Raw genomic sequence first — 123,314 nt, 5'->3', positions numbered from 1 at the left:
CACCAATGCGGTCGTTGTGAGATCATGTCCAGCTCATGCTGGCTTCCGTACGTGGAAAGATCCGCCACCAATCTTCAGATGATTGTGGGTGTCTCCGGGCTCTGATCGGCTTCCTCCCACCATAACGCTGGCTGCTGTCGTATAAGTGAAATATTTTGAAGTGCGGCGTAAAACACTAATCAGACAAATAAATAACTAAATTTGCAGATAGAGACCCTTGATCATAAAGTCAATGCAATTCACACACATGTTTTAGTGTACACGTGCAGCCTGCCGTTGGAGGTCGTACACGTATACAACTCCCTCCAGTGGGCTTTACCGTACGCGTATACAACTCCCTCCAGTGGGCTTTCCCGTACACGTATACAACTCCCTCCAGTAGGCTTTACCTTACATGTATACAGTTTCCTCCAGTTGGCTTTACCGTACACGTATACAACTACCTCCAGTGGGCTTTACCGTACACGTATACAGCTCCCTCCAGTGGGCTTTACCGTACACGTATATAACTCCCTTCAGTGGGCTTTCCCGTACACATATACAACTCCCTTCAGGGGGCTTTACCGCACACGTATACAACTCCCTCCAGTGGGCTTTACCTTACACGTATACAGTTCCCTCCAGTTGGCTTTACCGTACACGTATACAACTACCTCCAGTGGGCTTTACCGTACACGTATACAGCTCCCTCCAGTGGGCTTTACCGTACACGTATATAACTCCCTTCAGTGGGCTTTCCCGTACACATATACAACTCCCTTCAGGGGGCTTTACCGTACACGTATTCAGCTCCCTCCTGTGGGCTTTATGTACATGCATACAACTCTCTCCAGAGGGCTTTACGTACATGTATACAACTCTCTCCAGCTGGCTGTAGAGTTTCGAAGTCTGAAGATCTGTGGCGAGTTACTGACAAACTCTAGCGCGGTGTGGCATAAGTAAAATTTGCGGAGGGGTATGTGGACGTCAGGCAGGGCAACACAGTCGGCTTTTCGTTGCCATCGACACATCGAGAATTGCGGTAGCTGCGAAAGCCTAATACATACCCTTATCAAACTTTCGATATACTCTTCGACTGCTTTTTCTGCAATCGTGTTGTACACCTACATGCTTTCCTTCCGGTTTCAGTTGCATCAACCCGTGTGTTGATGCTTCCAAAAATGGATAAATGATTTTGTCCGTCCGTCGCGCCTGTTTTATCACACAAGCTTCTTAAATCTTTATTCGTCTTAATATGTGGAAATATTCAATTATTTTAACAAAAGTACATGAAGACAATACATGTTTTGACGATAGTAGTTTTTTACTCTAAGATTCAAAAAGTATTTTTATGGTAAGATATATATATATATACTTCCATCTTAATATATAGATTTATTTTTTTTTCACGTTTTAAGCTTAAAACTATGATATTTTCTTTAAGATAGGACAGACATGCGTGTAGCACCCTAAGCGTGCACGTACATTAACCATTCCTTCTGTGAAGAATGAAAGCATCATACGAGTTACCTCCCTTTAACGCTTCATTCTAACGGTAACCCACAGCGGCCACTTGCGTAAAACGTCATATTTCTCGTAAATTTTTTCGTAAAAGCATTGTCTAGGTTTTTTACCTTAAGGCAACGTTAATTACGAGAAAAGTTACCGGATAAGGCTGTCATCGTATACCATCTAAACTGCTATCATCGGCTTTAATCTAAACCCCTGTTTCTGGCACTACCATATTTGACATTGTTCGCAGGTTTCAGGAGAATATATAATTCATAAATGAATTTTCTTTTTATCTCTTGTAGTATATTATCTCACGGCGGTATGTTTTTAGAGCTGGAATTTTGTTATAAAATACAATGTAGACTATTCGATGAAACAGATCGAAGCGTTTGATGTGTTACTGCGTGTATGTTACGGAACATTCTAACCGCATGTTGGTGCAAACAATGTTAAGCAAATTACTTCACGCTCATTGGCCAGAAGGCTTGTGGAGTTTAACATTAGTATTCTAACGGCATTTCCCTTGCATTAATATAGATCTACAAAACATAAATGTATAGAGCTGGTGGTGAGACGGGCCACTAAAGAAGAGCAATTTTGGTAGCGAGTATGACTGATCTGACGGGTTGCTAAAAATAGGCGACTGAAGAAACAGACGATAGTAATAAAATGTATATACCATAATGTACTACATGACTTATCTTAAGGCCGATGGCAAGATCATGACTAGCGATGGCACGAAACGATTGTACGATGCTAGCATCAGCGTGCCATCGCTTCGTGACATCGCCAGGCGATCGAAGGATGGCAGTGACGATAATGGCCTTGTCCGGCTTCCAAATAAAACGATGGTTTTTAACAATGGTACAAATATCATGTTTTTTTTTAAACAAGAGAAGTTTACATAACAAATCTTTATATTGTATATTTAAGTACGTGAGTGATATATTGTATATTTTTAATGTTAAAATTTTCATAATCTGTTCGCACATTGAAAGACATAACCGTTTAACGCCCTAATATTTACATTTTTAAAAGCCGAGAAAAGGAGTTGAGGAAGTTATCCCCCTTTATCCCTCGGCTTTCAGGGCGAGGATAGTACTTACGGAACTTGCCTATATCCTTTACCTGAAATCTTGAACATTGCCGAGGCCACTGGGGTCACAGTGAAGCGGCAGGAAGTGACGTCAGAAAATACAAAAACTCTGCCCCAACATTTGTTCTAATAATACATTGTATCCGTCCATTCTAACGGTAGCAAGTCTTCTGTATCACTCTAGGGTGCCCTACCCTTACTTTCGCAAAATTTCTGACTATAAATTTCTTTCCTACATTTCTTTAGCTGTTTTTCAAAAAAGCACACTGGGAGTCAGGTGTTACACACGATAATTATTTTACATGATAATTTATACATCTGTACGAGAAATTGAAAACTGGGATTAGTATCAAGCAAAATATTTTCGAAAACAACTTTGACGAGGTGGTTAACCTGCCAACTTGGCGGAATGACTAGGAGCCTCTCACCAATGAGGTCGTTGTGAGTTCAAGTCCAGCTCATGCTAGCTTCCTCTGCAGTCGTGCGTGAAAAGATCTCCAGGCAACCTTCGGATGGTGATAGGATTCCACCGGGCTCTGGCCGGTTTCCTCCCACCATAATGCTGGCCACAATATGTGAAATGCAGCGTAAAAAACCAATCAGCGTAAAAATACCAATCAGCGTAAAATACCAATCAAATAAAATAAAATAAATAAATTCGCCGATATTTGACTTCAGGAGACCCTTGATCAGAAAGTCAATGCAATTCACACTCCTTCCAGCGGGCTTTACATATACAACTCCTTCCAGCGGGTTTTACGTACACGTGTACAATTTCCTTCAGCGAGATTTATGTACACATATACAACTCCCTCCGGGGTCTTTATGTACACGTATACAATATCCTCCAGCAGGCTTTACCGTACACGTATACAACTCTTCAGCTAGGCTTTATGCGTAAAATTTGCACGAGGGTATGCGGAATTCAGGCAAGGCAACACAGTCGACTCTCCGCTGCCATCAACACGTCAAATATTATACTGCAAGCAGTGAAACCCTGATAAATCCATTTTCAAGAATTTAATAGCCTTCGAACAACTTAACTTGCATGCTTCCCTTCCGGTGTCATTTGCTTGGTTGATGCTTCCAAGAATGGATAATTTTTTTTTTGTTTATGTATAGAATATGTTTCATTCTAACGGTAACCAACAGGACCCACTTTCGGAAAAAGTCATATTTCTAGTAAATGCTATGATGACGACCTCTTTTTGACCCACAGGGTTGTCCCCCTTTATTTGCCTCTCTTTGACTCTACCTCCCGAGCCGGCCTCGGACCCCCATTAATTTTCCATAAGCGACAATGTTAACGTCTAGTGCTGTAGCTCAGTCCCAAACATTCCGTGACCAATAAGCTTTGGTGCATACCTGGCCCAGCCTGTGAGAAAGAAGCCATAAAAATCTTGACATAGGTTGACCGTCAAAATCTGGACCTTTCCATGCCGGCAGCTGGGAGGCGTGCCTAGCAACGCCAAGGGGACGTCACTCGCAGCCTCATCACTACCTCACACCTTGTGTCCTCTCACCCAGAATTTCAAACTTTCATCAATACAGCTCATACCTCCTCAAAGTTTAGACAGTTTTCTGCATTTTAATACCAAGTATGCACCTGTGCACCAAAAATGGACGCCTGGGAGCAAAAAAAGACTTTATACCCTAAAATTCAGAGAACTACAACCGTCTCTACCGAAAAACGGAAGTTGTAATGGGGGTCTGTGTCCATTAGATTGGTGTCACCCAGGGCTATCTGGCCACAGACCCCCATTAATTTTCCATAAGCGACAATGTTAACGTTCAGCGCTGTAGCTCAGTCCCAAACATTCCGTGGTCAACAAGCTTTGGTGCATACCTGACCCAGCCTGTGAGAAAGAAGCCATTAAAATCTTCGCATAGGTTGACCGTCAAAATCTGAACCTTTCCATGCTGTCAGCTGGGAGGGGCGCCTAGCAACGCCAAGGGGACGTCACTCGCAGCATCATCACCACCTATCTCCTTGTGTCCTCTCGCCCAGAATTCAAACTTTCATCAATAAAACTCATACCTGCCCAAAGCTTAGACAATTCCCAGCATTTTGATACCAAACATGGACCTGTACACCAAAAACGGCAGGCTGGCAGCAAAAAAAGACTTTACACCCTAAAATACACAGAATTCGCGACTTTCCAGTTCAGCGCCTCCTAGCGGATGGTCGTACACGGACGACTGTCATGGCCGCGTATGGGGTCATCGGGCCGTCTCTAAATTTTTTCTGTTATCAGGCGCCAGTTTCATTCCAAAGCCGCAAGAAAATCAAGGTAAAGTGAATTAACAGGACAAACTGTTTATAATGATTCACTGAATGGTTGTGAGAAGGGTATAGGACTTAAAATAGTACTGTTTACACAAAATACAACCAGCTAGCTTAGCCTCAACAACAACAACACAATTTACAATGTTCTAACCTTCGCAGTACTTTGGCGTTTGTAAGATGGAAAGTCTCTCCCGAGAACTGCTTTGTAGTGTAATACGCCTTACTTTAATCCCGTAGAGACTTGTTTATGTATGCACATGTTGTAAGCTTTTAAAACATAATAGGCCTATCAGCTGTAATTTAGTTTATGGATAGGTAGACTTATTCATTTAAATGTGAATGAATACATGTATGATTATATTCATTTTTCAATGATATTCTAATTTTGTTTAAACAGTTCGCCTAGAGCCATGAATTGCAAGAGAAAGAAACAAACTGTGGCTGAAGATATCAGTGATGCAAAAACCAGAAAGGAGGACACTCGCCTTTATTGTTTATGTAAACAATTAGATGATCCTGATAGATCCATGATCCAGTGTGATTTTTGTGACGAATGGTTCCATCCTGCCTGTGTTGATCTGGAAGAGGGTGAAGTTAATGATGTTGGAAGATGGTACTGCCCACCATGTACAGATGTTATGGCACAAAATCCATCACTGTCGCGTAAAGGTATAGAAAACGGGGTCATTTTACTTCTACTTACTCTTGGGCACATTAATATTATATTGACTGTTTATTGTAATGACTTAATTGATCTGACAGTGTTAATATGTTAGGCTATTTTCAGTCAGCTGTTACAATCATATTTGTAAAGTAACACGTCAGGACAGAAAAAGTTAACCCAGTCATGTGGTAATTTGTCAAAACTGCGTTTCAGGTTTTCTTGGGTTTCAAGGGAGAGTAGCACCGAAAGAGGGATGGGGAGAAGAATTTTTGTTGGAGGACATCGATGAGTCTGTCATTCAAGTAGAAACCAAAAGACATCGTGTTGAAGGCTGGAACCTGTTTCGAGAAGGTCGTGTTACTGGACTGAGCAGCAATAAAAACGGAAATTATGTATATTTCCGTAGTCAGTGTCAGGCATCCATGAGACAGCTGTCCTATAATGTGTTTATCTGTTTCAAGGGCAGTCGAAGGCTTAAGTGGTCAACCTGTTCGTGCCCTGCTGGAATCGATGGCCAGTGTAAGCATCTTGTGGCAACTTTGTATTGTTTGATAGATCTGTACAGACTAGGGATAAACAAAATCCCAGATGCTAAGACATGCACACAAAAACTTCAAATGTGGCATGTCCGAAAACCTGTGACAGACGAACCACTGCTTTTTTCTGACATAAACTTTGTTAAGCATGACCCAGAGAGACCAGTAAAAGGGGACCTTGGTTGTAGTGTGAAGCAACATAATCCTGTACCTGAGTTTGCAAGCACTGTGACACAGGTAAAAATTCAGAAACTTGTTAACTTATATGATTCCAATTGTATTAAGTTACCAGTCATAGACACCATCAGGACCAATCAATGTATTCCAGTGTTGCCTAAACAGCAAATGGATGGAAGCCTTCATTCTGAACTTTTTGAATTAATGAATGGAACAGAATATAACTTTAGTGTGGATGATTACACAACTAAATTGACTGCATCAGAGAAACAACACTACAGTTCCATTGTGGAAGTAAATATTGAAACATCTAGATGTATTGAAAAGAAAACTCGATTACAGAGTAAGAGTAAGTTTTGGTTTGACCAGCGCCAACATAGAATAACGGCATCCAACTTTGGGACTTTCTGTAGACTAAAATCATGTACTAATCCAATAACAACTTTCAATAGAAAGCAGAAGTTTTTCACGTGCAGAAGTGTCCGCCATGGTGTAGATTATGAGTCAGCTGCATTTGCCAAGTATAGTGAAGTCCAACCCTGTGAAAGTTGCTCAGCAGGTTTAATAATAAATCCCAAAATACCATATTTAGGTGTTAGTCCTGATAAAATTGTGCTTACCAACAGTGAATTGAAACTTGTAGAAGTTAAGTGCCCTTACAGTGTGTTTCAAAAGAAGGTCAAAATTTGTCAACAAATTAAGGAAAATAATTTCTACTTAAAATATGTTGACGGAGAGGTGAAACTGAGACTCATGATTATTTTTATCAAATTCAAGGTCAGCTTAATATTACTGGTGTAAATATTTGTGATATGGTGGTGTTTGTGCCTCCAGATGATATTGTTATTGTTTCCATTAAAAAAGACAAACACTTTTTTGAAAACAAAATGCTCCCAAAGCTATCTGATATTTATTTCCATCATTTGTTGCCTAGCTTTGTTGATCGCCTCCAATACACTCATTTTTAGAAATATTAAGCATTTTCAATTGTCATGTCAGAATTACATATTGTGGAGCAATGTTTTTCAAGAATGTCCAGTCATCATTTACTCTATTTACATGCACATGTGTATGACTGGAGAAATATGCCTACATACCATAGATTCGTTAATCACATTTCCATTTGTTATTTTCCCATGATACTAATAATGAAGCATTTTCAATCAAATTGTAAGAGAGTTTGAAGGAACTTCATCTATTATATAGAGCAAGTGATGATACATGTATATGTCTCCTTTGAGTATGATGAGTTTCCTTAAATAAAAGTAAAGCCAAGTGAAACAAAATTTGTTCGCAGTGTCACATGATATGTAACAATTCCATCCCATGCCAATCCTGAATTGTTGTAATTCACTTCTTGAAGCCAGCCAATGTATTATGAAATAATTTTTTTTTACTTATTATCAACTTACATTTAGTTGATTGATAATGCTGTACTTAAGAATTTTTTACTCATATGAGGGCTCGTGAAGTGTATGGTTGAAGAAAACCATAGTTTATTGGAGTAAACCATCAACCTTCGCCAAGTACCTGATAACCTACTGACTCGAAGCTGCAGTTAAAGCCCTTTGATGTTCGAGCAAACGAGAAGCAATTCTAATCTTTAAAACCAGTTTACTTTAGACAAAGTGCTAACTGATCTAAGTTACTAACCTTTAAATAATGTACCTGTAAAGTTTGACAAATGGCCACACACAAGCCAAACTTTCTCTATCATTGGACACAAAGATATAGGAACAATGTTCCGAATGATCTCAAATTCCTTAACTTTTCTCACTGCTCGTTCTACATGAACTCGCACAGCTGCAACTCCCCTTGAGAATTTTAACTGTTCATCTGTGAACTGCTGTTGTCCATGCAGAAATGGTGGAATAATAAGAGAAGCCCCCCTTCTTTCAACATCTTCGCGAATGTCAAATCCCCGATCAACCATGAGGCTATCACCATCTTCCAGTAAGTCTAGGAGCCCACAGTGACGAATAATCTTTTTGTCAGAACATCTCCCAGCATATAATGGCGAAATAAAAGTAAGTTGACCTACCGGAGAAATTGCAATGAGTCCCTTCGCAGTGTTGTGGTGTTTGTAAGATGAGAAAGTCTCTCTTTGACAGTCAGATGCAGATGGTTGTTCAATGAATAGTTCTGTACAGTCCACAATAGCACGTGTTGTTGAATAATGTTCTCTAAAGCATGCTGGCATGGTCTTTCGCACTTGTTCAGCTTTTGGCCAGATTGGTAATGATCGAAATCTATCTGCTAAAAAAATAATCCATGTGTTGACAATTTTAGATACATGACCCTCAGATATGCTATACAGATCACCAATTAACCTTTCTTGTAGTCCTTTACGAAGACGCACTAGTGTTATGAAGAGCTCTTCCATTGGTGAGAGTGATCTAGATGGTCCACGTTTCTTTAATAAGTCATACGGTGTACCAGATGATGTGTTCTCTGTGCCCACATAATATAAAAAATTACATTCTGGCTGAAGAAACTGAAAAAAACATGATAAAGATATATAAGACTGAAATCCTGTATAGTACTTTATGTCACTGTCAGAATTGCAAAATCTGAGCAAAGTAAACTTTTCTTCATAGCGCAGTGTCATCAGATTTAAATTGGTCTGTAAAACAGAGGCTTTATCAGGTGAGACGCTAGGTTCATAATCTTCTAAACTGTCATCCCCACTACTGCTGCTCTCCAAATATCTTCTCAAAGTTGTAGGATATATAGTATACATAGCCCCATCAGTGTATTGGCGGGAATAAGAATGCTCCTCCACAGAAAACTGTTGAAGACCTGTAGCTGCTTTGTTCTCCTTGTTCTCGGATGCTACTGAGGAAATCTGTTTCTTAATCTTTCTCCTAGAATGCTGAGTGGAGGTGCCTTTACACCAATGAAAAACTGTTGGAATGGCATCCTTCACAAGACAACGTCTTATGCCTTGGTGTTTTGGATAACAATCCTCTGTAAAATGTAAAGAGCACACACGAGTGTGTCTGTTTATGGCAAAATCTTTACCAATGTCTCTCCTTATGTTCACAATCCATTTTTTTACCAAATCTTTGTCCGAAGGGAAACTGTGAAATGACAAATGTTTACAGCTCTCAAGTCTAGTGTCACTTGAACACAAAGGCACACAGCAATGATGAGGCATTTTAGATTCTTTCTGGAAGTAAACAGAAGAATAAGTTGTCAGTATAAGTGTAGATCTAGCATCCCTTCGTCTCTTTTATACCATTCTTTATGTACAAGAACATGAATAAGGTTTATTAAGTCCAAAATATTTCAAAAACATTGAATACCAATAGTAAACTATACATTTTAACAGGCCTATATTTAGCTGTGAACCTAAATGAACACCTAGATTGCACATGCATTCAAAACATGCTAAATGGATATATTTTTCTCAGAGCAATTTATGAACTAGTCAGAAATTACTACCTATGTATTTTATGCACTATGCATTACAAAGTAGCCTTAAAATTTAAATTCAAAATTCCCCAACCAAGACTACATTGGTTAATGTAATTCTGAAATCAAGCAACACATTCATGAGATTTACGGAAGCAAACAGCTCCAGATATGTTGGATTGATCATGAGCGACATGTGCCACAGTTCACGCAGACATTAGAATTGTTGTCAATCCTCTGCCCTCTGTAAATGCCTATGAGCTAAAGTTTTCACGGCAATCATGTCTGTTCGTGAAATAATCCCATTTTCCTAGTGTATAGGATTTATTACCTTATCAAGATGGTGGTAGACCCTGAAAGTGTTACTGCCATAGTCCATGTTTGTCAAGGTCAATATGAGATTAAGTTAGATAATGTGTAAGAGCGTGAGGTTCGCCAGGGAAGACGAAATTACTGTAGACAGCGGTAAAAGTCGCTTACTGACAATCCGACACATTTGGGGATGTACTTTTTGTTAGTTTCACAGCTGTGTTGCTCGATCTCAGAGTGTTACATTCTGCATCTAAGAAACATTTACTGAACATGAAAGTGTTGTTGTTGTTTCAACGAGTCCGCTGCATCTACGTTGTCGAAGTATTGTATTTTAACACTAAATATGAGTTTCATGCAAAACACACGTGAGTATATAGATACATGGTTATTTCTAATCCCTCACCTCAATCACGCAGATGTCATGAAAAGAAAAAGACGACAGCTTTTGTGGAAAACAGGCGAAACTGCTACATGACCCCATACGCGGCCATGACATTCCTCCGTGTGCGATTCACCCGCTAGGAGGCGCTGAACTGGAAAGGGGCGAATTACATCCCTCCCGAAAAACGGAAGTTGTAATGGGGGTCTGTGTCCATCTAAGGGCCGAAGAGCAACATGGAAGGTATATAAATTCACGACAATGTTTTTGTTATTGGCGTTTTATAGGTTTTTTGCCGTAAGGCAACGTTAATTACGAGAAAAGTTGCGAAAAATGGGAAAGCCGGATAAGGCCATCATCGTGTCATCTAAACGGCTATCGACTGTAATCTAAGTCCTGTTTTAAGCGGCGCCGATGGCTCAGTTGATAAAGCGTCCGTGGGGGGTTGGGGGAGATGGGGGATGGGGGGATGGGGTGGTGGTGGTGGTAGATCCAGTGTCAATCCTGGGTCGGGTCACACCTAAGACCTTAAAAGAAACAGGCTGTAGCTACCTCGCTTTGCGTTCGACATTAAGAGGATAGTGCAATGACTGGTTGACCCGTATCACTATAATGGCTCGAGTCGCGCAGCTTTTACTTGCCGTCGTCTCAGTGAAGCGAAACGGTGGAAATTCGTCCTGCAGCAAGGAGGTATAATAATTACAAGTACATGCACTCTAAGGACTCGTTCGTCGTCATATGACTGAAAAATTGTTCACTACGATTGTTAAGCACTGCGTAGATGTTACAGAACATTCTAACCGCATGTTGGTGCAGACAATGTTAAACAAATTACTTCCCGCCCATTCGCCAGAAGGCTTATGGAGTTTAACATTAGTATCATTACCGCATTTTCGTTGCATTAGTATAAATGTACAACATATCAATATATAAAGCTTGTGTTGTCACGTGTCACAAACGAAAAGCAATTTTGGTAGAAAGTATGACTTGATCTTACAGATTCCTGAATATAGGCGACTGGTTAGAAGAAACAGGCTATAGTAATAAAATACATGTACATAAATAAATAAATTCCCTTTAGGCACCCACGTGGCCTGGATATCAGCTGCTCATAGACTACTGTTGTTGTAATAATATTGGCATATCATTGTACTGTAATTCTTCAACCTTTTCGCGTGTTTACAAGGTGTTTATTCAAGCATATTCTTAGGGCATTATTCTGTGTTGACGGACAAAATTATACTTTTTGTGAAGCTCTGAAACTCTCCAATCCAATCAATGTAGTTTTGTCTCCAAAATGAAATTAAAATGTGCATAAATTGCACTGAAAGTTGCTCTTTCATATGCGATGAGGTCGAGGAAATAGCGTAATGTCCGGAAGTTAAAAGTACTAATCGACGTCGAACACTAACATGTCCCGTTGCAGTTATCTCCCTTCCATTTATTTTGTAGCTGACCAGATACCTGAATTTGAATACGTGTAGAAGTCTTTCAGTAAAATGTTTTATGTTGGGAATAATGCTAAACGGAACATGAATACATGTATTAAACGCCTTTAACGTGCCACTTCAGTCCCAAGAGACGCCAGGTTGAAATATTAAACTGATATAAAGGATACCCCATGGAATATAGCTTTCACCACGGATCAAAAGAAATGAAAAAAAAAAACCAAAAACATAAATATGCTGAATAACGCTACCGGCAATTAACCCCTGTAAGTGTAAAGTCCTGAAAAACAAAATCTGCAGCAGTTTCCGTAAAATTTACCAGATGTGACGTAGAAATATTCCTTATGTGTTGATGAATCAGGCTGACTGTCCCTTCATGGTGAAGTACCCGTACAAAGATTTGACTTATATGCCAGACTGATGTTTAATTCATTCTTGTACTGCAGATGTTTTTACTTGTGCAGTGGTGGTCAGTTTTATGGGTGGAGGAAAGTGGAGTGGCTGGGGTAAACCATCTACCTTTAGCAAGCCACTGACACATTTTCCCACACATAATCTAGACTTGCAGGCAAAATTGTTGAAAAACAAGCGGTCTCCAATGATTATAAGGTTGGACAATGGGGAACTCGTGAAGCTCCTGCATGCCTGTATCAAGACGGCCCAAAGCTGTGAACTCCTTTGTTCTTTTTCTTATTGCGTCACAGTTATCGGTGTATGTGTGCTCATAAACCATATACGAAGTACATGCGCATTGCAACCTCATAGAAGAAAAAGCTGCGTTCCATCATCATTTGGGTCTATGTACAGCTTGTCGAGTCTGCCATTAATCCCTCTTTTGAGCGTGTTTGACACCTCACCATCACCTAGACCCAACACTGTTCACGATTACAGAGGAATGTATACGTGGGAAACATTGCCTGCATAAAACAAGTCGTTGTGAGCAGTGTACTCATTTGTTCTATTTGGCTAGTTCCCGTACAGTTGCATTTGTAAAGAAATTAAGAAAGTAATTGATGTCAGCCAGCATTACATTGGGAGCCTGGGGGGGAAACCTGTAGCAATTCGCTGGACCTGAACTCAGTGACTGCATTCGTGAGAGGCTCACAAGTCGTGGGATTCACCACTAAGCCTCAGACGCCCTCAGCTTCCATTGATTTATTTATACTATTTATTCGATAGGCGTCTTTCCATTGTAGACAGAAGTGTAAGACGACAGTGTTTCATGGCAAAATGTTTGATCATACTGTCAGCATTGCACATAAGGAAATTCCGTCTTGAGACAAAATAGACCACACCATAACATAAACAACACAAACCAGTAATATAATTTGTAATACATATAATTTATCATTTATTTCGTCTCAGAATAATCTTACTTCGCCATGGAAGCTGACAACTCTTATCATTTTTGTCATAATGAACAAATTTTAACGAGAAGACAAACAACTCAGTTTCGTTCAGACACAACGAAAACACGAGCTGTACCTTGGGTGTTATGTGACATTTACAGCACTATGGGTGTACAGCCAACCGGTTAAAAAAAAAAAAAGACAATAATGCGATCATGGATATGACTTCTTAGTTAAAGAGGCATATGATTAGCAATAATGACAGTTGGATTGAAGACGTTTATCACTGTAATATCTGACATTACCGTCCTACAGTCAGGGAAAATGGCCGATTCATGGAACTATCAATCACCTGATTCCACACCCCATATATACCAGACAGTGGTAACTTCCCTTATGAATATGTAATACCTAATTCTCAATTTCAGAAGGAAAAAAAAAAAACAATGCAAATTCTCCCCTTTAAAATAGCCCGGACTAGTGAACACTTTCAGGAATGTTTAATAACAACTAAGTAACAAAAATGACACTTCGTTTGGCCCGGCAACACGATCTTTGCCCGAAGCCAGTTACAATCATTAAAATATGACAGACCCTTAATGGATGTGGGTGGAGCCAAGGGTACATAAGGGGCAGGGTTACATCACATAACTCCTCCCCCTCACCACTGCGACAACTCAAGTAGGCACTGTGCTTCAAATATATAGGCTATATATCTGTACATATAAATCTATTTACAGCATTCACACTTAAAACTTTTACGCATGTCATTCAAGCAATGCCTATAGTACAGTCACAGACCTGGTCACACCTTTTCATACATATGTACAGCATCACAAAATGTACAACATATACATGTACAGCATCCATCAAAGTACTGCAGAGCTATCTCATCTTAATACAGAACTCTCGTAACAAAACAACCACGCATGCCTCAAAACTTATACCTTCATATGGTCTGTGTCACACCCACCCTTATCACCAAAATCCTTGACAGTTCTTACCTTCTCGGAAGGCAATGAGAGGACCATAGACCAATCCACTTTCACAAAATTGGGGTCATTTCGAGAAAACGTTAAAAATATGTTCATGCATCATCAGAATAACTTTGAAGACCTTTATTAACGTACACGGCCGTTTAAAAGTTTCAACAATTTCACTGTGGTCTTCTTTGGTCTTTTCGGAAACATCAGCGCTCTCTCTCTCCCTCCTTCGAAATTCATCACTCCAATACTGTTAGGGTCACTTCCCACACACATATGGATGAATGACAGTCAGAACACGGGACAAATAATACCAGTCTACAATTAACATCACAGTTACATAATATCAGTTCAGTGTAGTACGCATACACAGATGGGATTCACCAACTCTTTCTTGCGTACAAAAATACTCAAATAGTTTTCTTGAGAGTGATTTCCTAATTAGGCTTCTGTCAAGCACAACACCTGTAGTTCTGCCTTTAGCAACAATAACTCTTTCACTCTAGACCCACTGTTAAAAGTTTAGGAGTGTAGTAATTAATTCACATCACAGAAATCTCGTTTTTTTTTTTTAAACTTGATGTGACAGATTTCATACTCTTCATTCCTCTAAAAACTGCTTGTGACAGCTTGTTGACATTTCAAAAAGATAAAAAAAAAAATCATGCGTGGGCAATTAATTATCCTGGAATTCTAGATATTCTTGCCACAAGGGGGACAACTCTTAACTCTCCATCAATGATAATACAACAAAACTATGGGCAGGTAAAAATTTTCTTAGTTGTACAACAGTGCCTGGTCTATATCTGTTAAGATTTGAGCGCATCTTAAAATGATTTTACACCTTAAATTTTTACTCACATAGTTCACAACTATTACAAACTACTGGCATTTTGACTGGAAGTTTTATATACAGTTTCACAACCACAGCTCGCTTTTCACAGAAAAATCATGTGTCGAATTGTTTTAAAAATATAAGTGTATTTTGTTAACCATTGGTGACGTTGTGCATTTTACATTGAAGCAGGTTCAAATAATCAGCATATCAGCTGGGAAATACAGAGATGGTGCTTTGTACCCAATAAAAGAATAGTATGCTCTTGTATTAAAGGCATTCTGCAATACTTTCATAATTCTACTGTTTCACAACTTTACAAGATCTGATATATTTTCCGACCACTCGGTCAATCAAGCGCCTTGTCAAAATATCAAAGTGAATCATTCTTCATTTTAACAGAAAATAATGTTCCTTAATCAGAATTTTAACAATCCAAAATTCACAAGGTCAAGTTTGCGTTAAAAAACACATAAAATGCACAGTTCAGAAAATTCTTAGAAAAACACTAGTGAGTCATGTTGTTAATTACCAAGTAAATTTTTCAACCTTATGTTTAACTTACAAACACTTCATCTTTCCAGAAATGTCAAAAAATAAAAAATGGAAAGAACAGTGAAGGCATTGTTACTGTAATGCAGGTCACTAAGCCAGAGATAAAACGTTCTCAGGGTGAAGTGTTCAGCCTTAACAAGATTTTACAACCCATCTTTTCGATTAGATCAGAATTATGAGAATAGCAACATAAAGACAGGGAAAAATTGTTGAGATCTAGGAGAAAATCAACTCATGCCGCCAGGGCCTAAGGGCAGTTCCAGGCAATTGCTGAGAGACCATGGCATTCCCCCCCAAAAGCTGACCAGAACAGATGGCCGGTGAATTCTGGATTTCATGACGACATTGATGTAAGATTAAAACCCTGTCCATCACAATGGCCACACTTTCTTTTGCACCTCAGGGGGCGTCAAAAGTCATCACAGGTTCCCACACAGACTGTGTCCAAAGTTGCACAAGGACAGCGACTCTTCCAAACAAGGGCAGTAACTCCGTGCGTCTGATCACAGTCGTTGTTAGGGCTATTTACAAAGCACTTAGTCCAGGTATCTGTATATGCCACTGTGTTTGGGAAGAGCACGCTACGTTTCCATGGCAACATCTGTGAAACTAACCGGTCATGGTTGAGATAGCTTTGCTAGAGTCTCTTGGCTCGCTGCTGCTTTCAAAATATTGTTTTCGTATTCAAGTTTACTGTTTTTCTCTTTTAACTCCTTGATCTGTTCCTTCAACACTGCCACTTCAGCTCGTACTGTTATCATCAAGTGACTCTTCACCAAGTCCTGTGAACACAAAAGCAAGAACACATGTAGGTAGAAATCAAACAGATAACATATTTGCCTGCAGGGTTGAATAACTGATTCATTATTTGACTGACTGGTTGATCAATTGACTTTCCGACAGCTTGAGGAAACAGCGGAAATAAAACTACAGCTGACGTGCAGAACAGAATAACCTCTTAAAATTGTAACCACAGCTTCATCACCAGAATAAGCACTGAACCAATGAGCACATCTGGTGGGAAATTGCGGCCATAGAACTGAAAACTACCTGAAATTTGTCTTCAATTATTACATCAGTGGAGATGTAGAACTCAAACGTGTGACAAATAGAGAGCACCAGATCTATGGACAAAATTCCTGTGAGTGAATGTACATGTAATAATGATGCCCCTTTTTATGGTGATTTGGAGGGAATCAATGTTGTAACCAGTTTTTATAATTCTACAGAGAGGATTGTAAAAGCTTTATATATGCAGGTAACGTTAGAAATTTGCAGACTTTCACTTTTGGGTGTGAAATCATTCATAGAGAATACTGAATGATGTTGCTTGGAGACGATTTATTCTATATGTGATCATTCAATTATGCTTCAGGTTCTTGACCAGCCATGGACTGAATCAGATCTGCCCAGTCAGTCCTTTAGGAATTACAAAAAGGAATGCCAAACACTTTTCAATATTTTCAATAACAAGTTCAAGGCAACAAACTGGGCTTGCGAAAGTATGCCTGTATTGGTTGGTAAAGAGTCCATAAGAATACCTCTTTATGTGAGTATTCTATGGGGTCGTTGTTCTGTGAACTCTTGAGCAAAACATTATGAAAATGTTATATTTCATCAGCATTTATCGTACAAAGAAAAGAAAAATGCTTAAATGGTATTCAGTTGTAAAAAGAGCAAAATGTAGGACGCAAAAATCCAGTGTCTAGCAATCCCCCGAATTGACCTGTCAAAAAGTATTTGCCTATAAATAGTTCTATATTATGCTATATTATTATGCATCCCAGAAACAGATAATGCTGGGCGAAGAATTCATATACGTTAAGTTATGTAAATACACATAATAATACACCTGACCTATTCAGGCAACTGTTACAGTGTAAAGTGTGTCAAAATTAACACTTCAATATAAATTCAGGGGGAAAATCATGTGTGAATTCCTTGTTGGGGCGTAACTTGACATCTACACAAAGGCGTTATATAAATTACATTTTTGCCTCTTAGGAGTTCTTGTGATAAATTCTTGTAATAAATCTTTACAACCATTTGATAAGATTACTTCGTCCACACTTTGCTCTACTTTGTAACAAAGACGTACTCCCATACATGTATATAAAAATATGACATCCCCATGGTGGTGTTGATTTGCTAAGCGTGTTTAGAAGGATAAACATTGTGTTGTTATGTAAAAGTTTTAACCACATCACTGAGCAGAATTCAACTGGTTATAGAACTTGAATAGGTATGTTGGTACATAAAAGTTCAAACCAGACCACCATAAAAGCAAAGCCCATAAAAAGTCAGAAAACCAAATTCCTAGAATAGTTATGTAGTCCTTTCTGACCTGTCACGTCAGACGTAGCGAATGAAAACTTCGTCAAACTTCCAATATACTACTCACAGTAAGCTGAGGATGAACATATACACCCAATATTAAGTTATTCAAACGTCTTAAATAGTGAACTAATCCGGTCTGGTCAAAAAGTCAATTAGGTCTTCTACAGGAGGAAACTGGGCGCAAGAAACCATTTCATTTTAAATAGTACCTGAGTGTAATTAATTGTTATTCATCAAGATTTTAGGAAACCCATTCAGTACGAAGTGATGGAGAGAACAAAAAAACTTACCATTGCTTCACCTATCTTGTTATCTATTGCCAATGTATTGGAACCACTGTAAAGAGAGAAAAAAAAAGGAGAGTAAGATCACAGTCACCAGAAAACAATATGTACTTTAACAAAGACTAACGGGTGAGATTGATGGGAAACTGTAAAGATCTGGAGTGAACATTATGCCACAGGACCTGAAAACAAGGAAATATGTCTATAAGATACAGCTTAAAGTTGATCCTGGGAGAACTCTAGTAATCTGGTCATCAGAAGTATCTAAACCTGCAAGTATGTAAAATGACATTCTCACTCTAAATTGTAGATAACTTGTGTATAACACAGAAATGTGTACATGTAAGTACTTTATTCAAGTTTAATTTATAAGTATAACGTTGTCATGTTTTGACTAATCAGGGGAGCTTTCCCAAAATGTATACCATATTTCACCTCAAGTTTAGCATTTCTCAAGCTACACATTTTGCTGGATTTTGCTTGATCCTGCTTGATATATCCACTTTATAGGTTTGATATATCCGCTTTATAGGTTTGATATATCCACTTTATAGGTTTGATATATCCGCTTTATAGGTTTGATATATCCACTTTATAGGTTTGATATATCCACTTTATAGGTTTGATATATCCACTTTATAGGCTTGATATATCCACTTTATAGGTTTGATATATCCACTTTATAGGCTAGATATATCCACTTTATAGGCTTGATATATCCACTTTATAGGTTTGATATATCCACTTTATAGGCTAGATATATCCACTTTATAGGTTTGATATATCCACTTTATAGGTTTGATATATCCGCTTTATAGGTTTGATATATCCACTAAAGAATTTTTTGTCATGTCTGATTAATTTCTTTGCTAGAAAAACTTAAGTGTTGGAAGGTAAAGTATCATTTTAAGTGCAATTTAACAAACCCAATTTTAGGTGAAATACAATAATTGAAAATATAACAGTATGATGAAATAAAATTCCTTTTGCCTGGACTGTTTAATACTCTAAGCAACTACAGTCCTAATGCTTCAGGATATGTAATTCATGTCCAAGCTGTACAAAATCTCACAAGGTCCCCAACAAGAGAAAACTATGTAAGTTATAGCCTTGCTGCTCACAGGATGGTGACAGGTCATGTTACAATCACGTGTATTAACTGTTATCAGATAACACAGACATAACAACAAACCACAGATGTACATATCCGTCCAAAAGTCACAGCCGTCTAAAAATAGCCACTCAACTTTCCTGATGTGAGAGTACTTATCATTAACACACAAATGTACTGACAAGGAAACCACAGTGATATGTAATGGTGACGACTGGGTTTTTCAATACCAACAGTTATCAACCTCTGAATAACTCATCTATTAGGATTCTTTACGATGGCATCGAAATTACTTTGCGTCTTAAAATTCTTGTGCTGGGCGAAAATAGCAGAGAATGACGCTTTACGATGGAATAAAAATTTCATTGCAACATACATTCTTGTGCTGGCAGATAATGGAAAATTCCAGCCTCTATACAGACACGCTTCTAAGTACATGTATATGTACAACATATGTACACTATACCTATGTATTTTTTTTCCTTTTTGGTGGGATGGGGGAGGGGGGTGGTGACATTTGCTTTTTCATGTGTCAAATTTTTGATGACATGAAAAGAGTGGGGAAAAAAAAAAGAACTTTTACAAGTGAACAATGGTGATGAACTTGCAACCCCCAAAATGCAGCCCTGGATCACCTAAAAATAACCATGGGAACAGAAGGCTAGAGAAGGAGGCTCCACTCTTGACATAGTTTTCACATTGCACACTTAATAACCACCTGAAGCCTGCCGACTGTTCCAGCCATTTGAGCCATTTCTCCTGTTCGTTTGGCGCCAGTGTTTTCCACGAGTACCAGCTACAGACTTAATCGCAATCTGTTTACTCTTCCCTTCTCCTAATAAAAACGCACACATGTAAACTGGCAAAAGATCCTGATCAAAACAGAGCCAGATCAATGGCAATCAAACTGCCATGAGATTTTGCACAGTTGGGGGCATTTATTTGGACTGCAGGCCCCTCAATAAGAGAACAGTCCACGTAAAGAGATAGGACGTCAACAAGGTGATCGAACAAATTGATCAACAAGCAAGAAGACAGAATGACGGCTGGTTGCAGATACAAATATGTACATGTATACTATATACACCTGGACATATATGCATCTGATTTAAACTGCTATTTAAGTTCCAGTTATCTTATTAAATTTCCTTAATATAGGATCACTATCTTTCCTGGCATCTTAAATAACCTTAAATAACATTTTGCCAAAAGAGCATTTTTAGGGGCAAATAAAAGTCGCAGAATACTATTTTTGTTGTGAAATCGAAATTTTCCAGTAGAATATCATGTCATGTTCCCAGCAAACCTCAAAACACCTTTCTACAATGAACAGAGCTTTCAAAATCGAGGAAAAATGGGCATGTCAGTCATGGACGAAATTTACAGTCATTTAGGGTAGTTTATATGTGTTGTTTAGTCAAATACACCTACATGTGCCTCTCCCAGGCAATCAAATGGTAGACAAAGAATGTACATTTGAGACTTTATACAGTATATAGGTATGTAGCTGACAACTGAAGACTAACTCGAGTTTGTGACCAGAGCTAGTGTGCTTCCTGCTCATGTTGTACAGAAGTTGATCAGTTATAATAACCTGTACACCTAATAACCCCAGGTGACGATGAGGAAGTGTCCGGTGTATTTGTCAATCTACGTATCTGGTTTTTGCAGCACACTAAAAAATATCCCGAGAATATATTCACATGTGTCTACTAAAACTTCAACTTTTACATGTATATCACTGTACATGTGTACACTAAAACTTCAACATTTACATGTGTACACTAAAACTTCAACATTTACATGTGTACACTAAAACTTCAACATTTACATGTATATCACTGTACATGTGTACACTAAAACTTCCACATTTACATGTGTACACTAAAACTTCCACATTTACATGTATATTCCTTAACAATCACAGTATAAACTGGGAATTGGAAACGTTGTGAAAGATATGCGAAACCTGTGAGTGATATACATTTTGACAACCTGTGTGAATTTCCAGTCATCCTGTTTTATGGCTCTCGTAATGTGTGTCAAAAGAATCAGTATGAATCAATACAAAGTTCTTGAATACTGCAGACTCAGAATGGAGCCATGTACACCTGGCAAGCTCTCTTGTGTCTACACTGAGCCAGGGAAAACAACGGGCATCCAAAAAATGCCCTACATCTAGAGGGCCAAGGGTTAGAATGCCCTATTTCCAAAATTCACAGGCTGCAGGTCTTGTAAGATCAGATGATTGGGAGGTGGGGGGGGAGGGAGGGGGCAAGTTCTGAGGCATGACCAGAATCAATATGCCCCTCTGTCAGTGGTCTGTTTGAACACTTGAGATGTGCAAACAAACATAGGCCAGGCACTGTTCACCAACAACTTACTCTCTGGTGCACAGGAACCAGGGAACTGACTGGGCTGACCCTGGAGAAGGGGATTATGTTCTTTTTTCGTTAAGAGTCAAAGGGGAAGGGGGGGGGGGGGGGGGGGAGGGGACAGAGAAGCTGCATCACTTCATAAACACCTGTTTCATCTTATCTCAATTTAGCAGTAATTTCCCAGTAGCAGGCCTGGAACCTCTGCTGTCTGTGGCAAGCAGTCACTGGAGGCAGAATGCCAAGGCTGGTTTCCAAGACTTATCTTTTTACACAAAATAAACCCCTCATCCACAGCTGCAAAAGAAGCAAGGCCTGATAATAAATTTCCCTGAGAGTGTACCTGCTTCAGGAAGTAAGTCATCCTGGAAAAGAAGGCACCAAAGGCTGCCCAAGACAAATCATGTTTAGTATAAAGCCTGAACAGATATTCAAGCCAAGACGAAAATGAAAATGTGATGGTTTGTCTTGACGAATTACCAGATCTAACAAAAGCTGACGAAGGCATGACATGAAATAATTTCAATAACGGTTTCCTAGAACATATGTACATGGCCATACATGATGCTGTCAAGTTTTGAGAACATGTATGTGTATATACTCAATGGACGTACTCTTCATGAGAGCACGATGCACACGCTCACACGCACACTCTTCCTTAAAGTTATCAACACCTGATTTGTACCCTCAACACTTGGCATGTAGAATTCACCATTCAGTGCTGCAAATGTTCCAGGTTTTAAAAAGGGGGCTGGTGAGGGGTGGGGAGAGGGAACAGGGTATGGGTTTGAGGCCACAGTCCTGGTTTTTTTGCAACCAGCCTCAAGGTACTCATCATTTCTACAGCTACTGAGAAGTGCACGTAACACAAGTTGAGAACAAAAAACAAAGGGCAGAGTCGAAGGTTAGCCAAAAACACCTGCACATCCTAATGAGAGGTGACAGGCCAGAACAATGTACTCTCATGGCATAAATCTTTGTTTAGAACCAGTACACTGACAGGGGTTGGTCCACATGAGTAGTTTGGGCACAGTTTTCACTCTCAAATACGCCATTTTCCCATGTGCAAATAACACTAAAACATTCATTTTTTTTCAGTTGGGATTCAAAATGTCTGAATCATAAACCTTTACAACAAACTCAAATGTCCTAGATCAGGCCCACCCGGATGAAGGCTAATCAACAAGCCAATATGTTGTCAAGTTGTCAAGATTCCTTCTGATAACCATGCCCAAATCTAACAGTAACCATGTATTATTCTCTTCTATCATGGCATGTCTGATCTTCTTTTCATGCCCTTGTGATGTATTTCCCATGCTTCAGGTGACATTACAAGAACTTGGCCAATTATGTGACAAGTCCATGCCGTCAGAATCTGACACAAAAGGGGAAGCCAGGAAGATAAAGACTGTCAGATTACCGATTTGTCTTGGACTAAATTCCTGGCTGACCTATATTTAAGTAGGTCAGGGGAGGTCACCCTGCTCATCCCTAAAGAGAGGACATTTAGAAGTGCCCGTCCCTTTACCGAATTCCATTAGAGCTGCTTTACCAAGAGAATTAATCATCTGAGCTTCACTGCTTTCAGCACACACTCGTGTTAAGCAATCCACATGTAGTGGGCGACAAGACGCTGTGCCTTAATTCCTTCTTATTAGCAAGAAATCTTCTCATCCTTTTTGCATGGAGTTCAATAGATGATGGCTGGAGGATTAGAAATGTGGGCGTCCTTTGGCCTGCCTGAAGCTTGATTACAGTACACAGACGTCATTTCTGACACTAAGGCAAGAGACGATGACAGACTTAATAGGGATTAGGCTCTTATCAAACAGACAAGCTCTCGTTGACGTTCTCAGGCCAAAGTCATGATAGCCATTCCCTTTTCATTTCAGATACCCTAGTTCTTCAACGCTTTTCAACAACTACTGCAACCAATATTTCCAATTATTCTGAGAGAACAATGGCATGTAGGGATATAATTTGTACAGTTTTATGAAGCTTGCATCTTTAGTGACACAAGCAAATCATTTTAGGTGTCATTTGCATAATAAATGCATAAAAAAAATTCCACTGAAAAAAGTTCTTCAGGGGTTGAAAAGGTTAAAGATTTACAGAAACTTCTGAGCAATTCAAGTATTTTTTATCCTTGTAACAAGAAACAGGTCGAGCACACACAATATACCCGCAATGGTCATGCTCATGACGTGCTAGCGTTACACAATATCACTCATGACAGACACATGTTACATATCCTTCAAACTCTCTCTTAGTACATTAAACACAAACATTTTCACATCTGGGCTGGAATGGTCATGCCATTCTTGCTGAGAACAGTTAGCATGTTATCAATCCTGCAGTGACAACAAGTCCCTGTGATCGTGGTCATTCATCTAGGCAGCACAGGAATGAATGCAAGTTTCTGGAATGTATCCGGTTACAAAACTTCACACTCTATAACTCTAAAGGCATGCATCGTAGAGCAACAAAAATCAACCCAAATATGGCAAATTTCAAAACTAAATATGAATGTACGCAGAAAAGTAAAATTTTTTTTTTATTTAGTATGCATATATAATCAATGCAATCACAGGCACACTTTGACAATCAGCACTGTTGTGAATATATCAACGAAGAGTTGAGAGAGCCTCAAAAACATAAGATAACCCAGCTTAACTTCCACAAAGGTCAAACATAAGCAATCATTAACTTTCACCTGTGTTTTATAAACCAGGTAGATCACCTTGAATGAACTAGTAGGTCATCGGGGAAATAAAACTGTTTCAGAAATATGAGTCCGCAGGTGTTTGTGAATGCCTGATATCTGTGCTATAACAGCTGATAAATTCTCAGCAGGATCAAACAAAGTACAAACGGACTCAGATATTCTTAGACACGTTACTTTTGAATAATATAGTAACTTGATTAATGAACATAAATGTGCTCATTTCCTACAGCTATTCCTGGCAGGTTTGAAGCATTCAAGGTCATCGCCTTCCTTCATGTAAAAAACAAAAAAGTTAACTGTTACGCCTGGAATGGTGGCAACACTGCATTACGTAATAAAACAGGTCCTTTGCAAACCAATAACAAGTTCTGTCTACAGGTTAAAGTACATGTATATGTATAACAAGAGCCGTGTTTTTCACCGGATTATCTATAGAGACTTCATTTTGATCCAAAAGTGTCCCGTAAATGATCTTTCTCTGAAGCACGTTTAGAAACGTGTCTAAAACATACTGGCACATTGCAACAACAACAACAAAAAAATTCTAGCAAACTTGAATCCTTTCATTAATTTAGAACGCATATATAATCAAATTTACATATACATATATGAAAACGTTCTCAGATACTGCCATACACAAAGGTGATCCACATACAGCGTTCACCTGTAACATCAAGCCAAAGGTCCTTGCAGTGATCAAGAGTTCCAGTTACAGAACGTCAGTATCTGTAGATCTACCATCTAAAGTTCAACAACTGTTTACCAACATTCAACAGACAGAATTCAAGGTACATGTAAAGAGGCAAGTGTGGCCTGAATTTTCCCTCAGAAATATGTCGAACGGCTGGCACACGCTTTTTCGTGTACCTACCCGAAAAATCCTCTAACTCGGTCTGTGATAAGATAATCTAGAATCAGCTGCTGGTTTGACCTACTTTGACATCTTATTTGCTTTTTAACACAGACTTATGCCAGAGCACGCCACCATTCTCCTACCACAACCTCGCCTACAAAGTAAATCCCAGGTAAATAAAGGTTAAGGTCAAGTTGTAATCAACATATCTGTGACCCATTTTACAACAGGTATGGGTCAACTACCAACGAAGAGTGTCAATACACTTGCACCTGTCAGTCTAAAGCCACAAAAACTTGTTTTTCGAAGACACAATCCAAGGGATATCGATTTAATAAATTTGACTTTCATCAAAGGTTACAGAAAAAAAAATACCTTCAAATCAAAAGTAAAAAAAAAATCAGGTTAGAAAAACAACTTGCTTCTTACTTCTTCAACAAGTCGCTTCCAGCAACTTCTTCATGACCTTATTTCAAAAAACAAAGCATTTATAAAGCAGAAGACATGAAGACAAAGATGGATGAGAGGGTCACTTTGTCCTTGTAAATATCCAGGCTACAACAGGCAGTCTGCTCCTCGCACAGGTTGGCACTAACATTCATGCATCTCAAATTGCGCATTTAGTGGCGTAGCTATAGGCTGATTGGCCCATGTTGACATTCCAAACTAGTGTAAGGTGTAGACCCTTTGGATGGAGTTAACACACACTGAGCTGCCAAGAGTTATCACTGAAAGGGCAATGCTCTCTTGTACGAGTTAATTGGAATTCGAAGTTACCGAAATCTGATGAATGTTACAGTGTGTACAGTAACTCTCAAAAATACAGTTACAGGAAATAAAATGTTTTCATGGGAAGATGGTCATTCAGGGAAAAAAAAAACTGAGACTGTAATTATCAATATTTGAAGACCTCCATGTATTCAGCCACTGATCTTTCACATAATCAAAATGCATGTCAACAACCTGCACTTCCAGTACATTAGTACTTGAGCAATGTTGATGACCGCTTACATATCAAACAGGACAAAGACAAAACAGCTGTCAGAAAATGTCGATCACAAGCACAAACAATGCAAATACCCCTGACCTCCTCCAAAACCTTCACTGAAATCAAACAATCCAACCATGTTCCAGCAATAAAAAATATAGCATTGTTTTCATGCCTTCCAGCAGGATATTGAAGTGGAATTCTCCATCACTCCCTGAAAGCCTTTGAAAACAAATGCGAGAAAATGACAACATATCAAATGCTGGAACATATTTTTTCCAAATCCATTTTTAATCGCTGCAATAATTGCTGCTCTTGATTTTTCACAAAATTTTTATTTATTGAGTATCAGGTAGCTAAATACGGCTCTCTCTCTCAACCCTTGCCCCCACCCCTCTCTCCTTTTTAACTACAATGTGACCTCCAGGTGAAAATAAATGCTACGTGTAGAATAGTATAAAACTGAGTGAGTGCATCTCCCACAACATACGGTGGCTGGTAAACTTCAAACATGTGGCACCCCCTATATTAATTTTCAATGCACAAAGATAACCGATAAAACCACAACCACAACTATGTCATAAAGTCATCTCCTATTCCTCACTCAACCAGAAGATTCCCCGAAAATAGGGTAATTTTAGCTCCAGGTAATACATATATGGACACAAGAGTACAGGTATTGATTGTTACCTGTCTGGGAGTACCAATCAAGATTTAGCGTTTGTGGAACAGTGTACGGCAGGTTACATATTCACATGAACATCCACTTAACCAAGCTTATGAACAAACAATTAACAAAGACTGACTCCTACGGCCTTGATTGCTCTGGAGTCATTAACAATCTTGTTTGGAACCAAGGCTAAACCCTCTATATACCATCCACGCATGGTGAAATTCCATTGCTACAACACACAGTGTCTGATCCAGGACAAATATTGATTGGACAATTTATTATGTTCAAATATCAAATGAGCCAGCAAAATAGCTCAACTTATCCAACATATCTGCAAGCTTTCATATACCAGGCATTTCAACTTGCAGTGTGCGACTTCAAAATGCCTCTTTCACAATACTTCCCATGCATGTACTTAAGCTAGTAGGCCTGGTATTACTGCCAAATTGAAAACTGTGATAATTTTTCACAGCAAGGTGTCTTCCAAGAGCAAAACCAAAAGTCAACAATATCAAATGACAGTTTCTAAATATTCAGTCAAAATGCCAGCAAACCATTCTGAAAGTGTCAGCTACAAACTGCTACTCTGAGGTAACAGAATAATGGTATCTACACACACACAAAGGTGCTATTAACATATGATAGTTGGCATTTTTCAGTCTAACAAACTCTGAAGCTGCATGTATTTGTATGGTCAGAAGAAGTCTGATATCACATCTGTATAATGAACACAAAGCAATTTTGTGGTGACCTGCAGTCTGGCACTTGACTCCTGGTGGTGGTATATATTACAGGTGTATTACGAACTAACACTTCAGGACATGCCACAAGCTGGTTTGGAATGTTTGTGTGAGTTGGTGGTGGTGTTTGGCTGGGGGGTGGGGGCTGGGTATGAGAGCAGTGGGTAACATAAGCACTCTGAGGGCAAAGCACATTAAGTTAGACATCTGTTCCTACATGTATATTAATACAAGCTATTCCGTAAAGCAGAACATAAGAAGTACCAAGGAAATCAGCCAGCTTCATGTGCAAGTTAAAAGATGTATGGTCAAAACTTAATGCACTGATTTCCACAGTAGGTCAATACTACCACATAATGTCCATTTATTGGTCACGTGAAAAACTCCACAGATTCACGGCTGATTGATTGATCACACCTGGCCAGATTGACGTTTCATAACAACAGGTGCCAATCAGTGTGAGAGTGACCGGTGTCCAGCTGAGAAACAGATGGTCAGAGCAAACAGTTAATCAATGCTGCATTGTCAGCCGGACATGCTCAGGTAACAGGTACTATTACTATTTGTCGTCAGAGAAATCACACAGCTAAATGCAACGTCAAGGCCAGTTAATTTACGTCATACACTGCAGGCTTATACAACAGGCTCATACAACAGGCTTCCAACTTTGATAACAATACACAAAGTCTACAGAAAATAAAATCCCTCCTCCCCCCACCCCTCCTGATAAGATAATGTGGTATATTTCTATCATATTATAATACATTTAATTCATGAATGAATTTTAACATACATGTATTATCCATACAGGAAATGTGGTGATTCTTAAGCACAACATAAAATAATCAAACAAATTTTTTTTTTAATTTTAAAATTCTTTATCTTGCAATAATCACCATTTGTCCTTGCATATCTAAGACGACTGGATACAACACGGTTACATAAATCCTTGTGCATGTACCACCAGCTATTTTCTAACAGACAATTTGTCCATGATATTACAAAGGAGTCTAATGGCCAGCCAGCCACTCTGCTCATGTATGAACAACAATTTCACAGTCACCCCATTAACCTAAGGATGGCGATGACGACAGAGATCCTGCGACAGTGTCAATGGTTGGCCGTGGGTGGAGGTTGAGTGGTAAGACATGCAGTGTTACAGGGAAACACACTGCCACATACTCTATAACGCAGGCTTTATCTCAAGGGGTGACTCATCACCCACTGGGAAAACACGGTCTTTCACCAACCTACTTTTTTTTTCTCTTTCTCCGTCACAGCCCTTTTTTTTTTTTACAATGAATTATGTAAGGCCAGCAGACAGGCAGCCAGCCCTGGGGAGAGGGAGAGTCCGTTAGCAGGATGGAGACAAAGAGATAAGCCTCGCAACACAATCTCCTGATCAAAGGCACAAATATGTACACATTTATTAAATTTCATTAAAGTCTAAGGCAGGCACATAAATCAGCACATGATTCTTTAACAACTTTGAAGACAGCACAAACAAAATTTTACAATAATGTCATATGCAAATTTGAATTTTTGTTCTGAGTCAACATAACGCCTGCCACATAAACAAGTGTCCTGACCCAGTAAGAATACTGGCTGAAGAACAATTCAGGTTGATAACTCGCACATAAATGTGTAGTGGCTGAAGGTTTAATTACATAACATACTGTGATACAGCAAAATGCAGTCAACCAGTGGGATTACACAATCTTACAGGAATAAGATGTGGCCAAGCTTTTCCTTTTATGGGTTATACTTTTCTAGGGTATAATCCTACATTGTCTCATAACACATAAGGTTGTTCACCAAACCACAGAGACATGGACCAATGCCATGTGCTTGTCACATGTCCACGGGACGGAAAATAGCCACGAATTCCGCGGACGGATTTCTGTGCGACAAGGAGCTTAAATGTTACGCAATTCTTAAGTCAACAGATTTTCTTTTGTGGCATGAGCAAACAGTGAAATTCCATGACAAAATCCCTCCCTGGAATTGCTTACGTAAGTTGTCCAAAAAAACAGAGCCCATTTTCCGTTTTAGCGTCAGCTGATCACAATAAAACATCATAAACACAGCAACAAATGTTACAGCAAAGTTCAAATCCAACACAAGGCCATCATCAGTGTTCACTAGAGACTGTCACTATTAACTCAAGGCTTGACATCAATGTCAGGGGGACCACTTGCTGTCTGTGTCATTCCAGTCTAATGACTGGCCACACATTCAGGTAGATATATCACTGAATGGGTTCTTGGGTCGGCTTTTAAGGGTTCCTTGACGGAACCACTAGGGGCGTGTTTCACAAAGCCAACGTAGAGCTACGTTAACTTAACTACCATGGCGATGTAATACCGACAGTACTGGTCACCATTGTAGACACATGCACATCACGATACCCGCCTTTAGTGAAATGGGCCCCTGGGCGATTCAAAAACCCAAACTTAGTAAAAACAATAAAAGGAGATGATGTAGAAATATACTCTGGCATTGACATCATTTTAACATATAAACCAGGGGCTTTCAGAATGAAAATGAAACTAAATATGTTATTTTCTTATGAAGAGATAAAATATAGTTAACAGGAGTATGAAAAATAAAACTATCACAAGCTTCTTGCAAATGAGATAAAATAACTTTAGAAGGAAAGTAGTGCCTACCAGTATTTTATGATAATATACTGAATGAAACCTAATATGGCTTTCTTCAAAATTACAGAGATGATGACAGAAAAGAGAATGAGGATATGAAGACTTTGTATACTGACACTCTGCTCTGAAGCCCAGGTATTCCGCCCAGAAGAGACAGAAACGATGTGGACCAGGTATCTGCTAGCGACGACGATGTGTTAGCATTTATAATGTCTTCCTGATTTGGCAAAGGTTTAGGCTCGGGGTTGAAGACATAGCCTCCCATGCCCGCAGCCGAGGATCTCCGCTGGACGCACACAAACGCTGAGGGGTAACTGCCCTTTCTGCGGCCTATCCCCAAGTCCCAATCACCCTGTAGAGCTATATCAACATCACCCATAATCAACACGATATTCTCAAACTCAGCACACCGCTAGAATAAAAGTCCAGTGGGTCTGGATCAGTACTGGTACACTGGTTACTGTCTGCTTGTCTCTAGATAACCACTGAGTGAGTTCAGATTCACAGGACTGGGTTTTTCCTGGACACTGAATCTTGAGCGCACACGCACAGCCTGCCTGGCAAAGGCCTCACAGCAATCTGACACAGTTACCAGCTAAGCCCTCACAACATACCGCCTACCACCACATGATCAAACATACGCCCATATACGGCAAGCACCTCATGAATATTCAGCAGTTCACCAATCCAATGGCTAATGAATATCCATAGCCTACAATCAGCTGATCCAATGAGCTGTGGGTATGAAGCAAAGGGAGGAGCCACAGCTAAGAGGAAGACACCATGTGTCCACTGTGGGGTTGACAGATTTTTTATGAGACCCCCCCCCCCTCTCCCCTATACCCTTATTATCTAGGTCACCCTGTGAAGGTTACAAAACCGACTTTATGAATATTCATGCTGACAGAGGCCAGAGGAATTTTCCAAGGCTGTACCTGCAGCAGACTATAAAGCAAGGCAATAAAACCATTTATCACTGAGATTCATGACAGTGGCTTTAAGCTAGGCTCTGTGAGCAAACAAAAGGGACATACAGACAACAGTTAGGTCAAGGTCAGTCTGACTCTTCCTTTTCAGCTTTCCCATCCCCATCCCTACCCCACCCCACCCCACCCCACCCACCCCCAAGGGGCCCATAAGGTCAATGCTTCCAACTGCACACATAACCACCTCCCCCAAAACAAGGCAATATAGATTTGTGGACAGGTTTTGTTTTGAGGCCTGGCTCATGTAGCTGCATATATTGTCAAAATGAGACCTACATTGATCAATTTCAAAGTAAGATGTTTTTCTTGCCAAGAAATGCATTATTCTCTGCACAAAGAAGGATAAAACAACTTTGGCAATATTTCAGATATTTCGTGTCAAAACAATGTTCAAACAAGGAAACCTGTATAATGACAGCACCAATGTGTATGACTGTAAGGTAACCAAATACTTCCCCCATTCTGTTGTCAGAATGGTATTGAATGCGCCATTAAACTCAATATGCCATGCAAAAACATCCCACTGTACACAACAACGCAGCCAGTTTGGGGTCACTCGACAGGCATGCACCCTAATTAAATCAAACCATTTGCGCCAAGAAATGCGGTGACTAAGCATGGATGTCAAAAAAGACATCATCCTTGAAGCTTATCAAAATGCTGCAATTCACCTAAAAATTGCCCCAAAATATGCATTTTGGTGTCACAAAATGTTACTTTTGGTGCTGAAACTTACTATTTTCCAAACACAAACAAGCATCCCAATACCGTTCTAAGACAAATAACACTCATAGTATCAGAGAAAATGAGTACCTTAAGTCATGGGACAAACCTATTGGGTCAAATTCTGTATTTATGCCCCGGTGAAATCTTGTAAACTGATAATGCAGAAATAATATTTGATTTCTGATACTGAAGATATGAATACTTGAAGTCTTTGGACTTTCTTTTCTCTAAGAAAAGACTCTGATGTGGTCTTGCTAAAATACAAGAAAATCCAAAATAATATGTGTGGACTGGTGCATGTGTGGCAAGCGTACCTTAAAGTAACCATGATGCTAAGTTCACACTGACCGCTATGTGACACATAAACATGCTTTTAGGAAATCAATATGAAGTATTCACTATCTGAAAATGTCATCATTAAAATGAAAGGGAATAGATGTAAAAAAGACAACAGCAAAGTGTTTCCCCTGAGATTGCAAAGATTATGACCTTCCAGGACTTTCAAACCCTATTAAACTAGACTTCCTCTGCACATTGCAGGTGTGCTGGTACATGCCATGTCTTTCACACCCCATGACTTTCAAACCCTATTAAACTAGACTTTCTCTGCACATCGCAGGGTGCACATTGCAGGTGCGCTGGTATATGCCATGTTTTTCAAACACCATCACTTTCAAACCCTATTAAACTAGACTTTCTCTGCACATCGCAGGGTGCACATTGCAGGTGTGCTGGTATATGCCATGTTTTTCAAACACCATGACTTTCAAACCCTATTAAACTAGACTTTCTCTGCACATCGCCAGGTGCACTGGAATATGCCATGTTTTTCAAACAACAATTAACTCCAGCATTATACTCTGTTCATGTTGACCACATCTGTCGGTTAAATGCTTTTATCACCAACATGAAAAAAATTCTTTTAAAAAAATGTCCACCCTGCACCCAGCAAAAGGTATGCTCTACTAACACCACAGCTGTAATTTTCAAAGCAGCATGATAAAATAAAAACATTCAAAATGGTGCTGTTCATTTACAAGGGTAACAGTACCATTTGTCTGAATATAGCATGAAGTACATGTGTGCTATCTGCTTTAACATCTAAATCTAAAACATTGAAGACTTCTCCATACTCCCCCCACACAAAATGAGTGCCAATTTCATCACAAAACTGTCGTACGTAGACGTAGGTACGTGAAAAGAGCTACGTTTGTGAGATTTTCTCAGACATTTCATCAAACTACGTGCGGGTCAACAGGTACAGGCAGGGTGAAGGTCATTTGTGCTGAAAAAAAAAATCCATCTTAATATTGCTGTTCCTCAGGCTTAGTTATTACCTTAGGAAATTAAATTTCCATGTTAGATGGACAGAACACAGCAAAACAGTGTGATAAACTGATACTGTTGAACAGCAGGTAGCCGAGGGTGGTGGAGGTGCTGGGAAGCGGGGGAGGGGGGAGGTGTCCGTAAGAGATGATGATTAAAGAGGAGTAAATACGTGTAGCATTATGATGGGTATCTCCTTATTAAGTAACGTGCTATGTTCTGAATGCCGCGTACGTCATACCTCACACCATGCGTACATGCAGCACGCTTTCTGCATGTCAATGATCAAAACTGAATAGGCGTCTTGTGTACATGTCACTCTGTGGTTTAAGGTCACAGCCTCTCCCGAGGCCCACTTTCATCTGGAGTGTTAAAATATCCCGGATAAATTAACACCTTGATGTACATATATACACAGCCATAATACATGGCAGAGTTACTGTGCAAATAAAGGAATATGTCTACACTACAAGGGCAGGAATCTTTCTAAATACTTAAAACATCAATGCATTTACAGATATGTACACATACGTGCAGGGTTTCTTCAGAATGGTTTCTTTCATTCATCACTTCTGCGTTTTATTCACAAATAAAATTAGACGACTAAACATTAATAATAAGCTCAAGCAAACTTAAATATTTCGCAAAATAAAATTAATTTTGAAAAACAATCGCGACTAACGTACCTTTGAATAGGACTGATCAAGTCCTTGTCGTTAAAAAGTTCTCTCATGATATTCCTCAATGCTATAACCTGCTTGGATCTGCCGCAGCTATACTTTCACCTACACTATGGTGTAGAACTGTGCAACTGTAAAACTAGAATAGGGGAATTTTGAGTTGGAACTCTTTTGTCGTCGAAGGTAAAAACAGTCCTACAGTGTCATGTGACTTGTGGAAAATGATAGGCAACCTTTGTTGACATTAATTTACTGATTACCTGTCTCATCCTTTTCCACAGGCAGAAATGACAATTCTTTCCTTTGGGAACTTCTCCAGTTCATAAACCTTCAGATTTTCAATTTCCTCTATCATTAGCCTAATCTAAATTACTTTTTACGACACTTTTTTCAGACATCCATGTTACAGTAAATGTGATTATAAATTGTTGCCTAACATTTTTGACAGGTCACCTGATACAGTTGGACTTTTTCTGCCTTCATCAATAAAAGATTTTGAAACTCCCCTACTGGTACCTGTAATCTGACTTTTTCACGGATGTGTACTAAAACTGGCCGACAGTGCGGACAACAGGTCAGCTGAAAAATTGATTACAAAATGGTCTTGGCACTAGAGCTGTAATATGTTCTATCCCAGGTACATGTACACTAATATCCTGTATCAATGGCTAACACTTTACCCCTATTCCTCAACCTTTTCACATAAGAAAGAGCAACCTTCAGTGCCATTCATGCACATTTTTAATTTGAGATAATTTAGAGACAAAACTGCACTGGTTGGATTGGCCCGTTTCAGGGCTTCACAAAAGGCACAATTTTATCAGTCAACACAGAATAATGTGTTAAGAATACGCTTGCATGAACACCTTGCAAACATGCAAAAAGGTTGAAGAATTATAGTACAGCCATGCTGCTGACAAAGGCAAAAACAGCTGAGTGTGCTATTAATATTAGTACCAATGGTGAAATCCGAACAGATGACGAACTAAGCTCAGGTCAAAACAGGGTGTTAGTCGAGACTAGTACAGGTGGAAAAGCTGTTCTTAAACGCAGGCTCATGCTTAAGGCTATGATATATTTGAGAAGTAGCCTCTCTAGTTGCAATGCCAGCTCACAGGTATTATTTGGGTAATTCACGATCACTGTATGATGGAGAAAGAAGCCATCCTTTGGCTCTCAGGTTGGATTGTTGTAACTGTAAAATTATAAACACACTGCACACAAAGGCTGCATTTGTTCATGATTACACACTAAAACCATTGCAAATCGTTACACAATAAAATGTATCAGCTGGATTATGTAACATGGTTACAGAATGCTCAAAGTGGGCCAGACCTGAAAGGTGATTTATCTTTATTACTTGATAATCTGGGTTAATCCATTTCAACAAACTATTAATACTTATCCAGATAAGCTATTAATATCAAACAATAGGTGTTAATCCTCACGGACAAGGTGCGATTAACAAAATCCATCTCTATGTCTCTAAATAAGGAGAGAAAAACATGACCACTATGGTCGCTTTATGACCTCATTATGGTTTTAACTTCAAATGATGTTAAAGAGCTAGAAATATAACTGTACGTGTAAAGATGTTGTTGTGAAGTCTGATGTGTTTACATTGTACGTAACACATCTGCGTGAATGGGAATCACTGCTAACAGATTTTTTCTTAAAAGTCAAGCTAACTACCCTAGATGACCACAAACTTAGTCCATGTCTCCCTTGCCCATTTTTTTCTGATTATGAGAGTTCTATTGAGTTTACAAAAGTGTTTTGATGTTTGCTTGGAACACGGACAGATATTCTACTGGAAAACTGTAAGTTTCAGCACCAAACATAATAATGTATGACATTTATTTGAATCTAAAAATGCAGTTTAGTGGGCGAAATTTGGTATCACTTAGGGTAATTGTTTGATTTTGACTCTAAAGGCATCAATTGCTGTTAAGAGAAACATTTATCAGTTCCAGGCTCAAAACATATATTACAGTAACATGCACTTTTCTGAAGGGTATATACTTGTATGCAACAAATTTTGAAACTTTTGAAAGCTTAAAACTTAAAATATTGACTTTATTATCAATCTGAGAAACATAACTTGTGACCAGAACAAATCAGACTGAACTCTAGCCATAGGCCCATACAACTGGTGTCACCACTTTGCTCTTCACCTCCTGCTACATCTAACAGTGTGACTGTGCCCCCTCACCCCGACCCCCATGATAAAACCACCTTTACATAAGGCAAATCAAATACACCTGTCCCAACATGTGGTCAAGTGGTCATTCTGAGGTCACAGGAAGGATCCATTGAGCAGACTGAGGGGGAGAGGGGAAGGGGGGAGGATAATGCTTAGGGCAGTAATGGGTTTAGGTCTGCCTCAAACAGCCTCTGCCCCACTTCCTGGGCGTATCTGTCTGTAAGGTCACAAAGACCTGCTCTACATCTGCATAGAAGTCAGAGTTTAGAGTTCATGTTTACAGTCCAGCCATGGAATTGACCTCTAAAATGAATTGTGAGCACATGAACTTATCATGAAAATGGGTTGCTGGATTTTCATAACTGGCACACAGTACCCTTATTGTGAAAGGTCTTCGACAGATAAACCTAAACAGTTTAATAAATCACCACATCATACCTGACAAAGCCATTTGTGAATTTTGAATGATCAGATACTCTTGACAGTGGCAAATTGACACTGTTAACAAAGATGAGGGAGTGTGTGTGTGTGTGTGGTGGGGGGGGGGGGAGTAGGAGGTGACATTTGGCTTGACCTTCTTGTCAGAGGCAAAAATTCCCTATCCACTGTTCAGTATTTATCAAGAATGCATAAAATCACTGCCTTTCCACAAATATCAGGCTTGTACCTTTACTATTTCTTGTGCTGAAACCATTGTGATGTTCTGAAAAGCTATGAGATCCGCTTCAGAAATTTTAGGGACTTTATTACTCATGTTTGAAAGGAAACATGTGCACAGATGAGGCAAATATAATGAGAAAGGAAACGTGCACAGACGAGGCTAATACAGTGAGAAAGGAAATGTGTGCACAGACGAGGCAAATATAATGATAAAGGAAACGTGCACAGACGAGGCTAATATAGTCAGAAAGGGAACATGCACAGACAAGGCTAATATAGTGATAAAGGAAATGTGTGCACAGACGAGGCTAATACAGTGAGAAAGGAAATGTGTGCACAGACGAGGCAAATATAATGATAAAGGAAATGTGCACAGACGAGGCTAATATAGTCAGAAAGGAAACATGCACAGACAAGGCTAATATAGTGATAAAGGAAATGCGTGCACAGACGAGGCTAATACAGTGAGAAAGGAAATGTGTGCACAGACGAGGCAAATATAATGATAAAGGAAACGTGCACAGACGAGGCTAATATAGTCAGAAAGGGAACATGCACAGACGAGGCTAATACAGTGAGAAAGGAAATGTGTGCACAGACGAGGCAAATATAATGATAAAGGAAACGTGCACAGACGAGGCTAATATAGTCAGAAAGGGAACATGCACAGACAAGGCTAATATAGTGATAAAGGAAATGTGTGCACAGATGAGGCAAATGTAGTGAGAAAGGAAACATGTGCACAAAGGATGCAAATATAGTGAGAAAGGTGACTATTAACGTTATTTCAGAAGTAATAGCAAAAAACTAACAGGATTTTTACTAACTGATTTTAGACCAAAAATCTGTTGTACAGACTCTTTAAGGGTTGACACTTACACCTACAATCTACAATACAGATGGTTTACCGAGTCCCTTTCTTGCCACACTGGTAAATGGTGCATTAAAGATGACATTATAACTCCGGCATCAGTAATCCTGTATAACCTGAACTGGCATCAAAATGGACAGGGTGGCTTCACCTATCTTTGACACCATATACATGTACATGAATCTCCAGACTTTATTGTATTTGTAACACGACAATAATTCGTGCATGTAGCAACATGTGGAAGGTAGATAAAACTGCACGTCATTGTGTAGAGCTCAGTTTAAACAGGATCATTCCATAACCCAGACAAAAATCAATTGCCTTGGATCGCGATTCTGAACGAACTGAAAACTTCACAAGCGTCAATGTTTTATACCATAGTGAAGTGCCCGAGCACGTTGGAGAAAAATCAATGTGGTGCGCACGCTGATGGTATGATACCCCAGCAGATACACAATGTATGGTTAACACGCGTCACATACTCCAGCAAATTCTTGGCAAATACTGAATATAGCGTGTGGGTGAGCTTGATATTGACACAGGGTCAGCAGATTACGATACAGGAAACGCAGATGCTAAAACTGGGTTAACAAAATTCTTGAAAAAAAAAAAAAAAAAAAATCAAAGATGCTTGAGATCTTTACCAAATTGCATCCTGTCACAACTGTCATGAGCCTTGTGGGAAAATGTCAACTGTAACCAATCGGAAAATAGAATCTATACAACTACGCACGACCCAGCTCTTAGGGATCTTCCTCTGATAAGTGTAAAAGTTCACCGAAGAGTAGACGAGAAAAGCTTTACTAGAATTAACAAAAAAGCATTCACTATAAATAGAACGATTCATGAAGAAAAAAGTGGATCTATCTCTTAATATCAGAAACAATTACCTTTTATTATCGCCAATAATTGTGACCTTATCTTTGGAAATCTCCATAGCATCTTTTTCCATGGCCTAAATGTGTCAGAGCTGACGTCATATAGCAGAGCTGCTGCGAAGTACAATTCGACGTAACCACAGCGGGGAAGGGTACGGGGCTAAACACAACACAGGCTGACCCAGATCCTCTGTGTGGAAACTGTATTGCGGGTTAACGAGGGAAAACATGCAGTCCAGCAGTAAAGATGACAGTTATTAACCCAGAAAGCTAACGAGGACCTTCTCCTCGCTATTTTGTTGTGTCACTCGTTGACGGATGCAAAACTGTGTCTATCTCATACAAATAGACCATATTCTGGCTTTCAAGTAGTACTGGAATCCAGTATTTGAAATGGACATTGTTTTCAGTCACTTGTTACAGTTATCATTCCACTATCACCATGCCACACACTGACAGCCTTACAGTATGCCACTTAGTCCTCAAGGCTACTATCTTGGAATTCTCATTAACCGGCTAGACAAGGCATGCACACACATCCGCCAAGCTTGTACTAAACACTGTGAAACAGGCTTGAAAACACTCTGCGACTTGTCACCACCATGGAGACTTCAGAAAAGCTGCCGTCTCTTTTGTGTACCTGCAGCCAGAGAGAGGCTGGACAAGGCCTGTCGCCGTGGTCGCGTGGAACACGTTAGTCTTGGAGCAACTCTCAGCGAATCAATACAGGGCTGCCGTAGGGTGCGCATTGCTTTGCTACTTGTGTCACCTACAGGCTACGGCCCAGTGTTGCATGTCCCGGTCAGTCATGCAACAGTGCGCATTTTTTCATCACATTCCCTGAAAAGCCTAATTTATTTATGTTCCGCGAAAGAGATAAATGCAGGAGTCGAAGCTGGTGGAGAATGCATTTTCACAGCCAGAACAAGTTTAGAAATGAAGGTCATCGTAATTCAACGAGATTATGAAGCTGTATGGCTTCTTGCAAGGGTTCCTCTGAATTCCGCACACATGGTCCTCAAGTTACTCTGACGGTTAATCAACATTTCTCACCACCACCAGTACACAATGACTGGCTTCTCTGTTATGACATTATAATCTATTGCTCCCTGAGGCACTGGAGTTTTGATAATGACATTCTCCAGGTCTCCAGGATTCTTGAAGAAGGGAGACAAAGTGATTTATTCATGTACTGTTCGTCATGCTTGTGGGTTTCTAAGAGTTCAGAAAAGATTGCACTGGAACTCAGCATGTGGTGAGATATGACATCCCTAATAAGGGCGAATGGGAGTAAGTGATACAACATTCACTTCCTCATAAGCACACCCTGTGCTGATGCTAAAAATAAAACGTATTAAGCTGTAACAAATTTTGATAGACAGCTTACATAATAGCCTGCGGTAAATTAAAAAAAATACAAACTCAAAATGAACACATGTAGAGGAGAGTAAAGGCTATTTAATTCACCTTTGGTCTTTTTTTTATTATGAATTTCAACCTTTTGAGGGGAGCTAAAAAAGAAGTCTTAATTTCCTTAAGAATGGTGCTACCTCACAAATGACATTAACAAGATCATTAATTTTGCATTAATGCTAACGAGCAACCACATTTGAACCGCATTTGTATTTGTATACACCTGGCATGAACACAGCTGATCCTCCATCTTTCTACATAACTCTCCCTCGGGATATTAACAAATTATGGATTAAATATTCATCTTCTCAAAATCCCACAGCTCTCGACATGAAACATCAACACATAATCATCTCTCAACGCTATTTCTCAAAAATACCGACCTCCTTTCCAACGGCTGATACCCATAATTAATAATCAATGGTGCCCCAGTTCTACGAGGCCGTATTTTACACTGATCTGTCCATGATGACTCTTTCCATGGCCCATAAATTCAAATCTATGCCAGAAATACCATCGCACTTGTAATGACACGACGTAATTAGCTCAGAAGTTTAGCAGTTCGTCCCTAGTTTAACAGTCACATGACATGTACGCTACGATTTATGAGGACGGAATAAACGATTATCAGCCGTCCACCATGTGAAGCACATTCCCCAGGAACGTGCCAATTCATTCGCTATCAAGACTGCCAATAAAAAACCCTTCATCAATTATTAGAAAAGAACATTTCACTTTCGCTGATGAAACGTAAAAATATCTTCCAATATAATGTTACCACTTAATTCTGTTGAAAATGAAATGTTGAATCATCTGTCATCGAAACACTGCCGGAAATTTAGTACAAACAAGTACACAAGAGGCCCTAAATCAGTCAATCATTCAGTCCCAGTGACTGAATGATTATTCGCATACACGTACTGTATTCTTCCACATTCGACTCTCACAGCAAGTAGACAGCAAGAAAAAGAATATCTTCTATCAAAAACATCTGAAATTTATTCTACGAGCTGATCCTCATTTGTAACTGAACAGGTTTGGTGAGTTCTCTGTCGAAGATTTGATACTATGAAAATCATGACATCCCTTGAAATCAGCTAAAAACATTTTGAGCAAGACAGTCGCAAGTGTAAATGTCAAACTTTCTAGTAGACTTTTGAATACCAGGTGCCCCTACATGTGCACCTGTGCTTCAAAACTTACATCATCTACAAGTACATGTAATACATGTAGACAAAAACTAAAGGTGCACATAGATTTCATGACTGCTTCCTTGGCTACTTTGCTGAGAGGACGACTTACAGTACGTATGCATTTCTGTGCACATCTGGATCCCATTAACAGTGCACATGCACGAAATAAATAACAGTTTTCGTAGTGCTTTACCATCTGCAGTTACATGCCAGATAGACTCAGATAGAGAATGTCAAAGTTACTCTGTGTCATTAGTACTGCTATTTTTCCTTTTTTTTTTTTTTTAACATCAGACATTAACAGTCCCAAAAGATCATGTCAAAGCTTCTGCTGCAATTTTTGTTTTTGTTTTGTTTGGTTTTCTAGCTGTTATATCACGACTTGCAATGGGCTATCTCCACTGGGTAAATAGATGCCAGTTGGTATATGGCTCTGGTCTAACATATAAACAATATCAACAACTGACTTGATACTCAACCTATAATGGAGTATTTACAAGCTGGCTCTGTATTAATTTTCACCCCATATATTGAATAATGCTCGTGAGCACGTATTAAAAATGTTGATCGAGGAAAATTCTGAATACATTAAAATGTTTGCCACACACTGCCATTTTATCGCATCATAAATAATAATCATCATCACCAATTAAACCTAGGAAATTACACTTTTAACTCTTGCTAATTAAGACCATAAACCCTTCCAGCTTACACTTTCAAAACTTTCACATGTTGTAACTAGCATAACCACAGTACATGTATCCAGAGCTGGAGAGAGATCTATTCAGATCAAGATATGACATAACTACATACAGATACAGTTCATAACACACGTGCTGTATGTGAACCATACATCTCAATCTTTCATGGTTACAGCCCCGCAGAACAACTGCGGAGCCAGCACAAGCCGGTGCACTACTCCCCGCGGTAATTCTCGTTATCTTTGTAAATTTTATCACCTAGTCGGCAAGCTGTCAAAAGCAGCCTTTTAACCCAGGACGCCTTGAGGGTCTAGTCATTAATGTCATTTCCCTGGAGTGATCAGTCTTCATCATTTTAGCCAAAACAATCGTAATAAACAGTGTGTGCCCCTCCCCCTGGGGCCACCGACCTGTGCATGTTTATGTGCATAACGCTCTGTATCTGCCCCCTGTGAAGCTGATGAAAGTTAATTGGAAACCACACTACATGTAGATACTGTCCTGATTACCTACAGTACAGAGGCATCCTCATCCTGACGCCAGTTTCCCCGCCATTTTGTTTGTGCCTTAAGTTCTGGATGCCTTAAGAGCAGTAAAGCAATACACATGTACAGGACAAAAAGAATTTCACAGTCCAGTGCACATGTAGTGCAAGGCAGACTCTAAGGGAGACAATGAAATTCATTTGTATGAGATCCAACCAGCTTTGGAATGTGAATAATGTTTTCATACTGTAATAACATGCGTTTTTTCATGCTGTAGTAACATGCATGTTTTCGTGCTGTAACAACATGCATGTTCATGCTGTAGCAACATGCACATTTCCATGTTGTAAAAACATGCACATTTCCATGTTGTAAAAACATGCATGTTTCTGTGTTGTAAAAACATGCATGTTTTCGTGCTGTAACATGCATGTTTTCGTGCTGTAGTCACATGCATGTTTTCGTCCTGTAACAAAATGCATGTTTTCATGCTGTAACAAGATGCATGTTTTCGTCCTGTAACAACATGCATGTTTTCGTGTTGTAACAACATGCATGTTTTCATGTTGTAACATGCATGTTTTTGTGTTGTAACAACATGCATGTTTTCGTGCTGTAGTAACATACATGTTTTCATGCTGTAGTAACATACATGTTTTCGTGCTGTAGTAACATGCATGTTTTCGTCCTGTAACAAAATGCACGTTTTCATGCTGTAACAAGATGCATGTTTCCTTGCAGTAACAAGATGCATGTTTTCGTGCTGTAACAACATGAATCTTTTCAATCAGAACAAACATGCAGGACAGGACAGTAGATGTTGTTTGGAAACCATCACAAGGTAGGGCAATTATGATCTGAAGTGATTATCCACTTTCTCTTTAACATTTAATTAACGTATGACCCTAGATCTTCTCCAAACATTAGAACTCTAACAACATACACATTTTGATCACAATGCAACTTTTCTCAAGACTGTATGAAAACTGTAAGCAGAGATCAAACAGGAACTGATGGCTTTTTTCCAGAAAAGTTTTTAACTAATGTGTACTAAAGTGTGCCCACAGAGGAAAAAAAGTGGTTTACACTGTTTTTTGCTCACACAGTTCAAAGTTAATTCAGGGATATAATACAACATTACCTCAGGTTATTGCATATCATTACTGCAACCTTTAACATTTTCACATGTTTGCAAGGTCTTTGTTCAAGCTTATTCCGAAGGTATTGCTCTGTGTAGACTGATAAAAGACCGCTTTTTGTGAAGCCCAGAATTTGGCTGATTAACCAAGGTTGTTTTGTCTCAAAAAAAAAAAATAACTAAATAAAAAAAATAAAAATTAAAAATGTGCATAAAGTGTGCTGAAAGTTGATCTTCCATATGTGAAAAGGTTGAGGAGTTAGGCTATATCTGTTTTATTATTTTTTTGCCAGACACATATACCAAAAAAAAAAAAAACTGGCATAATGAACGGTTAAGCTCCAGTCATCAAGTATTATGTATGTTCTAAAGTTCAACCCTCCTCAGAGAAAACAGAGGGCAGAGTGTATGTAGTCATATGTCAATTAACTGACTATGGCTATAAATAACAAACAGTTTGTTTACATTCTGTCATCACCATCCAATGAGTTATGAAGTGCTTAACACCAGGAAGCCTACAGATCTCCTTCAGTCCCACCCATACATCAATAAACCCCAAAAAGAAAGTCAATATTTTCACAAATTGTTTCAACACAAAAGTGGAGCCATGATAAATAAGTCCAGTGACAGCAAAAGGTTATACTGTCACACATCAAGGATAATTTTCCCTGAGGCGGTCCTCTTTTTGCAGATACATGTAGCTTTCATGTAGAGAGTGCCATATTTTAACCTACATGTGCATGAAACTGTCCTCCAAAGGTTATACAAAATGGTTCCTGTAGATAGGTAAGTTCAGGCGTAGCACTCACATACATGGATATGTACATAACACAAGTGATTCTGAATTATTACCTTCACTTCTCAAAGACTCAACAAACAGATGCTATAAATATCCACACCTTATGACATTCGTGTCAGTGTGAACTTTACCTGCCACACTTGTAAACATATTTATCACATACAAGCTTTTCAAATATTTCTTCTTTAATACCTTTTCAAAGACAACAATATGCAAAGCCCTTTATGCAACAAACAATTTGTTTTACGAAAAAGGATTCAGGGGAGCATGAACTTTTAGCATCTAACAAGAGTTATCTGCTGAAAAAATTGCAGATGTTTGTTGGCCTTGAATAGATCTTAATTCTTGAAGTGGAGCTTATGCATACCTGTGCACATATGTGTTTCCCTTCGGAACCTCTGTAATCAACAAAGTGAGGGACGAGGAGAGCTTTATAATGTCAAGTGGAAAACACACAAGCGGTGAAGTGATATCACATGAGAATGCCATGTAACCTTTACAGAGATCTGTATGCAGGTACAAGTATATATGGCAGGGAGGCAATTTTGTGGGAGAGGAGGGGGGGAATGTAGTAAATACCTGGGGTGATGGAATGTACGCGGAAAAGCTTAAAATTACCATGTAACCAGTTCCTGATTGACTTCGCATGTCATACTGCAGGAATGAAGGTGATGCTGTACAGAGAAGTCTCTAGTTCTTAGCAAAATAACTCCTTATTACTCCAAAGGTTTGAGTCTAAGACAACATGATTACAGAATAATTAATGGTTACATGTACATGTAGCTTGAATGTAGGGTTATTTTAGAAACGAGTTTCTAGATAGAATTTAAAGAGGTCGCATAAATCAAATATAATTCACATGGTAAGCTAGCTAATTTCTTTTAGATTTATTCACATATGTTTGTGGCCTTTTCCCTGAACCTAGTTGAAGTGTTGATAGAGTAAAATGTGAGGAACTTGCTATCAAATGTTACCTACAGCATATGGTGTAACCATCGGCATACATGTATGTGTAGTACTGCAGCTAAAATTGCAATGCCCTACCGCAGCTGCCGCGCACAACAGGTGCAGTTGCTTTAGCTACAATGGCCGCAATGTAAGACATGCCAGAGCTAAAGGGCATCGCTCTTTCATCTGTCATCCACACAGGTAAAAACAAAAAAACATCATTACAGTAACTCCTGCTGATATGGCGTTTCCATGGTAATGCATCAAGTATTTTCATATGCTGGTGTTTGTTTTGTTTTCATGTAATATCAATGTCTCAGTCTACCTCTGGCCTGACCTTTCAAACAGCGCTTATACCAAAAATGCGAGGAAAAAACCCCCCCCGCCAATTCTTACCACTGGGGTCCTCTGTATCTTAACAATAGCATACTATCAGCACTGAACAATGAGGTGATCATCTGCCTGGTCTCAAACTTTTTGAAAACAGTAACAATAAAAAAACGCATTAAGATTTGAAATAGCTGGAATAGCAGTAAGATTTGCCTAGAGACACTGTTTTTCTTTATATCAGGTTTTTCCTTTGTTTTTTCCCTCTTCTTTCAGTTTTCAAACGTACTTCACACTTCATATCAAACACGCATCCAGTGGACCATGAACTCGACGCAAATCTTGAGGCTACATACATCTATCAAATTATATAGTTGATAAGTGCATACATTACATGTCTTAAAAGCATCTAAAAATGTCTACCAGAGCAGTGACGTGGGAGACACTTTACGTAAACAATCTGAGCAAACAAAGCACCCAGTAGCTCTAAGTGAGTATCATGTTGTTGTTGTTGTTTTTTTTTGTATGCATGTCTTCACAGAAACAAGTTAGTAGTATGAAACATTTGTACTTAGTCTGCACACTCACTTCTAAATATAACGTAAACAGACAGTTGGTTGTTCCGATCTAAGTACTCAAATGTTTACTGCAATCTACAACTTTCTGGCAAAACTAGCAAGGACGTAGTATCTTGTGTTTACCGTATGTTTTCATAAAAACTGGTGTTTACTGTTGATTCGTCTGACTACTGCCTTAGTTGTTAATTGGCAGCATTAAAGCTTTTGAACTATCATTCACTATTCAGCTACGTGTACTTCTGAAAGTAATTATACTATGTTATAGAAGCAGACCTTTAGATCTACAAAGTTGTGGTTCATCAAGATGTTAGCTTTGTGTCCATTAATGAATCAATCCCAACCAAACACTACCTACATTTATTTCTCCTTTATCATACTGTGCAATATGGATTTCTGTAATCAATCTTTACCAAAGGCAAATTTTCGCATCTTATTGTAAAGGAATTATACGGTAAGAAATGAAGAAATCACTACAGTGTTTGGATATTTGCGCCAAATCTGTGAAAAGTGTTTTTAATACAAAACCAGAATTATGAACCGCATGAGCCTGAGTAACGCGCACAAAGTTTTGATTCCCAGCAACAAAGCTCTGCACTTTCTGGAAATAAACAGATCATTATGAAGTACTTATACACATAGCCCTGGTTATGACCAACTCTCCACATTTTGACGTCAAATCTCTTCAACTTAAAACCACAGCCATCCTCTACTTAAGTTAGGGTAGAGATACGATCACGCCTAAAAGTTCCGCTCCTGGTAACTTTTCCCATTCTCCACCCAACACCCTCAATATAACATTGTAGATTGTATCACACAATGTACGGGGCCAGTAAGGCTATTTTAAGGACACGGGTGACTAAAAACCCTAGAGTGTATTAATAGTGAGTGTAAACCACAAACGCCCTAGGGCTAACAATTGTAGTACTGTAGCCCTGTTAAAGTGTTGTGGTTACAATTGAACTCAGTATACTAGTTACTCACCACAGGCGAGGAAACAGTGGTAGTTGTCGTTGAAGCAGTAGGAGTACAATCAACCATAATGTCATGCAAGGTTGTGTAATATCCAGGCTAAATTAAGGCCCCACGGGACTTGTTACACATGAACTCCGACAAACTACCACTCGACATCGACTTAATTATGTTGTTTTTATATAGAACTACATGTATTCCCACAACACAGCAATGTCACATTTCTATTACACTTTAGATGAATAAAAGTTTGTAAAATGTAGGTAATTAGAGTATTAGTTATGTACAAGCATTACACATCATGTGGTTTTCCAAGCTGTACTATTAGCAAGGTGACCAACCACACACTGCAGACATGATGACTGTATAAATGCTACCCTAGTTATAGCGTGGGCAAGCAATATAGCCCAGTGAATAATAACATGTGCATGTAATTTGGACCATTATATAATGATGCGTGAAATGTAGGCAGGATAAATGATCTGCATTGGCCGCATTCTGAGCAAAATCCATACTCTTGCACCACCGGTGGGTCACTGTCAACCAGCTGGTACATTCATGTATGCCACTAGCCTTCCTGTATTACTGCAATTCTTCAACCTTTTCGCATGTTTGCAAGGTGTTTAGTCAAGCACATTCTGAAAGCATTTTTTTTTACTCCGTGTAGACTGATAAAATTATATTATATAAATTCTGATTAGATTGATAAAATTATACTTTTTATGAAGCTCAGAAAACGGCCAATCCAACCAATGCAGCTTTGTCTCTAAAATCAATTTAAAAATGTGCATAAATTGTACTGAAAGTTGTTCTTTCATTTGCGAGAAGGCTGAAGAATAAGGGTATATCATATATGTCTGGACATGTATATGTGGCTTATATACTGCCCTAATACTAAACACCAAGCTGAAGTGTTATAGGTATGTATGGGGATGAACACCCATAATTCGCTCAATGCTACAGGTCTGTAATTTAGTAATAAATCCCTTTTGAAACTCAAATCTCTGAAAGGTTTCAGTCAACAGTCTTTCCACACTTCATAGATACAACAAAAGTAAATTTTTCTAAACCTCAAATGTTTCAATTTCAATGAATAAACCTTCTCAAGAACTGTATCATCACAGACGCACGCAATGTCTTTGCAGGGAAATAAGAAAAGGAAACTGAAAGAGACGGCTGTTCTAGTTAGTTACCTGAGAGCTGTGAGAAAACCAAACGCAGACACTAAGAACTCGTCCGACTTTGGGGCTGCCAAATCCTTAGCCTTTCCGGCCATAGAGCTTACAACTGGCATCTGTAGCTTCATTGAAGTCACCACCATTTGACCTGTTCAGGCAGCAAATGTCACTGGCTAAAGTCACCTGCAGGTGGGAGAATTCCGTTGGCCAAATCTCCACTGATCAGCAATGTTCCCTTCCAAGGCCTTGAAACTTTGCCTGTTTATACTTTGCTGAAGTTTCCTGTCCAGACACTATATCAGATTCTGGCCGATACAGACTGGATAAAAACTGAAGTTCAGGTAAAACACGTACAGTTTAAAATGCTGAAACGTATACCATTAATAAACTATGCAGTTTTGACAGTCAAGGCTTGATAACAACTCCCAATGAATTATAACTGTGGTTTCCGAAGTGAAAGCTTCATTTCAGCTCATATACTAGTTTTTAATCTCTACACCTAAAGTCCTCACTGAACACAGAATATGTACACTTCCACTCTATACAACAAGTACTATATGCATGGATATCCTCAATCAGTGATGTGGCAAACAGAGCTTTCCTCAGAACGACTAATACCCCCCTAACAGTGTTAAATACCGCTCAGGCAGTTCGGCTAGGTACACTACAGCTCCACCCTCTCTCCAACAGGACATAGCTGGCTAGAGCCCTTCTTTCCCTCAGTGAAACCAACAGCCCAAACCACAGTGCATGGTTTTATTTACTGGCACAATAAAGACGGAAGCTGAAATGTGCCGGCGAAATCACATCTGACATACCTGGCCCTAGGCAGTGTGAAAGCTTGTCAGTTGATGACGTCTTCAACGCTACCAAATCACTTCACGCTATAAAGGGCGGAGAAAAAATAAGGCAGAAAGTTGGTGAGCTGTCCTGTACATGTACATGTGGAGTAAAGCGAGTTGCAGCTTCTGGCAACAACAGCCCTTAGTGTTTTCCCATCCAGCAGAAGTTCTTAACTTCCTCCCACTGCATACGTAGCCTGTAGGTTTGGCTAGGTATACCATATATATCTACTGGTAGACAGGCAGCGCAGTAAACAACAACAGCTGCCAGGCCGGCCCATCAGGCTCCACAGCCAATCAGACAAAGCAGTGTAGTGTAGTAACTGGGTCAACATGTGAATATTCATCAGATGAGGTGATAACTGGAATTTAGTAAACAAGGTGTGAGGCACAACAAAAGCTTAATACACCAAATCATTGACATATCAAGTTGATTTACATTAAACTGTAGTATATAGAATATTTTACACATGATCACATCTCCAAATTATATTAACTGATTTAATTTTATATCATCACCTTTTTTCTTATTTCTTTCTTCAAAAAGCTAAAAAAAATATCAAATGTACAAAAATCATGAAGATTTCAAAAATTTTTTCATAGATTTCAGAAGCGGTTTTAATAAAGCATATAAACATTTCTTCTGAACAATACATACATGTACATGTAACATCTCCAAAATGACCTTGCAAATCATTTCCACAAGCAAAACCTACATTCTACTCAAATACCTTTCCATGAATTATTATGAAAAACATGTAGACCCCAGCCACTTAGTATTCAATGCCATACATAACGCATCATTCAATTCAGGTCTCCATATAAGTCCATATAAGGCTAGCTCCTGGACATTGGGCTGTCCTGAAATGTCACTTGTCTAATTTGCATTGACGTCATCGCCTTGGGTACAGCTCCACCCTTCCAGTAAACACACCACAATGAATAAAACAACCTTGCCATGGATGCACAGGCCAGCTGCGAAATAATTCAGATATTTCTGGAAGGTGTTCAAAGCATTTCATTCTCAGACACGATTTCAAGCACCCAGGTGATACTGACAAGATCGTGACCGTAGGGGGGTGTTTGTTTGTGGTAAAATAAGTGCTGGCAATAACAAAAGGCAAACAGCAGGTAAAGGAAGGAATAAAAAAAAAAAAAAAAAAAAAGACGGCATGCAGCCATGCTCCCATTAACTCCCACCTGTAATCAGTACTGATTTCAAATCAGCCAATGGGGGCGAATTTCACAGGTGACTGATCAGGAAGCTAACAATTAATTGAGCCTCCAGATTATTTGAGGACAAGCCGGCAATCTACATGTCACAGGCTGTCAAGCTTGCAGCAATATTTGAAACTGTCTTATGCTACAGAACCTTATTTTTTTTACTGCAAGGTGGGGGGGAGGGGGGGGAGGGGGGAGGGGGTGGTGGGACATTGAAACTTAGGAAAGTATATTTCCCCTAAGTAATATCTGCAATCACTAAACGAGGTCTGAGCAAAACATTGATAATCTATTGACACACTTGTTAATTGATTTAGAAAACATGTCCATGGGACAAAAATCGATTTAAGCAGGACAAATCTCTCCCAAATGTTTAGCACTTCATACACCTACATGTCTCTCTTTAATACGAGAAGAAAGATCAGCACAGAATATCACCTGTAATTTTATCTTTTATTTTCCTTATTTAACCATGAAGTCAACCTCATTAAGTCTAGGAAATTATTACCCAGCTTCTCCTCGTTTTCTCTGTAAATTTCAATTTTGTAAATCTTGGCAGAGTCATCTTGTGCGTCTTAATTTGCCCCAAAAGTCAACATGGGACTGGGGGTGGGGTAGGACGAGGTGGAAAATGATGGGTGTTTTCTTGAGATAACAGTCAATTTCCCTCTCCAAACAACCTGGGACCCAGATCTTTAGGGCAGTTGCCAACAACGCCCAGTCTGATCACCCAGTAAATACAGCCCCGCTTCACCCAGGTGTACAGAGTGAGTGTGGTGGGTTAGTCTGACACCCTAAAGTGCCCAAAGTATCACAGTCTTGTCAGGAAGCTACATTTATGATTTCACGGGTTATAGGTTGCCCAAAACCTCAAGTGTTGACGTGAAATCTGCTGACCAGAGATAAGGATTCCAGATTGGGGCATCAAGAGGGTTTGCAGGGTTACTTAAGATGGCCACAAATCACAGAGAAAAGTTATATGGAACGCCCTCTTGGTAGTGAATCTTGAGTGCAGTACGTTATGGTAACTGAGACAAAATTTTGCCCCAAAATGGCATTTTTAGTGGCAAATAAATATAAAATATTACTCTGAGAAAAACTAACAGTTTTTCAATAGGATACCAAACTACCTTCCAAACAAACCTCGAAACACCTTTTTAAGATCAACAAAACTCTCAAAATCTGGCAAAGTGTGCAATTTAATCAAGTACAAAATTCCTTTACCATATAGGAAAAGACCGGAGCAATGCCTAACAGGACAGTAAAATCAAAGACCGCTTAATCCCTCTTAAAAACAGAAGATTATATTTACAGATTGTTGACACAACTGAAGATATAAACCCTGTTCTTCTTTCACAGCTACATCTTTTGACTGTTCTCTCAAAGGCTCTAGCTATAAATTCATGTACATATACATGCTTGCCTAACAGAACACAAATAAAATACTGTAAATGTCTTTTTATTCGCATGGTAATAAAATTCGCAGATTTCGCGGCAAACACATTTCCACGAAAATAATTGCCATCGAATATAAAACCCCTGTAAGTAATTTATTACTGTAGCATGCGTTACAGTTATAAATTCATTAACAAGCACTACAATTCTAATACTTTTTCAAACATGTTAATTAGAAACACCTAATTTGAATGTATTCCGGCTTTCACAAATCCTGCTTAACTGATCGTCAGTTAATCTTGCCTTCTTTTAAGGAGGCTTAGCTCCATCTAAATATTGGCACAATGCGACGTTTGTTGTTGCTGTTGATTTATTGCCGCAGTTAGAAACATACAAATCGATAATTTGTACTGGGCGTGAGCGTGATACGATATACATATGATGAGAGGCTGTTTTTTCATTGACTGTGCTTGCATCCAAGTGTTTTCGCACTTCAAACTTCCTTTTCATAATAATGACTTCTGAGAAATTCACTCAAATCTGTCACAGTTCACTCAAAGTTTCACTCACACTGCTGATGCATTAGAATTACACAGTGGGATTTATTTATATCATATTTAATTTTTCGTCGTCTCCCAGAGTGAGTGACACGAATATTTGCTAACACAGCAGGTAAGGGCTTCGTCTTATAAAGATTAACAGTCTTCAAAAGATTAAAAGCTTAAAAGCTTTTGATTTTCGTTTATCAGTTGTTCAAAAATTCTGTAACGATCCGCGAAAGTTGATTTCTGCGAATATGTCTTCTTACCAATTCCGCGAAAGTTTATGTCCGCAAATAAAAAGGCAATTACAGTATAAGAGCTCCTGAGAAGATCTCTCTCAATAAACAAGTCCAAACAACATGATCAGAAATCTGTTTGGCACTGGCAATAACCTTGACCTATAAAATCTGTATACAAATTTCAATATAATCATGGTTTGTAACAAAAGAACAGGTGATTAAGCAATTAAATCAGAAGATAACTTAACACTGACAGCTACTGGAGCAGATCTACATGGATATATGAGACTTGTATCCACAATAGTGAAGTCCTAATTACCTTGCTGTTCCTTACAGCCATTCCATTGTTCCTTTCTGGACATGGTCCAGGACGGTAATCTTTTCTGTTCTTGCAAATTGCAGGTTTATATGTATCTCAGCCACCATGCCTCTTGTTCTCAAAGAAAAGGCTTAATAAATATCTGAACAAGGACGAAAAATCAATCAATTCTATATGGTTATTTGATCACACATCCCTTGTGTATTGCAGGACAGAATACAATTATACAATTTGATATGGTGGCCTGGTAGGAGCAAATATTCCATAATGCTCATGCATCTTAAAAGAGGTCTTGAGTTAATCGAAAGGGGATATTTCGGAATAGCCCCAAAAACCAGTCAATACACTTCAATTAATTCCACACTGGAATTCCTACTGTTTCCATTCCAAACCCAAGACACTGGAACTGCTTTTGGTCACGATCCACATCAGCCTTCTGGCATTCCCCACCATGCCTGTCCGTGACGCCATGCAGGTTAACTGGTTCACCGTGACATGTGGCCAAGATTGGTTAACCGTAAAACATGCGGGCCACAGATTAAAACTTGCCTAGATGGACACCCGATTGTGCCCTCTAGCCTTCAATGACTGAAGAGTAACCAGCACAAGGTCACACTCCTGACGACCTTGAACAATTAGTCCGTGCTCGATACAATTCATCCGAACAATAATAAGATCATTGGTCAACTGAATCCACTACAGCGATGAGTGACCATTGTATGTCTTGCACACATTTGGACCGACTAGTGATTAACGTCATGAAAGAAATGTTGTGGTGTTATAAATGTGAAATGCTCATTCTATTCTGACTGATCACCAGACGGACTGTTCCCGTTGGACCATGGTCACTCATGTACCTATGATTTATCAAATCATGAGTATCAACTATTACCAAAATAATCACACATTTCAACCAAGGAGCTGAAAATATAATTCATCTTAATTTATGGTTTTTTCAATTTTCTCAATTCTTGGAAAAATATTTCAAATTAGTCTTGCACTTGTAATTCGTATGTCTGTATATTTTTTATAATTAATTCAAAGGGGCCCAATAATTTGATACTGGGCATTGTTTTGAAGTTGGCACATACCACTCCAAACAGACATCAATCAGTGATCTTATCCAGACAAAGATAATGCTCAGAAAATAGAATGTTTGTAGAAATGACACCACATGGCCATACATAACAAGGACAAAGCTAAAGCAGTTCTGCAGCTATATAATTCCCATGGAAACATAACTTCAGATTGGTATAAAATGATAGGAAATGAAGACAAGGGGATATGTTACGGCACAAAAGCATTTTTTTTTTCATAATCGTTAGCATTCATAGCACACACAAGAAATCTAAAGAAATAACTACCTGTAATGCAATAGTTATAACAAAAAAAAATATTCCATATTTATTTACTTTTTTTGATGCGAATTACACTTGTCTCAGAATATTTCGCCTTCAAGTTTTCTGGAGTCTTCTCTATCTGCCGTCATGAAAAATGGGAAGCTGTCTGTTGGAACCAGGAAGAATCTCTGCCTGGAGATCATGAAGCAATCTTAGACAAGTCAAAACTTCAACTATTACATTTGGTACTTTCCTTTCCATTATATTAGCTGAAATTTGTTGTACAATAACCACCCAGAACTTACAATGTCAAGCAATATTTTGATGTCACATCAGAAATTATAATTTTAAAGGTATATGAAAGTTCGACTTAAGTCTAAGATTGCCTCAAGATCCTAGGGCGGATCAAGTCACACGCTTCATGTACTGTACAAGACGAGCGTTATCCTGATTAAATATTCCCGCAGACATTAAGAAAGAGAGAACTACTTAATACCAAGTCCAAAACTGTGCCACACATCAGGAAACTTGACACCCATTAACCAGAAGAGACATCCTGGAGAGATCTAAAAATACACAAACTGGTCGGGTACCAAAGTGTGAATGACCAGATGATATGTGCATCTACGCAACAATGTGTTATGTATTAACACTCCTCCTGGATGTGCGTTTGTGGTTTGTGCCGCGCGAGCCTGGCAACACTGCAGAACAGTGAACGCCCACACAACAAGAAATAGGATTTTTCAATTATACAGGGGTAGGAGAACTTGGATAATTCCAGAACCACAAGTTTGGAGTAAACACTTCAAACTGTGCTCATAAACAAGGGATAGACAAAGGGTACGTGTAGGTACAAATGCACTTCAGAACACTGTGCTTTCTTTGCAACCATGCCTGCTAAAAGTTATGATTTCAAAACCTCCAAAAGTCAAATACACATATTTTAGAAACTGAATGCCCACACACTTTCACTGAACTTCACAATTTACAACTTCACAAAATTACTCCCCACAATTGTCGTCTGTTTCCAAAACAATTTACAAGTATATGGATAATATTAATAATAACAATGCTTTTTTTGTATACGTATCAGGGTTTGAAATTACCATTGACTTGTTGGATGTGTCCGGCACAAAAATGGTCGTCTGTCAAAATTTATGTGCAGCACAAACAAGTGTCCGGTTGAATATTTGGTGATGAAAATTTGAACATACATGAAATTTTACTACTTTGATCAGTTTCACAAACTGACACAGTGCATTTAATAATATATTGGTAAAAAGTTCAGTGCAGAGAAATTTTGTCCTGTGAGTTGCAAAAATGTCTGGTAACTTTAGGGATCAACAGAGCAATTGTCCTGCTGACATTACTTCTCATTCCTATCCCTGTGTATGTTTGTAAAAGAAACCTTAGTTTTTACAGTTGTACGAGATAAAACTTGCACAAAAAATTCTTTGATGAATGTATTTACAATTTTACTGTTACATATAGTAAAACCACAGCATCTATAATCTTCTTGTCTTGGATTCTGGAAATAGATCTGACACAGTGAGCATCTACGTCCAGCTATTTTTATATTCCACTTGGTTCAATAGGTGAACCTATATAGATTTCCTGACACAGTCAAAGTTCTGATTGATTTCCATGGTAATCTTAGTGACAATTCTCCATCCAGGTCAAACTGAGGTTTCTATATATGTATCTACTCACATTATTTCTCTACCAGGAGTTAAGGTCACTGGAATTGAGGTGAGCATTGCAATCAATACTGTAGGGAAGGAAAATCGACAAAAAAAAGTTCAAGCATCATGACAGTAGATTGTGAAAGGTCAACCAGCTGGTGCCACCATGATGTCAGGTCCACTTCCACTTTCTCTTTGACAGCTGTTTTCACAGCAAACAAAAACTGCTAAAAATTACTGTCATGAACTACCAGGCAACCCATGACAAATGCACTATTAGCATATTTGTGTGGGAAAGACTACAGAATAACATACATCTCAAATTACTTTCTAAACATACATACAAATATTAAACACTCTGGCCTTAATTAAACAGCTTTCTAAGAATGAGTTGTCTTTCCACTGGTCCAATCAGGACGCAGCCTGATGTATTTTAAACGAAAACAAACAAAGCACATCTGTTACAGCACAACCTGGTCAATAGCATGTTTTCTCATCAAATATGTATTTCATACATGGAAATAATGTTCAAGTTGGGTCCAGACAGGATTGGCAAATTTCCCAGCTACCCACACTGTTATAAAAGATAACGTTATTTACATGGCAGTTTTGTCCTGTACAAAACAGTCGACCCTCTTCAATATACAGCTAGGTGTAGGAGCAAGACATCGTCCTTGCCTAGGCTCTCATGCACACAAACGTTTATGGTGTGCTCTCTGTGTCAGAATTACTTAATGTTTAATAAAGCCTTGGCATTAAACCATTTAGTCAATTTGTAGAAAGATGCGCTTACATCATCGTGAATGTAAGATGACCCATACATTGTATGTTCACGTGATGGTAAAATTTTGGTTTTTAACAGAAGTCACATGATTTCCCCTATCCCTGGGGAACCCCCATGCTTCTTCGCCACTCTCTGCATCCTATGGTATTATGCCCCTCGTATATATGCATTCAGGTAAACCAAAGTGTACATCCATACATAAAAACCAGACCAGGATTTTGACAACCATCATTTTTTTTTTGAACTTGCCATAGAAAACCAGATGGCTTGTCTGTGTACACCTAATACCAGAGCTGATCTGATACACCGCAGCCTTTGATGAAGTCTGCTCCAAAAGACCAGACCAGGATGAGGGTCTTCAAGAAGCATCTGCTTCTTCAAACTTCCTGGAGGTACATCACATACATGTAATTATGACCTGGCACATCTGGGTGGTCGGCTGACAGATACAAAATGTGCGGATTGACATCAGTTAAGTTTGTTAGCAAAAAGTCTAAATGTTCCCGTTTTCTGAAATGCTGTCGCATTACACAATGATAGTTTAGACTGCAAAGATACCCAAGGTGTAGAAAAATGAATTACTCCTATATGAACTATACTATATCTAGGAATGTTTTGACAGGCAGATAACTGAAATAAAATATTACTGCTACTGAAATCTAAACAAGACATCCTGTTCCTCAATAATAATAGCTGCAAAATGAAACAGTGCACACATGTGAAATTTGGAAGATTTAATGAAACTTCTCAATCTTGGTTCTTGTGTTAACAGGCAGATGTTAGTGTACATGTAATTATTAGAGGTTACATTTGCTAGTGCGTGAAACACAAGTTATTTCTGTGATCCTGGCGCTTAAAATAAAATGGCTGCATTTTCCACAAATCTACCAAAATCTGACTGCCTTCTGCCGCTGAGAAGACATCCGGGAGCATGTAGTGTGATGCACAGCTTGTACACACGTGGACGAGAAGTCCTGCAGTCGTAACCTGCATAGGAAGTTGGCTGCGCATCATGTGCAATTAGTAGGCGCTACACAGGAGCTAACGAGACTCACCTGTGATAGACGTACACAATCACAGCTAGACTGTATAGGGGGAGGGATTGCGGGGTGAAGTGTTGCAGAGGGTTATTAGAAAATAATCAGAGACAACATGAAGTGAGGGCTACTATGGCTTTGTCATAAGTGATCAGGAGCTGGGTGTTTGTCCAGCGGGGTCGACACGCAGCCATTACTGAGATACTGTTTACAGATTGAGGGCTATGTACTACACCTTTCACACAGGGCGCTCAGGAAACTCTTAACTGCATCATAAAGTCAGCTGATCAGTTTGTACTAACAACTTCATTTACATGGTTTTGCCATAAAGTTCGTAACAATCATTGAAGACTAAACGTTGCATATAGACTTCTCAGCCTAACATGTTCAAAGATAACAACTGAGAATGATCAGTAATACCTGATGTACAGGTACATGTATGTTCTGACAGCTCCGTCGAATTGTCCACGGAGAAATGCACAAGTTCCAAAAGGATGCAAAATCCTACAAAGACCTGCTCAGGAGAGGCGTCTGCAAACGTATCATAAATGTCTTCTATGTATCAAATTAATCAGGTCCTATCTTAACCCAAGTATAAAATGTAAATACATTGTACAAACACTACGAAGCTGTAAACAACATTTGATGGTTTTCCAATTTGTCAAAAGCAATTCACCAAGACATTTCAGATGCACGAATTACCGGTGGACAAAGTCCAGGGGCAATACAATAGAAGCTTTATTTGCACCTAAAGACAGCATGAGGGAAGGGTTTTTTTAGGAGCCATCCTGATTTCTATCTTCCCTCCAATGGCCAATAACAGCTGTGAGTGATCACTCGATTGGAAAGTATTTCTAAACAGCTGAGTGCCTTCTGGGTTCCTGGCTCACAAATAACAGAAAAAACAAGCCAAGATAAAGCCGGAGTGGTTCTTTCAGTTCATGACGATCAGGAGATCTAAATATAGTCCCCTTAGTAAGGAGATATGAATCCAAATCAGTCAATATCAACGGCCTGGTCTGGAAACATTGAAGGATGGCTTATATATAGAAACATGACCAATTGCAACATAGTGTTAGCATTGTCGGGCAAGATTGCGGCCACGTGTTGAAAACCTGATCGGATAACAGAGACCTTACCAGTCCGACAATCCAGAAGAGGGCAGTACTCACGCTACATTCACGTTGGTTGATGACTGAGCAGAAAAAAATAGTTTTTATCACCATCATTGGGCATGAAAATGCACCATGAGTACGACTGATGAGACTGCTTCTAAGAGTTTATTGTTGCCTGTAGCCCTAATATAAGACCAGCATTTCATTGTAACAAGTCAGTCTCAAAGCCGACATACCTATGGTGCTGCCTCATTACAAAGCCATGCTGCAGACACCAGATGGGATTCTCTGCACATGGTCAGAATACTGTACATAGACACTGGGTCGACACCTTAACTATAGGAATTTTTCAGTGCCCTAAGGTGAATGAACCTTCATCAATATCGTACAAAAAATGTCAGACACATTTAAAACATCAACAAAGCTGTATTTATGGTATAGCACATTTGTGATATGCTCGCAGCATACTTAAACACCAAGTTTTTTATTTTAATGATCGTCAAATCCAAACATATGTAGCACATGTTCTGAAATGTGTCATTTACGTTTCTAAATTTAATTATACATGTGTACTATAAAAATAACTACTTGTATATTTCACTACAGACAATGGGGGTCGCCTATACCTATGTTACTTTAAGTGGAAACAGCTGAATTGTGGTTAATAAACATAACAGGATATAGCCTGACTCTCCTTGAAGAGCACTCAGTGACCTCAAGGTGACCTGTGTTCTAAGTGGTTCCCTGACTGACAGCTGCAGTCTGGGTGGAAGGTAAGCAGCTTCATATGTTAATGAGTACTCTGACCTCAACAGGCTAGTGTCAGAGTGACAGTTATCTCCCCTGGGAGTCGTGATAAATCTCCACCCAGCAAAGGTTGGGGTCCGTTAAACCCAATGAATAAGAAAACATGTAATAATTTTAATCCATTGGAGCTGAGGTCTGCTAAAGAGCTGTGTTTTTTTTTTTTTTTTCCAACTACAAATGTATAAATCAGAGCTTTGGAAATCCACTCAATTTCTTGGATGCTAAATGCAGAGTCAACATTTTTCTTCAGAAAAAGTTATGCACCTGGAACATTTTGTCTCAACAAGGTTTGCAAAAATCATGGATGCCGCTTATGCTAGGATTTCACTTAGATCATGTCTATTTAGTGCGTCCATCTCTCAATCAAGAACGATCTCATCTGAAAATATTCCAATATTCAGGTCTGCAAAAGAGCTTTCAAAAACATTTAATGCTGGCAGCAAATTTTATAGACAGTATACAAATATTCAACACATTGATCCTCTGAAGTGAGATTAAATTATCAAATGAACTGGTACATAATAAATCTTAAATTCTACCACTACTCATTGATTAAATAGAGCCTGAGTACACGCCCATAGCTTAACAGTGTCATGTACATGTACTAATGTCAAACGAATTTCCTTACGGCAATTAGCTAATGGACTTAATTACGTATCAGGTGATTTCAACGATCTGACAATCAGTAATACTGGACCAGAATGACCATGATCACTGGTCAATACTCTGCCTGGCCGGTCAAACCTGCTGCTCAGCCAACAAAGGGTCAGCTTACGGTCAGCCATTGATTTGCCTAGCCTGACCCAGGCAAAGATTAGAACTGTGGCCAGTGCCTGACAAAAGACTACTTTCGGCCCACGGCCATGCTATCCACACTAAAAACTGACCTCTAATATAAACACATTCATTTCAGCAGCTTCTGCAGCATGAGGATGGCCACAGAAATCAATACAGCCATCCCGACACATAAAGCTTCGCTACCTCTACAGGTATGTCAAAGGCTTTACTTATATTTTATTTAGAAATGAGGTGAGCGGGTAACAGATCCATCTCAACACTAACCTAGCAGGCTAGATAGGGACACGATATAGGTTTTATGTGCATCGAGTGTACATTCAAGAGTCTAAGAATCAATAAACACAAGAATACATGTAATTATTGACAAATCTGCTTATAGTGATGGAATCTGAAAGGAGGAAGTCCCAAACAAGGTTTGTTTACAGCATAAACCCTTTCTGGGGATCTGATTGACTACAGTGAGAATGTTTAAACCCAAGGAATTACACGAATTAATATCAACATTACATCCAGCAAATTCCTAATAACACATGTACATGTATAAATCTGATGGGTGATCAATAAAGTCAACAAAAGTGGAAAAGGAACTCTACAGTGAAAACAATGGTTATGGTTTTGTGGGAAATGAAGGATTTGTGCCAAAAATACACAAAAAAATCTACATGCCTTACTGAGGCATATTTCATATCTCTTACTGTATATACCCGTGCATTTTATGTATGTTTTCCATCATTGGGCGGAAATTTTTGGAAATGATATCATCTATATCAACTTCCTGGAAATGCTGTATCAGCTTAACGACCCTCCCCCCCTCCCCTTTGAATTTACCCCACCACACCCTAGAATTGTTTTGACAATCATCATTTACTTCACAACTGCAGGCTACAAGTCCTTGTTTCCGAGATTGACCCCTGGGGCGTTATGAAAACTGTAGTTTAAAGCCACTTTTCCCACCAAGAAGAAGCAGAAAACCTCTTATTTGTTTTGGACTTCGTGTGTCAGGATACATCCTCAACTGTAGATTTAGAAAAATAAACCAAGCATTACAGTGCCTGACAAAGGACTACTTTCCACCCACGGCAGTATGATTTAACACCTACCCTGAGGTGACATTAAACTCAACCCAAATAATTTGGCTGCTTAAAACTTGTGTGGGATAATGATATTCCAAAATCGCTACTAGAGGCTCTTATAATCGAAATAACTATACCATCATCTGTAATATAAATGACATTTAACCGGAAGGCAAACAATATTAACTGACATATGAAAAAGGACTTTGAATTAATTAACACGTAAAATTACTTCACAGTGGACCATAATGCACAGTTATTATACACGATTATGCAGGAATAAACGAGGAAATAGTTCCACATGAATTCACGTCAAATTGATATCAGACTCATTAGGCCCGGTGCATGATGTAAACACAACCATTATAGCCAGGGGATCCAGTGCACGGACTCATTCACATGCACTCCTCATTATAGGAAATTCACAACAAATTACCATGGAGGAGCTTGTCTATCACACATGGGAAATTGCCAATTCCATCTAAATTTTGATCTGTATTCAATTGGAAGATATTTTTTCTTTTATTGAAATACATTAGAAAGACATTTACAAAATACATAAACTGTTGATGTTAGAGTTTAAAAAAAAAAATTATTTCAACTAAATTTCAGATAACAGGGCTGATGTTTTTAGATAATTTCCAATTAGGAAAACCAATTCACTGGGCCTAAAGCAAATCAATGTAAATGCATTTTTCGCAGCTGAATCACAAGTGAGAAGATTTCAGCCTTGCATCTGCCACAGAGAGTTATGCCCCCTGAATCAGACACAACCAGTAAAAAGCATGCTAGAGTCTCCATCAAACACAGTCTTGTACAGCAGCCAAGGGGACTAACCCAGGGATTCACACAACTCTACAGTCTAATCATTCAACAAGATATGCTCAGTTCAACAAAATAAAATCCAGCAAAAGGGAAGAAAGTAGATGAGTTATTTGCAAATACAAGGTGATGGTTGTGTTGCATTTTATTATTTTGTGAACGTTTATGTAATTTGCATCTTAAGTTTGGCCAAAAATACACACAGACGACACGAAATCTCGACAGTTTATATTTTGCTACAAATTCCATGCCATGTTCCCTTTAGATCATAGAACATCATGACTTCAAACTGGACACAATTCATTCATCTGACTGTAAACAACACCACAAACACAGCTGCATTTGTTTATAATGAATGATGGCCACTACAAATGACATGGCATCCATTCCAACAATGAAGAGAGATAAGCAATGGACTTAAATGGACCATAACCCCTTAAACTGGACAATTCCTAAGATTTACATGTATATAAAAATACTTAAAAAATAATATATTCCACAGTTTTACACAACAATAAGAATTTCTCCACAAACTCTGCGTGTTGCTATTCACTTTTAGGGTCAGCAAAGCCATCAAGCCAGTCACAAACCACCAAATATGAAACACTGATGCCAGACTATATGTGTATACATGACAATGCTAAGCATAATGAGGGCAGGTGTCTCTAGACTTATTATTACAGTGAAACTTCCCACACCTGTAAAAACTAATATGTGTATCTAGAATAATATTAATAGGGGTTTCCAGTTCCACCAGTGTCAACTGCATGTTAATCAACTATATAGAATCCAAACAATCGTCACAACTTTGTGTCAGACTGTCCCCATTGTTGTGGACAGCTATTTGCAAAGGGAGATAATCACAATAGTTAGCATCAAACATAGCATCTGTCCATATGCCAGCTAGAGTAGTGTCCCCTTTAATAGGATCTCGCAGCGTTGGAGATTTATAGATTTACTCATCATTTTTTTGCTGGTAACAGTAACAGACACAAAGAATGAACAAAATTATGCTTAAAACATGAACATTATGATTATCCAATCACGCTAAAAGACCTAAAATTTCACTCACAAAAGGGCATTTTTAGAGGTAAACAAATGTCACAAAATATTACTTCTGCTGCTAAAACTTAAAATTTTCCGGTACAATATTATCCTATGTTCAAAGCAAACCGCAACGCACATTTCTGAAATCAATAGAGCTTCCAGAATAAGACAAAATGGGAAAGTTAGTCATGGACAAAATATATGGTCATTTAGGGCAGCTCAAGGGATTTTGAAGCAATTTAAATTTCTGGCCGTACAGTTTGGAACAACAGCAGACTAGAGTATTAGTCATACTTTTAACCATACACATTGAATCTCCCTTCAAAAATTGACCATTATTTATTTAGTTAGTTTGGGTATGGACATAAGAGCTAATTAAAGTGGAAATTAGCTCTTATTAGCTATATGGTAATTTAGGTATTAAAACGAAAAAAAGAATGATTTTAACAATTTCTTCCCTCTACCCCCTAAAGTACAACGTTACATTTAAATACACACATTATATGTGTTGAAATACATGGAACTGAAAATTTTAGTCACAGTGTGATATTCTGTTTTTGTTGTTATTTTTTGTTGTTAATTTTTTTGGTGTAACAATGCTTAGGCAATTTGACTTCTTATTTTACTGCATAATCCTTTTCTTTGGACATTCCTGAGCATGTTATTATTAAAAAACAAATAATAATAATAATTACTATTCTACGTAAGCTCCACTGATCCTTACCCAAAACAACATCTCTTACAGTGAACATAAATGACATGACGAGCTCACAGCATTCAAAGCGCTCGGCAAAACTGTCCAAAGCTAGTTTTATTGTGCCAGAGAAAACGTATGTTGAAGTAGGATAAAACAGAATAGCCTTTTCAGACCACATATAATTCATGTGGCATCACATCAATTTCTTGATAAGAGTTTAACATATCTGTTTGAGGTTCACCTTGATGTTTGTCATATCCTGTGAAATCGCCACTGATGAACCACCTTAGGGATCATTCCTCATGTGACAATTAGGTGCTCAAATCAATGTCAACGCCCTTCAGAAAATATGGCCTCAAAAACCTGCCTGGGAAAATAATTTCTTATGTGGAGTCTCTTGGTTAAAAACTATAATAATTTGAAGTATTTCTCAACGCAGTTCTACGTTGCTTTTCATTTGTGGCACATATTTTTGACTTTAAGCCTTATTTAAGCCACTTTAAGCCACTGTAACCATCTTACCCACAAAGCTAGCAAGGTAACAGTGTCAGAGAAGATATATTAAACATACATGTATACACCACTGATTGAGGCTGGTTCTCATGACCCCTAAAGTCAAAAAATAAACTTTCACAGTTGTTGTAACTCCACATTTGTTTTACTAATTCATGAACCACATGTATTATTTCTGAAAATAAATCCTACATGGTATAATGTACACAGCAATTTAACACTAGTTATACAAGAAGCATTGGAGTAACTGAGCAATAGCCAAATGTCAAGAGTTACTTCCCTTGAACCACATAACGTTTGTAGCCACACGCAGCCTTGTACATTACACATATATATGTTGGCTAAAAGACTCATCAGAATCTACTTTTCCAAAGAGACACACAATAAAAAAAAAATTTAAAAAAATGCAATTTCAATGCAATTCTTGGAATTTGCTCAGTGTAAATGTAAATTGTGTCTATATTTGGGGGACAATTTTCAATACAAACAAGCACAGAAAGTCTCGTCAATTCTCATGAAGCACACAAGTGGTCATAAACAACATCCTGACCCCATACAATGATGAAAAAGTATTACTCTGCACAAACTACAGCCAATGTTGTGAGCACATTTATCTGTGGTCAAGACTGACAATTAGGGTAGCGTGTACCGTTACTGAACCAGCATTCCTGCATATATATGTATGCAGTTAATCAACTGTACAATACACTCACAAAAAGTATGATTCTATCTGCTTACAACATAGGGTAATTACAATGTACATGATACGCAAGCTTAATTATAAGTTTATGGTATGTATATATAAATGTACATATACCATATATGGTATGGCTATATAAAAAAAAAACACAATGTCAAACAACTGCAAAGGCCTTGAAGTCATCTGGTCCTCACCTCTTCCCAATCCCCGCAACTCAGACAATAAAGCCATCTGAAATCTGAGCATAAACTTGTTACCTCAGTCGTGGTATTACATTGATCTTGTTACCTAATTACCAATTTTACCAATATTTCATCCCAATTGCCTGAGATAAACCAACACTTCCCTGTATCTCCCACAGTGACAATACTAAATGACAAGTTTACTGCGGAGAAGGACAGCTTCTGAGGTGACACAGGTTATCTCCATGACAACCGCTAAACTTAGAGGTGATGAAACCCTGTATAGCCTGTACAAGTACTCCTCACCTGTCTTCAATCCTCACTCTCGAGCACGTGGCGCAATGTGCAGTCAAGCATGTCCTCTTGCAGACATGCAGGTGTTAGTTACCCAACAAAGAACGGCACAGGTTGATGTTGGAGCCTTAAGGCCATCTTTTGTCTGTTTTGCTCTTTTGTCTGTTTTGCTCTTTTGTCTTCCTTGTTATGATTTTTCTCAAAACTGATGAAGTCGTTAATGGTTACAATGTACATATGTGCTTGTTTACTGTTAGCTGTGTAAAGTACCTAAACAATAGTTGTACAGGTAGACTAACATCTATCGAAATCTTGTCAAGCTTCTAGAAAGTCAATAATAATTTTTCACTTTTTTTTTGTTTCCTGTTACAATCTTCTCTGAATCATACGAACGAACGATTAGGAAATGATGCTACATGAAGGCAATATTTCAGACAGTTTATTATATTGGTGACCAGTCCTGTCATCTAGGTATATTATTTATTTATTTACATGTATTTTATTTTTTACAGTTTCCTTAAAATAACTCTGAAATAAAGCGATAATATTCCTTATGAATTAGTTTTCAAGTACGATAATTATGCTCAAATGATGCGAGTGTTGTCTGAAAGTACAGCACATTTGTGGCTATACGCTGCACATCAGCATCAGTGATGTGATGTATTTGTACAGGAACCCACCAGTCAAAAGTGGTAAGGACAGAACATTGTTGCTTCTGTTGTAATCCTTCGAAACGTACAAAAGCAGGTTTAAATCGCTGTAATTTTTTGTGCAATTTAGGACAGCAATTCAGAATATCTCAATCTTTAAAATTTTCCCTTGATTTGAAGACAATGGTGTTTTGACAATGATATACATGCAGTTCTTTATAGCAGGGGTAGGGTTTGAACCTGTGGCATCCTTAGTCAAGCCTTAACAGATTTTAACCTGCAATATTTATGGTTTTAAAATTTGAATGTTATAATGCAACTTTCTTTAGGAATCTTGTTACCAATTTTGAATGGTAATATATGTGCAAGATGAGTCTTGCCTTGCAAAACGCAAAACACACCAAGAATTCGATTGTATTTCTGTTGGCTGATTTTTTTCTAAAAACCCTCAAAAAATCCTGAATGTCCATATATTCTATATTAATGTCTTCAGGCAACAGTAGGACAACAGCCTTCATGTTACACAGTGACAACATCACTATATTAGCCAAGGTTTACATAATGTAATTCTTCAACTTTTTTGCAGGTTTGCAAGCTCTTTATTCAAGAATATTCCAAGGGAATATTCCTGCATTGCCTGTTAAAATTAGCCTTTTTGTGAAGCCCTGAAATTGGCCAATCCAACAAATGTAGTTTTGTCTCCAAAATCAACTTCAAATATCTAGATAAATTGCACTGAAAGTTGCTCTTTCATATGCGAAAATGTTGAGGAAACCAGGGAGGATGTTAGCGTGTACCTAACAAGACTGTGGTTGACACACACTGTCATGTTGTCTGCACTAGCCAGGAAAACCACAAGCCTATCCCCTGATATTTCTGAGGATATCACAGTAGTGGGCTAAAAAAGTGATCAACAGCTTGTTATTAAGAGAATGACTTGTTACGTATGGTAGTCAAAAACTGACTCCCTGCATGAACGATTATTAGTTTAACCAGACACTGATAAAATAGTAATAATAACGAACCCCTCGAACCATCTAGAATCAGTGATTAAGGAATTCCCATCAGGACTCAATTTGCCACAAAACCATCTCCTGTTGAGTTATTGCAAGCCCGTTAAGGTCACTTCACATGAGGCCCAACCGCTACTGAGTGCAAAACGATCACGGTTTACATAACCAGCAAAATCTCCATGCGGAAAAACAGCACATAACATGATCCTGTTACAAAACCATCCTGTGACATGATCTGTCAGTGTAGTGTGAACATTTAGGTGTACGATAATAGCATGCTCCAATTTAAATATTTTACTTGTATTTACAGATTTTTTTTGCAGGTGTTTTCTGAAACTACTCAATGTTATCACAATCTCTAACTTCCCAGATTTCTGAACAACTTCCAAACCACAATACTCTTTTTGTCCCAAATTTACAAATGTCAATCACGAGAATGTATGAAAAAGCACTATTATTCAGCCTACAGATGTGTTTTTAGGTTGTGCAATACTGATGCCATGTTTAAATTTCCGAAAAAAGAAAAACACAATTGTTTCCTTGCATAAACATCAACATGTACACAATATCTGAAATTAGGGTCCAAACTGAAGTCCAGTTATTACATTTTTCACATTCATGTTTTTTATTTATTATTTCTCTACGATCAATTCGGAACTTTAGAAGATTTACTGTAACATGGGACATCCTGCAAATATGACGGCCACATGGTTTGTATTAACACATGGACCACATTTAACACACTTCATTACCGTCTAGATCTCTCCTGAGCAAGGAAACTAAAACATGCGCACAGTGTTGATGTGTGTACATCAGATGATGCCACTGTTAACCTCACCGGTATGGTAAATAAGGTGTCCATAAAAAAACAATATCAAACTTGTAACACCACAGGGTGAGGCATCTTATACATATATGTACACAGCTACATTCTAATGTTACAGCTACAATCATTGTTTCTACAGCCTTAATCATGCTCTTTTAACAGATAAAAACAGCACACAAGCTTCAGTGCTACAGCTTTTGGCTCTGGACATTACAGCTTCAATGATTTTTACAGTGTCACAGACCTTTCCAGCTGACCACTGTAACAGCATGCAGCTTCTGACCATTACAGCTTCGAAATCCGTCCTGCAACAAGGAGGCACATTACACGTACATGCACCCTAATGATTCCTTCGTCATCATATGACTGAAAAATTGTTGAGTACCACGTTAAATCCCAAGCACTCACTCACTCGATGATTTTTGCAGTGTCATAGACCTTTCCAGCTGACCACTGTAACAGCGTACAGCTTCTGATCATTACAGCTCCAATGATTTTTACAGTGTCACAGACCTTTCCAGCTGACCACTGTAACAGCGTACAGCTTCTGATCATTACAGCTCCAATGATTTTTACAGTGACACAGACCTTCCCAGCTGACCACTGTAACAGCATACAGCTTCTGACCATTACAGCTTCATTGATTTTTACAGTGTCAAAGACCTTTCCAGCTGACCACTGTAACAGCGTACAGCTTCTGACCATTACAGCTCCAATGATTTTTACAGTGTCACAGACCTTTCCAGCTGACCACTGTCACAGCATACAGCTTCTGACCATTACAGCTCCAATGATTTTTACAGTGTCATAGATCTTTCCAGCTGACCACTGTAACAGCATACAGCTTCTGACCATTACAGCTCCAATGATTTTTACAGTGTCACAGACCATTCCAGCTGACCACTGTAACAGCATACAGCTTCTGACCATTACAGCTCCAATGATTTTTACAGTGTCACAGACCTTTCCAGCTGACCACTGTAACAGCATACAGCTTCTGACCATTACAGCTCCAATGATTTTTACAGTGTCACAGATCTTTCCAGCTGACCACTGAAACAGCATACAACTTCTGACCATTACAGCTCCAATGATTTTTACAGTGTCACAGACCTTTCCAGCTGACCACTGAAACAGCGTACAGCTTCTGACCATTACAGCTCCAATGATTTTTACAGTGTCACACACCTTTCCAGCTGACCACTGTAACAGCGTACAGCTTCTGACCATTACAGCTCCAATGATTTTTACAGTGTCACAGACCTTTCTAGCTGACCACTGTAACAGCATACAGCTTCTGACCATTACAGCTCCAATGATTTTTACAATGTCAAAGACCTTTCCAGCTGACCACTGTAACAGCGTACAGCTTCTGACCATTACAGCGCCAATGATTTTACAGTGTCACAGACCTTTCCAGCTGACCACTGTAACAGCATACAGCTTCTGACCATTACAGCTTCGATGATTTTTACAGTGTCATAGATCTTTCCAGCTGACCACTGAAACAGCATACAGCTTCTGACCATTACAGCTCCAATGATTTTTACAGTGTCACAGACCTTCCCAGCTGACCACTGTAACAGCATACAGCTTCTGACCATTACAGCTCCAATGATTTTTACAATGTCGCAGACCTTTCCAGCTGACCACTATAACAGAGTACAGCTTCAGACCATTACAGCTTTAATGATTTTTACAGTGTCACACACCTTTCCAGCTGACCACTGTAACAGCGTACAGCTTCTGACCATTACAGCTCCAATGATTTTTACAATGTCGCAGACCTTTCCAGCTGACCACTATAACAGAGTACAGCTTCAGACCATTACAGCTTTAATGATTTTTACAGCTTTCCCACATAAACATAGTAACAGCATACAGTGTAAGGCTCTGTTACAGCTGCAGTCACATTTACAGCCACCTGTACTTTTACAGCTACATGTACATAAATAATGACATACAGGTTTAGACTATGTTAATTCAATTCCTAGAGAAAGGGAATATTCAACAAATGAAGACAGAAGTATAACCATTATTCCACTTAAATACATGTGGGTGCTGAAGAGAATAAAACAAAGCTACATGTCTGCATGTGCGTGCAACAGTTACATCCTTCCTTGGATGACCATATCATAGCTGACTTACCGATTTCTGTTGGTAGCAGGGACATGAGCTGGGTTCATATTGTACGGCTGGTAGCCTGGGTACAGGTAATACTGCTGTACGTTGATGACGGCAGGGGAGGGTGACCCACAGGGCGACATGGGTGCAGATGGGGGTGGGGAGCATGAGCTCCAACCGCCACTACCGTGACCATTGCTACCATGGCCACCGCTTCCATGTCCGCCACTGCCATATCCACTACTGCTGTGTGGTCTCATCGTGGTCAGTACCTGTCCACAACTCGTCGACTACTGGCCCTTCAGGTACTTTACAGGTGTGTGGTAGTGACCAGTGACACAGCTTAACCCTAACGTCTGTAATTATCAATGATCAACTCTAATAGGCTACCAAATGTTGTTAGCCTGGTCTGCTAGAGTAAGACACAAAACACGTACATCTAGGTAAAGGGCCTAACTTGAGTGCAGCCACACCACAGATCCTATATCTTAACACCTTCCCAGGTAGACAATCACTGAAGACTGCACTTCGACAGATCTCACCTGCTGTTTTCTCATTAATGCTACGAACACGAAACAAGGTGTTTGTTTCCAGGTCCCAGAACCTGCCCAGTCTTTAAAGTACATAGAGGTTCAAGTCGTTTCACAAATCGCATGTAACTGTTTCAGAAGTAACAAAAGGCTGATGTCACAACTCTTGTCTTCATTGGGTCCTCGTCGGAAGCCTTAATCCTGGGAAGCGCATTTACCGCTGCTCATACAACTGTTAACAAAATAGCTAATGTTACCGTACACGCTATGACTAAGTCTTGCAAGGAACACTTTTTCAACTTCAATTCAATGTCATCATTTGTCCCCTGCCATATGTCCATGTAGGCACATTAAATCCTCAGGCAACTGTTGTAACAGGTTCAGAAGCTAGCACAGATATATAGCCAGGTACCCTACCAGGTGAACATGTAAGCACTTCTTAGGTGATCTGGCAGCACACGATGTGTAAGGTAGTGGGACATACCACAGATCTGACACAGATTAACATCAGTAAAGAGTTTAACACGAGGAGAACAGGCCAGTATCGGTCACACGCCTGACGTCAGGATCATCTGTGGGTCGTGCTTCCTCGTTATCCTTGTACCTGAAAACTGACTGGTACAGGTAAGTTATACCTGGACAGGTAACCCATGAGGCAGTAAGACCTGAGCACATGGACAGGGGATCAGAGAGACCAGGCCTGTATTAAAAATCTGGGCATCACTACACACAGTGTAGACTCTAGAGTAAATGGATACTGGTCAACGACCAACTGACCACTAAAATATAATCTCACAACTTCCCCTAAACACACACACTCACAGAACAAGAGAGCTGGATACCACATCCAACCAGATTTAGCCAGTTTACAGCTCGGACATCTCCTTGTTTCGTTGACTGTTCAATTGTCAGACGACCCAGCAAGCCTGTGGAGCAAGGTAACCCAGAATGTAATTCATCTGACAGAGTTGACAGGAGACAAAAGCCTGCCTCGCATCACTGAGCGTGACTGAATAAGTCAGATTCGCACAAGCCAGCGTTGTTTTGTGACACGGATGAAAACTAAAGAAGACACCACGCAGGAAAAATGGAATGAAGTCAGATTCAGGCTTCACTGATCACAACCGCGACTTGTCCACGTTCCTTCTTTCTTTTTTTTTTTTTATTCAGAGCTGATTAGAAAACATTTCTTCTGACTGAGCAACTAGCAAACAGAGTATCGCCATCACACCTCAAGCACGCTGAGTTTTCCCTGTTTTAGTTGTATTTCTAAACAATAACCCACTGGAGATGTGACTTTTTCCTCCTGTGTCTGACTTGACACTGAATTAAAACCTTGGCGTCAAAACAAACGTGGTGGGCAATCAGTTTGTCCAGCCCTCAGTTAGAGACAGTGTGAATCATGTGGGTCTCCGGGAGGGAAATCTGTTTGCTCAGTGCAGAGTATGTGTACATATATACTTAACTACACATGTTCTCCCAAAGTAAAAAAACTGGGTCACGGCATGTCACTGGGTCCATGTGACAGGCCAGTCGGGAGCTGTGTTGTGAAGTGGCAAGGGCAGATAACTCTCAGCAAACTAACTTAACACTGACCTTTTGGGAGATCAGACGTGCATATACTCATGTCCTATCAAGACAGCTGTTCAGGAATAGCCACCAGATGAAGATTTTCTCAGCGCTTGAACATGAGGGCAAAGTCTTGAAACTGATCACAAAATAATAGACATGGAATTTTTAATATCCATAGAAAGAAGTAGACTATAAATAAAAAAAAATAAAAACGTTCAAAAGTCCCAAGTGTTTCCTAGGGGTTTTGCTGTCATGGTACGGGCAACACCAATAAGATATGTACATGTACACCAATGCCAACTTGCCTTGCCAACGATCTAATTTCTATCATGTTTCATCAGCTCAAATCTGTGCACTTTTAAGGCCTGCTGTTAGACAACATAGCCTGAGCCAACAACCACTGGCTGCGACACTATTTTTTCTTCAGAACTTACATTATGTTGCCATAGTAACTACTTTCACCATATGGAAAGCTCACCTAGATATGAATGGGAGAATTTGTACAGATGACACACTTCCTGACGTTATTTTTCCTTCCCACGACCGCACCCGTTAGAACCAGTAATACACTAGTTTTGAATGTCCTGTAACACCTAAAATAGGGTTCATCTGGTGGGCGAGGGACAAAAAAATCAATGTTTGTGTCCGTACCTGAGAATTGGTAACAAACAGGAATAACCCTGATGACTGCTGTGGCAATACTAGCTGCAGCTGATGAGATAAAATGTGTGACTATCTACACTCCTAAGAAAAAAAAATTAAAAAAAAAAAAAAAAACACAGAAAAAATGGCAGATTTCAATTCAAATGTTATCTTTAGCAAATACAAGGACATCACCGTGCTCAAGTCTACAAAGTGCATGTGTATATCACGTATTTATGCCTGTCACTTAGGATGTTTTCATGAACTTTATACATGTACATCTCTCAGGTTGTTATGAAAGCTGAGAATAAAGAGACGAAAAAAAAATGTGTAATATGTACCAATTAAAGTTCTTGCGTATATGTCTTACCTAATGTAAAGTACATAACAAAATAAATAAACATAAAACCATTAGCATAACGACACCTGCAAACTGCATATCAAACTCATACATGTAAATATGTAATTACTGCAAGGTAAAATTCAATGATTTTTCTTCTCCCATGCATGCATGCAGACGATTGCTTATGTGGATGTTTGGATTGAAGGTATTTTTAATCGTTAACAGAAAGCTGTCTCTCTAATTATGTACATGACAGTAAATATCAACTGACTGACTCACTATTTCCCTGTACACATACACGTACACACCTGCACGAGTTAGAGACAAAATTACATGCGGCAGACATGTAAACATGAAAGCCTTTGTTTACAGCCAGGTAATGTACTCCTGCATCGGGTAGACATACAGGTAGACCTACAGTTTCTGCTTTCACTACCTGCGCATGTGCACAAACAAGTGCAAAATCGCAAATGCTTTGACACCTCTTGGTGTCATCTTACAGTCAGGGTCCGTCATTCAGTGCAAATCATGTTAATTTATTTCAAAGAACGACCAGCTGATAGAATGACAAGCTTACAAGCAAACTGTCTGACAGAACCACCGCTGACAGGCTGACAGAACAATCAGATAACTGAACGACCAGCTGAGAGAACGACTGGCTGACAGAACAACTGGCTAACAGAATGACCAGCTGATAAAATGATCGGCTGACTGAACAACCTGCTGAATGAATGACTGGCTCACAGAAAGAACGGCTCAGAGGCTGACAGAATGACCGGCTAACAGAAAGATTGGTTGACAGAATGACCAGCTGACAGAATGATCGACTGACTGAACAACCCACTGACTGAATGACTGGTTCACAGAAAGAACGGCTAACAGAACGACCAGCTGACAGAATGATCGGCTGACTGAACAACCCGCTGACTGGCTGACAGAATGACTGGCAGACAGAATGACCGGCTAACAGAATGACCAGCTGACAGAATGATCGGGTGACTGAACAACCCGCTGACTGAATGACTGGTTCACAGAAAGACTGGCTGCCAGGCTGACAGAATGACCGGCTAACAGGACGATTGACTGACAGAATGACCAGCTAACAGAACGACTGGCTGACTGAACAACCAGCTTACAACCAACTGACAGACAAAACGGCCAACCGACAGAATGACAGATATAGAGAATGCCTATCCCGGATAATAATTCACAGCTTTTGCAAAAGTACCAGGAGGCTCAAAATTGTTACGCAAAAATGCAAAAAAACAGAGACCTGTGACTTTCATGTGAACTTTTTACACCTAACTTTTACTTAATCTAGGTCATGTACCTTTAACAAACACTTCACCAAAATCAAACACACGAACTTCCACTCCTCATTATTATTCCTTAACCCCATTGTTCAAACAAGGAAAGAGAGGTGTGTATATCTGAAAAGTACACATCTTGGCAAATTAATTCCCCCGGCCAAAAAATTTGGGTGGTTGATGTGACCAAAAAAACGGTTACAGGTTTTAAGCCTTGAATAACCGATCATTCAGTTCACCACGATGCAAAAACGAACCAATCATTCGCGCAAATTGGTTGTGAACAACCTTGTGTGGGTAACTATCGTATACCCGTTGAGCGCTACGCAGTTCAAGCAGTGCATTTATGGGAACTTTCTGGGGGGCCAGATCAGCGTAACGGATTTATCAGTCTGCACAACTACAATCCACATAACCAATGTGCAAACGATCGTTTCGTTCACGCCAAATTTTGTGGCCTGATTCCCCTATTAGAACATTTGGGACTGTAAAATGGAAAACAGACCAATGGAAATGGGGCCAAATATCAGTCCCTGGAGCTTAACAGATTATGCCATGTTACAGAACAACTAAGGATTGCCGACCACTTTGCATTGAATAAAATGCTTATATTTTCCATGTTCAAACTAGACTGGCCTGTTGGGTGGGGAAGGGGGGGAAGGAAGAATTTTTTTCCAAATAAGTATACCCTAATCCATGTCCATGTAAACCAAACTTACAAGCTTGGATCGCTACATGAAAGTTTGTGCGTTACATTGAACACCCATGGCACAGAACTACATTTTACAAATTTACAGAGCCTGGATTTGATCTCATGACTTCACAGCTAAATGTTGCTGTCAAAAAGTGTTTATGAACCAATACTGCTGTACACACTGGAAGCATCAGACTGAAAATACAAGTGTTAGAAAAACGACAACCAAAAATCAGAGCGAAATGGAAAAATAATGAATTGGGGGTGGGTGGGGGGGGGGGGGGGGGTAGATTCTTAAGGGGACCGTCCGCATGAAAACATTTCTTTTCCTTTCAAGGAAGAACAGATTCAGATTACTACATGTATATATTACATTTGCACAAATGAAGCTGTTCTTTGTTATCCCATCATGAGCATAAAAAAAAAAATTTCAACAAAAATGTACCAGACCTCAATCTTGTTAATGTAGCAGAACAAAAATGGGATAACTGGCCAAATAGCTACACACGCAGGACCCTCAAACATCCACCATGCAGGTTAGAACAGTAATGTCAATGTTAATGTAAATGTAAAATGCCTGGTCAGCATGTTTAGTTTCAAACTCACCGACTCATCGTGCCGTCTGAACAAGTCTGATGCAGTATAAATAAAGTTGTTTACCGTTGATGATCTTGCTTACCCAGACACACATGTAGATATTTTCTGCAGTATACATGCACATCTACTCTTGAACTCCAGTCCTTGATTCACTATTTTTACCTCTTGAATTCAATGTCAAGCTGAGCATTTTAAAGATCACAGGTCAGGCAACTGAACATGGAGATTTAGCATGGTAAAATAGTATCACGTGTCAAAGGTCACTCAAAGCATTACCGTGTTTCACCTAAAGTTTGGTATGTAAAAATACACCTTCAGAAGCACATAAAGGCCTTAAAATTATATTTCTCATGCCAAGATTCCAGTTTTTCTGGTAACAAACTAATCCTATTTTGCCAAAAACTTTTAAGTGGCCCACTAAGGTGCAGGAATAAATGAGTATCAAGCTGTATCGGCCACTGGACATATCCTAAACTTTAGGTGAAATATGGTACAAGTCTTGATGCAGCAAATTTGGCGCTGTAGACAGCTAGCTCACCTGGAGTTACACAGTTCAGGTACCTGAAGGACAACGGTTATTTTAAACCACACACAGAAAACATTAACAGTTAAATTGCGATGTATTTGTGGAACTGAATGCCTCGTTCAAGGTTAAAAGAAAACAAGCCTGAATATAACGTGGATGTAAACCAAGGGTATTTCAGGAATCAAAGAGAAACTTGATTTAAGAACTGAAATGTATCACCTTGTTTACAGATAATACAATTACAGGTGAAGCTAGTCAGGTTAAACATCATGTGCTTCATTAGAAACTACAATTACCCACTGCCTGCCACTTTTCTAAATGAAAAATAATGAGTATAATAACAATAATAATAATAATAATAAAAAATGAGCAGGTAGCCACCTACTATGATAAAAACTCCTGTGTGACTTCACGGAATTCTTTGTGACATACAGGTATGCACGCACTTGGATCACTCTGACCTACATGTAATGATAGGAAAGCATACCTTGACATAGGTGTACAGGTAGTACCAACCACATGTAATGATAGGAAGCATACCTTGACATAGGTGTACAGGTAGTACCAACCACATGTAATGATAGGAAGCATACCTTGACATGGGTGTACAGGTAGTACCACTCACATGTAATGATAGGAAGCATACCTTGACATAGGTGTACAGGTAGTACCAACCACATGTAATGATAGGAAGCATACCTTGACATAGGTGTACAGGTAGTACCAACCACATGTAATGATAGGAAAGCATACCTTGACATAGATGTACAGGTAGTACCAACCACATGTAATGATAGGAAGCATACCTTGACATAGGTGTACAGGTAGTACCAACCACATGTAATGATAGGAGGCATACCTTGACATGGGTGTACAGGTAGTACCAACCACATGTAATGATAGGAGGCATACCTTGACATAGGTGTACAGGTAGTACCAACCACATGTAATGATAGGAAGCATACCTTGACATGGGTGTACAGGTAGTACCAACCACATGTAATGATAGGAAGCATACCTTGACATGGGTGTACAGGTAGTACCAACCACATGTAATGATAGGAAGCATACCTTGACATAGGTGTACAGGTAGTACCAACCACATGTAATGATAGGAAGCATACCTTGACATGGGTGTACAGGTAGTACCAACCACATGTAATGATAGGAGGCATACCTTGACATAGGTATACAGGTAGTACCAACCACATGTAATGATAGGAAGCATACCTTGACATACATGTAGGTGTACAGGTAGTACGACCCAGAATACATTTATTTATTTGATTGGAGCTTTACACTTTACTCAAGGATATTTCACTTATATGAAGGTGACCAGCGTAAGACCGGAGAGGTAGCCAGCGTAAGTTGGACTTGAACTCACAAATCGCATTAGTGACAGCCCCACTGTGCTGCGCTGGCACACAAACCACTCTGCTACGGAGGACTGTCCCAGATTACAGATTCAGCCTATAATCAATAATCAGTATCAGATCAACGGTGTTATTAATGGTGAGAAAAATGGGGCCTTTCAGTCTGATAGATACATTATGTACTTGCTTCTTCATGCATTTGTAACCGGAACATTTGATGGAAAAAGGTTGATAATGGCCTTCAAAGAAGCAACCGTGGTCCAAACAGAGCAGTGATTAAAACAAGACGAGAGGTGAGAGGTCAGAAGAATGCCTACGTGTGCCACCATACACCCTAACAATTTGTTCAATGTTCATGAAGGTTTTATAGTTACAGGTAATATGATCAGTTTTAAACACTAAAGCGAAAAACCTAAACCAAAACCAACCCTTTTAAATGAGTAACACAGATCTTCTTTCAAGTCAGCTTATTTTGGGAGAAGAATAAACTGGGATAAAAATTGCCTTTTCACAGTGAGAAGCCTAACAATTAAGACATCCGTCTCTCCGGTAATCCGCTTCATGTCACGTAGACGCTGTTCAGGCGTGTGAGTTCTGATACAAGACATGTGGATGTGGTAAGAAGACCTGGAAGTGATGGTGGATCAAGCCGGATTGAGCCACATGTGGGAAGAACCTTCTGGAGCATGTTTACATTTATCTGTAACGCCCTGAGCTTGTGTCCCTTCACGAGTCTGCTGCGTCAAATGTGATCCAACATGTGTGTTCAACCTGTTGCGTCGTCTACTAAACTCCTCATAACCGTATTCCTATAGGCCCTTATGCTTCAGATGCATGTACTTGTACATCCCTGAGCTTTCAATTTTACGTCTATTTATTTACATTATTGCACGTTGTTTAACGCAACATTCAGGAATTTTCCACTTTAATCTACAACGGTGGTCAGATTTACTGGTGGAGGTATCCAAAGTGAACAGGGTAATTAAACCACCAACCTTTGGCAAGTTAAAGACAAACTTTCCTAACATAACGTTGACATATCCACACGGTAACGGATGAGAGACATGTGGTCTTTAATGAATGTTAGACTGCACAAATGGCCAAGCGCTTCTTGTCATCAAACTACAGCTTGGGAATCTGCAAATCCGTGGTCCAAGGCCGGATTTGAACCCTAAATGTCACTTCATGCAGCAACTGAAAAGTAGGCAAAGTTAATCAACAGCCCACGCCCTTCTTTCGGCTTATCATTTAATTTATGCATGTACACTCATGCAGAGATTTCATATTCTTCTGATACAAGTATATCTGTGGGATAAAACATTAAACATTGTTAAGTACATGTCCCTTCTTCACTGGGATGTTTGTGCATGACCAAATGACCAAATATCTTGTCTGCCTGCCAGACTTAATGCTGAATCAAAGTAACTGTGTAACTTTGAGGTATTATAACCCAGAATATTTCACCCATCCAAAACAATATGATTAAGAGCACCTTGTCACTGTCAGTCATTCTTATGAAAATCTAAATTACAGGTATGAGGACTTCAGAGTCGCTGGGAAACACTTTTTGGTTTCCCAACAATTTCTGCTATGGGAACCAATTTATCCGTAATAATTTTAGTATCAATGGCATTTCATCAAATAAATTTTGGTGTCTGATGTTTCTTGCAGATATAGTTTTCACTTACTGGGTTAAGTATAATCACCATAATCCCTAACTTTTTTGTTTAAAACGTATGAACTGTCAGTGAATGATTGAGGTATCTGGTGTTATCGCCAATTAACTAGAATGTTGTCAGGAAATGTGTCCCTGAGGTCAAAGGGACAAGTTTAGAACTGCACCTCACGTTTGCAAACATGGCTGACGAGACTCGAACAATCGGATTATTCCGCTTCCTCTTCGAATGCTTGCACTTTTACACGAAATTTCACCTGAAAGAGCAATTAATAAATTGTGCTTACATATGCAAGGATAGGAAGGTCAGGATGTTTTCTTTTTGACATAATTTTCAAGTACAGGTTACTTTATGTTATGTCACGAAGAAATGTTTATTCAAGCATGGAGGTGTTGAAGACTAACAACCCATTAACAAGGAACTTTTCCTCTACAGGTTTTCACCATGCTTTATACTCTAAAAACTTCTTGTGACCAAATGTTCCCAAGAAGCTTGCAGCTTGACCTTGGTTTTAGTCTTACAAGATTCAAAACTGAATTATATTTAAAAACTAAAAACTAAAAAAGTTGTCGCTTTTATTCTTCACTGATATGTTCCTCAGTGTGTACTTAAAGATAAATTCATGCTCTTCAACAAAAATGTACAGCGTAAGTAGTTTACCATCAGGGCGTCATTCATGTGTCCACTCTACCACAATACAGCACGACTCCAGACCAGCTCTCTTTCCGCAGGGAATCTATATTGACGGAACGTGTGGACAGTAGCATTGTTGTGAGCTGGGTAATTGTACAAATGTCAACAGTTCTTACCTTTGAGAAAAACCACTAGAAATTCTCAATGGCTAAGAGAGTAAACACTTATGCAGTAACACAAGTTCAGGGTTCCATTCTATCACGATCATTCGTATTTCATCATTACACGCTTTCAAGTCATCTGTAATCTTATGGTTTACAATCAACTACAATATCCTTTCTAGTTCAAAAGCAGTCCCAAGAAGTTGATCTTGTTGAAATTTTTCTTTTGGAGCTTGCTCATCCAAACTTACGAGCATCAATGGTAATTTCAGAACTCTCATGTACACTGTACTTCATATTAAAATGTCTTGTTTCACAGAGTACATGTACATATAAAGTATACCACAACCTTTCTGTTCTCACGACTGAGAGTTTGAGAATTTCTACGTAAATACAAAACTAGGAAAATCTGTGCATGTAGGGTTATTCTTATCTTCATCAACAGAAGACTCCACTAGACAAGTAGCCAGCTACCTGGCGGCAAATAAAATGAACTACAATAAAAGTTTTGGTAAAAGCAGACAGCTTAAAATTATAACAAAATAATTTTACTGAAGAAGCAGGATGCAGTTATCTGGTAACCACCTTCTAATAAACCCCCATGGTATGAAATGTACCGCCGTCTTTTTTTCCATACAGCAAAATAATTGAGAGACCTGTCATATCACACTGACACCCATAAGAATGAATAACAACAACAATTTCTTCCTTACCACACTCACTATATTGTGAACACTCTTAAATGCCATTTACATACTTGTGCATCAGGTACAGTACTAAAGAACATTGATGAAATGAACCAGTTGCCAATTTCAATGCATTTCATGCTTGTAGCTACATGCACATGCATAAAGGACTCTCCACTGTACTACACATATTGAAGACAATCAGTCTGTGGTGACTTTAAACACTACTCCTATCTCACATTTTTTCTTTCCATGTCCCTCTAATGCTTTTCCAATTCCATGAAAACTTCCCACGCCCAGTCACATGCTTGCCCAACAGGGACAGTACCAAAGGGCCTTAAAGACATGGAGTGTTAATTTCAAAGCAGTTTATACTTATACATGTAGTTAAATAAGACTTTCTGGGGCCTCCGTGGCTCAGTCGGTTAGCGCGCTAGCGCAGCGTAATGACCCAGAAGCCTCTCGCCAATGCAGTCGCTATGAGTTCAAGTCCAGCTCATGCTGGCTTCCTCTCCGGTCGCAAGTGGGAAGGTCTGTCGACAACCTGCGGATGGTTGTGGGTTTTCCCCCAGACTTTGCCCGTTTCCTCCCACCATAATGCTGGCCACCGTTGTATAAGTGAAATATTCTTGAATACGGCGTAAAACACCAATCAAATAAATAAATAAATAAACATAAGACTTTCTGTCATATTAACACTCCAGTTGTCACTTTCAGAACTACTCTAGTGTCAATCAGGATTTAGTCACTGACATCTATACCATTCATCAGTACCATGTTTTAGTGCTTTTTTTTTCTTTTCTGAATCCATCCGAGTCTCCTATCACACCCAACACCCTCTATACTACAGTAAGACATACATGTGCACTCAGCGCCAAAACACTGCAGCAATCTGCTTTCTGACAATGATGACTGCAGATGTTCAACAAACTGAACGGTATTGACTCCCAATTGAAGGGTGAAGTGAGAACACCCGCAGTCAAATGGTGCTTTGGTAAGAGAGAACAAGTTACAAGTACATGTAAATCATGTGTCACCAATATGTTGTATTTTTACAACTTAGCATACAATATTACAACACAGCATCTAGAGTTCTCTTCAGAATCGCATATGACCTAAATGATCATTAACTTCATTCATGACTATCTGCCCAGTTTTCCTGATTCCGAGAGTTCTACGGGTCTTAGAAATCTGTTTTGCGGTTTGCTTTTGAGGGTGATATGATGATATTCCACCGGAAACTTGTAAGTTTCAGCACCAAAATTTAATGTTTTGTGACATTTATTTGTCTCTAAAAACCCACCTTTGTGTGCAAAATTTTAGGTCATTTAGGGTGATGGAATATACAAATATATCCTTGATTATCAAGATTTAAGGAGTGGCATAAAAGGAAGGATTTGTACAGGTGTGTGTCTACTTTTCACACCTGTATAAATTTTGTTCATCATAAGGAAAGATTTTAATATCAGAATGAAACATATATCTATTTTTTTAAAAATTGGCAACTTGAAACAGGCTCCAATACAATTTGACAGTTTGAGTAGTAGGAGTGCTAAATGCTTGGTTTTCTACAGCCCGAGACATCTCCCAGACATCACTGAGGTCACAAATGAACACGTGCTTGAGATGCTTAATAAGATAAAGAACATAAGTAACTACTGGAGTCAGTAAACATGATTTACACACGAAGTTGTATGTGCAGGTGGTGCTGTTGATTTCATAATGGGAATAAGTTTTCAGTAACATTCCTAGGGGAATGGGTGAACAGTGAATAATGTACTAATATGTTATTATTAATTTGATGGCAGTCTCATGGGAAGACGAAAGAACGGGTGCCAGAGGAACACCCCAACCTTGGCAAGTTACTGACAAACTGATATGCACATTATGTGATATTCCTGGTAGAGGAGGACCACAGGCAGTGAAAACAGGAGAATCTTGACATAACCTGCCCATGGCTAGCTCTGAACCTAGATATCATTGCAAATCATTTTGTCAATAATCATGTGTCACTAAAACTAAAAAGACAAGCACCTTTACCCACTTGGCCATGACCCATTCCCACTGCACAAAAATCAGGGAAAAACAAAACAACAGCTTAATATATAGATAAAATGTCTATGCTACATATTCAATATACAAACTACATATCTACACGTATGGGTCAATCTGACCTAGACAGAAAACTTCGCACAATAATCTCTTCTCTATCAGGATTTGCACAAATAATGTCATGTATGGCAAACGGTTCCAGATTTGTCATTGTGGTTTTTCTATGTTCCGGAAATACATGTAGGTAGAGTATGACAACACACATTGACATTAACTCTGGTAATATGCGCACAAAGAGAGAACTACATGTATACTGTGCAAAAAGCTAAGGAAGTGTTGCAGTTTCATATCTAACACTGTGATTCTAAAATGGCTCTGCATGTTCACAAAGTGCAGATAAAGGTTTATTATTAAACTTGCTCGTTGAATCAAGAAGTAATGATACCACCTGTGTACTCGGGTTTTAATATGCAAATTACTTTTCAAACGTGTGAGTACTTTTGTTTCTTTTCACTTTCTTTTTCTATTTTCTATGAGAGTAGACAAAAATTTGTCCCTGTTTGTACAATACAGCCGGCTGGGAAAAAGATGTCTACTTGCATGTACACTTAGTCTTAACCTCGTTTCTACATATATGTATTACAGGTGAGGTGCTTTTAGCGGTGTGTGTTTACAAAGGCATGGTGATTCATTCTAAACGCATGCAGCGCAGGCTGCAGTGCATGCACGCAAACAAATATGCAGTTGAAAGTGTTGTGGTTCTTTATTGTGCATTGCAGTTAACAAAGTTTGTAACATACAAACACACTTATACAATATACAGGAGGAACGCAAACACGTGTACATCCACTTGTTCAGTTTGGTGGTGTGATAACACCTGCATCAGCACGTGTTATTATACTATTTCCACAACTACTGACCACCACAATTCAAAGCATGGCAACTTCCTGCCTACAGGACAGATCGTCTTGCTTTTTGAAAGAACTCCAGAGCTAGTACATATTCCTTACATTTTAGCTAAGCGAGTGCAATAAAGTTAAGTTCCTGGGGCAAACATCTAGCCTGGCAGTTGTAACTGCAACTTTCTAGGTTAAGAGGGAAATAGATATACATGTAGCATGTTTGGAGCAGATGTGACAGTACCCGGTATTGTTTCTCTATGTACACCAAGACAGACACATCACCTAGACAGAGTAGGTGTGTGACACAGGGGAGGTTTAGCCAACCCCACAACCACTTACTGGATTATCCTACTTCCCACAAAAATTGACACGACCCAAAATCTACACCATTTACGCAGTTATTACAAAAGCTTCTCTATGGCTGTTCTTTCCGGGTCAGGCATTTTTTTTTTTCAAAGACCTACATGGTTTTAACAGTTCCTGGGACTTACAAGTAGCGACTGAGACTTTAGACACCACCTTCACTTTCAAGTCTTTATGCACATATGATTTCATAGTGCATGTCTTGGCTCATTTCAAGAGCATATGGCTCATTTTAAGACTACAGAGGTCATTTTTACCTTATAAGATCAAATTCTATTTCTTGTGAAACCCTGAAGCCTGTTGATCGAGGCATCGCCTTGACTGGAAGACAACAAACTACACAATTTCTTTAATTTAACTGAATTACTTGAATAGCGTTCTATGTTGTAGTCATGAATTTTTCACTAATACCCATTATATGACTGTAGCCAGCATTTACAGTGGAAGACTTTTTTTTGTTCAAGACAATCACTGCCAATGTGTAAGTGCAAAATTCTGCAGTGTGGTGTTCATTTTTTATCTGAGGTTTTTTTTTTTTTATGTTGTACTGAAAAATATTTTACTTATACAATGACAACCATCACTATGGTGAAAGGAAACCGGGCAGAACCCCTTGGGGAAACCATGACTATCTGCGAGTTGCTGGTTTAAAATTTACGGTTTAAATTTAATGGACGAAAATGAACAAAAGAACTGCTTAGTAAGTTGTTAGCATCTATGTGCGCACATTACGGTGCACTGCATCAGGTCATTGCAAAATGGAGGTTTCAGTTCAAGAGAGTGAACATGACCCACTAAATGTTAGATCCTCCTTCTATACTACATGTAGTCTCATTATAAATTCAAGTCTAACAGCGAATCACATGCGAGCACAATGAACCAGAAAGGAAACCACAAAATCTTGAGCTTCCAGACTGAGAGTCCCGAACTGTTAAATATACCCTGTCTTTGCACTCATAATTTACACGCAGAGAATAGCTAAGCTGGTGTGTTGGTTCACTACAGAGAATAATCCCAGCACTTTGGACCTATGGACGATTTTACAGCTCCTCTTTTACCTAACAACGTGCCCGATACTAGGTCACTGGGTGCGGAGGGGCTTTATCTGTGGGTCGCTTTAACTCTTGAGTTCAGCCACAATGTCAGATGTTGGGTTTTTCTTTACAAGAAAACAAGAAATAAAGGAACCATGTAAAGACTGGAAAGTTTTAAAAATCAGGTCCAGGTCAATAAATTCCACGATATGCAAAAATCTCTTGTTGCCACATGAAGTTTCCACTCAGATATACTGCAAGCTTGGAAATACAGTAGAAGGACAAAGACAGGGTCCTGTACCCAATGGTATTTTGACTAGGGCAATCGGTTTGGTGCAGGACAAAACTACCATGTCAATAATATTTTAACTAAGAATGTTAACAGCTGGGAAATTTGCTGTTATGACCTTCACTAACCTAAAATTGTTTGCAGGCTTTTAATGTTATCAATAAATAATTTTAACCAATTTGAGCAAATCTGACATTATGTTAAAACTTGTGATGATACAGCTTCAGCCTGACAAAGTTTTCTTCATAAACTAGCATAAATCAGCTCAGGGCAGGTGGAGAAATGATCCTCAAAGATACATCCATTACTTCAAAAGAGCCATCAACATTGTACACATTTTCTTCAAATAACTCCCTGTACATGTAGCTCTTACTTCAGAGGCTTTCACACTCCATGCATTAAGGATAAAGATAAAGGCTTGAGGTCAGGGGAGGGTGGAGGTGAGGGAAGGGGAGGTCATTCATGAGGCTATTTCAGGTGATCAAGATTTCCCATTTAAGGTCAGAGGTCGGAATAATTCCAGGTCAAATGTGCAAATACTCTGATATAGATCTATCAATGGCTGCTTTCTGCCACATGTCCCAATGACCGAGTTTCTCCCCTGATTTATTGGGAGATAAAGCACTTGACTTTAGACTCAAGCGCCTTTGGTGAGACGCATTATATGTGGTAGTATTACTCCCTTAAATAATGATAAGGCTTAGGTGAGAAAAGAACAATACAGGATGGATTTATGCATAACCGCTGATAAGCCACTTGACTGTCACCTTCACAACACGCATGTTTTGTGGAACAATCACTTACTCTGTACCCTCTGGCACTGGCCAAACTACACGCAATAGACAAGGCAAATTTACGGTCAACATTTCATACACTGTAGTAATTTTTCAAAGCCCAAAGTACCTTCTAAACATAGATTCTACCTATCCTATAATCCCATGCATATTAAGGCTGAAGGTCAGCTCACACAGTATGTGTACCTTTCCATTCAAAAATATACAGAGTGCGACAAGTGAATGATAAATCAGAGTTTCTGGAGATAAAACTCTGGACTTCACACATGGAGGAGTAGAGTCCCACATTTGAGATTTGCGTATGTATACCATGTGACTTGGGGTATGGCTCCAGATACCCCCGCCCCCACCTCCAACCCCACACCACCCCCACACCACCAAAGCTTCCCACAATCCATACACAAGTACAGCCTTTTGTCAGCGTTTCCACATTCCCATTACATTTCATTCAGGCTTTAAGCCTCCTACACTCATACATATAATGCGCATGTATAATAGGTGCAGTCCAGGTGTGAATGTAATCTTTCACACCTATGCACCTATTCACAAGTCATACATTGACACAATTTGCGACAGGATCGTATTATTTAGGTAAAATTTTACTTACTCTTCTTAATATCAAAGCCTCTGGAACAAATATTACTCTACATGTAGCTGTATGTTAAGAAAGTCTCTAATTTGATTGATTGATTGGTGTTTTACGCTGTACTCAAGAATATTTCACTTATACAACGGCGCCCAGCATTATGGTGGGTGGAAACCGGGCAGAACCCACGACCATCCGCAGGTTGCTGACAGACCTTCCCACGTATGGCCAAAAGTCTCTAATTACTCAGGCATGTACTTTCATGAAATATTTCTTTCTTTCATTGATTTGATGAAAATGCAGGAGCAAACATGACTACACTGTACATGTATGTATATATATACATATATATATATATATATATATATACATGTATATATAAACCCAAAGATGCCCGTCCACATGTATTCATGATCATCCAAGAACAGGGTTGTGGGAACTGACTTTGGAGATTTACTGGTGTCTTGAAACAAAAGCACACAGTTATCTCCCATTTGTGACAGGTACACATTGCTGCAAAATCACAAAGCTTTCTTACAACGCCAACAAATATGTCATTTACATTATCTCAAAAATTCACTATAAAACTTTAACAACAGATGAATGTAGACCTATACCCTTATCCAAACAAATTGAACAGTGCCCACAAATTTCAAACACTATTTACATTGTATGTATAAATATAGGTGTACATCACTAAACTTTTAATATTATCTTGGTGAAATTAAAACCAAGTCTTCAAATATAATTTAAGACATATATTTGGATACTCTGCCTCACTTGAAGGGTTAAATAACAAAAAGGCATCTTCAGCCCACATTTCCAAGATACATTATTTATTTATTTGATTGGTGTTTTACGCCGTATTCAAGAATATTTCACTTATTTGATGGCGGCCAGCATTATGGTGGGTGGAAACCGTGCACAGCCCAGGGGAAACCCACAACCATCCGCAGGTTGCTGGAAGACCTTCCCACGTACGGCCGCAGAGGAAGCCAGCATGAGCTGGTCTTGAACACACAGCGACCGCATTGGTGAGAGGCTTCTGGGTCACTACGCTGCGCTAGCGCGCTAACTGACTGAGCCACGGAGGCCCCATTACGTGTAATAACATATACTAGTAACAGTACAAACACATTTTTCAACCTTCACATTAGGGGATAAAAATGGCTTCGAAGTAGAGTTTTCTTAAGGCCCCAGCCGTCAGTCTGGAAATTAAGCAGCTTGCAGCAGATCGACCGGGTCTGGCCAAATGGGGGCACTGGTGGGCAGTATCTTTGTACATGACACCTTGCTGACACTGCAGCTACACTCTTCACCTGACTCAGGGCACTTTCAGCCAGTTCACCGAGTTCTGAGCAAAATCAACGATGACGTAATTTCTTAAAACAATCCAGCCGTTGACAGAAAGTATGCATAATATAGAGGGGTAATTAACAGGTAAAAAAATAACCCCAAAATGAAATGTTTTAACAAAAATAAGGGCATAATTCTTTCTCATTTAGCACAGAACCATAATCTTTGTTTTACAGTTCCTTTTTATGTATCCTTTGATTACACAATTTAACAGATAATAAAAATACCAAGTGAACTACTAAGTTTACTTTTGAATATTTCTTCGCACTGCTTCCCATGGGCTCCAGAAATTTATGGTTAAAAATAACACATGTACCCCTTAAGTCCAAGTATTGTAAGTAATGTATTTCACGTAAAGTTTGGTACAGAAAAATGTACTTCCAGAATGACTTGACATGATACTCTTGATGCTAATACTGAAGTTTTTCTGACAAGAATACTAATGCTAAAACTAAAGATTTCTGATAAGAAATTAATCAAACTTTACCATAAATTCTCAAGCCACCTTACAAGATGGATGTATGACTTAGAATCAAGCAAAATGTGCCATTTAATAAATTGCTAAACTTTAGGTGAAGAACATGTATCTAAAGCCTTCAAGAAAAAAAACTCATACCAATTTGGGACAAGTCCAAAATAAATCCTAATAAAGAGATACTGCTGGCAACCATTTTATACACATAATGATAATATTCTCTTCTGCCACTTGATGGATACCTTTCAGACAATTTTATGCCATGGGCTGACGAGGCTGTGTAATGTGCAAATTAACATGTATTACAGTTTATAATTGCTCTTTTGACTGATGCTGAAGTGTAATTACACAAGATCATCTTCTATTTTTAAATTAGCCTTAAAAATACATGCATACGTCAGCTAAGTATTCCTCCCATCACATTCCCTTACCAGAAACCAAATAAGAAATTAAATTACATGTAGCTTCTACCAGTCACATGTATGTGTGTGATATTTTTTTCTTCTTTTCGGCTGGCAAAAATATAGTGCCTAAGAGAGCTTTTCTGACATGTCAATTTTAAGCGGACTTTATTTTGAGACTGTTGAAGGCGTGACAACAAGGCCACCTAACTACAGCTCTACAACATGTACGTCAGATCCTCCCACATGGTACCATGACAACTGCAACACCTACCCATGAAATAACAAGGGGACTAAGGGGAGATAACTCTGCACCGAGGACAAAAGTGGAAATAGACAACCTGTACATTAATACTACCTTGGTTCAAATGCGAAATGTAAATCTTTCACACTTTGTTTCCCCGAGATATGTGACGAGGAAGAAAATCAATGTCAGGGTCACAAAGTCTGAACAACGAAGCACTTGCACACATGTAGTTATACTGCAATAACAGTATAGATATGTAAAATGGGATCAATAATAAACTGTCCTTCATAGATGGATGGATAACAGAGGGCTGATTTAAGGTTCCGTTGGATGTTCATGTCTAAATTAAAAAAGGGGAGAGAAAAAAAACAATGATTAACAAGGTCACTCCATAGGTTAACATCGCACAAGTAAAATAACTTCTTCTAAATATTTACTTCTTCATTTATTTATTTTAATTGATGTTTTATGCCATACCCAAGAATATTTCCCTTATATGATGGCTTAGAAGTTACGGTTCAGTTTTATGGGTAGGGACACCCTAGGATTTCTTACAATGCCGACAAATATGTCATTTACATGATCTCAAAAATTCATCATAAAACTTTAACAACAGATGAATGTAGACCTATACCCTTACCCAAACAAATTGAACAGCGCCCACAAATTTCAAATACTATATACATAGTATATGTAGATGTATGTGTACATCACTCAACTTTTAATACTAGCTTGGTTAAATTATTTAGTTTGGGCTCAGTTTTAGGGGTAAAGACGCCCTTCATAATTAAAAACTCAGCCAAAGCGACAACAGCTGGATTTGAACCTGTATAACCATATACAAGAGATCTCAAGTTTATGGAAACAAAATAATGCAGGTTAGACAAATGTTAATAAATACTAAATTTTTGTGACCCGCATAATCCTATTTGTGAGAAATTAGCATACAATTAAACATCAATCTCAAAAATCAAGTGATGAAAATCAATTACACACATGTACATTATCTTAAAAAAAGTCTAGCAAATGTATATATTTTTTTTATTCCATACAAAATAGTAGATGACTTTAACTCCTTATATGTGCGCTTGTCACACAAATTATCAATGCTGAACAAAGCAGATACGATGATTACCTCCCTTGATTACATGTACCAGAGAGAAAAAAAAAAAAACATTTCTAAAGCTTGTACAACAAGGGTGTATGCTACTGACATTTTAACGGACAGAAGAAATAAGGTCGTTGTCAATGACTTAACCTGACCCTCTTAGTTTCTGTGACCACATGTACAGGTGTGTTGGTTGACTGTGACTTACCCCCTCCCTCACAGCATGATGTGTTCAGGCATTCCTGAGGAGTCCTGTACTAACACCTTGGGGGTAGCAGGGAGGGATAAGATTGATCAGTAATACACCCTCATCTACTGTGACATAGTGATATAGTGATAGTGGGGTAGGGGGTCTGGTAGCTTGCCAATAAGGGGAGGGGTAACCACAGTAGAGGTGCTGCAATCTGGGGGAGGATTATCAGGTGTATTTCTCAAAGCCTTTTATTAAGCTTAACTCAGATATACATGTATGTTTATCTTTTTTTGGCATTTTTAGTGATTTACATATCACATTTTTAGCCATGGAATCACATTTAGTGAAGACTGTACAAGGTCAATTCCCTTGCAGAATCGTAATCAATACAAAACAAATCCAAAAATCAAAGCCAACAGGTAAAGTGTTATACATCTGTTTACATTTGTGTCCAGAGCACTCACATCTCCTCATTCCAGAAACTGACCCACCGCTATAAAAGCTGAGCTTTGTTTTTCTGACTGACAAATTTCCAAACAACTCAACACTGGGTGGTTCACAAATCTGGCCTGTGGTAAAGTCACTCTGGAATCTGAATCAGTTCTGTATCAAGGAAACAGGATATTTCTGATGTGGTCGACAGCGGAAGAGCCTGTCAGACAGAAAGAGTACAGCCGAACAATCAATGGATCAGCCGTGTCACAGTGACCCGGCCATATGAGCATGGAGAGAAGCCAAGAACATGCTACAGAATCGAGTCAGGAAGACTTTCATAGCACATACCCCATTGCGTCATATCTCCACCCCATATTACCAAAAACAGTCCATGTATCTTACACAACTACATGTACATGTATGCCAACTGCAGGGAATATTATAGCAGTGTTTCGAAGTTAATACCCGCTGTTGTTTGGTCACTGCCCAAAATGTGAACAATAAGCCGAGTTGGCATTTCAGGAGTCTCTAAAGTTCACGCAGATATGGATGAGACAGGGTAGGGGCTAACGCAAACTAATGCAGCTAAGAAGCAAGACTTTACAGTCTTTACTAGACTGAACACACATCTCGAATAGCCCAGTGTGTGGGCCCAAGGGTGCCGTAAAATCACGCCTTTCAGCCGCATTAGTTCGAGAGAGCACCCCACCCTGTCTTGTCTTAACCTGAAATGCTGCATCGGCTTATACATAGCATCATAAATTCATAACATCACCAAAACAGAAATTCAGATGAGGCTTAATTTCCCAGCTCTGAAATTATAATACTGTATTTCTTCATACTTTTCGCATGTTTGTAAGGTGTTTATTCAAGCATTTTCTGAAGGCATTATCCTGTGTTGACTGATAAAATTATACTTTTTGTGAGCCTTGGAAACTGGCCAATCCTACATGTACCCATGTAGTTTTGTTGGCAAAATCAAATTAAAAATGTAAATAAATTGCATTGAAAGTTGCTCTGTCATATGAGTAAAGGTTGAGGAATTAGCTTACTTATTAAATAACATGTATCTCAGTATTTTCATTATGTAACCTACGGCAGTAGGAATTGGTTCAGCATGGGAGATAACTCACTTTTCATTTCATTCAAAGGTGAAGAAGGTTATATATAAATAGAGAAATAACTACATAAAGATTTTTTAATTCTTTCAGTGATAACCACTTGTAATTGTAATGTCCATGTATGTAGGACATTGTTAGCATTTTTTTTATTCAAGGTCTACTTTAAAGTTCTTTTTATTCTTGCTTTAACATGTAAACGTAATCTGCATGCAATGAGTTTTTATCAGAAAAAGTCATATCTCCGTTCTTCTCAAAATCAGTTAACAAGTGAAAACGTGAGGTGAATATTTACAGAAATCTACAGATAATTACACAACACAACATGAAATGTGAATTTGTCTACAAAACAATTTAGCTCACTTTAGATTCCACATTGGTCGGTAAAAAATGTTTTAATTCAACTCAGCACTCAGCATTCCGAACACATTTTTGGAATTTGTAAATCTTTGACTTCTTTGAATGCCTTTGGCTGTGAAAGAACCAAGAACTGCTGACCTACATGTACGTATCCATCATGGTTTAAAAAACCCACTACTGTTACTGAATTCTTACGTGTTCTCAGTGTTCCTCCAAATTGATGACACACAAACATTTACACGAATGACAGAGATTTATCACACCCCTGATACAGTCCCACAACTTTAGGTAACAAACCAGAACTTTGAGAAATTTTTCTGAAAACAAATCTCTCATACCATGGTGTATAATGTATTAATACTAGCTATCGTTATGGAAAGTCAATTGACCACATTCTTTATCAGATCCACAGAAAATAACAAACATCAAAGACAGATGTTTACAACCGTGTGTATGAGAAATAAAATGCTTACGTTCTCACGGGTTCCCGTGGATAATACATGTACATTCGGCAAGCTGGGAGGGAAAGACGGCGCGACATCTTCTTGCTTCAGTGGTCAGGTAAAATAACGAGCTTTTGAACGACAGGCAGGTATACAATAAGCACAGGTGAAGGCACATGTACAGTATCAAAAGCAGAGCTCCTAAACTTTGACTTAGTGACAAACTGGAGCGGTCAACAGTGCTGAGTCCTGGTACAGTATGGTAACAAAAATGTCTCGGGCTCCACTGTCACCTGGGAACAAAAAAATTGTTTGTTCGTGTTCTCCTCTAGGTAGAATCCCTAATTTCAGCGCTAGAGAGACAGAGACGTGTTAGCTCACAGGTCACAGCTTGTTGTGCTAAACAGTTTCCCACCCAGACAGCCCTCATCATAATACATACACAATACACTTATTAACCCCCAAGGGGGAAAGCCTAAATTTTGTCCCAAAAAAAGAATAAATAAAAAATTGTTGTTGGGAAAGTGCAATACTGCATAAGCTGATTAACACCAGCCGATGTCTGCTCAAGCGATTATAACACCCTCAAGGTTTAAACTCTGATAGCTCCGTGTGTCATAACGAAGAGAAATATATATATACACACACACACACACACATACTGTATAAACATATAAGTAAAAAAGTTAATTCTTGAAATAAAAACTGACATACTTAAATGATGTACCTGGCTATTAAAATGGATTACACAAGTTGACGTGTACTGAGACATACACACACATGAACATCCTATTACAAACCTATCTGTACACAAACATGTAACCAAAAGAAGGAAGTCTGTAGTGCTGATGGCAATAGTATTTGAAACAGCAAAAATGTGCTAAGGCTTAATTTACTCAAGAATTATGGCTTTACTAATAGCTCATTAAAATGATACATTCATCAATAAACTGTTATTAGGGAAGGGGGTGGGGTGGTGTCGGTTCTTTTTTAACATCGTACCAATGAATGTTTCACTCCACGCTCACTGCTACTTTTATACGGTGATTATTCGCTGGAGTGCTAGTTATATTTGCAGAAGGCAAGTGGCTTCAACAAAATATTTTCAGCGTTTCATAATTGCAATAAAAAGTACAGTTGCCAAACGTCATACAATAATTACACAAAACTTTGACAAATATATCGAGAATTTCAAAACCATAAGAGAAAAAAAAAACACAATCATTACAACAAGAGGACAACCTTTTACTAAAAAACACTCACTTTTACGCAAATTTTAGACATTCATAGACATAAATGTCATATACGTAGCAAAAAGCAAATTAAACTAAGCACAGACATGAACGTGCACTTGTGAGAATTGTCATTTAAATTTAAAACTGAAGTCTACTTAAATCTAATATACTTCTGAGCGTAAGAGTACATGTAACAACTACAGTACTGAACATACACGAACACTTACGTACTACACAAAACATATACAAAATATATACATACAAACTACAGTACTGAACATACACGAACACTTATGTGCTACACAAAACATATACAAAATATATACATACAAACTACAGTACTGAACATACACGAACACTTATGTGCTACACAAAACATATACAAAATATATACATACAAACTACAGTACTGAACATACACGAACACTTATGTGCTACACAAAACATATACAAAATACATACATACAAATATGTGCAAATGACTTCCATTTTGTTTTTATTCTCTTCAATGCAAAAGTAGTTTTGTCCTCATGATGGCATGTAAGTAGTGTGCTTCGTGGACAAAGTGTACTATAGTGTACCCTTTATCCTTATCCTTTAATTCCTCCACCAGACAGTTGAAAGAAAACCGTTTACACATTCCAAGCATAGCTAAGTGTTTTCTCAGCAAAAGATTTCCTGGGGTAGCTGGTTTGGTAATGTTTTAGCTGAGTCAATGGTTTACTATGACTATTTCACCATCCCACTTCTGACACCAAAATCTGGATGGGGAGAGAGATAGAGCCAGAAAGGGAGGGGGACAGAAGAGTCATGTCAACTGTACAATATCAAATTCTACAATTCCTCAAATACCCCACCAGCCATACATCACACTGTTGTACATTAAAATCTGCTGGCCTGCAACAGTAAATGCCCTCAGTCATAAATACAGCAGGAGTCGGCAGTCGTTTAGCAGACACTTGCACCTCAGCACTCTAGACCTAATAAGTTGAGGCCTCCCAAAGGGGGCAGATTCCTGTGTACATACATGTGAATGAATGACTATGGTTTATCGCCACCTTGGCAACATTGCAGGCAGATCAAAGCCACGCATGCATGTTAGAATGCGGTAAATATACAGCTGATAGACAGGAATAACTACAGCCATTCTGACAAAAACATCACAACAGGTAAGTTTCTAAACCTGAGCGGCTCATAAAAACTTTTAACTTACATGTACAACAATATCATTTGCAAAAGATCCCAACTCAGAAACAGAGTTTGAATTTGAAGATGTGAGAGCGCCATTAATTTGAACAAGGCTATTATGGTACCAGAAAATTAGACAAAACATTACGTCAACAGTACGTATACTCGTACCACTGTATAAACATATTAATACTCATGCAGTTAGGGAATTTTGATTTACAACTTCACTGCACATTTCCGTAAGAACTTAAACACACACTCAGACTCCCAACATGATCCAAATGTACCTAATCACCCCATCCCCCAAAACCAACCCCCACCATAGGTCATTAATTTCAATAAAATGTTGGTAAAGTGATGATAGTCCCTGAAATGGACCTATCTCATCTGCTTTCATATATTTTACAGGACGGTTTTCCTGATGGAAGATTAATGTGGAAAGGTTGTTTAGGGTGGAAATAAACAAAGTCAAACTGATACAAATCTCATTAATTCTCCTTCCGTTGAGCTGAATGTCCTCATGCCATGCCTCATGGGTCCCGTTTTACAAACCAAACTCACATGTACATGCACACAGCTACCATGGCAACCATGGCTTAAAAGGTATTAAATCAACATGGTTAAGTATACGTAATACCAAAGTTTGTTGTTCTTGTTGTATCGTTTTGTTTTTTTTATTTCATTTTAAACAGGCCCCAGAAATAAATTCTACTAATTCTTAAAAAAATAGGAAGGGAAGTTTGGAATTTTGTCTTGTAATTCTGCACAAACAAGCCTTATGAACATGTATGTTCTTATTCTCAGCACAAAATGAATTTAGATGCATCAGAAATTTGCACTTTTAAACATAGACTGTCTATACTAGCAACACAGCTACGTGCATGAACCCAATATTGGAGCCCGTTCCAAAAAGCTTACAGTGGGCCTCTGCGGCAATGACCCAGGTGTTTCTCACCAATGCGGTCGCTGTGAGTTCAAGTCCAGGTCATGCTGGCTTCCTCTCCAGCCATATTGTGGGACGGTCTGCCAGCAACGTGCTGATGATGGTGGGTTTCCCCTCGGCTATGCCTGGTTTCCTCCTACTATAATGCTGGCTACCTTTGTAGAAGTGAAATATTGTTGCGTATGGCGTAAAGCCCAAATCCACTAAATAAATAAACAAACCATGCACAAGTTACGCATGCTTTGTAGAATGGGTCCCAGATGGTCAAAGTACGCAATCACTGTATATTAGCCACAAATTCCAGATAGATCTCCATGTACATGTACGTATGTATCAACTACATGTAATCAACCTTCAACCATTTCCTATGTTTCCAAGGTGTTTATTCAAGCATATTCTGAGAACATTATTCAGCGTAGACATATAAATTATACTTTTTGTGAAGTCCTGAATTGGTCGACCACCTTTATCTCTGAAAACAAATTAAATAGGTGCATCAATCTCACTGAAAGTTGCTCTTGCATATTCAAAAAGGTTGAACGATTAGGGTCGTAAAAGTCTAGGTACATGTAGTTAATCTTTTCCAATAAGCATGTAAACTGTGACATATGTCCATGTACGTGAAGGTAAAGTTGTATCTTGTTCTCCTAATACTTAACACCTGTCACACGTCCCTCGGGTAAGCCTTAATTGTGAGGTGACACGCTGGCGGGAGGGGCTGTACAGAGGGAGGAATGGACGTGTTTACAACATTCCATCAACATTACATTACATAGTCCAGTTATTGACGTTGGTACAAATCCATAAACAGTGTGTCAATACAACGATAACAAGATCAGTGCTAGGTATAGTTGTGACTGAACCACAATCCAGCGGACAGCATCTGTCTACATTAGACATGGAGTACCATGTGTCTGCACGAACCATGAAGGACTGATGGGAATTTATATTAACACATGTACAGTACGTGTGCCAAGTATCGTATCCATGTGTAGGTACACACATCAAAACATCGTTAGGGACACTGATGAATCTCTGTCACTACTCCAAAAGAAAAAAAACACCATAAATTTAATGCTATTCAAATGAGTAAGGTATCAAACATGTAATCACTTTCCTTCCCTTAAAACTTATTTATGAGATAAGCTCTCACTCTCAGAAATCTTCAAGTGCAAGTTCAACAGGCATGTTATTTACATTACAGATCTGTATATAGAAAGAAGCCATACATATACATTAGGGTTATAACTAAATCCATTTTAGTTGGAACCAGAAAACATTTGGACTCCCAAGCTCTTGGGCAAACTGATCAAAAACTGAATAAAAATATGATGGTACACCAATAAAAAGTTAAGTTTTCAGACAAATTTCTTTGTGAGACTTAAAAAGCTCTCACATGCATTTCCACACATGACTGTAAGATATGCATCAATTCAAGTAAAACAAAACACTCATGAATAATGCACACTTCTTTGCACATACACATGTAGATGGTCACACTTGTTTTCAAATATTTACCAGAGCACATATATTTAAGCAATCTATGCAGACATGCTCAGAGAGGGCTTTTAAAACATATTAATTTTTCAACAGCTTTGACACGATTTGCATTCAAATTATGCTTCTAACTATACCGTTAATATCTACAGCCGTGCTATTTTGAATGAATTTAAATGTATTTAAATCAGTGGCCTAGTTGAACGCTTGATGCAGCAAAACAGTAAGCAAATATACAGCTTGTCGCTATATTAATCTTTCTCTATTAAACCTTATCCAACACTGGACTTAAAGCTACATACATGTACATGTATATATACATGTAGTTCTACATAGCTTTTAGAAAGTTTACACCACTTACTTATACACCCCTATGAAGTCGTCTTGGACTGAACCAAATTCACTGCTTACTGCGGTACAAATGAGACAGCATTTCTCTTAATATGGGTGAGAAAGGGATGAGATTTTTTTCTTGTCTGTTGGGAGATGAGGGGGGGGGGGAGGGGCTGTAGGAGAAAGTGTAGACAGAGAATTAGTCAGGGTATATTGTAGATATCTGAATATACATGTGTGTACACTCATAGAGAGGGTAAAAAGTTGACCGACTGCCACTGAAGCTGGGCATACCACAGCAGTTCAACCCTCAGATCATATATTCTGCAAAGTTAGCAGAAAAAATACAGAATTATATCCCTGCCTTAAGTTAAATAACGGAACCCATGACCAAAGTCTGAAACCAACATGAAGACAGTTACATGTACAAGTATGGCATGCTAAAGCTTGCAGGTTTTACCCACGTAGGCTGCATCAACTGCTCCACGCAGAGGCAAAGAAAGCTCTAAATATACATACTACATGTATATGGGGAACAAACTTGGGATTCTTCACAGGTTGTTAACTGTACAGTTAGGTCATGAATGCATTCACGCTGCTCCATAGTTATACTTGGCTGCAACCATGCCCTGTTTAGTTACAATACGTGTATTTTTAAAACGTGTCTCTCCGAAGCACATGTACAACAGGGTTAAATACAGCTTCCTAATTTGTCTGCCATTTTGAGTTCCATAAATTGGGCTAAAATCCAGAAATTTACTCATACCCAATATTATAAAACTAAATACCAGGCCTAATAACAAGGGTATTGTTGTCCAGAGGAATACATGTAAGCAATATTAAATTACTTATTTTCAACATGAACTTAATCAAAATAAATATACAAAATAAATAAAATTTTAATTTCGTCTTAATTTGGGCTGTTATTGGCCTTTGGTTTAATTCAGTTTTTCATTAAGGGAATGAGAAAACTGCCTTCACATGATGTACGTCTGTGGATAAACATGTATGCAAGTCAAAGACGTGGACATAATTTAAATCCTACAAAAAACTGGTTCAAATCCCATAGAAGCGCCTATGTACAAGTATTAAAACTCTCTATATCAAAGAGGCACCCAGCTTGGGGAAACCCAAGACAACTGACATATAGGCTTGTATAGGTTTGATTGTAGGCAATCACAGGTAAAAGGTTTCCTCCATAGCAGGAAATGTACATGTAGCTTAGCTATTGGAATTGAAATGCCCATGGCTAATAACAGTTGTCCTGGTAAATCGGTCAAATCAGCAACATGTGCATGCATATCATGTCTTCCAGACAGCTGTCGACGAAACGTTTCGATCAGCTGATCTCCTGTCCTGGTGCCTGTTCAAACGACCCCGATGCTATTCTGACTGAGCAGAGATCTGCCCGAGAACAAATGCTCAAGGAAACGCTCACCTGGTGTAGGACATAAACAAGCTTGTCTCAGTTTCCCATACCCACATTTTATTAACAAACAAGAGATTTCCGGCAAACAATGACGACAATAACCATTCCCGACCCGTGACATCTATAGCATGGCTGGTTAATTTACCAACTCCCCCCCCCCCCCCCCACTAAAGAAAAAATCTCTCTGCTTTTGCGCTTTTCGCACTTCTTCCATCCTGACATATACTTGTAGGTGTATGAATGTAGCTGGATGAAATGCTTAGGTTGGCGAGTTTCCACAAAGGGCCATAACCTGAGCACAGACAACCACTACAGGCACTACACCTACCTGTAGTTTATGTTCAAAATAACATAGCAGCCAGAGCATATGTATCTGCAAGCTATAATGTGTATTTCAGATCTAACCGTTACCCATAGACATGCTCTGATTTCATGCCAAGAAAACTTTGCCAACGAGAAGCAGAGATGTTTCTTCCAGTGAATGTACAAAGGCAGGGTGGACTGACAATGGCGGGGAAAAAGTCTTACATGGAAAGAATTTATCTATTTATTTATCTGTATTAGACTGTTGCTGAAAGTTATTCTCAAGAATTTTTGCATTGATATGATGTCAGTCAGTTTTATGAGTGAAGGGATCCAGAGGGCGCAGGGTAAACCACATACCTCAGGCAAGTTACTAACAAGCTTTCCAACGTGTAAGGCAGAGACATGCAGAAGATAAGTGGTTTCACAAGCATCGTCGTCCCTTTATTGTGAACGAGCCCCAGATGTAGTGAGTGCAGAGAAATACACAAATACATAAACTAAGATCAGTTTTTTAACCTCCACCTCATGTGTCTCCGTGACTGATACGCATGAGCCTTTAAGCACAAGATATCAACCTGCTTAAAATTATCAAACTAAATACATGTGCACATCTCTCTTCAAAAGAAACCCCTCCTAGTGTCACAAAAAAGGTTCATAACCATTATACATGTAGAGATGGGTGGGAGGGGCTAAGGAGCAAAGGTCACCTCCCTGTTGTATTCATTTAGTGCATCGCAAACACGTTATCTGTAAGTGCTCAATTTCGTCTGAGGTGACTGTGTGAACCTTGCCTATAAAAGAGTTCCTATAAAGTTACAGTAACACTGTCTTTATCTCCCTACATTTTATCTGACATGTGAAACTATTCCAGGTTCAGGCACTGTACATGTGTACACGCATACTGTAGCTCTCTGCCTGATTCTGTATAAAGCACAAAGACACACAGGTAGCTGGGGGGGGAATTACTTTCAGTATCATTAGTTTACACTCAAAATCATTGATACCCTAATTCTTCAACCGTTTCAACATCTCTGCAACCAACATGTCAAAATATTATGATAACTATGAAATAATTGTGGGGTGTAGAGAAATAATTTGCACAATTTCATGAAGCTTAAATCTTTAATGACACAAAAATAAAACATTTTTACCATCATTTTCCTAACAATTGTATGCATAAATTCCATTGAAAAAAAAAAGGCATTAGGGGTTGGAAAGGTTGGAGATTTACAGTAATCGAAACACACTTATACATGGATATATATAAAAGCTTCCTCTATTTAATTATTTATTTATTTAATTATTTATTTATTTGATTGGTGTTTTATGCCGTACTCAAGAATCTATCACTTATTCAACGGTGGCCAGCATTATGGTGGGTGGAAACTGGGCTCAGGGAAACCCACGACCATCCGCAGATTGCTGGCAGACATTCCCACGTACAAGCTTCCTGTATTTGTCAGTGTAATTCATGTTCCTCCTGGTTAGATGGTAAACATCTGTAGCTTACAAGTGTACTTCTCATAGAGACAGGGTAAACATGTGTAGCTTACAAGTGAGACAGGGGGTAAACGTGTAGCTTACAAGTGCACTTCCCCTAGAGGCAGAGGGTAAACATGTGTAGCTTACAAGTGTACTTCTCACAGAGACAGAGGGTAAACATGCGTAGTTTACAAGTGTACTTCTCATAGAGAGGGTATACATATGTAGCTTAAAAGTGTACTTCTCACACAGACAGGGTATACATATGTAGCTTACAATTGTACTTCTCATAGAGACAGAGGGAATACATAGGTAGCTTCCAAGTGTACTTCTCATAGAGACAGACCGTATACATACTGTATGTAGCTTACAACTGTACTTCTCATAGAGACAGAGGGAATACATAGGTAACTTCCAAGTGTACTTCTCATGGAGACAGAGGGTATACATAGGTAGCTTACAAGTGTACTTCTCACAGAGACAGACCATATACATATGTAGCTTACAAGTGTACTTCTCACAGAGAGGGTATACATCTGTAGATTACAAGTGTACTTCTCACAGAGACAGACCGTATACATAGGTAGCTTACAAGTGTACTTCTCACAAAGACAGACCGAATACATATGTAGCTTACAATTGTACTTCTCATAGACTGGGTACACATGCGTAGCTTACAAGTGTACTTCTCACAGAGAGGGTAAACACATGTACCTTACAAGTGTACTGCTCATAGAGACAGAGGGTATACATAGGTAACTTCCAAGTGTACTTCTCATAGAGACAGAGGGTATACATAGGTAGCTTACAAGTGTACTTCTCACAGAGACAGAGGGTATACATAGGTAGCTTACAAGTGTACTTCTCACAGAGAGGGTATACATCTGTAGATTACAAGTGTACTTCTCACAGAGACAGACTGTATACATAGGTAGCTTACAAGTGTACTTCTCACAGAGACAGACCATATACATATGTAGCTTACAAGTGTACTTCTCACAGAGAGGGTATACATCTGTAGATTACAAGTGTACTTCTCACAGAGACAGACCGTATACATAGGTAGCTTACAAGTGTACTTCTCACAAAGACAGACCGAATACATATGTAGCTTACAAGTGTACTTCTCATAGAGAGGGTACACATGCATAGCTTATAAGTGTACTTCTCATAGAAAGGGTAAACACGTGTACCTTACAAGTGTACTGCTCATAGAGACAGAGGGTATACATATGTACATGTATACATCTATACATGTACGTGTTTATGGCCATGCAAACAGTTTTCCAAACTGTGTACTTTTTATTACCCTACACTGCATTATTTGATCCCCTGATACAAACTGCCGGTCACAAACTGCCGGTCTCAAATGCGAAAATGCATGTACACTGTACATGTAACCTTTCAGTATGAATAGCAAGCAGTTTTAAACCATAAAAGTTTGACTGTTTTCCCAGTGAGCTTCTACATGTTCAAACTTAATTAAAACACTCAAATCTTTCTGTTTCATACAACGTCAACCAAAGGATCAAAAATGCTGAATCAGCAAAGCACTCAAGACCCACTGAGGGCATTTGTTTCAAACTACAGAGTACCAGCATACATGTACATCTTCAGAGTCTGCTGATAGCCTGACACAGAACATTATGTATCACAGTAAAACTGACACAACTGGTTACTCACAAAGTGGCATAAAGTATGGATGAACTCTTGTTGCGAACACAATGAATTAACACATATGACTAATCATAAAAAGTATCATAAAAACTGCCGCAATTCTTGTTTTCAATTAAGACTGAGAGACACATACATGTAAAGCTTATTCCCTTTCCAACTCTCATTCAGGCTGAAATAAATATTAATACTAATTTTCATGTAACTAGATATTTACAAACGACAAACAGCCCAAAATATTTCAGCCAGACATTAAAATGAAATTGATTTTATGGTCTTTCTAATTTCTTAAATGAGACATAAAACAGAAGGCTTACATTTTACATTTTCGCTTACAGTTTTCAGATCAACATGTAAACTGTGCTGTCAATCAAACTGAATGTATGTGTGTGAATGTGAAGACCATCAACACACATGCACCACTGATGGTTAAGTAACCCCATGATATATAATGCATATTTCATGACAATAAAATGACAAAAGGAAAAGCCAGATCTGAAAGCATATATACTATAGACGTAGTTGTTTATACAAGTCTGGATTTCGATATATATGTGTATATATATATATGTGTGTGTGTATATATATATATATATATATATATATATATATATACTACATGTACAATATGTGTATTATGTATATTTTATGAGAACAAATACCAGAAGTGCACATGTATACATACTGCAGATTATACATGTACATGTACTGTGTTTCACCAAAAGCCTAGGATTTCAACGCTTCATTCTGACGGATTCATCCAGCTCATAGAGCAACTTTTTGTCGAGTCTGATTAATTTCTTTTCAGAATAACTTTACTGTTGGCATAAATTATTTTTCATTATTTAAAAAATAATAAAAAAGTATTATTTTAAGACCTATACTGTGTGTGTGTTTGTAAATGTGCATTTTCACTTACCACTTTAGGTTAAATACAGTATGGTCTGGTACAGGCAAAAATAGTCTGAATTTGGGAAAAATCATGAACTGTAACCAAACATTTCAGTTTATATGGAAAGACACATGCTACTATGCAAACTTCCAGATCTGATTCAAAAATGTGCTTACACATCATTTTTTGTCCCGCAGCACATGTGCTCACAAATTCCTCTGGAATGAACAAAGTTGTACTCACAAGATGTTAAAGACGTACGTGTACATGTGTAATGACTCAGATTTGTTCAATTAAAGATTATGAAGTATATAAAGCCACAATAGCATTCCAGAAGCATGCTAATTTGCAGGCCAGTTTTTACAGCAGACAGATTAACAAGGTTACTTGTACATGTACATGTGTATGGTAATAGTTCTCTGAACTTTCATTTTCATACATGTACATGCATATTCATAAGGAAACCTACTAAAACCAACTGGCTTGAGCAAGATAACATTTGTACACTTGACAAATTTTTTTCTCAATATCTGCTATCATCATGTAAACAGTACAATTATGAAGTGTTTTCACACAAATCACCCCGATTGATTTATCACAACAGTGTGCCCTCTGCCAATACTGCCTGGGTATTCTGAAATGCTATTGTGTATGCCTTACAAAAATTGATAATGTGAGTCGGTAATGTGCATGTATAATGCACAAGTACAGGTACAGTACATGAATGAAAGTCTTAAATCTGCCACTCACCAACCAACAGACGCAAACAGCTTTACCCTTTGACTGACTGACTGATTTAACATTGGGTTGATGATTTAGAATTTAAGCATATTAACATGTGTTTTGCAGGCCTTTGTTAGTCTGTTCTTAAACAGCTATAATCACTGCATGTATGTCGATACCATCATGATCCCCCTGCAGAAGACAGAGTGTACTTTGCATACCTAAATTCACACTCCCAGACTATTATTTCAGATACAAGTGTGTTATTGGCACACTTACATTTTGTTTCTGGAGTGCAAAAATGTTTCTGAACTAAAACAGCATGCCAAAGGAGGGGTACAAATGAATGGTGATCTGATGGGTCAAAATGTAAATGTCCGTCACTGCTAGCTAAATGTTCATCAACACACACACTATAGCAGCCACCATGGCGGAGGAGGATGTTTTTTACTTGACATGACCAGCCTAAGGATTGAACATCAACCTCCACATATCATTGTGTTCTACTCTGACTGAAGAGTAAATACAGAACCAAAATTTATTGGGAATGTTCAAACAGACAGCGATCTAGGGTCAGGATAATATTTGTCTCACCCCGAGTACCAGTACATGTATACATTATATATGGCCTATGAGTGGTACGTGTCTGGCGAATGACAGAATTCAACAAAGCAGTAGATAATTTTGCAAATAGGCTTAAATTTGTAACAGTGTTCGCAAATCTATGCTCTGCATCATATATATATAAGAAGCAAAAGTAGAAGCACGTACACTGTACATGCATACAAAATCAGCACTGACTGACTGACAATAACAACAAACTATAATACATGTATATCAGGCTATTGTTTCGGTCACACTGAAACGCACAGCAACGCACATGCAGCGTGCAGCACCCTCAACCTGGATTCATACAATAGGCTGCACTGTGTCACATAGCTGCCAATCAGCACGGATTCTGTTCTCCTTTCATGGGTAATGGTTACATAATTTTGGTACACATGTACTTGTACGTCAGACACAGACCAGAGGAACTAGACTAGCGATTGAATGCACTTATAAACATTATCTGTCAATAACCAGTTCAAGAAGTTATAGAGAGAACTCAAAAATGTTCAGAAAAGTGAAGGGCTAATAACAATAACAACTATTACAATTCCACATCAGATCTTGTGATACTTGCAAAATTCTTGCACAACAACATACATCACCAATGTAGCCCTGAAAAAAATGACAGTCTGTGGCTTAGACCTTTGAAAGTAAACCTGAAGAGAGCAACCGGCGAAATTATACAAACTACACATATAAAATGTTTACAAGCAGCAAAAAATTTGACTCGTTTCGGATTTAAATGCACATGCAATCTGGCTGTTGTCTGTGACTATCTAGGCTACCATAATTCCTCAACCTTTTCGCATTTAAAAGAGTAACTTTCACTGCAATTTATGCAAATTTTGAATTTGATTTTGGAGACAAAACTAGTTTTGGTTGGATTGGCCCATTTCAGGGCTTCACATAAAGTATAATTTAATCAGTCCACACAGAGAAATCCCTCAGAATATGCTTATACATTCATCTTGTAAACATGCGAAAAGTTTGAAGAATTACAGCATATAGATGCATTCATTTCAACTTAATAGGCTTCAAATTAAGCCTCTTTTTTTTAAAGGAGTGCTGTCATATATGTTTCAAGTGTATAAATGAATGGCCCTGGAATGACAGCCCTACTTCCTGAAATTGTCAGATTGCATAAAAGGACAGTAATAAAATCAAACTGTTGACTTACCTTAGGACTTCTTCCTTCCCCTCTTTGGTAGGGCTGGAAAGGCCGCCCACGGCAGCAGCCAATGGGGTTAAGAGAGGGGTTGACATCTCCACACGCTCGTTCATATCCCCTGATGGACCCTCAGAACCTACATTTTCATCGCCGGCTAAATTATCCAGCCGTAGGAACTCTCTCTTGCTAGCGTCGATGTGATTCGTATGCCCGACACTATTGCCCTTTGGTAAACCCTCCGCACCAGCCACAGAACTTGTACCGCCGTGGTGCGGTAATTTCTCCACTGGCATGGCGGAGGCATCAGATGCCGGAACAGATTGCAAGTTACTAGGTGCGCTTATCTTGCGCATGTTAATATTGGCTATATTGTTCAAGTTTGCAGATTCGTGACTATGTGAACTTTGGTGGAGGTGTGGCATGGGCGTCGACGGGTGGCCGACCTGGTGCATGTGGACAGCGGCGCCCCCGGCTTGACTGTTCTTTAAGTGGTCTGGAAGAGTTGGGGGTAGGTGAGAGGCAGGCAATCCACCAGTATTCACTTCTCGTGGAATTCCCTGCGACGTGTGAAGCACTGAGGGTTGCATAGGGTTGTGAGGGGTCTGACTGTGGGGCCCCTGAGGTGCAGGGGAAGGGGTCTGTGGTAAGGACCCCGCCGGTGAGGTCTGTGAGTGAGACATTACAGGGTTTGGAATCGAAGTCTGTGGTAAGTTATGAGCGATTTGGGGCTGTTGGGATTGATGTTGTTGCAATCCTCCGCCTGTCATATTGGGGATGCCCTGGGGTGCACCGCCTGTGGCACCTTGATTGACTTGAGAGGGCACTTGCTGGGATGTCATAGTTTGGTGGGGGTGGGGCGCCTGTGACTGATGTGGAATGGGCTGTGACGTACCCACCTGTCCTGGCCCAGGTAACTGCGGTGCGGGCGTGTCACCGCGCACACTGTGTACACTGCCTTGTTTTTGAGCCACATTTGGTTGCTGATTTGACTGAGCAGGGTTTATGGGTTGGAAATCGTTCGTGCTTTGTTTCGTACTGGCATGAGCAGCATTAGAAACACCACCTGGAAGCACCTGATCATTCGGTAAATGCCCAATCTGACCAGACGATGTTGAAACAGCAGTGGCATTTCCTTGCGAATGTGGCAGCCCCCCTGTGAGCGGGTTTTTAGACGGGTCGTCAGCCCCATGCACATAATGTATTGAACTACCTGCACTAGAATTACCAGAATGACTTTCATCTTGATGATTCTGGCGTATTTCAGTTTTTTCCGTAACAGCTTGAGATTGGTCTAAAAAATCGTGACATAACCAGCGACCTCGTCTGAATGGCTCATGTGTCTCAATCTTGACCACCTTGAAGCGTGACTGTATATCTGACGCCTTGTCTTTAGGCCCCAGCACTGTGTCATCTGGCGTCAGATTGTGAGTAGTATCCTCTGACGAAGTTGGATCCAACTCTATGTCTGTGTTCCTTGAACTGTCAAGAATTTCAGAACTCACTTCTTCCGTGTGACTTTCATCCAAGTCATCCAAACTGTCTCCATCCGCATCATATGTCAAATCGGAACTGGCCCCTCTCGGAGTATTCTTCGTGATGCTTGTGATCTTGAAAGTGCTCTTTTTCTTGGGCAGACTGTCGAGTCCAGGTCTCTGAACGCCTGATGCGAGCCTCAGATCGCCTTCCTCTCGACTGAAACTATCTTTACGAGACACAGTTCCATGCTGATTTTCCGATGTGACGGCCATCTTGTCTGGCATGAGATTCTCAGCCATTTTGAATGAAAACACCACCACCGACTAAAAGTCTAGGTTCGTGTATGAAAAATGTCACCTCCGGGGAATAGGACGGCTATTAAGTGGATAAGCCATCCTATACGGAGCCGACGGGGATCCACTGGAAGCGATCAAATCCTCTAGAAAAGTTTAAGACACAAAACAAGCTCACCAGTGAAACACTCCTCCTTCGCTCTCTATGAAAATGGCGGACATTAAGACTGGGGATTTCTGGGATACCGTGACGTCACGTAGCTTTCCCTGGATCCTCAACCCTAACCCGAAGTGACCTAAATTTATGACATTTCAGACCAAGTCATGTGGGCTAACTGTCAAACGCCAAATGGGACATTGTTAACAACGCTGCCCATGTTGATCTGTAATGCTTTTATCTCGTGCTATATCCAGCTATTGCAATATGGAACCTACAGCAACGCAGCAGTTTACGTTCACTGAATTTTAACGATCCTGAAAGTTAAAAGCACAAATTAAAAAAAAAAAAAAAACCATTTTGGTGGTCTAATTTCTAGTCACTGTAACAATAAAAGTATTTTCATATTATCATATAAAAAGTTAAGAATATTTTTTGCTAATGAAAGAAAGGTTTTATAATACAAACGAAAAATTTAACCACGTCACAAAATGTTCAAATAGTTAAGCTTCGTGCTATAACATTTTTATAAAATATCCATGGAACAGTTTTATTTTTGTGTCTTATATATACCGTACGTCTGTACAATGTTTTGCACGCAAGACATGTCACATATATTTGGATCGCAAGACTATTTAAAATACGTGTTTATAAATTTTTCTGCCTAATTTTTTTTTAGTATGCCACATATATTCAAATCAGATTAATTGATGCCGTGTTGCATTTACGTGTATTTGGTGATTGATTTCTTTATTTGTCAAATGGTAGCCACACCCGCACCCCCGCCCCCAAGTGATGGCTGGGCGATTACTTGAATGAAGGATTTTTTTTTAATCATTTCGACAGACTCGTCACAGGCCTATCTTGCAGTGCTATACGTTAAATACCTGCGAAATATGCAGACTAAATGTTATGTTTAACTCTATAAATTTATTACATAATTAAATTTATATATATATATAAAAAAACATTTGAAAGAAAAATATTGTTCTGAAGAAAAAAAAATGACCATGCATACAACGCTTTACTTTTATTTCATACCTAGCTGTGTTCTAACTTCATGACAAAGTCGGGTTGGGTCGTTCATGAACAATTAAGGCAAAGGCATGGACACGACCAGGGTGAAGGCTACCTCCTATCAACATGCATATCGGGTAAAGAAAATAGGTTTTAAATCAGAGAACCCTAGCATTTCGACACAGACGCCCCGTTGTTATACATAAAGTACTATTAAACTTTAAATTAACACTGAAAGAAATAATTTCATAGAATTTTTAATTTCTATCTTAAATCATTGATGAAATACTACACGTGTTGAACACGTCCAATCCCCAACAACGCATGCTCCAAAACTCAAATGTTTATTTATTAATTTATTTGATTGTTGTTTTATGCCATGCATAGTCTAGAATATTTAACTTTTACGATGTTGATCATCTTATCGATGGGTGGAGGAAACAGGAGTGCCAGCATTAAACCTGTGGTATTTGGCAAATTAATTTTACACGTGTGACGTACACTTGCACCATGTTGGCGGAAGACAAGTGATCTTCGATGTACGACAGACTACGCAAATTTACGGCCACGTAGGTGAGTATGGACGGCCAATCACAACTGTCTGCACCCACTTGACAGGAAATGTGTGACTACAGATGTCTGTATAATACAAAGGATTTATTTATTTATTTGATTGGTGTTTTACGCCGTACTCAAAAATATTTAACTTATACGACGGCAGCCAGCATTATGGCGAGAGGAAACCGGACAGAGCCTTTGGGAAGCCCACAACCATCCGCACGTTTTTGGAAGACCTTCCCACTTATGGACTAAAATAAAGGAAACAAGTTTCATGTCGCTTGATATAAATAGACGGGGAAAGGAAATCTTGTAAATAAAAGCAATTTAATTATCCCTATAGATGCGTGCATATAAGCCCCTCTATCTGTCATTCCCCCAAAACCCTTGTAATATAATCTGCAGTGGTGTTCTGCTATTGTAGCAGATTGTTCTGTTCTGTATACCACACATATTTGTTTAAATTCAACATAAAGACTAACTATAAGTTAGTCTATAAGACTAACGGGATTTTATGTTGAATATAACAGAATATTATGTTATAAAAACAGAATACATTTTAGCATCACTCAGACAACAGACTTTCTCTTAAATTCATTTTTTTGTTATTGTGCCAGTATATGTATATTTCCTTTGTTGTTGGTTGTGTTAGACTTTTGTTGTGTAATTTTGACGACATTTATTCTGAACTGTAAAAGGATCAATGTAACAAACATATATAGTTTATACCAATTTATGTTTTAATGTTTTAATTAAGTTTTAATGACCATTAGTTCTAGCAATACATAGTATTGATAGTATAGTAGTATAATCTGTGCACTGTCTGATACAATTTATTCACGACCAAACTGCATGACCCCCTTGTACTTACCACCTGTGTTTCTGGCTTAATATATTTATGTATTTTTTAATTATTTTGTTGGTGGAATTTAACTCCAGACTGAAGAATGTATCACATATGACGCCGGCAAGGTTTACACGAGGGAAGAATACGGGAGCACCTGGAGTGATAAAGTTGGATTGATCTCCAGTGACGTTTTTGGTCTGACGCTCTGAAGCGGCACGGAATAATTTTATACACGCCACTACAGGGAACAGTAACAGCTGGGATGCTATTTGCAGGTAAATTTATATCAAATAATAATAAAAAAGAAATATAAATTCCCACGGATATTCAGGGATGATGATTGGTGGCGTGGTTGATTAATTGATTGTTGTGTAACATCATAGACCTCCAGAATATATTCACTTATACGATGCATGGCAACCAGTTTTTTTGTGGTGGCAGAAACTGTAGTTGTTATAGAATAGGTACGAGTTCAATCCCGACCCTGGACAGTGAATTTGTACAGTCCCACGCTCTCACTTTTCGTGATACCTCGATGAGAATAAATCACGGGCGACGCTCTTATGGCATCTGAGTATATCGAAGTCTAAGGTTTGTTGAAAACCACTTATCCCCAACTATGATGTGAACTTCTGTACGTCATACGTGGGAAAGTTCAAATCTTCAGGAATAGACCCTATACAACAGAAAGAAAGAAACATTCAGGCTTTATAGGCTTTATATACTTAGTAGAGAGTAAAATGGAAACAAACATTACTGCACTTGGCAAACCTCAGTCACAAATAGTATGCCTCGGTACTCACTGCACAAAGAGAGAGTTTCCCTTGTTTTGTTCTACACAAAAACTGATGTGTGGTCATAGTGCATATTGGTATAGAAGACGAACATTAGACCGAGCAAATGGGTCGTCGTCCACTACGAACATGCAATGGAAGCTTGCGGGAGAAACCTCAAATCTCCTGCATGTATAAGGCCTATAGTTTAATGTGACACTTTAGTTCATTTGTGAGAAACTATATGTGGCACCGAGATATATGTACAGAAAAATTTAACCATTCTGTAAGAAGGATGTGTGCATGCACAGTCGTCGTACATGGCCATAAACTACAGAAGAAACTAGGAGACACTCCGAAACAGCTAGATGTACATGTACACAGTTGGTTTCATGAGTCCGAACAAACTGTAGGGACAACATAGTATTTCATATAGGTACTATTATACCATACTATAATAGCATAATAGCATATTATACCATACTATCGGCATGGCAATGGGGGAGAATAGCTTAAAATGGATCATTCCATTCCGGATCAGAACTAAAATGTCATTAGTCGTAATTAACCTAAGATCAAGTAATCATTACATCAGTTATCAAGTAAATTTTCATTTGAATCCTTGTACAACTTTTCCCGTATGAAGTGCAGACAAACAGACACACAGTTCTTGAATTAAGCTGTGTGCATCTAAGCTTTACGTCAGTCTAATAATTCATTTATATTTTTTATAATTTATATATGAATTATATCGTCGTCGTCATCATCACCATCATTATGTCGCCGTCGTAGTCACTGTCACCATCACAATCGCCATCATTATCACCATCATCAACATCGTCATCAACAACATTATCATCGCTGCCATTGTCGTCATCATCATTATCACAATTAAAATTATCTTCAACATTATCGTCATTATGGTTGCTCTCGTCAACACCGCCATCGTCGTCATAACCATCGTCATTATCTTTGCCATCATCATCGTTATCATCATTGTCGGTGTCGTCGCCATCATCATCATTATTATTCAATCCGTGTTTACAAAACAATAGCCCAATAATCTGTCAAAGTGTATACGTGCGTGCATGTCCCCTGTGCACCTGGAAATATTGTTTAGGTACGAGAAAATATATTGATTATTTAAATACACCTCCGGTCGACGTGCCGTGCATTCTTGTGGCTAAAACAACAACTTTAGTGCACTTACAGCATGCGTCTGACATTGTCTGCTTCTCGTCTGTATTACAGGCTGACCTAATCGCACAGTTTTTTAAATGTATACAGCCGTGCACTTAGTCGTCAAGTTTAACGTCTAGGCTGTAGCGAGCAGCTTCTCACGCACACCGGCGTCATTCTCCATGCTCAGCACGTAATTTACTACATCTACCGGACGTCTGTATGCAACATAGTGTCATATGATATATATATATATATATATATATATATAGACGCATACTTTAAATAAATATCACATTACATGACCGTCGGGCAACTTGTTATCTGTCTATACATGTATATTTGGCCTAATTTTGACTTTGCAATGATACGCTAATTTGTTAAAGTGGAATTGTGTATATATATATATATATATATATATATATATATATATATATATATATATATATATATATATATATATATAGTGTAAACGCACAGTATATATATATTTTATAGCTTATGCATATTATACACCACCATATTTATTTATTTATTTGATTTGTGTCGTACTCAAGAATATTTCACTTATACGACGGCGGCCAGCATTATGATGGGTGGAAGCCGGGCACAGCCCGGGGGAAACCCACGACCATCCGCAGGTTGCTGTCAGACCTTCCTACTTACGGCCGGAGAGGAAGCCAGCATGAGCTGGTCTTGAGCTCACAGCGACCGCATTGGTGAGAGGCTCCTGGGTCATTACGCTGCGCTAGCGCCCCTAACAGACTGAGCCACGGAGGCCCCCACCACCATATTCGTTGTACATGTACAGGTATGTAGCCCAGAGTAGTTGGCAAGAAATGACATGGCCATAGGTTACAAATAGATAAATAAAAAAATGAATAAAAAGGATTCATGATTACCCAATTGACTACAATTTGCTCATTTCACTATACCCTCTCGATCAGAGTACTGATCATGATCTTGATTACATATAGTAAAGATAATAATCTTGACTACAGCAATATAGCAAAAAAAAAGAAAATTAAAAAGAAAAGTCTTCGTACGCTCAAAAACAGGAAGTCTGTTATCTGAGTGATACTAGAATGTATTCTGTTAATGCAGCAGATTATTCTGTTAAATATAACACACATATTCTATTTATTCAACATAACAGACTAACAGGATATTATGTTGAATATGACACAATATTGTGTTATTATAACAGAATACATTCTTTCATAGCAATAACAGAATACATTCTATCATAGCAATAGCAGAATACATTCTATCATGGCAATAGCAGAATATGTTCTAAAATCACTCAGACAAAGTCTTTCTGTTAAATTCAACACTGATTGTTTTTTTTTTTTCAGAGTATAACAATAGGAAGAGGCAGAGTGTGAACAATTGCGACAACAAGCCTCAAATAAGTAATAAAAAGCTATAACCTGAGACTTGGAATATATTCGAGTTTATCATGCATGCTTGTGTATACAATGGATATACGTGGGAAAGCCTTACAGCAACCTGCGGATGTTTGTGGGTTTTCATCGGGCTCTGCCCGGTTTCCTCCCATCATAATGCTGGTCGCCGTAGTATACCGGAAGTGAAATACTCTTCAGTACGGCGTAAAACACCAATCAAATAAATACATAAGTATGCAGTGGTAGCAGAGCCCCTTTCTATCACCTATCCATGTAAGAAAGGAAATGTATCGGGGTACATCAAAGCGTCACAAACCAATGAATCAGAAGTTGTTATCAATATACAAAAGCCACATGTGAGGTAAAGAAAGAACAAATTCATGCATGGTAGAGAGATTCGAGCTCCCGATCTCACTGATGAATTGTTTGTTGTAATATCGAGTTCAGTCTGAATTTACATTCTGGCCTGCATGATTCATAGCGATTATAATTTAGAACTATCAGTAGGTTCTAAATATACCTGGCCTGATTATTGATTATGCTCTCAAAATCGATGACTTAATGTGTTTGATCAGGCCTGGTAACACACGTAAGCCTGTTGATTTCGTGAAGGTTTTCCAGGTGTGACATATTGTCCTGTCGACTGTATTGACCCATCACGTGACATCTATCGAATGGTCAACACGTTGTAAGGATGAAACAGATGGTTGTGTCCAAAATGGTACATATTTTTACGCACCGATATGTACTCTAAACAGATGCTCGATAACTGAACTTGCAAAATTTCTTCCACTGGTTTAATATCTGCAATATTTAATGTATAATTTCAATATCTGTACCTAATAAGCACGCCCCAGTTTTATCCTGTATATTTATAGCGCTGCAGCACTGAACGCTTGGGACTCAAAGCCAGAGACGCCCCACTCACTGATAGTGCACACTGACATTACACGTGCTGCCTCATTCACTGATAGCGCCTAACTAACTGATAGTGTAAACTGACATCACACATGGCGCCTCACTCACTGAGAGTGAATACTGACACTACATATTGCGCCTCACTGGCTGATAGTATATCCCGACACTACATATTGGTCCTCACTCACTGATAGTGTATCCCGACACTACATATTGCGTCTCACTCACTGATCGTGTATACCGACACTACATGTGACTACTGACTGATCGTGAATACTGACACTGCACATGGCGCCTCACTCACTGAGAGTGAATACTGACACTACACATGGCGCCTAACTCACTGAGAGTGAATACTGACACTACATATTGCGCCTCACTGTCTGATAGTGTATCCCGACACTACATATTCCTTCTCACTCACTGATAGTAGTATATACTGACACTACATATTGCGCCGCACTCACTTATAGTGTATACCGACACTACATATTGCGCCTCACTCACTGATAGTGTATACCGGACATGACGCCCCAAACAGTCACAGTATATTGACACCAGACATGATGTCACACACAGTCACGGTATATTGACATCAGGCACGATGCCACACACAGTTACAGTATATTCACACCAGACATGATGCACCGGCCCGGATAGCACAGTTGGTAGAGCGTCCGCTTCGGGACCGGTAGATCCAGGATCAATCCTTGATCGAGTCACACCTAAGACTTTAAAAGTTGTAACTTCCTCGCTTGGCGTTCAGCATGAAGGGGATAGTGCAACGACTGGTTGACCCGTATGAGTATAATGGCTCGGGGCGGCTTACTTTCCTTCGGTAAACAGCACATTACACGTACAACCAGGAGGCACATTACACGTACATGCACCATAATGATTCCTTCGTCGTCATATGACTGAAAAATTGTTGAGTACGACGTTAAACCCCAAGCACTCACTCACTCCAGACATGATGCCCCAAACAGTCACAGTATATTGACACCAGACATGATGCCCCAAACAGTCATAGTATATTGACACCAGACATGATGTCCCATACAGTCATAGTATATTGACACCAGACACGATGTCCCATACAGTCACAGAATATTTTTCATCAGGCACGATGCCCCAAACAGTCACAGTATATTGACACCAGACATGATGCCCCACACAGTCACAGTGTATTGACACCAGACATGATGCCCCAAACAGTCATAGTATATTGACACCAGACATGATGCCCCATACAGTCACAGTATATTGACATCAGACACGATGCCTCACACAGTCACTGTATACCGACACCAGACATAATGCCCCACTCAGTCACAGTTTATCGACACCAGACATGATGCCCCACTCAGTCACAGTATATTGACACCAGACATGCCCTCATCCGGCTTCTACATATGATGCCTCGCCCCTGCAGTCACAGTATGAATGGCACCAGACATAACGCTTCACCCAGTCACTATACTGACACCACACATTCCCTCTCCCCCTATGCCCCTCAATCACAGTACACTACCTATACTACAGGTTATATATATGTAGAATAAACCGACTTGAGTAATAGGCGTCTGACATATATATTTATAATGGTACCTCAAGGAATAACTCCACGGTATCAGTCACGCAGCTACAAAAATCACACAATCCCAACCCCCTCCAGCCTCCTCTCCCACAATTTCAACCGACATCAACGTGCAAGAGCTGGCGTCGAGCTTGCGACCTGAGTATTCAAGGGCCGAAGGTGTGCAGTGAGAACATGCAGCATTGTAATCGACGCAGCTATTGAGCACCCGCAGTGCTTCATAGAGACCATCCTATATCGCTTAGCACTTACTCTAGTCTCTCAATTTTGGATGTCTGTCTGCCAACGCTTTAAAATACGTGAGGTCAGATTGATGTCATGAAAAAACAAGGTAACAACACAACAAGCCTTTTGGAGGGATGAGTCAGCGCGAGGGCCTGCCCCTACTAGGAGTCTATAATCAGCATGGCTGACGGCACACATTTATTATCTAAATTTGGGCAGGTTTTGGGGCTCCCAGACGCATACGAATTTCCAGTATATGAGTCACTACTGCAAGGAGATTGTAAAAAGAAAAAGAAATTATAACCGATTTTAATACATCCCTTTGCATTCCATACATCGTTCACGCGAGGTATAATATATGTGTGGGAAGACTTTCATGAGATATATTAATAAAGCAGTGTGTGTTCGGCTATATAATTCTCTTCATATACCTGCTTGCTTATGTCATTTGTCATTATTCAAGTCGCTGCATGGTTGTGGGTTTTCCCTGGACTCTGCCCGGTTTCCTCTCACCATAATGCCCACCGCCATCGTATAAGGGTAATATTCTTGAGAGCGATACACCAATCAAATATAAATACATTCTAGCCGCATTTTTGAGTGTACTTCACATATGTACACATATAACAAATATATTGTGTCAAGGATTTAACAATCAAACAATCAGCTGATGAAGGAACATATTTGTAACCAATAAAAGGTGCCTGTTCCTGCGTCCAAAAACTGACCTCCATCGTATATTTTTTGAGCCTGGCATTAAGCATCGGTCAGATCAGTAATACATATTACATTATTGAATAACAGTCGGTGGGAAACCGTCTATGACTTAAAGAGACATATTGCCGACGGTCAAAAAAAACAACAACAAAAAACACACACACACATTGTGGTGCTATTTTAAACGTCATTTACATTTCAATGTTACAACTGCCAGATGTCTATTGACGTATCTGACAATCTAATGTTCATTTTTATCCAGGGTTTCCCATCGATCATCCACTCAACCAAGTTGCTGCTGTCTTTAGAAACATTTTGTTTTTGTTTTTTTTAAGTTGGCCTTGGACGTACCACTGTGCATTTATTGTCCGTTGACCATGACCGAAGACTGATTATTTTGACGGGGTTATCTCCCCTTGTAGTGCAGACGGCTGGAAATGCTCAGCGAAATTCAAATGTCAGACACAGCACTGTGTTTATAATTAAGCCCATCATGTAACTTCAGTTACGAATACTTTATGAATCATGATCTATAGGAAGGGAGATCGTTTTTTGGTTTGGTAGACTAGCTTATAATTCGCTTTCAGTGTGTCATATTGATTACATGTGCGACGCTGGACCCATTGTGGGAATACCTGTTCTGCCTCATTTGCATATTATCTTGTCGGGTGGACAGTTCAGGTCAGTGACGGATTCCTCTACCTAGACGACCATGGGCCCAAAAAATCAAATTTCTCTAAAATATGTACAAGACTGCAGTATAGAGAGTAAAACCAGAGCAGCGAGGACATGTAAGTTCTGAGTGTTCCTGTAAACGCACAGGCCTATAGGCATAAATGGACGTACACACCCGCTTATACACCCTCAATTGCAAATTGCAAATTATTAGACGGCAACGCGTGGTCTAAAATTACTCAAACTGCTTTGTTGTTTTCTCATTTAACATATAAACACGTTAATAAAATGTAAAAGTACCGGGGTGGGGGGGGGATGTTCACCAGCAGAATCACGGGTTGTTACAGTACTGAGAGTAAAAAGAGAACAGTGACAGTGTGAAAGTTTGCAAATGGTCACACATAACCGGTGAAATCTGCCCTCTTGTCAGTTTGCAGATGTTCATGTAAATTCAAGTGGTATTGAGGTGTGCGTTAGGCATGAAGATCTCAGTATTTTAAGAAATATTTATTTATTTATTTGATTAGTGTTTTACGCCGAATAGGGCCTACTCACGAATATTTCACTTAGACGACGGCGGCCAGCATTATGGTGGGAGGAAACCGGGCAGTGCCCGGGGGAAACCCACGACCATCTGTAGGTTTTTGACAGAGAGGAAGACAGCATCATGAGCTCGACTTACAGCGTCCGCACTGATGAGAGGCTCCTGGGTCATTGCGCCATGGTGGCACGCTCACCCCCTCGGCAACGGAGACCCCTTTAAGAAATATGAAATCATATTTACCATTTGGGCACCGGACACCCAGTGGGGGGCGGGGGGAGATTAGACACCCAGTTCTAAAACAACCTCTTTATATTAGACGTCTTCCCTTCATTATGTTTTAGGCCCGACACATATGCATGCGTTTAAGATTGTGTCCACCTCCCCCCCCGCCCCCACCCCGTCTCCTAGCCCAGCTCATGTTAGACTGACCTTTTAGTACCTCCCCTAATATATGTGCCAGGGTAAGCAAGTCTATATTTTCGAGGAACTGTTTATGCAACTTACAGAAAAAGCAAACACCAGTTCTTCACTCGTATAAGTGGGTGAGATGTGTTCCGAGCAAATGTTGACAGAGAACACTGTTAAAACATCTGCAGCCAATGGTTTGGTCTCTACAACAGTGATCTTCTTTGTAATGCGTCACGAAATGTTATTGACTTGTATGACTTTATAGAAGGTAAGATTTATAGCCAACTGTGCTGCTTCAAAACCCTGATGCGTTTAATAGCTGCTTTTAAATGGTAATAAATCTTTCTTGACACACGATTGTCGTAATCACATAGGCCTACATGTATGGCATGGCTAACACTGTGTAGCTCACGGCACGATATTGTAGATTAGAGTAGTCTCCCTTAGATTACCAATCCCACGCAAATGAGACCGACAATATTGGCACATGCTTATTTTCGTTTATTTATTTGATTGGTGTCTAACGCCATAATCAAGAAGTCTTCACAAGTATTCCCTGTCCACAGCCGGAATTGAACCACACTTCCTGGGTCCTAGCGATTGAAAGACAAGCCATTCCATCAGCCACGGCAAGGTCCTTGGCATAAGTTTTTTTTTTGGGGGGTGGGGATGAATTGAACTTTGGTCAGTCCGTGCTTCACGTGTTATAATCGGTAACATAAGCCTACATTATGTGTATACTTGGGCCTGTATGTCGTACTCAACAAGTTTTCAGTCATGTGGCGACGAGGAGTCATTAGGTGTGTGTATATACTGTGTCCTCTTGTGGCTGGGCGAGACCCATGCCGTTAAAGTTCTCTCATCGCTGCAGTGTGCCGAAGACATGCACCAAACATGACACCCAGTCGCATTATACTGACACCGAACCAACCAGTCATGCTTCCTTGCTCTAATCTCTGAGTGCTGACGGCCAAGCAGGGACAAGGATCAGTTTTAAAGTCTTTGATATTACTCGATTCGGGTTTGATCTTCCGACTTCGAGTAACAAAAAATACATGTACATGTACCCCTAATTATTTCTCATTTCATTTCGTGATGTGAGAGGCGAAACTTCCTTCAGCGATGTGAAAGGTGATTCTTGAATTCTTCACTCCATGATGTGAGAGGCGATACTTGAATTCTTCACTCCATGATGTGAGAGGTGATACTTGAGTTCTTCACTCCATGATGTGAGAGGTGATATTTGAATTCTTCACTCCATGATGTGAGAGGCGATACTTGAGTTCTTCAGTCTGTTATGTGAGAGGTGATATTTGAGTTCTTCAGTCCATGATGTGAGAGGTGATACTTGGGTTCTTCAGCCCATGGTGTGAGAGGTGATACTTGAGTTCTTCAGCCCATGATGTGAGAGGTGATATTTGAGTTCTTCACTCCATGATTTGAGAGGTGATACTTGAGTTCTTCAGTCCATGATGTGAGAGGTGATATTTGAGTTCTTCACTCCATGATGTGAGAGGTGATATTTGAGTTCTTCATCCCATGATGTGAGAGGTGATATTTGAGTTCTTCACTCCATGATGTGAGAGGCGATACTTGAGTTCTTCACTCCATGATGTGAGAGGTGATATTTGAGTTCTTCAGCCCATGATGTGAGAGGTGATATTTGAGTTCTTCACTCCATGATGTGAGAGGTGATATTTGAATTCTTTACTCCATGATGTGAGAGGTGATATTTGAGTTCTTCACACCATGATGTGAGAGGCGATACTTGAGTTCTTCAGTCTCTTATGTGAGAGGTAATACTTGAATTCTTCAGTCCATGATGTGAGAGGTGATACCTTTTTTTCATTTGTTCATTCTGTGATATGAGAGGTGGCATTTCCTTCCGTGATGTGAGAGGTGACACTTCATTCCGTAATGTGAGAAATGACATTTCCTTCCGCGATGTGAGAGGCGACATTTCATTTCGTGATGTGAGAGGTGACAATTCATTCCGTGATGTGAGAGGTGATTCTTGAATTCTTCACTCGTGATGTGAGAGGCGACACTTAAATTTTTCATTCCGTGATGTGAGAGGTGATATTAGAATTCTTCAGTCTGTTATGTGAGAGGTAATACTTGAATTCTTCAGTCCATGATGTGAGAGGCGATACCTTTTTTTCATTTTTTCATTCTGTGATATGAGAGGTGGCATTTCCTTCCGTGATGTGAGAGGTGACACTTCATTCCGTAATGTGAGAAATGACATTTCCTTCCGCGATGTGAGAGGCGACATTTCATTTCGTGATGTGAGAGGTGACAATTCATTCCGTGATGTGAGAGGTGATTCTTGAATTCTTCACCTTATGATGTGAGAGGCGACACTTAAATTTTTCATTCTGTGACGTGAGAAGTGATGGGTGAATCCTTCATTCTATGACGTGAGAAGTGATGGTTGAATCTTTTATTCCGTGACGCGAGAAGTGATAGTTGAATCCTTCATTCTGTGACGCGAGAAGTGATGGTTGAATCCTTCATTCTGTGACGTGAGAAGCGATGGTTGAATACTTCATTCTGTGACGTGAGAAGTGATGGTTGAATACTTCATTCTGTGACGTGAGAAGTGATGGTTGAATACTTCATTCTGTGACGCGAGAAGTGATGGTTGAATACTTCATTCTGTGACATGAGAAGTGATGGTTGAATCCTTCATTCCGTGACGTGAGAAGGGATGGTTGAATCCTTCATTCTGTGACATGAGAAGGGATGGTTGAATCCTTCATTCTGTGACATGAGAAGGGATGGTTGAATCCTTCATTCTGTGACGCGAGAAGCGATGGTTGAATCCTTCATTCTGTGACGTGAGAAGTGATGGTTGAATCCTTCATTCCGTGACGCGAGAAGTGATGGTTGAATCCTTCATTCCGTGACGCGAGAAGTGATGGTTGAATCCTTCATTCTGTGACGTGAGAAGTGATAGTTGAATACTTCATTCTGTGACGTGAGAAGTGATGGTTGAATCCTTCATTCTGTGACATGAGAAGGGATGGTTGAATCCTTCATTCCGTGACGCGAGAAGCGATGGTTGAATCCTTCATTCCGTGACGCGAGAAGTGATGGTTGAATCCTTCATTCTGTGACATGAGAAGGGATGGTTGAATCCTTCATTCTGTGACATGAGAAGGGATGGTTGAATCCTTCATTCTGTGACGCGAGAAGCGATGGTTGAATCCTTCATTCTGTGACGTGAGAAGTGATGGTTGAATCCTTCATTCCGTGACGCGAGAAGTGATGGTTGAATCCTTCATTCCGTGACGCGAGAAGTGATGGTTGAATCCTTCATTCTGTGACGTGAGAAGTGATAGTTGAATACTTCATTCTGTGACGTGAGAAGTGATGGTTGAATCCTTCATTCTGTGACATGAGAAGTGATGGTTGAATCCTTCATTCTGTGACATGAGAAGGGATGGTTGAATCCTTCATTCTCTGACATGAGAAGGGATGGTTGAATCCTTCATTCTGTGACGCGAGAAGCGATGGTTGAATCCTTCATTCCGTGACGCGAGAAGTGATGGTTGAATCCTTCATTCTGTGACATGAGAAGGATGGTTGAATCCTTCATTCCGTGACGCGAGAAGTGATGGTTGAATCCTTCATTCCGTGACGCGAGAAGTGATGGTTGAATCCTTCATTCTGTGACATGAGAAGGGATGGTTGAATCCTTCATTCTGTGACATGAGAAGGGATGGTTGAATCCTTCATTCTGTGACGTGAGAA

The 123,314-nt window shown here is 39.1% G+C and overlaps 3 protein-coding genes across 4 annotated transcripts; 1 reads left to right on the top strand and 2 right to left on the bottom strand.

Annotated features, from left to right (window-relative positions):
* Window positions 1-4,873: 4,873 nt before the first annotated feature.
* Window positions 4,874-7,219, top strand: LOC135479346 (uncharacterized). The gene is given in 3 exon segments (XM_064759169.1): window positions 4,874-5,543; window positions 5,752-6,999; window positions 7,002-7,219. Coding segments are annotated over 3 exon segments (1,725 nt in total). The 5' UTR covers window positions 4,874-5,284.
* Window positions 7,220-7,773: 554 nt separating this feature from the next.
* On the bottom strand, window positions 7,774-10,517 carry LOC135479242 (uncharacterized). Its single transcript, XM_064759045.1, has 2 exons — window positions 10,381-10,517; window positions 7,774-9,420 (listed from the first exon to the last, which is right to left on the bottom strand). Exons 1-2 carry the CDS (start codon window positions 10,471-10,473, stop codon window positions 7,900-7,902), a joined length of 1,614 nt encoding a protein of 537 aa, XP_064615115.1. The 5' UTR covers window positions 10,474-10,517; the 3' UTR covers window positions 7,774-7,899.
* A 5,265-nt stretch (window positions 10,518-15,782) lies between these two features.
* Window positions 15,783-108,751, bottom strand: LOC135479195 (TSC22 domain family protein 1-like). Of its 2 annotated transcripts, XM_064758980.1 has the most exons (3): window positions 106,778-108,751; window positions 18,154-18,199; window positions 15,783-16,308 (listed from the first exon to the last, which is right to left on the bottom strand). In XM_064758980.1, exons 1-3 carry the CDS (start codon window positions 108,541-108,543, stop codon window positions 16,144-16,146), a joined length of 1,977 nt encoding a protein of 658 aa, XP_064615050.1. In that variant the 5' UTR covers window positions 108,544-108,751; the 3' UTR covers window positions 15,783-16,143. The 2 variants fall into 2 exon arrangements, with proteins under 2 accessions (XP_064615050.1, XP_064615051.1); XM_064758981.1 differs by lacking the exons at window positions 15,783-16,308; window positions 18,154-18,199 and adding an exon at window positions 78,411-79,909.
* Window positions 108,752-123,314: the final 14,563 nt, after the last annotated feature.

The sequence above is a fragment of the Liolophura sinensis genome, chromosome 12, assembly GCF_032854445.1.
Source record: "Liolophura sinensis isolate JHLJ2023 chromosome 12, CUHK_Ljap_v2, whole genome shotgun sequence".
Taxonomy (NCBI): Eukaryota; Metazoa; Mollusca; class Polyplacophora; order Chitonida; family Chitonidae; genus Liolophura; species Liolophura sinensis.
This window is presented reverse-complemented; position numbering and strand designations above follow the sequence as displayed.

Coding starts and splice junctions, on each gene's coding strand:
- LOC135479195 (XM_064758980.1), bottom strand. CDS start 108,543: ATGGCTGAGAATCTCATGCCAGACAAGATGGCCGTCACATCGGAAAAT. Junction 18,200..106,777: donor GGGAAGGAAGAAGTCCTAAG/GTAAGTCAACAG, acceptor CTCTCTTTACAG/TGGTTCCAATACATTGGCAA. Junction 16,309..18,153: donor ACAAGATAGGTGAAGCAATG/GTAAGTTTTTTT, acceptor TTGTGTTCACAG/GACTTGGTGAAGAGTCACTT.
- LOC135479242 (XM_064759045.1), bottom strand. CDS start 10,473: ATGTCATGGCCGCGTATGGGGTCATGTAGCAGTTTCGCCTGTTTTCCA. Junction 9,421..10,380: donor ATGACATCTGCGTGATTGAG/GTGAGGGATTAG, acceptor GTTTACTTCCAG/AAAGAATCTAAAATGCCTCA.